The sequence below is a fragment of the Corvus moneduloides genome, chromosome 30, assembly GCF_009650955.1.
Source record: "Corvus moneduloides isolate bCorMon1 chromosome 30, bCorMon1.pri, whole genome shotgun sequence".
Lineage (NCBI taxonomy): Eukaryota > Metazoa > Chordata > Aves > Passeriformes > Corvidae > Corvus > Corvus moneduloides.
The window spans coordinates 2,142,879-2,274,654 of record NC_045505.1 but is presented as its reverse complement, the minus strand read 5'-3'; the positions used below and the strand labels follow the sequence as shown (position 1 = coordinate 2,274,654).

The following is a 131,776-nucleotide window of genomic DNA, read 5'->3' as shown; positions in this document are numbered from 1 at the left end:
AATCACATGGAATCACATGGAGTCTGACCGGGAATCGCCCATGGAATCCCATGGAATCCCATGGAATCACAGAGAATCACATGGAATCTGAGCAGGAATCGCACATGGAATCACATGGAATCCCCCATGGAATCCCATGGAATCTGACCGGGAATCGCCCATGGAATCCCCCATGGAATCACATGGAATCTGACCGGGAATCGCCCATGGAATCCCCCATGGAATCACATGGAATCTGACCAGGAATCGCACATGGAATCACATGGAATCACATGGAATCACTGATGGAATCCCCCATGGAATCCCATGGAATCTGACCGGGAATCGCCCATGGAATCACATGGAATCACATGGAATCTGACCGGGATTCACCCATGGAATCACATGGAATCACCCATGGAATCCCCCATGGAATCTGACCGAGAATCGCCCATGGAATCGCGCCCGGCGCCGCCCGCCAGCGGCTCCCGCATGCCCGGGCCGGAGCTGACCTCTGCTGGCGGGAGCCCTCAGCAGCCGAGGCCCCCCCGTCGCTGTCCCCGGCCGCGCTCGGGGCGTCCCCAGGGCCCCCATCCCGGCGGCAGCGAGGATTTGGGGGGAGCCGGGACTTGTCCAGGGTGGGATCCCCGGGCGGGAGGGCTCGAGAGGATCTGGGCGGCCTCCGCCGTGTGGGGTTGGGGTCCGGCACTGCCCGGGGGGAGCTGGGGGGATTTGGAGAGTCAGGATTTGGGGTCCGGCACAGCCCGGGGGGGAGCTGGGGGGATTTGGGGTCCCAGGACAGGGGGCACCGCACAGCCCTGGGGTCACAGGACTCTGCCACAGGCACACCCCACACCCTTGGGTGCCACCCCAGGGACCCCCGCTGCTGTGTGGGACCACAGCCACCCCTCACCCCCCCCCCCCCCCCCCACACCCCCGTGGGGTCACAGCGGGACCCCGGGGGATCCCGGCAGGGGGGGTCCCCCACTTTTGGCACCGGTTCCTCCCGGCCTGGGGGCTCCCGGCGCCTGTCCCGACATTCCCAGAGCGTGGAAAAGGTTCCTCCCCAGCCGCGCCGCCCCCGGCCGGGCCTTGCCGCAGGAGGAGGAGGAGGAGGAGGCGGCCTTGGCACAGGCGGGGGCACTGCTGGCTGGACGGCGACCGCGGGCCCCAGATGTTGAGCTGCGGGCACGGCTTTGCCCGTTTGGCAGCGTCCTCGCCCAGCTGCCGCCCCTGTCCCGCGGCTCCGCAGCCGGGGCTGCCGAGCCCCCCCGGAACGGCCCCGGATGTCCCCCGGGGCCCGCGGCGGCACCTGGGCCAGCCTGGCCCCGACCCAGGCGTGGAGCCGCGCCGGCATTCCCGGAGGGAGCGGGGATCCGCGCCAGCTCCAGGGAAAAACCCCTCGGGGTGAGGGGCCCCGGCCCCTCCGCGGACACCGGGATGCAGGGGGGGGGTTGGGGGGCGTTTGCAGGGTCAGGGCAGAGCACCCCGGGAGAGCCGCGGCTCCCCGCGCAGGAGGAGCAGCTCCGTGCAGGGAACGAGGATTTCCCGAGCCTTCACGGGCGAATCTGCTAATTACTCGATGAACCAAAATTAATTAAGATCGCGTCCTCCAAGGGCGGCTGCTCCGAGCTGGCTCCTTGGATCTGGCTGAGGCTCCGGCTGGGCCGGCTCCAGGATCCGCATCCCGAGGGGTCCGGGGCAGGAGCGGACACTCCGGGGTGCTCCTTGTCCCTGCTCCTTCCGAGCGACCCCTGCGAGCTGCCGCCAGGACCGCCCCCATCCCCATCCCCATCCATCCCCATCCCCACCCCGGCCTTCAGAGCCAGGAAAAGCCTTCCCTGGCCTCGGAGGTGTGGGATGGATGCTGGACCCCAGCCCCAGTGTCCCCAGTGCCCCCCACTCCGCTTACTGGGGACGTCACTGCCTTTTGGGGCCACAGCTCCCGGGCGGGGACATCCAGCCGGGAGCCTGCAGGAGGTCACCTGGATGGATGTCACCACCTGGGAGCTGGTGGCGTCACCTGCATGTCCAGCTGGATGTCCCCTGGATGTCGCCACCCGGGAGCTGCTGATCCCAAAACTCTGTGGGGTCCCTGAACGTCCCCGCTCCATTTCTCTGCTCCGTCCTTTATTTGAGGTCAATTTCCGCGATTTAGGGACAGCGTCACGCCCGGCCCCGCACCCCAGGTGGCCGCGGGTGACATTTTCACGCCGGGTGGCCCCACCCGGGAGGGCCCCGGCAGCCGGAGCGCGATCCCAGTCCCGCTGCAGCCCCAAATCCATCGCTGATCACGCTCGATTCCCCCTCGAGGGACAATGACAGCGGGAGGAGCTGTCGGGAACGACTTGTGCCACCTCCCCGGGGACATCCCACTCTGCGGCAGCGCCGAGCCCGGCTCTGCTCACCGGGAGCCTTTTCCTGGGGAAAAAAAAAAAAGCCAGCCGGAAAAGCTGATTTTTGTGAAGCTGTGAATTCTCTCACCTGCGCTGGCAGCTCGCACCGAATTCATTTTTCCGCCCCCTCCGCATCCCTGGGCCGGCTCCCAGCGGGACTCTGCATCCCAGAGCTCCTCGAGCTGGCACCACGCGCCTTCCCCTGGGGAAAAACGGCCCAAAAAACGCTGCTTTTGGGGAAAAAGCTGCCCGGCAGCGGTGGGAGGAGGCGCGGTGAGATGTCAGCCAGCGAGGAGGAGGAGGATGAGGCAGCTCTTCACACCGGGATGAGGCATTTCCCTGCACCAGGAGGGGCTGGGTTTGTTCCTAGGGGGAATTTATGGAGGGGGAAATCATTGATTTCAGGTGTCCCCCTGCCCCTGGAGAGCTGAGTGAGTTGGGGGTGACGAGGGAGTGGAAACAGAGCCGCGAGACGACCCTTACTGGGCTCCCGAACTGGAAACCAGTGGGTACCAGTTCCGCCACGTGCCCTGGGCCCATGTGGGGTTTGGGAGGGACCAACCCCAAGGGCCTCACGGAACCGGGACAGGGCTGATCCCGGACGGGGCCGGGTCCCTCGGGAGCGTCCCACGGCTCCGAGAAGACGCGGAGCTGCTCCCCCCCTCCTCCCCCGGCCCCGCGAAGATCTCCCGCTTCCCACGGAGCTGCCACATCATCGCCGTCGCCATGGAAACCGCAGCCCCCCGCCCCCCCCGGGCAGGGCTCTGGCAGAGCCGGGGGGTATCAGAGCTGCCAATCCAACACCTCGGCCCCCACAGGACATCCGTGGATGGGGGGATGGGACCAGCGATGGCACCAGGGACATCGCCAGGGTGGTCCCCAGCGACCGTCTGGGTCCCCAAGGACCCCCCCCAGGGCTGGCGGTCACCCCCGCAGTGAGGAGAGACGGGAAAGGGACAAGGACAGGAGATGTTGGATGTGGCAGAGGGGACCAGGCTGTCCCCGGGCACCCCCCGGCCACCCAGGGACCCCCGTGTCCCACCCAGAGCTCCGGGACACCCCGAGCCGGGCCACTGAGCTGGGGACCCCCGTGGGGACCCCGAGCTCTCCCTGCCCACCCTGGAAGAGCCTCGGGAGACAGCGACCCCCACTAACGAGGGACAGGAGCCAAATCCCGACTGGGCGCGAGAGTTTGGGGACAGGGAAGTGCTGCGGGTTGGGGTCTGGGGGTCTGGAGTTTGCAGGACCCGGAGACACAGCTGGGCACAGCTGGAGGAGTCTTGGGGGTGTTTGAGGATTGAAGGCACGGCTGAAGTGGCCCTGGGACCCCAAAACGGGCACCAAACCCCCCACGGGCACCAGGATGGAGTCGAGGGACCTCGGTTCATTGTGCTGGACGCCAGGATAGCCCCCGGCCCCATTTTCCCCCCCGGAAGAGCCGGCAGGACACGACGGGCGGCGTTTGGGATCGGCTTTATTTGGGATCAGCGGGGCGGGGAGGTGCAGGCGCCTGGAGCGGGGAGAGCCGCGGGACGAGCCGGGAGCTCGGGCGGGGCAGCGGGATCCGTCCCCCGGCCCTGGGGGAGCCCTCACGGTGCTCTCGGGTCACCTGGAAGAGAGAAAACGCAGCGGAGCTCAGCCCCAGCCCAGCCTCCCCATCCCACCCTGGGAGCCCCCAGCCGCCCCCAGCCCCCCTCAGCCGCCGGGAGGGGCCGGGACCCGTTTTGGGGCGCTGACCTCGGGGCAGCTGCCCGAGCCCCCGTGCGCACCCGATGATGTTTGTGCTCAGCGCATTCAGCAGCCGGTCCAGCACATCCGTGAGCAGAGCCAGGACCCCCTCGTTCTTCTGGGTTGCCTTGGCCTCTGTGAGGGCAAAACCGGGGGTCTTCAGCACCCCGAGGGCTCCTCACCCCCTCCTCGGGGTCCCCCACGCACCCAAAGCAGTGGCTGGCACTGATGCCCCGCACGTCCTGACCCCCGTGTGATGCCCCGGCGGTGCCACCGTCCCCTCTCCCATCTCCCTCTGTGCCTCGGGGGGGTCCGACCCTCCCGTTCCCCCCATCTCAGAGCCGGGACAGAGATATGGGATCGTTCCCAACCCTCGGGAGCCCTCACATGGCAGCACCAACCCCACCTCGGAACAGAGACAGAACCCAAAGGTCTGCCCTCCCATTAAGGGTCCAGGGGGTTTGGCGGGGGCTCCCAAACCTTGCAGTCTGGTTGCCAGTTCCACGAGGAGGGTCGGATCTATGCTGAGCTCCTCCGACTCCTCAGAGTTCTCCTCGGAATCCTCTGATTCCAACTCACTCGCTTCGGGATCCTCGGACTCTGCGGGGTTCTCTTCAGGATCCTCGGACTCAGCGGGGCTCTCTTCGGGATCCTCGGACTCTGCGGGGTTCTCTTCGGGATCCTCGGACTCTGCGGGGCTCTCTTCGGGATCCTCGGACTCTGCGGGGCTCGCTTCGGGATCCTCGGACTCTGCGGGGCTCGCTTCAGGATCCTCGGACTCTGCGGGGCTCTCTTCCGGATCTTCAGACTCAGCAGGACTCGCTTCTGGATCCTCGGACTCTACGGGGCTCTCTTCGGGATCCTCGGACTCTGCGGGGCTCGCTTCGGGATCCTCGGACTCTGCGGGGCTCGCTTCAGGATCCTCGGACTCTGCGGGGTTCTCTTCGGGATCCTCGGACTCTGCGGGGTTCTCTTCGGGATCCTCGGACTCTGCGGGGCTCTCTTCGGGATCCTCGGACTCTGCGGGGCTCGCTTCGGGATCCTCGGACTCTACGGGGGTCGCTTCGGGATCCTCGGACTCTACGGGGCTCTCTTCGGGATCCTCGGACTCTGCGGGGCTCGCTTCAGGATCCTCGGACTCTACGGGGCTCTCTTCGGGATCCTCGGACTCTGCGGGGCTCGCTTCGGGATCCTCGGACTCTGCGGGGCTCGCTTCAGGATCCTCGGACTCTGCGGGGTTCTCTTCGGGATCCTCGGACTCTGCGGGGTTCTCTTCGGGATCCTCGGACTCTGCGGGGGTCGCTTCGGGATCCTCGGACTCTGCGGGGCTCGCTTCGGGATCCTTGGACTCTACGGGGCTCTCTTCGAGAGCCTCCAGCCCCAGGAGGCCCCCCAGGAGGCCCTTGATGGGGTGCAACAGCTCCGCGGGAGCCCCTGGACTCGCCTCCTCCACAGGCCCTGTGGGAGGAAGAGGAGAGGTGGCATCGCCCACCTGGGGGGGCATCGGGACCCCCAGGTGGGTCGGGACCCACAATCTGCACCCCATCTGGGGACACCCCGGGCACCCTGATCCCCCTCCTGCACCCACCGGGACCCCCCCAGTGCCACCCCGGTGCCACCCCTGGTGCCACCCCCTGTCCCCGGCTCACGGGCAGTGGCCAGGCTGCCGACGAGCCCGGCCAGCAGAAGCGTGGTCCAGAGCTTCATCATTCTGGTGGATTTCGGACACGGATCACGACCAGGAGAACACAGGGATGAGCCGGGACCGGGCTCTGCCCCTTATGAAGGGACTCGGGGAGGGCTCGGGCACGTGTGGGATTTTCCAGGTGTGGGCAGGTGCCCGTGCCAGGGCAGGATTAGCCCGGATTAACCCCGCAGCCCCCCCGGGACAGCCCAGCCCCACCCCGGAGCAATTCCTGAGTCCCCAGAGCCCCAACAGATCTCCCTGGATCCCACCCCGGACCATCCCAGTGCACCCCAGAGTCCCCCAGTGCACCCCTGGTCACCCCGCACGCCCTCCCAGGCCCTCACGCTCTCCAGCACTGGATCTCCCAGCACTTGACGGAAAACGGACGGGAAGGGACATTTGGGGACATGGAGGGACAGGGGGGGATGGAGGGACAGGGGGGGTGGAGGGTCCAGTCCCAGCCCTGGTGAGGAGTGGGAATATTTGGGGGGGAGATGATGGGAATCGTCCCACTGGAACACGTCGGGAGCGCAGCTCCGCTCGGGAATTGCGGAAATCCCCTTTTGGGATGGGGCAGGAGCATCCCCGTGCTCCCCCTTTGGAATGCGGTTGAGCTCGGAACCTCTCCAGGGGTGAGTGGGATGAGCTGAGCCCAGCCCGGTGCTCCAAGGCCAAGGACAAGGAGTGACCACGGGCTGGACACGGCCAGGACACGGCCAGGACACGGCACGGAGAGCCGGGAGCCTTGACCCACGGAAAATCAGGATGAATCATTCCCCGGGAGCTGCTTGGCAAACAATTCCCGTCCGAGGGTGGATCCGTGTCCGTCTCCAGGGACGGGGCAGCCGAGCGTGGCCTGACAGCAATCCCGGGATGTGCTCGGCTGCGCCCGCACCGGGAGCGCTGGGAAAAGGTTTAGGTGGAATTTTAGGGAATGATTGATTGACAGCAGCTCCAAGGGCTGGCGTGGGGAATTCAGGGATGTGCCCCAGGAGATGCCCCGGGTCCTGCAGGGATGAGTGGGGGCTGGATGTGGGGTGGGAATAGGGCTGAGGAATGGGATGGGAATGGGGATGGGAATGGGGGATGGCCAGGGGACGGGTGTGGATGGGGCTGGCGATGGATGGGGCTGGCGATGGATGGGGCTGGATGTGGTGCCAGCGGGGATGGAGCAGACCCTGCATCAAACCCAGCCCCAAATGTAGGACACGGGGCCCTGCCGGCAGCTCCCCCCTCTCCTTCCCTGCCCCCCCAGCAGCTCCTGCTCCCCGTGGGAAGCAGCTCCCACGGTTTGGCCGCATCCTTCCTCTTGGCTGCCGAGCCGAGGGATGAATCCTGGGTGTTTTCCATCATCCCAGAGCCCGAGGGAGGATTTGTGCCACCTTCCTCCCTGTTCCTGGTGGCTCAGAACGTCCCGTTCATTCCCGGTGGGAAGAGGAGGGTGAGGAGAGCCCAGCTGTGCCCCGGGCAGGGATTTGGGGCAGCCAGATCCGGGAGGCAGAGCCAGAGCCCCCAGGAGGGAATTGGAATCCTGGATCAGGGAGTTAATCCCCAAACGCCCTCGTGGGGAGGCAGAAACACCTCATGGCAAGAGGAACCTCTTTGTGCTGCTCCACCACCCCGAGGTTCCTCATCCCACTGGATTAATTCATCCTAAATGGCCCCAAAATCCCCCTAAAACCCTCCCGGAAAGCACCGCAGGCTCCAAGGTGTCCATGAAATGTGCTGGAGCTGTTGCTCTCCTTTCCCTGGATGGATGAAGATGTCCCAGCTTGTCCCCAACCCCATCCCCGTCCCAGCCTGGCTCCCGGTGGGATGGGACCGGCCCCGGGTGTCCCAGGGGTGGGTGACATTCACCAAGGCCGGTCCCTGAGCTCAGCTCAGCTCCACTGAGGCTTTTCCGGAGGCTTCCAGAGCCCCATCCAGGCTCTGCCAGCAAATCCTGGGTTTATTTCTGCGATGAGCCAGGGCCGGGCAGAGCCAGGGGATGGGGTAGGAATGGGGAGGGGGACCGGGATGGGGATGGCACTGGGGGGTCCCGGCTACACCCGGGTTTGGGGTCCCACACGGTCCCAGGATGGGGGTGAACCCTGGAGCAGCCGGATCCATCCTGGAGCAGCCCCGGTGGGGTGGGACCATCCCCCCCCGCGTTTGGGGATCCAGCCCCGGTGCCGGTGCCGGAGGGGCCGCGGGGATAATCCCAGATCATCCCACCCTGGCTGCTCTCCATGGGGAAGCCCCGGGGCCGTTGATCCACCGGGACTTCCCTTTCCCAGGAATTGCGGCCCGTGCCACTCTGGCACCCGGAGAGTTCTGGGGGGCGGCCGGGACGGGGACAGGGACAGCGACAGCCCGAGGACAAAGGGACCGTGGTGGCTCCTTCCCGGGATCCTGGAGCTCGCACCTGGGGTGACGCGGGACCCCTCCCCGTCCCCCAAGGGTGGGGCCTGGGCAGGGCCGGATCCCACCCCCCCAGCAGCCCCAGGCAGGGACACAGCCGCCGTCATCCCTTCGGGAACTTTATTGTGTCCCCACCCCCCATAGTGTTACCAACGTGGCCAAAGTGCAAGTGACGTCCCCAAGGGCTGGGGACACGTCCCCGCTGCAGGCCCCGAGCCACAGGGCTGGGGGACGAGGGGGGGGGACAAAATATGGAGCAAAATCCTGAGTCCAGAGGTTTTTCTGTGCCAAACACCCACGCGTGCACACACACACACACCCACACACGCGCACACGTGCCACACGCGTGTCCAAAACGTCCGTGGGACAGCCGGCCAAGGCCCCACGTCCCCCTGAGGTGGCCTCAGGTCACCCAGTCGGGGCCTCGGGGCCGGGCCGGGGGTGCCGAGGCGGGGACCGGCTCCTCCCCGAAGCCGCTGCTGTCGGACCGCCCGTGGAACACGGAGCCTGCAGCGGGGGGACACGGCGGGGACACGGCGGGGACGCGCTGGCACCGGACACCAGCTGTCCCCCAGGAGGGTGGGGAACCCCCCAACTCACTCCTTCGGGTCCTGACGGACGGATGGGGGGACCAGGCGTCTTCCTCGGGGGCGGCATCATCATCATCATCATCATCCTCCTCCTCATCATCGTCACCATCCTCCTCCTCGCTCAGCACCTGCGGGGGGGTCGGTGGGGGGCTGAGCGCGTCCCCGCTATCGCGACAAAGCTGTGTCACCGCCTCCACGTGTCCCTCGTGTCCCCACGCGTGCCCCGGCCCGGCCTGTGCGTGCCTGTGCCCGCGGGGGAGGGAGGTGACCCGGCTCCCCCCGGGCTCGGCTCCGCCCGAGGCTCTGAATCATTTAAACCTTAAAAGCCTGGGAAGCTCCGGGGACATTTCCCGCTCCAGCGCCTTCCCCGCGCCAGCCAGGGGGGCCCTTCCTCCTCCTCCTCCTCCTCCTCACCTCCTCCAGCTCGAAGGACTCCGCCGCTCCTCGGGGGGCGAGGGGCGAGGGGACCCTCCCGGGGGGCTGCAGCCCCGGGGGACCCCCCCACATCCCAGCCCGGTGGCCTCCAGCCCTTGCGGTGGCACTCGGGTGGCACCAGGAGCCGAGGCCGGAGTCGCCCTCCGGTCCCAGCACCGCCGGGGGATCGGGGGTGATCCTCACCCTGCTGGCGTGCGGGGACAGGGGACCCAGCGTGGGGGACACCGTGACATTGTCCCACGGGGCAGCGGCGTCCGGCCAGGGGTCCCTTATGCCCCTCTGTGCTGCTCCCGCCGGGCACGGAGTCCCCCCGGGCCCCCAAACCGCCCGGCCGTGGGTCCAGGACCGCTCCGGGGCTCCCCGCGCTGTCCCCGCCGGTGTCCCCACGGGGTTTGGCCTCGGGGACGGCCCCCGCTGCACCGTCCCCGCGTCGCCGTCCCTCCGCCAGCCCTCGGGGGCACCGCCCGGCTCCTTCCGAAGCCTCCCCGTCCCCAGGGCGCTGCGGAGGCCGAGGGTCGCCCCCCGGGACACCCGCGGGATGTCCCCGTCCCTCCCCGTGTAGAGGCACAGCGAGGACACCGCGCGCTTCAGGCGCTCCCCGGGCGGGGCCGGGCCGGGCCGGGCCCCGCGGAGCTCGGCGCTGTCGGGGATGTCGCGATAGGGCCGGGAGGGCCGGGGGGGGGCGATGCGCTGCAGGGGGGTCCGCGACACGTAGGAGTAGAGGCAGAAGAAAGCGTCGGCGGTGGCGGCCAGGGCCTGGACCTGCTGGAAGCGACCTGGGGGCGACAGGGTGGGGAGGGGTCAGGGGGCTCGGGGGGCTCGGGGGGCTGGGAGGGTTCCCCCAGCTCCCGCACGGGGAAACTGAGGCACGGAAACGATTTCCCACCCCCAGTAGGAGCAGCTATTGGGTCGCACCCCACAGCTCGGGGGGCTCGGGGTGATGCCCCAATTCCCGCCCGGGGAAACTGAGGCACGCGAGAGTTTCCCATCCCCTCAGGGGGGCCGCTGGCGGGCCGGGGACCCCGGGGACAGCGGTGGCACGCACTGGCCAGCAGCAGGCAGGGGTCCTCCATCTCCAGGCGCCGCACTTGGGCCCGCAGGAAGAGCCCGAGGTCGATGCCGCTGGCGCGGGACGGGGCCGAGAAGAAGCGGGGGGGGACGCGGGACGCGACCCCCGGGTCGGTCCCCACGAAGCCCAGGTTGTGCAGGATCTCCTCGGCGTCCGACTGCCACCACGCCAGCACCTCGGACAGGCTGCGGGAGGGGACAGCCCCGCCTCAGCCCCGCGGGGTGACACCGGGGGTGACGCGGCCACCCGAGCCCCCGCCAGCCCATACCTGGAGCTGGTGGCGAGGCTGGAGGGGACACTGGAGGGGACACTGGAGGGGACACTGGAGGGGACACTGGAGGCCATGCTGTGCCCCGGGCTGAGGCGCCCGTCCCGCCGAGCCCTGCGCGGGGAGGGGACATTGGAAGGGACGCACGGGGACAGCGTCCCCCCTACCCCGCCAGCCTCCCCCGGCACCCCAAACCTCACCTGCCCGCAGCCTGGAGGCTCCCTGGGAGCAGAAGAGCTGGAAAAGGGGAGCGGGGGGACACCAGGGGGTGAGCCGGAGCGGTCTTGTCCCCTCTTTCTTCGCGGCTACAGCCCCGGGGGGACGGGGAGCTTGGGGACAGCCCCGCCCCACCGAGCCCCTCCTGGAGGAACTGGTGGTGGCTGTCCCCCGCCTCTGCTGCCGCCTGTCCCCAGCCCCGCTGCCCCCTCGGGGGGTGACGGTGACACCGCGGGGACCCCTGGGGGTGGCCGGTACCTTCAGCTCCCAGGGTCAGGTCGTCCTCGAAGCTCGTCCCGCTGCTGCCACACGCTGCGACAGAGGGAGGGGACACTCTGGGACACCCCTGAGGACCCCCCGGGCCACCGCCCCGCACCTCGCACGCCGCTGGGTGGTCCTTGGGGACACCGACGGGACAAAGCTGACGTACCGCAGGGTCCTGGCAATCCCGGCTCCTCCAGCGCCGTCGCCCTGCGCCAGAGCACGGCCCCGGTCACGACCCCTGACCCCGAGCCCCGAGCCCCGAGCCCATCCCGGGGGAGCAGAGGTGAGACAGGAGAGCAGAGCATGGGGGGGTGGGCGCTGGGGACAGGGACACGCAGGGCACAGGCAGGGACACGGTGGCTGTGCTCGATTTTGGGCTGCTGGGGACAGGGGTCTCCTCGGCAGATCCCCGATCCCAGGGACCCCAGACGCCCCTGAGACCCTGGAGACCCCCGAGGCGCTGCAGGGGGAAGGTGCCACCACTCCAGCCCAGCCCTGGGGACATCCCTGGGACCCCGGCTGTGCCGCGTGGGGGTCACAAGTCACTGTCCCCCCCCCCCCCCCCCCCCCCCCGCCATGTGCAACTCCAGGAAGGGCCAAGCCAGACCCTCGCCCCCCGCCCCAAATCCCCTGGGAACGGGGTTGTGGCCCGCGGGTGACCCCCGCCTGTCCCCCCTCACCCGCAGTCCTGCAGCCACGTCTGGATCTTGCTGCAGGCGCCTCCTGGGGGGACACGAACGCCCGTGAGGGGACCCAGCCCGGGGGTCCCTCCCGCGCCCCGGGGTGTCCCTGACCTTCGAGGACAACGTCGTCCAGGTGTGGTGGAGGCTCCGGGATGTCCCAGCGGACAGCGGCCGCCTCCTGCTCCTCTTCCTCCTCCTCCTCCTCCTCCTGCTCGCCCTCGGGCGCGGGGCTGCGCCAGCCCCGGCTCTGCTGGGCCCACGCGCGGCGCTTCTGCCACGAGGAGGGGCCGAGCACCGAGGGTCCCTCCATGGCCGGGGGGGCCGGAGAGGTCCCTGCGGGGGCGGGAGGGACGTGAGGGGGGTGGGGGGGCCCAGGGGGTGGTGGGACCCCCCAGGGGCTCCACGGGCAGGCGCAGGGTGGGCTCCCGGCATTCCAGAGTGGGGTCGGGACATCCCAGGGCTGCTCTGCCCCCTCCCAGGCGTTTTCCCGGGTGCGAACGGGCGCCGAGGGGCGGAGTGGGACGGGGCCGGAGCTGCCGGCGCTGCCGGAGGGGCGGAAGAGCTGCGGGGCCGAGATAAGCGCGTGGAGCTGCCCCACGCGGGGCGGGGGATGCGAATCTCCCGGCCCTCCCCTCTGCCCGTCTCCCTCCGGGAATGTCCCAGTCCAGGCATCACCCGAACACGGGACCGGCCCAGTCCAGCCGTCTCAGGGGGGAAGGGACGCCCCTCGCCCACCCCGCAGCACCCCCGTCACGGGGGGGGGTCCCCTGGGCTCCGTTCCCGGCCCCCCTCCCCCCGGGAAGGCTCCGGGATGGGGCGAAGCCCCCGACAGGACCAGCCCGGGCCCCCGTGATGCCCAGGGCTGGGACGTCACCTCTGGTGCCACCCTGGGGGCCCTGCGGGCCCTCGGGGAGCTCCTCATCGAGGCCACCTCCATCTCCCGGGACACGTGGCCGGGAACCCCCTCAGGATGCCCGGATCCAGGAGATGCCCTGACCCCCCCTGTGCCCATCCCGGCCCCCCCGGCTGAGCCCGGCACAGGGAATGTGGGTGGGGGTCCCAGCAGGGTTCGTGTCCCAGAGCACTCCCAGCCCCATCCCCCTCATCCCCCTCATCCCCCTCATCCCCCTCATCCCCCTCATCCCACCTCATCCACCTCATCCCACCTCATCCCACCTCATCCCACCTGCTCCTCGCTCCTCTCCCCATCCTGTTCGGTTTCCCATCGGCTCCGGGCACTGGAATCGCCTGTCCCGGTGTCCCCGTCACCCCCACGGTCCCAACCCCCTCCACTCCCGCCCTTCCTCCCTCCATCCCCGCAGCTCCCCATCCCAAAATCCCAAATCCCTCCGCACTGACAGGCACCGGGGGCAGGTGGGCAGCTCCCTACGTCCAGCCAGGGCCCGCGGGCAGCGGCCTCCTGCCCCCCCGGCACCGCGCCCGGCCCCCATCCGTCGTCAGCAGAGCGGGAGGAAACTCATCAGCTGGGAAGAGGAAATTAAAAAAAAATCAACAACCCAAACCTCAAACGTTGCCCCACATCCGCCACCGCCGCGGGAAAAGCTCCGTGCGCTGCCAGCGGGGGCTGAGAATGGCCCGGGCACCCCCCCTGCCACCTCCCGAGGGGTCCCCGACCCTCCCAAGGGGTCCCCGACCTTCCCGAGGGGTCCCTGTCCCTGTTTGGCTGGGACATCCCAGTGGGGGTCCCGGGGTCTCTCTGGGTGGGCACGTGGCACCTGTATGGTGTCGCCTGCTGGCCCAGGGGGCCACCACGGGGGGACACAAACTCTGCCTGCGGTGGCTTCGTGGGGTGACAGTGAAGCCACACGGGTTTGAGGGGTGACAAGGGGGTGACGGTGAAGCCACCGCAGGGTTGGGGGGTGACAAGGAGGGGTTTTCCCTGGGAGTTGCTCTCCAAGCTGGGGTGGCACCTCTGATGCCACTCTCCGGCATCTCCTCCAGTGCAGGGGGGACAGCACAGGGTGACAGGGACATCCCCAACGCGGGGACAGCACTCACCTCACGGCCACTGAGGTGCCAGCCCTGGTCCCTCATCCATTCCCATGGGTCCCCAAGGAGCTGGAATTCCCAGGAGCTGGAGACCCCCTGATCTGGGTCCCCAGGGGCTGTGTCCCCGGGAGCCAGCTCCCAGAAGTGACAGTGACCGGGAGCCCCGGGCGCTGCCCCAGCTGCGATCCCGTCAAAAAAGGCAAGGAAGCTCCGGGCCGGGAACGCCGCGCCCGCTCCGCCGGGATATTTTTAGCCCGAGAGTGTTTGTGGATAAAGCCCCGAATTAAGCGTTCCCTCAGCCCGTCCCGGGCGGCGGGGGGGCCCCAGGAATCGGGAAGGATGGGAACACCCCCGGGGAGGACGGGAACAGCCCCGGGAAGGACGGGAATATCCCTGGAAGGATGGACAGATCCCTTGGGAGGGATGGACAGGTCCCCGGGAGGGATGGACACAACCCTGGGAGGGATGGACCCATCCTTTGCGGGGGATGGACGCGTCCCCGGGAGGGATGGACACAACCCTGGATCCCTCCGGCCTCGCCCCTCGCTGGCCCCGCTCCGGGCTGGGAGCGGGAGAACGGCCCCGTCCTGCCCCATCGCATCCCGCACCAGGCTGTCCCCAAGGATGTCCCCAAGGATGTCCCCAAGGACGTCCCCGTGGCCTGGCACGGCCGAGGGACCCGCAATGCCACCAGGGCCTGGATATTGCCATTCCCGGCCCTGCCAGCAGTCGGGGGGGGCTCCCAGTTTAGCCACAACCTCCCCCCCCGCCCGGTACTTCCCTCAATCCCATTCCCACCCCACCATTCCCTCGGGAAGCTCAGGGGAAGCAGCGGGGGCCGGGAAGCTGCGGGGGGGCAGAGGGGGGGCACGGCCGCTCCTCAGCGCCTTTCCCACCAATAATTCCCGGGACCCTCGGGATGGGGCTGGGGGCGTCACACCGGGGTTTGGGGGGCGTCCCGCTGCCTTTCCCCCACTCTGGGAGCTGGGGACCCCCCTTCTTCCTCCCCCCCCCCCCAGAGCCACCAGCGCCTTTGTCACCGATCCGGCACCCACGGGATGCCCGCGCCCCCCCCCCCCCCCAAGCGCTGCCCTGGGACCCTCCCCCGGACCCCCGGAGCTGGCGGGGGGCACGGCGGGGGCACGGCGGGGCTCGGGCGGCCCCCCCGGGCCCCCCCGCCTGACCTACTTAGCGGATTCCTGCCGGCAGATCCCGGCAGCCGCCCGGGCTCCCGGCTCCATGAATAAGTGATGGGACACGCACTCACGGCTGCGGCGGGGAGGGCCCGGCCCCGCAACCCCCCCAAACCCCGGGGGCCTTCACCTGGGGGGGACATGGCGGTGTGAGGACACGGCACACCCAGGACAGGAGGTTGGGGACACCCCCACCCCACCCTGTGCCCCCCACCAATCCTAAATCTTCCATTTTGAGGGTTTTTCTGGGGTGTCCCCCGGATGTCCGGGCCCTGCTGGGACAGTCCCCAAGCGCTGGCAGTGTCCCCGTGTCCCGGAGGCCGAGGGGGGGGGGGGGGGGGAATCGATGCTGGACTTTGCCCCGCTCTGACTGCGGTGGGGGGGGGGCTGCTGTCGCTGTCGCTGTCACTGTCCCTGTCCCTTTCCCTGTCCCTGTCCCTGTCCCTTTCCCTGTCCCTGTCCCTGTCCCTGTCCCTGTCCCTTTCCCTGCCCCTGTCCCTGTCCCTGTCTCTCCCGGCGGGCTCTGACCGGCGGGGTGTCCCCGTGGGGGGTGTCCATGTCCCCATGTCCCTCCCACGCTCTGTGTGTCTGTCCCAGGGCCTGTGTGTCCGTCCTCGTGTCCCCGTGTCTGTCCCAGTGTCCCCGAGTCCGTCCTTCTGTCTGTTTTTCTGTCCCTGTGTCCCAGGGTCACCCTGTGTGTCCGTCCCTGTGTCCCTGTGTCCGTCCTCGTGTCCCAGCTCTCTTCCTGTGTCTGCCCCTGTGTCCCTCTGTTTGTCCCCGTGTCCTGGCTCTGTCCACACGTCTGTCCCTGTGGCCTGCAGTCCGTCCTTGTGTCTGTTTGTCTGTCCCCGTGTCCCAGGGTCCATCCGCGTGTGCGTCCCAGTGTCCCTGTGTCTGTCCCCGTGTCGCAGCTCAGTGCGTCCATTCCTGTGTCCCTGTGTCTGTCCCTGAGCTGTCCCAGGCTCTGTCCCACTCTCCTGACTCTGTCCGTGTGTCCATCCCCGTGTCCCTGTGTCCATCCTCGTGTCCCCGTGTCTGTCCCCGTGTCCGTCCCGGTGTCCCAAGCCCTGTCCCCGTGTCCCGTTGTCCATCCCCGTGTCCCGCCGTCCCTCGGCGCGCGGGGCCCGGGGCGGGGCGGGGCCGTGGGCGGGGCATCAGCGGGGCGTGGCCGGGGCGTGGCCGGGGCGTGGCCGCTCGGAGCCGCCGGAGCCGCCGGAGCCGCCGCGCCCGCGATGGAGCCCAACAGCCCCCGCAAGATCCAGTTCACGGTCCCGCTGCTGGAGCCGCACCTGGACCCGGAAGCGGCCGAGCAGGTGCGGGGGTACCGGGGGGACGCCGGGAGGGCCGCGGCGCCACTCGGCGGGGCGAGCCGGGGGGGCTCCGGGGGGCTGCGGGCACGGCGGGGACACTGCCCGGGCGGGGGGCACCGAGCGCGGGCCGGGGGTGGCACCGCTGGGGCCGGGGGTGACGCGGGGACAGCGGGGCCAGGGGGGTGCAGCCCCCCAGTCCCGGGGACACCCGCACAGAGCGGCCCCCGCTGTCCCCAGAGCCCCGCGGGGCCGTGGGGCGGGGGCTGGCAGTGCCAGGGCCATGTGCCGGCTCTGCGCGACGCCACCGGGGCCACCCCGGGGTGGGGGCCGGGTCGAGGTCCCCCCGGAACCCCCCGGCCCCTCCAGCCCTTGCTCAGCCCCTGCTCCCGCCAGAGTCGGTCCCAGAACAGCCCCGGGCACGGGATGGACCCGCGCGGGGACACGGCCGGGGACCCCCGGGCACCCCGACCCCTCCCCGCCACCTGCGCCCGCCCCAGGGTCTGCAGGGGACAAGGGGGGTCTGACAAGGGCGGTCTGGGGGGACCCCCGACCCCACCGCGGCCCCATCATCGCCCGCGGAGGCTTAAGGGGGACGAGGAGGAGGAGGAGGAGGAGTCCCAGCCATATCTCCCCAGATGGGGGTCCTGGGGGTGGCGGGCAAGGACCCCCCTCAGTGCCAGCAGAGCGGGGGCGAGTGTGGCGCTGTCACTGAATGTGCCCATCTGGGGCCACCACCCGGCTCGGTGGCAGCAGCGCGGGGTCCCCAGGAGGGAAGGAGAGAGTTGGGGGTCCCCAGGAGGGAGAGTGAGAACTGGGGGGCTGCTGAGGGGGGGGGTGGTACGAGCCCCCCAGCACCCAGCAAGGGGCACCCACGGCCCAGTCCCCATCACAGCCCTGCCCCGGGGACCCCCTGCCCAGCCCTGCCTCAGTTTCCCCTCCCGGGGGGTCTCACCCAGCGCCTCTCAGGGCCCTGAGCTGGGGGTGACACCGGCCCCGTGCGGTGACACTGCTGATGTCCCCTTTCCTGCTCTTCTTTCTGGGGTGTCCCTGCGTGGGCTCCCCTCGCAGTGATGGGGGTCTCGGCTGTGTCACCCCTGGCCGGGTGGCATCGCGGTGTCCTCGTGTCCTGCAGGGTTGTCCCCAAATCTGTCCAGCCCCACCCACCCCAAGGACTTTGTCACCACGGCCCCCCGTGTCCCCACAGGTCCCGCAGCTCCCTGACCCCCATCTCTGCTGAGCGCCCCCCTGTTTGCCCCCCTGTTTGCCCCCCTGGGTGCCCCCCGTGGGTGCCAGGCCTGGCCCAGGGCTTTGTCCTGCACCTCTGCCCGTGTCCCCAACTCCCCCCGCGCGTGTCCCCGAGGCCGCGGGGACCATCCCGGGGGGGTTTTGCTCCGTCGCGCTGAGCCGGACCCCTCCCTCTGCCACCGCCGCTCCCGGCCCGGTCCCCGCTCCCGGTGACGGTCCCAGCCCTGTCCCGGCTGCCCCCGGATCGCGTCGCTCTCCTTAATCGATGGTGGAGATTGATCTAAAAATAGCGCCGGGAGCAGAGCGCGGCCGAGCCGGGAGGGAGGCAGGGATGGAGGGATGGAGGCAGGGATGGGGGATGGAGGAGGGAAGAGGGAGGGGAGGACGGAGGGAGGGAGGGAGAGAGGGAGGGGGGGACCAGCGCATCCCCTCCCCGGAGCACAGCCGGGATCCCCCCGCCCGCCCGGGACCCCCCGGTCCGGACCGGGAATGGGGGGGTGGGGGCTCAGCCGGGGGCGCTCCGCTCCACCTGGGTGACCTTGAGCAGGTGGCACCGGTGTCACCTCCCCATCCCCGCGCCGGGGGGGAGCACGGCCTCGCCCCGCACCCGCGGGAGGCTCCGGAGCGGCTGGAGCGTCCCGGGGGGGCTGCGGAACCCGGGGTCCCTCCCGGGGCTGCGGGGCCGGGCCCGGCCCGGGTGGACCCCAAACCCTCCCAGCCCCATCGCGGGGGTGGCCGGGGGGGCGGCTGGACCCCGACCCCGAAGTGGGGGGCCTCGGCCGTGGGTCCTCGGCGGGGCCGGGGCGATTCCCGGCGATTCCCGGCGATTCCCGGTTCCCTCTAATCTCCGTTTAATATCCAGATCGCGTTTCCATGGCAACGGGGCCGGCACGGGAGGATGCGCCGGGGGCCCGGGGGGGTGGGCAGGGGCCGGGGGAGGTGCGGAGGGGCGGGGGGGGCTCCCGGCCGCTCGCCCGCCTCATTAGCATCTCATCAGCATCTCATTAGGCAACCCGCCTCATTAGGGAATCCTCGCTGGGAAATTCATTTTTCGGAGGCGCTCAGTTACTGGGTCAGCGGGGAAAGGGAGCGCGGGGTCACCGCTGGCCCCTCCGCCACCGCTGTCCCCGCCGCCATCATTGTCCCCACTGCCACCACCGTCCCCACTGCGGCCACCCCGAGGCCACCGGAACCTCCTCGGGGCCACCAACCCCCCCAAAAAGGGCACCGGCGGGGGGGGACGCGGGGCCGGAGCAGCTCCAGGTGACCTTGGGCAAGGACAGCGCCCGCAGAGGAAGGGCAGGGCCCCTCCGGTGTCCCCGCGCCGCTGTCCCCGCGCCGCTGTCCCCACGCGCTTCCCGCGGCCGGGTATAATTAGCTCCGGGATGGAAAAGCCACGTGTGTCCGGCCACCGCTGTCCCCACGGGGCCACCACCGCCCCGGGCACGGGGACATCGCGGGCTCGGTGCCAGCCAGGGCCGGGGGGGGGGGGGTCGGGGCACGGCCGAGGGTCCCAATTCTCTCCTGTGTTCCCCCCACCCCAGATCCGGAGGCGTCGACCGACCCCGGCCAACCTGGTCCTGAGCAGCGACCAATCGTCCCCAGGTGGGTCCTCGCAGTGTCCCCGCGTCACCCCGGGCCCCAGCCCACCCAGGGACACCCCGGTGTGCTCAGGGACCCCACACATGCACAGGACACCCCCCAAACACGGTTAGAGACCTCCCCCATTGTCCTGACGGTCCCCCCACGTGCTCACGGACCCCCTAAATGACACTCAGGGACCGCCACATGATGCCCAGGGACCCCCCTCACATTCTCAGGACCCCCCCCCACTTGCCCAGGACCCTCCCCCACGCTCAGGACCCCCACGCAGACCCCTCCCCCCACCCCCCTGCTGACCTTCTGCCCCCCCTCTGCCCCCCAGAGATCGACGAGGACCGGCTGCCCAACCCCCTGCTGAAGGTACGTGACACTGCCGGGGGGGCTGTGGGGACCCCCGGGGGACACTGGGGAGACCCCCCAGCTCGGGGGACCCCCCACTGACCGGCATCCCCCCCACAGTCGGGCCTGGCCATGTCCCCCCGGCAGAGGAAGAAGGTTTCCCGCACCACCCCCACCATGAAAGGTACTTGGGGGCGACACGGGGGGGGGGACACGACGGGACACGGGGGGGCACAGGGGGTGACAAACCCCCCCGGCACCTCGGGGGACGAGCGGCTGGAGGCCACCCGCCCTCGCTGGCCTCGCTCCGGGCGCGACAAACGCCAGCACGAAGCCACCCGGGCGGCTCGGGCGGCGCGGCCGCTGTGTCGCCGGGAGCGTGGGGACGGTCACCAGGGCCCCCCGCGCCCCCCCAGCGCCGCTCCCTGCCCGGCAGAGCTGCAGATGATGGTGGAGCATCACCTGTGCAAGCAGGCGCAGGGCGGCGACGACGACGACGAGGTGGCGACCACCGCGCGCTGCCACCGCGGCGACCCCGAGCACCGCCACAGCCCCGGCGGCTCCTGCCCGCTGGCCACGCCCCAGGGCGGCCACCGTGAGTCGGGGGGGTCCGGGGGGGGGGGGGGACAGGGGACAGTGGGGGGGCCCTGAGGTCACCCCGTGTGCTGTGACACCCGCAGGGACCCCCGGGGACGGGACCCCCCAGGCCGGGACCCCCCAGGCCGGGACCCCCCGGGCCGGGACCCCCGGGGCCGCGCGGCGCGGCCGGGCCGAGGACGGGACCCATATAGAGCCTGGGGACAGCGCGGCCAGCGGCCAGTAGGTACGGCCTGGGGGCACTGGGGACACTGGGGGCACTGGGAACGCTGGGCTGGGGTGCTGCGGGCACTGGGACACCGGGCTGGGGCAGTGGGACGCTGGGCTGGGGCACTGGAGGGGCACTGGGACACCTGGGGGGCACTGGGACATGGTACTGGGGCACTCGGGTGGTACTGGGACGCTGGACTGGGACATTGGAGGGCATTGGGACACCGGACAGAGGCACTGGGATGGCACTGGGACGGCACTGGGACGGCACTGGGACGGCACTGGGATGGCACTGGGACGGCACTGGGACACTGCCCAGGGACGGGGACGGTGACAGGGGCAGGGTGGCCTTGCCGGGACGGGGCAGGGACAGGGGGTGTCCCCTCCCCGCGGGTCCCCAGCGCTGTCCCTTGTCCCCAGGTGTGGCCGCGGGAGCCGGACGTCAGCGGAGATTTTTTTATTCCATTTTCTAAGATTTTGGGGCTGCCCAGAATTATTTTGATTTTTTTTTTTTTTTTTTTTTTTTTTTTTTTTTGGTTTTGTTTTTTACTGCCACGGGCAGGTCCCCTCCGGGGTTCGGGGGGGGGCTGGGGACAACGCCAGGGCTGTCCCCTCCCCCTGGGGACCTCAGGGCAGGTGACACGTGCCCCACCCCCACCCTTGGGTGACACCGGGGACACCGAGCAACACCCTGCGTGCCCCCCCCACCCCCACTGCCACCCCGGGAGTCCCCAGGGCAGGTGACACTGGGGGCACGGAGCAGACGACCCCCCCTCCTCACTGCCACCCTCGGGGTGTCCCCTGGGCCCCCCCTCCAGGTGTCACCCCCCCCCCCCACCTGTGCGCACCTGGGGGGACACCTGGACACACGGACACGGAAAGGGGACACGGGGAAGGGACACGGGGAGGGGACAGGGACGCGCGGGTGCACACGGACACGGGGGGTGACACTGACACGGGGGGGGCGCGGGGACCCCCCCCTCAGCCGGAATTAAAGGGATCCTTTCCCCCCCCGCCTCCTCCTTGGGCCGCGCCGGGGGGGGGGGGAGGGGGGCGGGATCCCCTCTTTGGGTGCTGGGGGGTCCAAAACCCCTTTTGGATGCTGGGGTGGGGGTCAGAACCCCACTTTGGGTGGGGGGGGGTTCCAGGACCCCCTTTGGGCGCTGAGGGGCCGCCTCCCCCCCGGGTCCAGCCCCCCCCCCGGGGTTCAGCCCCCCAGGGTCCCCCCCCAGCTGTCCCTAGGCCATGGCAGTGTCCCCCCAGCCTCGGGGGTGACCCCAGGGGTCGCGCCCCCCCCTCAGTGCCCGGAGCGTGGCCGTGGTGGCGGCGGCGTTTATTAATTAACTCATTAATTAAATAATTGCTCGTTAGCGGCGGCGCAGGGGGGACACATGCGGTGGGGGGGAGGGGCGAGGTGGAGCTCTGCCAGCGGTGACCGATGGGGGGGACACGGAGGGGACACGGAGGGGACACGGGGGGGACACGGGGTAGAAAAATACAAACACGGGGGGCGGGGGGGCACGGAGCCGGGCTGGAGCCGGAGGGGCCGGAGCGGGAGGGGGGTCCGGGCATTCCCGGGGCGTTCCCGGGGCATTCTCGAACATTCCCGATCATTCCCGGGGTTCGGGGCATTCCTGGGGTGCCGGAGGATGCTCGAGGAACACCTGGATGCGGGATCCTGGAGGATTCCCAAGGCTGGATCCGGGATGCTGGAGGATGTCCAAGACACGCCGGCTCCAGGATCCAGGAGAATTCCCGAGGCGTGATGGATCCAGGATGCCGTGGGAAGCTCCAGGCCCACCAGGCGGATGCCGGAGGATTCCCGGAACACCCCCAGAGACGGGATCCTGGCGGATTCCCGAGGGATCCGGGATGCTGCCGGAGGATGCTCCGGGCACGCCGGCGGGATGCTCGCGGCTTCCCAAGGCACGCTGGGGCTGGGATGCCGGAGCATGCCCCAAACATTCGGGGATGCCCCAAACATTCCAGGATTCCCGAGGCTCACTGGAGCCGGGATGCTGGAGGACACCCGAGGCAAGCTGGGCCCGGGATGCCCGAGCATTCCCGAGCATTCCTGGGATGTCGCAGTAGTTCTAGGGAGTGGGGACATTCCAGGGACGCGCTGGAGCCGGCGGGGGCTGGAGGCAGCGACGCTGGGAGAGCCCCGGAGCCGGGGGACACCGGAGCGGGACCCGTCCCTGTCCCCGCCGCTCCCTGTCCCTGTCCCTGTCCCCATCCCCGTCCCCGTCCCCATCCCCATCCCCATCCCCATCCCCGTCCCTGTCCCTGTCCCCGTCCCCGTCCCTGTCGCTGTCCCCGGGCGGGATGGGGACGGGGCACAGGGACACCCTCGCGGTGTCACCAGCCCGACCCCGAGGGCTCAGAGGGGAGCGCGGTGGCCGTCGCGGTGACAGCGTGTCCCACCTGGCTGTCCCCAGCGCCACCGTCCCCGTCCCAGCCCCTCCCGAGCGCCCGGCGGGGCGGGAGAAGCGTTTGTAAAAATCCGTAAGGACCGAGCCCGGCGGGGGGGCCGGGGGTGGCAGTGAGGGACCGGTGGCACCGGAGACCGGGCTGGGGGGACCAGGGGGGACAGCCCGGGGGGCTCCTGGCACAGAGGTGACACCGATCCTGGCACGGGGGTGACACCGATCCGAGCCCGGCCCCGGGGGGCTCCTGCCCTGCAGATGGTGCTGAACTCGATGGCATCGAAGACTTTGGACGAGACGCTGTCACTCGGCCGGACAAGGACCTGTTGGGAGGGCACGGTCACCACGATGTCCCCACCCCCGTGCCGGTGTCCCCGCCCCCGTGCCGGTGTCCCCGCCCCGCCCGCGCCCACCTCGCTCCTCCCGCTGTTATTCCACGTCCCCGTTCTCCCTGTGGGGGCCGGGGGCCGCGGGCTCCTCGCACGGTGAGAGCTCATCGATGGACGCCTGGTTGGTGATGCCTGGGGGGGACACGGGGCCGGGGGTCACCAGGGACACCTTAGGACCCGTGTCCCCCCCCCGCGGCCACCCGCCCGCACAGTCCGGGGCCGCCCGCGCCGTGCTTGTGCCACCTCCCCGTCTGGGGACAGCTCGGACAGAGCTGGCCCTGCGCTGTTCGCGGTGGTCCCCAGACCCTCCCCGGCAGCCGTGGTGGCCGCGGTGGCCGTCCCCTACCGCTGGCCGCCCTCTCCTTCCACTTCTGCTTGTTCTCCTGGATGTGCTTGGTCCAGGTGGAGCGGAACCCGGCCAGGTCGGCTTTGATGTCCCCCAGCTCCAGGTGCTCATCCAGGGACGGCTGCCGCCACTGCGAGCTGGGGGACAACGGGGACAGCTGGCAGCGGGGCAGGGCCACCACTGCCACCACTGGGCCCAAAACACGGGGACAGGGACGCCCACCTGGGCTGCTGGGTGGCCGCGGGGTTGCCCTTGGCTTTGGAGCCGTCCTCGGCCAGGGGCGTCACCAACTTCTCGGCCACGTCGGTGAGCACCGAGAACGTCGGCTCCACGATGAAGTCGATGAACCCTGGGGACAGGAGGGGACACGGCGTGGCTGGGGACACACTGGGGACAGCGTGGGGACAGGACAGGGACGGGAACCTCCCCCGCACTCACCGATCTGCGACTGGGCCACCAGCGTGGAGGTGCGGTCGCAGAGGGGCGAGAAGGGCAGCCCCAGCTCGGCCTCCTTGTCCCCCTGGCAAGGCAAGGGACAGGCGTGGCGTCCCCACGGGGTGTCCCCCGCGCCCCCCCGCCCGGCCCCGGCCCTACCTGCCGGAAGAACTCCTCCATGAGGGCCTTGGTCCAGCGGCTGTGCACTGCCCACTGCTTGGTGGGGTGGCTGATGTCGGCCGCGTGCAGCAGCAGCGACAGCACCTTGGACTTGTCCAGCCTGGGGACAGCACCCCGGCACTCAGATTGTCCCCAGAGCCACCGCGTCACCCCCCCCCCGCGGCCTCCACCCACCTCTCCAGCTGCTGCAGCGCCGTTTTCATGGACTTGACCTGCTGGAAGTGGCAGGACATGTCGGTGGCCAGGACCATCTCGATGACCAATGCCCGCAGCTCCCTGCCGGGGGTGGGGGGGGGCACACGGCGTCAGGGCCGGCCGGGGACAGAGCGGGGACAGAGCGAGGACAGCGGTGGGGGCGGGGACCTTACGCGAACTCGTCCTTGGTGAGGTTGACGAAGATGTTGAGCTCCTCGTCCTGCATCAGGCGGAACACGGCGCTGATGTGGTGGTTCTCCAGCACCGAGCGGTCGTTGTACAGGATGGCGGTGTCCGACCTGGGGACACGGGGACACTGGGCACGGGCACGGCTGGCCGAGCCACCCTCGGGGCAAGGGACGGCCCCAGGGTGGCAGCGCGGCTGTGTCCCGGCTGTGTTGGTGGCGCTGGGTGTCCCCAGGGTGCCACCAGCCTGTTGCCAGCTGTACAGGTGACCTCAGGTGTCCCCAGGGTGCCCCGCAGTGTCCCCAGGACAGGTCCACAGCCCTGCCTGGGACCTGCCATGCCACCCGCACCATGCCGTGCCACCCATGCTGTGCCGTGCCACCCATGCTGTGCCGTGTCACCCGTGCTGTGCCACCCGTGCCACGCCATGCTGTGCCACCCATGCTGTGCCGTGTCACCCGTGCTGTGCCACCCATGCTGTGCCGTGCTGTGCCACATCTGCTGTGTCACCCGTGCCATGCTGTGCCACCTGTGCCACATCTGCTGTGCCACCTGTGTCATGCCACGCTGTGCCACCCATGCCGTGCTGTGCTGTGTCACCCACGCTGTGCCATCTGTGCCATGCCACGCTGTGCCATCTGCGCCGTGCCGTGCTGTGCTACCCACGCCACACTGTGCCACCCATGCCACGCTGTGCCACCTCCACCGTGCCATGCTGCGTCCCCCGTGTCCCCCGTGCCCTCACTTGGTCTGGATGTGGAAACTGTTGGTTGTCCCCGTGTGCTCGAAGTCGTGGATGGCGGCGGCAAAGACGATGGCCAGGACCTCGATCTCGGACAGGCAGTGCTGGGGACAGCGCGTCAGGGACAGGGACGGGGACGGGGACAGGGACAGGGATGGGGACAGGGATAGGGACAGGGACAAGGATGGGGACAGGGACAGGGACAGGGACAGGGACGGGGACAGGGACAGGGATAGGGACAGGGATAGGGACAGGGACGGGGACGGGGACAGGGACAGGGATAGGGACAGCGCGTCAGGGACAGGGACGGGGACGGGGACGGGGACAGGGACAGGGATGGGGACAGGGATAGGGACAGGGACAAGGATGGGGACAGGGACAGGGATAGGGACAGGGACGGGGACAGGGACAGGGATGGGGACGGGGACGGGGACAGGGACAGGGACAGGGATAGGGACAGGGACAGGGACGGGGACGGGGACGGGGACGGGGACGGGGACAGGGACAGGGATGGGGACAGGGACAGGGACAGGGACAGGGAGAGGAACAGGGACAGGGCCAGGGCCAGGGCCAGGGCCAGGGCCAGGGCCAGGGCCAGGGCCACCCCCCGGGGGGGTATCACAGCCACAGCTGTGACACACCAGGAGTGTGACACGCCCCGGGTGTGCGCGTGCTGTGACAGCCACGTGGGGACAACGGGGAACACATGTGCCAGGTGCCACCCCACGTGTGACAGCCAGGAGGGGACAACGGGGCACAAGCGTGTGACAACCGTGCAGGGAGAGCGCGGCACATGCGTGCGCCAGGTGCCACCTCGTGTGTGACAGCCGGGTGGGGACGACTGGGCACAAACATGTGCCAGGAGCCACCCCATGTGCAGCCACCTGTCCCCCGTGCCAGATGTCACCTTGTCCCCCATCACCCTGGGGGTGTTCCCATGGCAACGAGCATCCCCTGGGCCAGCAGGGACCGCGCTGGGGGAGCCGGTGCCAGCCTCGGGGACTGTCCCCGGTGTCCCCGTACCAGCATGCCGGTGCGCAGCAGGAAGCAGTGCACGGTCTGGGTGACGTCGGCCGCGTGCACCTGGTTGTGGTAGGGATTCCGGAACTTTCCGTAGCCCGATTCCAGCGCCTCCAGCAGCGACGTCAGGAACGCGCCGGGGATCTGGGAATGGGACCGGGGGGTCACGGGGGTGGGACAGACCCCGAGAGGGTCCGGGAGGTCCTGGGAGGGGCAGCTCGGCGGTCCTGGGAAGGGACTTTATGGTCCTGAAGGGCAGTTTGGGGGTCCTGGGGGGAAACTTGGGGGTCCGGGAGTTTCTGGGGAGGGTTCCAGGGGTGTTTTGGGGCTCTTTGGGGGTGTTTTGGGGTCCCGGGCGCACCTTGAGGCGGCTGTTGAGGTTGTGGGGGTGTTTTGAGGCTGTTTTGGGGCTTTTGGGGGGGTTTTTGGGGTCTCGGCACACCTTGAAGCGGCTGTTGAAGTTGTGGGGTGTTTTGGGGCTGTTTTGAGGGTTGTGGGGGGGGATTTTGGGGTCTCGGCACACCTTGAAGCGGCTGTTGAGGTTGTGGGGGTGTTTTGGGGCTGTTTTGAGGGTTGTGGGGGGGATTTTGGGGTCTCGGCACACCTTGAAGCGGCTGTTGAGGTTGTGGCGGGTGAAGAGCTCGAACACCACCGTGCGCAGCGAGTGCTCCTCGGCCGCGCGGTGCAGCGAGAACACGTCAAAGCACCACTGGTCCAGCCCCTGTGGGACACGGGGACACGGGGGGGGGGCCGGGAATTCCGGGGATGATGCCCAGGGACTCCCAGGGAAGTCCAGTAAAACCCCAGTGAAGCCAAGGATGCCCAGAGATGTCCGGTGACTCCCAGCAAGGCCCGGGATATCCAGGGATGTCCAGGGATGCCCGAAGATGCCCAGTGATTCCCAGATGTGCCCAGCAAAGTCCACAATTCCCAGTGCTCCCCAGTGACTCCCAGGAATGCCCAGCCATGCCCAGCCATGTCCAGTGAAGCCCAGGGATGTCCATGAATATCCAGAGATGCCCAGGGGTGCCCAGGGACACCCCACAATTCCAGGCAAAGCCCAGCCATGCAATTCCCAGCCATTCCCAGTGACTCCCAGCAGCCCCCCGGGGTTATTGGGGTGCCCTGGTACCTTCAGGCAGTTGAGGACGGAGGAGGAGTAGCTCGGCCCCACGGCCGTGTACGTCCGGCGGAACATCCTGGGGGGGAGGCAGGGCTGGGGAGGCTGGGGGGCACCGCAGGGACCCCCCTGGGGCTGGGGACAGTCCCTGGGTTTTGGGGGACCCCTCGGGTGCTGGGGACATCCCAGGGGCTTGGGGACACCCCTGAGTTCTGGGAACCCTCTTGAGTGCTGGGGACAGTCCCTGGGTGTTGGGGGACCCACCTCGGTTCAAGGGACCCACCTGGGTTTTGGGGACAGTCCCCGGGTGGTGGGGACCCTCCTGAGTGCTGGGGACAGTCCCCAGATATTGGGGACCCACCCGTGCTCAGGTCACCCCCGACACTCTCGGGTCCCCCCCCGAGCTCTGTCCCGGCTGTGTCTCCCCTGTGCCCTCCTCGGGGGGGACCCTGTCCCCGTTTCCGGCCCCTCTGTCCCCTGTCCCCGCTCGCCCCCCGCTCTGTCCCCTGTCGCACCTCTCCACGAAGATCCCGGCCTGCACGGCGTGCACGATGCTGCGGAATTTGGGCTTCTCCTCGGCCCGGCGCCCCTTGGCCCGCGCCTGCTGCGTGAAGGTGGCCGCGAGCCAGTCCCGCACCTCCGAGGGCACGGCCGCGTCCGAGCCCATCTCGCGCAGCTCGTCCTCCGTGTCCAGCACCTGCCTGAGGGACGCGGCGACACTCAGGGAGCTGCTGCTGTCCCCTCCTCTGTCCCCCCGCTGTCCCCTCCTCTGTACCCCCGCTGTCCCCCTCCTCTGTCCCTCCGCTGTCCCCTCCTCTGTCCCCCCCGCTGTCCCCCCGCTGTCCCCCTGCTGTCCCCCCTCTGTCCCCCTCCTCTGCCCCTCCGCTGTCCCCTCCTCTGTCCCCCCACTGTCCCCCTCCTCTGTCCCTCCGCTGTCCCCCCGCTGTCCCTTCCTCTGTCCCCCCGCTGTCCCCTCCTCTGTCCCCCCCGCTGTCCCCCTGCTGTTCCCCCTCTGTCCCCCCGCTGTCCCCTCTGCTGTCCCCCCGCTGTCCCCTCCCCACCTGGTCTCGTCAATGTAAACGGCCTCGAGCAGCGAGGCCGCGTATTCCAAATTGCGCTTCAGCTCCTCCACGTTCACCTCGCCCGTCTCCAGCTGCTTCACCAGGTACCGCAGCCTGCGGCGGGGGGACGCGGGGGGACCCCCGAGAGCGGGGACAGCCCCCGGGGGGGGGGGGGACAAGGTGTTAGAGACCCCCCGAGAACGGGGACAGCCCCCGGGGGGGGACAAGGTGGCACTGACCCCCCCGGGACAGCGCAACCCTCACGGGATGGGGAGAGGGTGGCACTGACCCCCCCCCCCGGATAGCGGGACAGCCCCCGGGTGGGGACAGAGGGTCACAGCCCCACCCCAGGACGGGGACAGGGGGTCGCGGGGAGGGGACAGGGAAGGGGGGGGTTCCCATCTGGGAAGCGTGGCTGGCTCGGGTGGCACAGGTGGCACCATGGCGTGGGGTGGCACAGGTGGCGCGGGTGGCACAGGTGGCACCATGGCATGAGGTGGCACGGGTGGCACAGGGACATGGAGTGGCACAGGTGGCACGGGATGGCCCGGGGGGGACCCAGGGTGGGGACAGTGTGGGGACACGGGGCGCTGCCATCCGGCCCACGCGTGTGCCAGTGCAAGGACGCTCGTGTGGCCACGGCGGTGACCGGAGCCACTTGGTGGGGAGGGGCCACCACGTCCCCCGGTCACGGCGACAGTGACGGTGACAGCGAGGGGGGCCGGGGGGAGCGGAGGGGGGGCCACAGACGTCACCAGCGCTGCTGTGACCTTGGGGAAGGCGATTGTCACCTTCCCGCGCCCGGCTACCCCCCGTGGGGACCCTCAGGGACCCCCACCTTGGCACAGCCAATCTCAGGGACCCCTGTGTCACTCGTGGGGACAAAGGACGGGGGTCGGGCTGTGCCACGCTGCCGGGTGCCACCCCCCTGGCCGCCTGTCACCGCCACGCCCCCCCGTGCCCCCTGCCATGGGGAGGACGCAGCCTCCGGAGTGACCCCAGTGTCCCCAGGGCCACCCCATGGGTGACAGGGTGGTCTCAGGGACCCCCTGTCACCCACAGGTGCTGCTGCCGCCCCTCGGACCCCCCCGTGGGGACCTGCCACCAACCCCCCGGAATGTGGGGGGACACCGGGGGGGCCTCAGGAGGGGACCGCCCCCACTTTGGGGACACACGTTCACCCACCTGTGGGAGGGACACGTGCGCTCACGTGGGGACACGCGTGTGACACCCCCGCGCCCACCCAAGGGTGCTCCCACCCCCCCTTGCACACGCGTGTGACACCCCCCGTGCGTCCCCTCGCGCTCTCAGGTGTGTCACACGCGGCCCAGATGTGTCACACGCGTGTGCGACACGGGCACCCAGCCCCGCGGGTCCCCCCCCCTCTACCCCCCGTGCCCCACACGTGTCCCCACGCGTGTCCCCACCCACGCGGTGCCCCCTCGGCCGCCCCCGCCCCGCCGGGACCCCCCCCCCACGCGCCGCACGTGCCGCAGGTGGGCGCGGGGACACGTGAGCTCCCAGCGACACAGGTGAGGGGGTGGCACCCCCCGGCAGCCCCCCCGGAGGGGACCGGGGACAAGGAGGTGGCACCTGCGGCACCTGCGCTGCTCCCGCAGAGTTGGGGACACCCCGGGCCCGCTGTCACCCCACGGTGACACCCAGGGTGAGGGTGACATCCCCCGGCACCCCCAGAGCTGCCCCGTCGGTGCCACGCCGGGGGCAGGGGGACCCCCAAGGCCGGGGGGTCCCGGTGTCCCCACCCCAAGGGGTGCAATGGGCGTAGGGGGGGGGGCAAAGGGACAAGGGGGTCTCGCATGCGGCGTTGGGGACACCTGGAGGGTCCCTGGGGGCGGCCGAAGGTCCCAAGGGTCCTTCTTGGGGTGGGGGTACTGGGGGTACTCTAAAAGGAGAGTGGGGGGTCCCCAAAGTGGGGGGTCAGGGGTTTGTTGGGGTGGGATCCTCAGGTGGCTTCAGGGGTCCTGGCTTGGGGGTCCCAGTGTGGGGTTTGGGGGTCCTGGTTTGGGGTTTGAGGGGTCACAGTTTGGGGTTTGGGGGGGGTCACAGTTTGGGGTTCGGGGGTCTCAGTTTGGGGTTTGAGGAGTTCTGGTTTGGGGGTCCCAGTTTGGGACTGAGGGATCTCGGTTTGGGGGCCCAGCTTTGGGGTTTGGGTGTCTCTCTTTGGGGCTCCCGGTTTGGGGGGTCTCGGTTGGGGGTTCGGGGGGTCCCGCGGCCGGGGGGTCACTCACAGCGCCCGCAGCTTGACCCAGACCTTCCTGCCGGGCACGGCCTTGGTGTCCAGCGGGGACGGGCACCCTCCGGCCGCGTCCAGCGCGCCGCGCTCCCGCTCCAGCCCCGGGAGGCTCCGCGGCGGCTCCATCGCCCCTGGGCACCGGGAACGCGGCTCAGCCCCGGCCGGGCCCGGCACCGCGGCCGCTGCCTCCAGTAGCCCCCGGTCCCTCCCGTAGCCCCCGGTCTCTCCCGAAGCCCCCCGGTCCCTCCCGCAGCCGCCGCCGGTTCCTCCCGCGGCCCCGGTTCCTGGCGCCTCCCGGAACCCCGCAGCCCCCGCGGCCCCGGCGGCTCCCCCGGCCCCGGTACCCGGCGGCGCCGGTGCCTCCTGCGGCCCCCGGTAGCGCCCGCAGCCCCGGCGGCCGCCCCCCCGCCCCGGCCTCCCCCCGCCTCCCGGTACCCGGCGGCTGCGCAGGCAACACCGGAGCCAAGATGGATCCGGGCACCGGGGGTGGGAGCACCGGCAGGGGAGAACCGGGGAGAGCCGGGAAGGGAGGGCCGGGAGCGGAGAGCCGGGATGGAGAACCGGGATGGGAGAGCCGGAGATGGGAGAACCGGGGAGAGGGAGAACCGGAGATGGGAGAATCGGAGATGAGAGAACCGGGAGAGGGAGAACCGGAGATGGGGAAAGAGGGAGCGCCGGGGCTGGGAGGAAACGGGGAAGAAGAACCGGGATGGGGAGAGGAGGGAGCGGAGGAGCGGGGATGGGCAGCGCCGGGATGGGGAGCGCCGGCGGGCGGCGGGGGGGACCGGGGATGCTGCGCGCTCCTACCGGGGGATGCTCGGCCGGTGCCGCCGGTGCCGCCGGTGTCGCCGAGCCCCGGTGTCGCCGTGCCCCGGTGTCGCCGTGCCCCGGTGCCCCGCCGCCACCGGCTCTGCCTCCGCCGACCGGGGCTCGCCGCAACTTTCCCCGAGCCGGCACCGGCACCGGCGGGCGGGGCGGGGCGGGGGGAGCCGGGGGCGGGGGCCGGCAACGGGGGGTCCGCCCAGCCCCGCGCGGCGCCGGGACCCCCAGGGGAACGTGGGGCGGGGAGGGGGGGGGGGGTGCCCCGGGACCCCCCGAGGGGAAGGAGGGGTCCGGGACCACCAGGAGCCCCGGGGGGCACCCGAGACCTCTCTGGAGCTATGGGGGCCGTGCCCCAGGACCCCAACCGGGGGGACCCCAGGACTCCAACTGGGGGGCCCCAGGACCTCCTGGAGCTCCGGGGGGGGGTTAGGACCCCCAGGATCCCTGGGGACAAAAGGGGGGGTGGAGGTGTCCCGGGACCCCCGAGGAGTTGTGGGGGTGCCCCTGGGTTTGGCTGCTGGGGGAGCGGTCAGAGCCCCCCGGTGACCCCCAGAGAGGGGTCGTGACCTCACACCGGGGCTCTGCCCTGCCTGGGGTGGGGGCACCGCCACCCCCAGACCCCCCTGGCCCCCCCAGCCCCCTCCCTGCCCAGCCCTGCCCCGTCCCTCCTACGACCCCGGGGACGCGACCCTTTTGTCCCCTCCCGCTCGGGGGTCAGCACCCACCGCCCCCTTTTTGTAGGACCTACCCAAACCCGGGGCCTCTCACCCGGGCTGGGGGGGCGCGGGGGGGCCGTGGGAGCAGCTGGAGCTTCCGGGGACCCCCCCACGCCCCCCGCACCCCTCACCCCAGGGACCCCCCTCACCCTGTGACCCCCAGCCCCACCGTGTCCCCCTGGGTGCTGGGGGCTCGGAGGGGCTCGGGGGGTGCCCGGGGGGGGGGTTTGGGGTGAGGGAGCCCCCGGGGGGGGGGAAGGCCCCCCCTCACCTGCCCGGCACGCGCCGAGCGCGCCCCCGAGGAATATTAATGAGGCTTTTATGTAACGGCGGGGGTGGGAGCAGCGCCCACCCCGGCACCGCGGGGGGGGCCAGGTGAGACCACCCCCCCACCCTGGGGCACCCCCCCGAGCCCCCCAGCTCCGTCCCGTCACCCCGGCCCGGCCCCCTCTGCCACCTCCGGCCGCTCCCCGAGGCACCCACGGGTGATGCTGGGGGGGTCCCTCTGTTTAGCCCCCCAAATTGGGGCTGGGCCCCCTCCCACGGGGGTCCCCGGCTTTGCTGAGGGGGATGGGGGGGAACCCATGGGACCCCCCCCCCCGCTGGGCTGCGACGCCCCGGACACGGCGTGGAGGTCCCAGCCTTCACTGGGGACACTTTGGGGGTCCCCCAGCCCCTCATTTGGGGTCGTCTGACTCATCTTGGGGTCTTCAGACAAACTTGAGGGTCCTCAAGCTGATTTTGGGGTCCTCAATCTTATTTTGGGTTTCTCGAACTGATTTGGGGATCCTCGGACTGATTTTAGGGGTCTCAAACTCATTTTGGGGTTACTCAAACTCATTTCGGGGGTACTCAAACCAATTTTAGGGCCCCAAAACTGCGCTCGGGATCCTCGAACAGCTCATTTTGGGTTTCTCCACCTCGTTTTGAGCTCCTCAAACGGGGCCGGGGCTCCTCAAAACGACGTCGGAGCCGCTCATTTTGGGGCTCCTCAAACCGACTTCGGGCTTCAAACAAAAAAAATCCCCCTGACTTTTGGGGTGCTGAAAGTTTCGGGGGGCGCGGAGCCGGGTGTGGGGGGCGGGGAGGGGGCAGAGCTTTGTGCGGTGGGGGTGGGACACGGGGAGGGGGGGTCGGGGTCCGTGGGCAGGGCCGGGTGGGCGCGCGCGAGACAAAAGCGCTGCCGTGGAGGGGGGGGGAAGGGGGGGGGGGGTGGCGAGCTCGGGAACGTTTCGGGCTCGTGATTGACGAGCGCCGAAATAGAACCGAGCCGCGAGCGGGGAGGGGGCGGCGGAGCCCCCCGGGAGCGCGGCCGGGGGCGGGGGTGGGGGGGGTGGGGGGGTCGCTCCGGGGTCGTTTCGCAGCTCCCGGTGTTGGGGGGGGCGGGGAGGATTTTGGGGTTTGGGTTTTTTTTTTTTTTTATTTGAAGGCGATTTTTGCCCCACGCGGTTTCGGGGCCGCTCCCTCCGGTCCCCCCCCCCACCCGTGATGATGCTGGGGGGGGTCTCGGTCACGGGGGGGTCCGAGGGGGGGCCCGAGGGCGCGGCGGGCGCTGTCGCCGCTGCCGGTGACTCATCCCGGAGCCGCCGCCGTGCGCGGAATGGCAACGGCCGCGGCCGCCTGCGCCCCATTAATTTTTCCCCCAAGATGCTGCACGGGAGGGAAATAAAAACACGCGGAGATGGGGGGAAAAAAGAGAAACGGGGGAGGGGGGCCAAGAGGTGGCGGGGTGGGGGGGAGGGCGGGCGTGGAACGTGACTGGAAGCGGCCCCGGGGGCGAGCGGGAGAAGGGAAACTGAGGCACGGCCCCAGCGGGATCGGCGCGGATGGAAAGGTGGAAAATCCCGCCGGGAGCTGCGGTGCCGCCGCGTCCCGACCCCAGCGTGGCACCCCCCGGACACCCCCCGGGAGCCCGGACAGCGCTCGGACACCCCCCAGATCCCCCGGAGGGTCCGGGAACGTCCCCGGGAGTGGTCCCCGGGTCGGGGGCCGCTGCCGGCCCCGAATGATTCCCGGGATGAGTCCGAGAGTTTGGGGGGAAAAAGAGGCTTTTAGTGACGGCGGCGACAGCGGGGGGACATTTGGGGACACGGTGGTGGCATCCAGCGGTGAGGGGGGCGGGGGGCCGCGGTGAGGGGAGGGTTTTCGGGGGGGGTCGGGGGGAGATCGGGGGGAACGAGGGGGTCCCGGAGGGACGGGTTGGGGCATTTGGGGAGGGACACGGGGGTCCTGGGGGGACAGGGAGGGGGATTTGGGGATCGGGGGGACACGGGGGTCCTGGGGGGGGGGGGTTGGAAGGTTTGGGGAGGGACACGGGGGTCCTGGCACGGGGTGGGTTGGGGGATTTAGGGCTCGGGGGGAGACCTGGGGGGGGGGGAATTGGGGCATTTGGGGAGGGGCACGTTTGGGGGGAAGGTTGGAGGATTTGGGGTCGAGGGAGAGGGAACAGGCTGGGGAGTCTGGGGAGGGACACGGGGGTCCTCAAGGGGTGGCCTGGGGGATTTAGGGGTCGGGGGGGATGCGGGGCTTCTGGGGGGGAGGAGTGGGTTGGGGCATTTGGGGAGGGGCACGGGGGTCCCGGCGCGGGCCGGGCGGGGGTGCGGGGGTCCGGTCAGTGCGGGAGGGCCCTGCCGGGGCCGGGGGGGTCCCGGCACACCTCGCGGAAGGCGTTGCGCAGCAGGACGTAGGGGAAGCAGCTCTCCAGCATGTCCAGCGTCAGGAAGGACGATTCGGCCACGATCTGCCGGCCGAAGGGGGAGGGGGGGGGCGGTTGGGTCAGGGCACCCCCCTCTTCCTCCCGACCTCCCCGCGGCCCCCCCGCCCCGGCTCCAGGTTGGAATATTTGCATTTAAATTGCTCCGAGCCGGGCCGGGCGCTCCTGGAATACCAATCCCACCGGGGGGCCGGGGGGACGAGACCCCCACCCCCGGCATTCCAGCCCCCCCCCCCCGACATTCCAGGCCCCCCCCCCTCGGCATTCCAGCCGCTTCCGGGGGGGTCGGAGATGGATGCGCCCCCCCTCCCCAGGACCCAACCGGAGCCCACTCGGGTACAGCCCAGAGCCCACCCAGGGGGACATCAGGACCCACCCAGGGGACACCCCAGAGCCCTCCCAAGGGGGACCTCACCCCAAAGCCCACCCAGAAGGGCCCCTCAGGGGCTGTGCCCACCCAGGGCCACCCCAGAGCCCCCCGGAGCCCTCACCAGGTGCAGCAGCAGCACGAGGGAGTCGCGGTTCCGCGCCCGCACCTTGTCCGGCTCCTGGCCCAGCTGCAGGAGGCTGACCGAGGCCAGCTGGGGACAGGGACGGTCAGTGCGGGGACAGGGACCCCGCGGGGACAGGGACAGCCCCCGGGGAGGGGACAGGGCCAGGCTCACCAGCAGGAACTCCTTCAGGTGGGTCTCGATATTCTTGTTGTGGATGGTGAAGAGCGCGGCCGAGACCTGGACGATGGCCTTGGCCAGGCAGTGCAGGTTGTTGTTGTAGCCTGGGGACACCGCGGGGACACCGGCAGGTTGGGGACACGGGTTGGGCACACAGAAAGGTGGGGACACAGGAAGATTGAGGATTCAGGAAGGTTGGGGACACAGGAGGGTTGGAGACCAGCCAGGGTCTCCACTGTGCCCACGTCCCTCCGTGGCAGTCGCGGTGTCCCCGTGTCCCCCCCAAACCCTCTGCTGTGACAATGGGACGGTGACAACCCCCAGCACACAGGACATGGGGACACGGGGACATGGGGACACGGGGACAGCCCTCACCGTCCAGCTCGGGGTTGTAGAGGGACGCGGGGTCAGCGGCCAGCTGGGGCAGGGACACGGCCACGAACACCAGGAGCAGGCAGGACACCTTGTAATCCTCCTCGGGGGACGAGCCCTCTGCAGAGGCAGGGGACAGCCCGGTGACAGGGGGCTCCCAGGTGACACCGGCAGCCCCCCCGTGTCCCCAGAGCCCCCCCGGACCTGTCCTGTTGCCAGCCAGGGCGGTGACCAGCGCCGGGTCCACCTCACACGGGATCCCCGCGGCCGAGGCCAGCTCGAAGATGCTCAGGGTGACCTGGGGACACGGGGACAGGGGGGACACGCGATGCCACCCGGTGCCACGCGGCTGGGCGGGCCCGAGGGCCCCCCCCCGTGTCCCTGTCCCCACCTGGATGTCGGTGTCGGGGGTCACCACGTCCGCCAGGCACTCGATGGGGCCCATCAGGAAGGGGCAGTGCTGGGAGAACGCCTGGAAAGGGGAAAGGGGGGGGTCAGGGGGGGTCCTGTGGGGTCGGGGGTCCCACGGGGGGGGGGGTCCCGTGCTCTGGGGGTGCCCCTTGGGGGGCTCCCACCTCCCTGAGGCCCTGCTGGGCCATGGCGCGGAAGCTCAGGATCTCCCCGATGATGGTCATGCGCTTCAGGACGTTCTCGGCCGCTGCGGGGACACGCGTGGGACGGAGGTGTGACACGGGTGGCACAGGTGGCACCCGCGTGTGGCATCCCCTGTCCCCACTCACAGGTCAGGCGGGACAGCAGCGCCGGCCTCTGCTCGGCCCTGCAGCAGCGCAGCTGCACCAGCGTGTCCATGTTCTCGGCCACCAGCTTCTGCGGGGACATGGGGACACTGGGGACACTGGGGACATGGGGACACTGGGGGACATGGGGACACTGGGGGACACTGGGGAACATGGGGACACTGGGGACACTGGGGACATGGGGACATGGGGGACACTGGGGACATGGGGACACTGGGGGACATGGGGACACTGGGGGACATGGGGGACACTGGGGACACTGGGGGATATGGGGATACTAGGGACATGGGGACATGGGGACACTGGGGGACACTGGGGAACATGGGGACACTGGGGACACTGGGGACATGGGGACATGGGGGACACTGGGGACATGGGGACACTGGGGGACATGGGGACACTGGGGGACATGGGGGACACTGGGGACACTGGGGGATATGGGGATACTAGGGACATGGGGACATGGGGACACTGGGGGACATGGGGGACATGGGGACACTGGGGGACACTGGGGGACATGGGGACATGGGGACATGGGGACACTGGGGGACATGGGGGACATGGGGACACTGGGGGACACTGGGGGACATGGGGACATGGGGACATGGGGACACTGGGGGATATGAGGGACCCTGCGGGACCCAGCACCTCTGACCCTCGCACAAAGCCCAAGGGACAGGCAGGGACGGGGTTGGGGTGGCCCCAGGGTGGCCCTGCCTGCCCTGTCACGGTCCCCAGCCCTCTGATCCCTGTCCCAGCCCACTGTCCCCTGTCCCCAGCCCTCTGATCCCTGTCCCAGCCCACTGTCCCCTGTCCCCAGCCCCCCCCGTACCTTCAGCTCGGTGACCTGGGACCCCACGTGCCACATCAGGTTCTCGCTCAGGAACTTCATCCCGTAGGGCCCGATGAGCTCGGCCAGCGCCCGCATCTCTGCGGGAGGGGACAGGGTGGGGACCCCCGCGGGGACAGGGGAGGTGACAAATCCCCCCAGACCCCCCCCCACCAGACCCCACCTGAGATGTCGGAGAACTCGGCGGCGCTGAACGGGGGCTGCTCCTCACGGGGCACCGTGGTGAAGGCCTGGAGGGCCGGGGACAGGAGCACGGCCCCGGTGCTGGCCTGGCGCAGCAGGGCCTCCAGGTACCTGCGGGCACGGGGACACGGCGCTGTCACCTGCGGGAGTGCCACCCAGGGGAATGCCACCCGTGGCACCGCGACCCACAGCAACAGGACCCAGGATCAGGGCACTGGGGCGGGGATTTGGGGGCTGGGGACAGGCTCAAGGCACTGGGGACAGGCTCAGGGTACTGGGGTGGGGATTTGGGGGCTCGGGACAGGCTCAGGGCACTGGGGTGGGGACTTGGGGGCTGGGGAGAGGCTCAGGGCACTGGGGACAGGCTCAGGGCACTGGGATGGGGATTTGGGGGCTGGGGACAGGCTCAGGGCACTGGGGACAGGCTCAGGGCACTGGGATCAGGATTTGGGGGCTGGGGACAGGCTCAGGGCACTGGGGACAGGCTCAGGGCACTGGGATGGGGATTTGGGCACTGGGGACAGGCTCAGGGCACTGGGGACAGGCTCAGGGCACTGGAATCAGGATTTGGGGGCTGGGGACAGGCTCAGGGCACTGGGATCAGGATTTGAGGACTGGGGACAGGCTCAGGGCACTGGGGACAGGCTCAGGGCACTGGGATGGGGATTTGGGCACTGGGGACAGGCTCAGGGCACTGGGGACAGGCTCAGGGCACTGGGATCAGGATTTGGGGGCTGGGGACAGGCTCAGGGCACTGGGGACAGGCTCAGGGCACTGGGATGGGGATTTGGGCACTGGGGACAGGCTCAGGGCACTGGGGACAGGCTCAGGGCACTGGGATGGGGATTTGGGCACTGGGGACAGGCTCAGGGCACTGGGATCAGGATTTGGGGGCTGGGGACAGGCTCACGGCACTGGGATCAGGATTTGAGGACTGGGGACAGGCTCAGGGCACTGGGGTGGGGATTTGGGGGCTGGGGACAGACTCAGGGCACTGGGATGGGGATTTGGGGGCTGGGGACAGGCTCAGGGCACTGGGATCCGGATTTGGGCACTGGGGACAGGCCCAGGGCACTGGGATCGGGATGGTGCTGAAGGGACCACGAGCTGCTGCCCCCATGACCCCACAGCAGCGTCACCCACCCCCGTCCCCGTGTCCCCAGCCCCGCGGGGGACACGCACCAGTCCGTGTAGATGGCGGTCAGCGTGGGCTGCCCGCTGGCATCGCGGGGGTGGCTCTGCTGCAGCAGCACCGCGCGGAGCAGCCGCCCCGTGTCCAGTGCCACCAACTGTCCCAGCCGCTGCACCAGCCCCATGTAGGCCCCCAGTCCCGCCAGCACCTCCGAGGGCCGGGCCACCTCCTGCGTGGCCTGGCTGTAGCCGGCCATGGCCACGATGGCCCTGCGGGGACACGGGGGCGGTGAGGGACGCGCTGTGCGTCCCCTCGGCCCCGCTCGGCCCCGGCGCGGCCCCGGTGCATCCCCACCTGGTCAGGCGCGTCTCCAGGTGGCTGCTCAGGTACTCGGCCGGTGTCACCTTGTGCCCAAAGACGGTGAAGTTGGGGACGTGGTTGAGGCTCAGGGACAGCTCAGCCAGGGTCAGGTGCAGCTTGTCCATGCTGGGGGGACAACCATGGTGTGACCACACGGGGACAATCCGTGTCCCCTGGGGACAATCATACCCACACCGTGCCCACACCCAAGCTCTGGTGGCCTCATCAGGCACACCGTGACTCCGTGGGGACAGTCCTGCCCCGGGTGACGCTCACTTGGTGGTCAGCGTCCGGTCTCGCCGTTGGCTCTCTGTCCCCGGCTTGTCCCTGTCGGGGTCCCCCTTGCGGGGCGGCTGCTTCGGGGTTTTCTTGCCGCGGGCTCTGCTGATGGTGGCTGCGCAGTGCTTGGGCAGCAGCTGAGGGGTGGGGACAGGCTCATGGGGACGTGGGGACACCCCAAATGGGGTCACCAGGGCCACAGGCCACCATCCCCCAGGGCTGGGTTGGGGGAATGCCCTGCCAGGTTTTGCTCCCATGGAGAAACTTCCCCATCCCGAGGGTTTGGTGGAGACAGAAGGACAAGGGGACGGAGAGGCCACGGAGGCCCCAAAAGCCACAGAGACCCCAGAACCCCTGAAGACCCCGAAGGCCACAGAGATCCTCAAGCTGATGGAGACCTTGAGGTGGTAGAGACCCAAAAAGCCAGAGGGATCCTGAAGGTGATAAAACCCCCAAAGTCCTGGATCCCCCAAAGGCCACTGAAGCCCCAAAGCTCCTGGAGACCCCAAAGTTCCTGAAGCTCCCAAAGGCCACTGAGCCCCCGAGGTTGTGGAGACCCCAAAGGCCACCAAAATCCCAAAGGCCCTGAAGCCCCCAAGGGTCACCAATCCTCCCAAAAGTCCCAGACCCCCTGGACCCCCCTGAGCCCCCCGAAGGTCCCAGAGCCCCCTGAAGGTCCCAGACCCCCCTGAGCCCCCCAGACTCTCCGGATCCCCCTGTCGGGACCTGCTGGCTCAGGTTGTGCTGCTCGGCGCAGGCATCCAGGACGCAGCCGCTGCCCACCCGCGCCAGCTCCTCCAGGAACTTGTGGCAGAGCCCCAGCGCCGCCGCCTCCAGCTGCGGGTACTGGGAGGGGACACCGGGACCCCTCAGAGCCGGGGACACGGCCAGGGGACCCCCCCCGGGGTGTCACCCACCTCCTCGGGGCACATGGGGTGCAGGCAGCGCGAGAAGTGGGCGCAGAGCAGGGGGAAGGCGATGGTGAAGCGGAGCATGGACGGCTCCTCCAGCGTCACCGCGAACATCCGCTCCAGGGGCCGGGGGTAGAAACTGCGGGACAGGGCGGGGACAGGGGGATGGAGGGGGAAAAGGGGTGGGAAAAGGGGAGATGGGGCGGGAAAAGGGGGTACAGGGACGGGAAAAGGGCAGGGAAATGGGGATGGGGTGGGACAAGGGTGGGAAAAGGGTGGAAAAAGGGGTGGGGTGGGAGAAGGGGGTACAGGGTGGGAAAAGGGCAGGAAAAAGGGATATGGGGTGGGAAAAGAGAGTACAGGGGCAGGAAAAGGGCAGAGAAAGGGGGTAGAAGGGGGGTCAGGAAAAGGGGCAGGAGAGGGGCCGAAATGGGGTAGGGAGTGGAGGAAGGGGGTACAGGGGTGGGAAAAGGGAAGGAAAATGGGATGGAGAGTGGGAAAAGGGGGTACAGGGGCACGAGAGTGGCAGGAGAAGGGGGACAGGGGCTCACCAGAGGTGGGACAGGTCGGAGACCTCATCCAGCAGCTCCTCGGGCTGGTCCAGCAGGCGCGTGTGGAACACCACGAGGTTCATGACACGTCCCACGTCCCCGTTGGAGACCAGCGGCAGCGCCGCCTTCGCCACGCTCGTGTAGGCCTGGGGACAGAGGTGGGGACAGCGGGGACAGCGGGGACAGGGACAGGGTCAGGGGACAGGGACAGGGGATGTGGGGACAGGGACAGGGTCAGGCGACAGGGACAGGGACAGGGACAGGGTCAGGGGACATGGGGACTGGGACAGGGTCACGGTCAGGGGACAGGGGGACAGGGACAGGGTCAGGGTCAGGGGACAGGGGATGTGGGGACAGGGACAGGGGATGGGGGGACAGGGTCAGGGGACATGGGGACAGGGACAGGGGATGTGGGGACAGGGGATGGGGGGACAGGGACAGGGTCAGGGGATGTGGGGACAAGGATGGGGACGGCAGGGACAGGGGAGGAATGGGATTGGCACAGGGATGGGAACAAAGGTGGAGATTGGGATGGGGACAGGGACAGCAGGGGGACAGGGCCAGGGCCAGGGCCACCACCTGGAGCCGGAACCAGTCGAGGCGCAGGGCGGTGAAGTCAAACTGCTCCTTGTCATCCACTGCGGGGACAGAGGGACGTGGCGACGGGGCTGGGGGGTGGCAGTGCCACCACAGAGTGGAGCCGCCACCCCTCGGGGTACCCAGCACGGCCCGGGCTCCCGGGACAGCGGGGACACGGGGAGGGGACATTCGGGGCTGGGAGGGGACACGGCCGCACCTTCTTTGGCAGAGAGAGCCGAGAGGGAGCTGACGAAGGACGAGAGGATCACGGACTCCTCCTCGGGACACACCGAGAGGTTCTGGGGGGACACGGGCGGGCTCAGGGGACAGGGGCAGCCCGGAGGAGGCTCAGGGGACAGGGCCACCCCCCCCCCCGCGGTACCTGGATGACGTCGCTGAGCACGAGCGCGTCGAAGCGGGCCAGGTACTGCCGGTGGTACCGGCCCAGGACCCGCCGGTGCCGCCGCACCAGCGCCCGCAGCTGCTCCAGCGCGAACAGCAGCTCCGCGATGCGGCTGCGCCAGGGGGGCCATTAGAGACCCCCCCCAAACACCTCGGACTCTGGCAGTGCCCCCCGAATCCCCCCCTCCTCCCCCCAAAACCACTGAACGTCCTCGGGGCTCCACAGAACCTCTCGGACCCCCCCGAACCGCCCCAGTGCCCCCCGAACCTCTCTGAGTTCCCCCAGGGGCTCCCAACCCGCCTCCCCGAGCCCCTCTGAACTCCCCCGGACCCCCGGACCCCGCCCGGACCTTCCCGGCTGAGCCCCCCAAGCCCACCCGTCCCACGCCCGGGGTGTCCCTGCGGGTGTCCCCTCCCTGTCCCCACCTGTCGGCGAAGTCCTCGGGGCTCTTGGTCTTGGTGGCGTGCTCGGCGTGTCGCGACAGCCAGCTCACCTCGTCGCGACACAGCGACAGGGCCACGAACACCAGCAGGGCCTGGGGGGGTTGGCGAGGGGGTCGGGGGGAGCCCGGGAAGCCCCCCGGACCCACCGTGAACCACCAGGGATGGGCAGAGCCCGGCACGCATCCCCCGCACCCAAAATCCTGCGCCCACCCCCTGAACCCCAAATCCAGCACCCCAAACCCTGTGCCCACCCCCTGCATCCCAAATCCAGCACCTCAAACCCTGTGCCCGCCCCCTGAACCCCAAATCCAGCACCCCAAACCCTGTGCCCGCCCCCTGAACCCCAAATCCAGCACCCCAGACCCTGTGCCCACCCCCTGAACCCCAAATCCAGCACCCCAGACCCTGTGCCCACCCCGTGCACTCCAAACCCCGCACCCCAAACCCTGTGCCCACCCCCTGAACCCCAAATCCAGCACCCCAGACCCTGTGCCCACCCCGTGCACTCCAAACCCCGCACCCCAAACCCTGTGCCCACCCCCTGAACCCCAAATCCAGCACCCCAGACCCTGTGCCCACCCCGTGCACTCCAAACCCCGCACCCCAAACCCTGTGCCCACCCCCTGAACCCCAAATCCAGCACCCCAGACCCTGTGCCCGCCCCCTGAACCCCAAATCCAGCACCCCAAACGCTTTTCCCACCCCTCCACCCCTAATCCAGCACCGCCCCACCCCACACCCCAAATCCTGTTCCCATTCCCCTGTATCCCAAATCCTACAACCCCACACCCCCGAAACTCCCCAAAACCCCCAAAGCGCAAGCCCCAAACCCCGCACACACAACGCCCCGCACCCCAAAATCCCCCCAAAATCTCCCAAACCCCCCCCCGGCCGCACCTTGGGCCCCAGCAGCCCCGGCTGATCCTCCAGCAGCGCCACGAGCTCCCGCACGGCCCCGCGCAGGAACGAGCGGCGGCCCCGGTGCAGCGCCGGGCTGGAGGGGTCAGGGGGGGTTTGGGGGGTCACTGGGGGTCTCGGGGGTTTTGGGGGGTGGGGACGATCCGGGGGGAGCAGGGTGAGGGGACAGAACCCCCCGCAGGAATGGGAGGGGACCCCGGATGGTGACTCTGTGGGGATTTGGGGGGGTCAGGATGGGGAGAGAGGGGGGGATCAGGGTCAGGGCCACCCAACCGAGCCCCCTGGCCACCCCCAGGGGACAGCACGGGTGAAATCGGGGCACCCCCAATCTCCGCCCGGGGTCCGAGACCCCCCCCAGGACCCCCCGTGTTTTGGGGGCGCCCCGGACCCCCGGGACCCTCCCCAGCCTTCCCCAGCCCCGCTGGCCCCGCTGGCCCCGCTGGCCCCAGACCTGTGAGCCACCGCGTGGTCCCGGCACTCCTTGACATCGGCCACGCGCTTCCCGTACCTGGGGAGGGACACCTGGCACAGCCCCGGGGGACCCCCGGGCACCCCCGGAGCCCTCTGGGTACAGCCCCCAGACCCTGCTACCCCCCGGGCACCTGGGAGACCCCCAGGAGACCCCCCGAGCACTCCCAAAGCCCCCTGAACAGCGCCCAGCCCCCCTTGGCACCCTCCAGAGCCCCCGGCCCCGCTCCCTGTGAAGCCCCCAGACCCTGGCACCGGCTGTGCCACCCCCCGGGGGGGTCCTCACCCCTTGAGCCCCCCCAGCAGCTCCTCGGTGACCTTGTGCACGGCGATGGCCTCGTCGCGCAGGAGGGTGACAAAGAGGGTGCCCTGCAGCGCCTGGCGCCAGAGCTCCTGGCACGGGGGGGCGGCGGCCAGAGCCCCCGGGCACACCAGGAACCCCACTGCGGGGACAGCCTCGCGTCAGGGACCCCCGGCGCCGGGGGGACCCCAAAACGGGGAGCGGGGGGTGGGGACAGTGCCCAGGAGGGGTTGGGGAGCCGCGGGCAGTGCCAGCACTCACGGATGATCCAGCGCTCCATCACCTCCAGGGACAGGTACTCACAGGCCATCTGGGGACACCGGTGTCACCACGCCACTGTCCCCTGACCCTTCCCAGTGCCTGTCACTGTCCCCATCTCCCTGTGTCCCCATATCCCTCAGTCCCCAATGTGCCGGTGTCACTCACTCTGTCACAGGTGGCCGGGCTCAGCATGTCCCCATACCCCATACCCCATGTCCCCATACCCCATGTCCCCATACCCCATACCCCATGTCCCCATACCCCATACCCCATGTCCCCATACCCCATGTCCCCATACCCCATGTCCCCATGTCCCCATACCCCATGTCCCCATACCCCATGTCCCCATACCCCATACCCCATGTCCCCATACCCCATATCCCCATGTCCCCATACCCCATGTCCCCATACCCCATGTCCCCATGTCCCCATACCCCCATGTCCCCGTACCCCATACCCCCTGTCCCCGTGCCACTCACGCTGTCGCACGTGGCCGGGCTCAGCATGTCCCCATGTCCCCATACCCCATGTCCCCATACCCCGTGTCCCCATGTCCCCATGACCCCATAACCCCTGTCCCCATGTCCCCATACCCCGTGTCCCCGTGTCCCCATACCCCATGTCCCCCTACCCCGTGTCCCCATGTCCCCATGACCCCATAGCCCCTGTCCCCATGTCCCCATACCCCGTGTCCCCATGTCCCCATACCCCATGTCCCCATACCCCGTGTCCCCATGTCCCCATGACCCCATAGCCCCTGTCCCCATGTCCCCATACCCCGTGTCCCCATGTCCCCATACCCCATGTCCCCATACCCCGTGTCCCCATGTCCCCATGACCCCATAGCCCGTGTCCCCGTGCCACTCACGCTGTCGCACGTGGCCGGGCTCAGCATGTCCCCGGCGGGTCCCAGCAGGCTCAGGAGCTGCTCCCGCCGCCACTGCTCCGCGTCCTGGCAGCGCCGCGCCAACGGCGCCCGCAGCGACAGCAGCGCGCTGCTCACGGCCTGCCACGGGGACACGGCGGCGCTGGGGACACCGGCCCGGGCGGGGGGTGGCCCTGCCGGTCACCGGGGACCCACGACCCACCTTGGTGTGGGGCCCGAACTCCTCGGGCAGCTTCTTGAGGGGGTGCTCGTACTCCAGCACCATCTGCGCCAGGCGGGCGAAGCCGGGCTCGCTGCGGGGACACGGGGACACGTTGGGGACAGCCCCGAGGAGGGCATGGCCTTGGGGACAGCCCCGGGCCTGGCCCCGGAGGGGACACGGTGCTGGTGGCAGCCCCGGTGGGGACACAGCCGTGGGGACACGGTGCTGGGGACACGGTGCTGGGGACAGCCCCGGTGGGGACACGCTGGGGACACAGTGCTGGGGACACGGTGCTGGGGACACGGTGCTGGGGACAGCCCCGGTGGGGACAGCGGTGGCACCTGGCGCCGTGGCTCATCTCGTGCGCGCAGTGGTAGAGCCCCAGCAGCAGCCGCCGCTCCTCGGTGCGCGCCAGCAGCAGCACCAGCGACACGTAGGTGACAACCAGGTCCAGGTAGCCCTTGGTGAAGTCGTAGTTGATGTGCTGGCGGGGAGGGGACAGCCGTGAGCGCGGCGGGGACGGCGGGGACACCCCAGGGTGGGTCCCCGCGGGCGGCACTCACGATGTCGAAGAAGCACTGGCTGGCGTCGATGGTGTTGAGCAGCTCGTACACGTGGTCCTGGCGGCGAGGGGACAGCGCCGCGTGTCACCGCCGTGTCCCCGGCTCTGGGTGACCCTCCCTGTCCCCTCTGTCCCCCCCCCCGGCTCACCCGGAACTCCAGCACGTCCAGGAAGGTGTGGTAGAACGGTGCCAGCACCCGCACGATGTCCCCCTTGTCCCTGTGCACCGGCCCCAGGTGCTGCTGCAGGGGGACAGCGGCGTGGGTGGCACGGGGGGGACACCGCGGTGGGGGTGGCACCGGGGGGACGCGCGGGGAGCGGTGAGAAAAGGGGACATCCAGGGTGAGGTGACAGTGGGGACACCCAGGGAGGGGGTGGCACGGGGGGGCACACCCAGGGAGAAGTGACAGAGGGGACACGCAGGGTGGGGTGGCACAAGGGGGGGCACGGGAGGGGGGTGGCACATCCCACACGGGGTGGGGACACGGTGGGTGGGGACACGGGGACAGCGGGGACAAGGGGACACTCACGGTGCTGGTCCGCACGTCCAGGTGCGGGAATTTCTTCTGGATGAACTTGGCCGAGGCCTCCATGGCCTTGTCCCCAAGGAAAGGCGGCCGCGTGCGGGGGTCCGAGCACGTCTGGGGGACCCCGCGATCAGAACCCCTCCCCCCCCAAACTGACCCCAAAAACTCCTTCCTGGGATGGGACACCCCAAAATCCCCCTGCACAAAAGAGCTTCTTCCCCCAAACCCCCCCAAACCCCTCCCGGGCTGGATCCCCCCCCAAAAACCCGCCCTGTCCCAACCCTCCCTGGGCTGGGACCCCCCAAACCCCCCCTGTCCAAGCCCCTCCCTGACCAGGGACCCCCCAATCCCCCCCCTGTCCAAGCCCCTCCCTGACCAGGAGGTCAAAACCCCCCTAAAACCCCTCCTGGGCCGTCCCCCTCCCTAAATTCCCCCACCCCCCCCCGGTCCCCACAGCCCTTTGGCTGCTCCCCATCAGCAGCCAGAGGGGGTTGGGGACCCCCGCGTGTCCCCCCAGGACCCCCCACCCACCTTTTTGATGTGGTAGACGCGCACAAGGACCCCCCGGCCGCGCTCGTTGAGCAGCGTCAGCTTCTCAGCCAGTTTGTCCCCGTACACCGAGGGCAGGGACATGGTGGCACCCCGGTGGCACCCCCGTGTCACCCCCACGGTCCCCAAAAGGCCCCAAGCCCCAACTTCCCCTTCCTGGGCTGGGCCCGGCCGCGCTGGGGCCACTGGGGCCACGTGACGGCGCTGCCACCACCCCGTGACACCACGGGGGACGTGGGCGGGGGACACCGGGTGTGGGGGACAACAACACCGTGGGGGACAACACCGTGGGGGACAACACCGTGGGGGACACCAGTGTCGGCCGATGCCAGCACTGCCTGACACCATGGGTGGCATCTGGGTGACACTGCTGATGGGTGACACCGTGACGGGTGACACCACTGATGGCCGATGCCACCATCAGCCCCATCTGGGGCCGTGACAGCCCCACTCCAGGCCCATATATCGGTGCTGGGGCCTTCGTATTGGGGTCAGGGCCCTCATATTGGGGTCAGGGCCCTTATACCGGTGTCAGGGCCTTCATATCGGTTTCTGGGCCCTTACAGCGCTTCCTGGGCTCATACAGAACCAATTCGAGCTCATACAGAACCAATCCGCTCCCGTTTGTCCCCATTTTGGTCCCGCTCACCCCCATTTTGGTCCCATTTATCCCCAAACTGATCGCATAGATCCCAAATCAGGGGACCCCAATCAGGGCTCGTTTATTCCCAATCGGGGCCCATTTAAGCCCAGTCTGCTCCCGTACAGCCCGACCCGGCTCCGTAGAACCCCAATCCGGGCCTGTTTGACCCCAATTGGGGCCGATTTAGCCCAAATTTTCCCGCTCTCCCGTTGCCACGACGACGGCGCGCGGCGCCCCCCAGCGGCGCGGAGGACCCGGAAGCAGCGCCCGTTGCCGCGGTAACGGCGACGCTGCCGAGAGACGGAACCGGCACCGGAGGAACCGAACTGGCACAGAACCGGCACCGCTGGGACGGGACGGGAACCGAACCAGCCCCGCTGGGACCGAACCGGGACAGAACCGGCACCGCTGGGACGGGACAGGAACTGAACCAGCCCCGCTGGGACCGAACCGGGACAGAACTGGGACCGCTGGGACGGGACAGGAACCGAACCAGCCCCGCTGGGACCGAACCGGGACAGAACCGGCACCGCTGGGACGGGACAGGAACCGAACCAGCCCCGCTGGGACCGAACTGGGACAGAACCGGGACCGCTGGGACCAAACTGTGGCCGGTGAGACCGAACCGGGACTGAGCCGGGCCCGGTAGGATCGAACCGCGGCCGGGCCGTGCCCGGTGGGACAGGACCGGGACCGGGCCGTGCCGGGTGATACCGGGCCGTGCCCGGCGGTCCCGCCCCATGGAGCCCGACGCGCTCGTGCAGTGCCCGTACGACCGGAGCCACCAGGTGCGCGTGTGCCGCCTGCCCTATCACCTGGTGCGCTGCCAGCAGGTGCGCGGGGGACACACCGGGACCGGGGGGGCACCGGGACATGGGGGACACCGGGACCTGGGGGGACACCGGGACCTGGGGGGGCACCGGGACCTGGAGAGACACACCGGGACATGGGGGGACACCGGGACCTGGAGGAACACACCGGGACATGGGGGGACACACCGGGACCTGGGGGGACACACCGGGACATGGGGGGACACACCGGGACATGGGGGGACACCGGGACCTGGAGGAACACACCGGGACATGGGGGGACACACCGGGACCTGGGGGGACACACCGGGACATGGGGGGACACACCGGGACCGGGGGGGGGACACACCGGGACCTGGGGGGGACACCGGGACCTGGGGGGACACCGGGACATGGGGGGGACACACTGGGACATGGGGGGCACCGGGACACCTGGGGGGGCACCGGGACCTGGGGGGGACACACCGGGACATGGGGGGGACACCGGGACATGGAGGGGGACACTGGGACCTGGGGGACACACCGGGACATGGGGGGGACACCGGGACATGGAGGGGGGCACCGGGACCTGGGGGGACACCGGGACATGGGGGGGACACACTGGGACATGGGGGGGACACCGGGACATGGGGGGGGGGGGACACACCGGGACCTGGAGGGACACACCGGGACCTGGGGGGCACCGGGACCTGGGGGCGGGGCTGGAGACCGGGGCCTGCCGGGATCGGGCCGTTTTGAGGTCCAGGACCTGCCCTGATCGAAGTCTTTGTGGGTCTGGGGTCGCGGGGAATTTGGGTTGGGGTTCAGGACCTGACAGGTGAGGGGTCGGGGTCCGTTTTGGGGTCCAGGACCTGCCGGGGGGAGGCCGTGAGGGTCTGGGGTCCGCGGGGGGTTTGGGGTTGGGGGTCCAGGGCGCGCTGGGGGTCGCGGTCGGTGTCCCCCCCCCCAGTCCCCCCTGTCCCCCCCAGAACAACCCGCAGGTGTCCCGCACCTTGGCCACGTGTCCCTTCAACGCTCGCCACCGCGTCCCCCGCGGCCACCTGCGCAGCCACGTCACCTCCTGCCCCGACAAACTCCCGCTCGAGCTGCCCCCAGGTACGCGGTGTCCCCCCCCCGGGTGTCCCCAGCTGTCCCCAGCTGTGTCCCCCCCTCACCTCTGTCCCCGCAGACCCCGAGGACGCGGCCGGGGAGCCCCCCCTCGCCTGGCAGCCCCCCCCGTGCCGGGAGGACTGGGACGCAGGTGAGGGTCCCCAAGTGTCCCCAGAGCCCCCCCGGTGTCCCCCAGGGGCTGGCACGTCCCCGTCGTGTCCTCACGGTGTCCCCGTCGTGTCCCCTGCGCAGAGCTGAGCGAGCTGCAGCTGGAGGAGCCCCCCCCGTTCATCCTGCAGGTCACCAAGGGGGATCTGCCCACCCCCTGCTACAGGTGGGACCCGGGGACAGGGGTGTCACCCCCCTGAGTGCCACTCGGGTGTGTGTGAGTGTCCCCAAGTGCCACGCTCAGCTGTCTGTGTGTCCCCACGTGTCACACAGGTGTGTGAGTGTCCCCAGGTGTCACACTCAGGTGTGTGAGTGTCCCCACGTGCCACACTCAGCTGTCTGTGTGTCCCCAAGTGTCACACTCAGGTGTGTGAGTGTCCCCAGGTGTCACACTCAGCTGTGTGAGTGTCCCCAGGTGCCACAGCCGTGTCTGTGTGTCCCAAGTGCCACACTCATCTGTCTGTGTGTCCCCAAGTGTCACACAGGTGTGTGTGTCCCCAGGTGCCACACTCAGCTGTCTGTGTGTCCCCAAGTGCCACACTCAGGTGTGAGTGTCCCCACGTGCCACACTCATCTGTCTGTGTGTCCCCAAGTGTCACACTCAGCTGTGTGACTGTCCCCAAGTGCCACACTCAGGTGTGAGTGTCCCCACGTGCCACACTCATCTGTCTGTGTGTCCCCAAGTGTCACACTCAGCTGTGTGACTGTCCCCAAGTGCCACACTCAGGTGTGAGTGTCCCCACGTGCCACACTCATCTGTCTGTGTGTCCCCAAGTGTCACACTCAGCTGTGTGACTGTCCCCAAGTGCCACACTCAGGTGTGTGAGTGTCCCCAAGTGTCACACAGGTGTGTGAGTGTCCCCAAGTGCCACACTCAGGTGTGAGTGTCCCCACGTGCCACACTCATCTGTCTGTGTGTCCCCAAGTGTCACACTCAGCTGTGTGACTGTCCCCAAGTGCCACACTCAGGTGTGTGAGTGTCCCCAAGTGTCACACAGGTGTGTGACTGTCCCCAAGTGCCACACTCAGGTGTCCCCCCAGGGCACCTGCACTGACCCCCCCGCCCCTCTCGCCCCCAGCTCCGACCCCGCCACCCCCTCGGAGCGGCTGTCACCGAGGAAATCCCGCCCGGGGACCGCGGGACCGCGCCCGGGGACAGCACGGCCCAGGACGGCGGCAGCGAGAGGGGGCTCCTCCAAGGGCCGGGGGGTCCTGGGGGCCGGGAGGGGGCTCGGAGCCGGAGGGGCCCCCCCGGCTTTTAAATATTTTCGGAAATAAAATCGCTACAAGTCCCCGCGGTGTCCCCGCAGCCCGGGGGGGGCGGGAGGGGGGACAGGAGACACGCGGGGGTGGGAACGCGGGGATCCCCACCCTGCCCTGGCCTGGTCCTGTCCCCTCCCGGGCCTGGCAGTGTCCCTGTCACCCCCCCGGTGTCACCCTGCCACCCCCCTCGATGTGTCCCCGTCACTCCCTGTCCCGTCCCCCCCTCCCCGCATTCCCTTTCCCTCCGATCCGGCGCTCCCAGGAGGAATTTTGGGCTCGGGGGGGACTATTTTGGGGCCTCTTGCGCAAGCCCCCCCCCTCGCGCTCGGGGTACTGGGCCAGGGGACCCCGCCCTGGGGGGCGGACAAGGGGGGACCCCACCCTGGGGGAGGGGGGACAACAGGGGGGTCCCCACCCTGGGGGGCCGTGACGGGGGTGGGATCCCTGACCCCATCCTGGGAATCCTTCCCAAAAATTGTCACAGCGCATCCCCATCCCTGGGACCCCCCGGGACCCCCACCGGGACCCTCGGGAGGGGGGAGATCCCCACCCCCCCTCCCCAAATTCCTCCTCCCTCCGGCGGGATCGCTCCGGGCCCCCCCCCGCGCGCCGGGAGCCGCGCTCAGCTCGGAGCCACCGGATTTGGGGCGGAAAACGTGGAAATGGGAATTTCTGTGTCATCGGCACCGCCACCGCCACCCCCGCGCGCGCCCCGACACCTCCGGACCCCGGGATCCGCCCCCCTCCCGCCTGGATTTGGGGGAAAACGCCTTTTTCTCCCCTTTTTCCCCCTTTTCCAGGGGTTCACCCCGAGGGCAGCACAGGGTCCGGCGCGGGGGGAGCGGGGGGCGCTCTGGAAGGCTCTGGAATTGTGGAGAATTCCGGGATCGCAGCTGCGGGGCGGGATTCGGGATTCGGGATTCCCACCCCCGCCCCGGATCCCAACATCTGGCACAGCTGCGCCTCCCGAGCCCGTCCCCTTTCCCGCATTCCCCATCCCCATCCCGATCCCAACGCGGAGCCCTCACCCCGGGATCGCTCCCTCCCTTCCCTGGGCTTATCCCGCTCGTTTTTCCCCCAAAATCCCTTTTTTAAAACCCTTTTATTGGGAATTTTCCACCCCTCCCAGCTCCACGTGGAGAACCAGGACGCTCCCAGCGGGATTTATCCGCTCGCCCCAACCCAAATCCCACCCCACGCCTCAGGTGGGACCCCCCCCCAAATCCCACCCAGCTCCGGGACGGGGTTCAGGATGGATTTTTCCAGCTTTTTCCAGCTTTTTCCAGCTTTCCCTGACCCCTCTCCCTGCGTGTCCTGGCCCTGGCCGGGAGTTTTCCTGCGAGGGTGGATCCGGGCGGGGGCTGGAAAACGGGATCGCCGTCACCGTGTGGGAAAAAACAGGCGGATCCCGCTTTTCCACCAATTTTTCGTGGCGATTTTCCCTCTCCCCGGAGCCTTCCCCGGTCCCGCTCTCGCCGGGAATTCCCCGGGCAGGGAGGATCCGGAATGTTCTGGTGGCATCCCCCGATCTCTGTCACCCCCGTTGTCACCTTTGTTGTCCCACTTCCCCCCCAAATCCTGGAGGGAATTCTGCCCGTGGCACATTTGGGGTGATTTCCCGTTTTTTTGGCATCATCCCGGGGGTTTTTAACGACTTCTCCCCGTCCTGGCCTGGACAGGGATGGAGATCCCAGATTTTGGGGCTGCTGGGACCCCCCAAAAGAGCCCTGGGGTTCCTCGAGGCAGGAGTTTGGGGGAAAAACATGGAACACCCCAAAAACCAACACTTTCACCCCAAAACAGCGAGGGGAGGGGAGTCCCCCCAAAATCCCTTCCCGCTGCCGCAGCAGGAAAATCCCAGGATTTGGCCCCAAAATGCCCTGTGATGGATTGCAGGGGGATCACCCCAAATGGGGGGGGGGGGTGGGAAGGGTCACAAGAGGGGTGACCCCAAATGAGGACGTGGGGATGTGGGGACACAGGGATATGGGGACACGGAGAGATGGGATAAGAGGACATGGGGACACAGAGACATGGGGACACAGGGATATGGGGACATGGGGATATGGGGACATGGGGACATGGAATATGGGGGACATGGGGATATGGGGATACGGGGATATAGGGACATGGAGACATGGGTTCATGGGGGACACAGGGACATGGAATATGGGGGACATGGGGATATGGGGACACGGAGAGATGGGATAAGAGGACATGGGGATATGGGGACACGGGGACACGGGGACATGGGGACGTGGAGAGATGGGGACATGGGGATATGGGGACATGGAGACATGGGAACATGGGGATATGGGGACATGGGGATATGGGATAAGAGGACATGGGGATATGGGGACACGGGGACACAGGGACATGGGGGGACACAGGGACATGGGGACACGGGGACATGGGGACGTGGAGAGATGGGAACATGGGGATATGGGGACACGGGGATATGGGATAAGAGGACATGGGGATATGGGGATACGGGGACATGGGGGGACACAGGGACATGGGGACACGGGGACATGGGTATATGGGGACATGGAATATGGGGACATGGGGATATGGGGACACGGAGAGATGGGATAAGAGGACATGGGGACACAGAGACATGGGGACAGGGGGACATGGGGACATAGGGACAGCCAGCACAGGCATGTGGCAGCTCCCTGTGCCGCGGGGTCCCGTGTCCCTGTTTCCGCACGTTCCCGGAATGTTCCCTCACACACTCACACTCACACTCCCACTCACTCTCACACTCGCCTGTGTCACCCTCGGCCGTGCCCCCCCCGTGTCCCCCCCGTGTCCCCCCCCTCGGGGCCCCCCGGGCTGGCCCCGCTCCCGCTCCCCACGGCCGCCAGCGCCTTTTTGGGAAGCGCCGGTGCCGGGGCCCCCCCGCGCCCCCCCCGCGCTCGCCCGGGCTCCCGGCCAGCCCCGACCCCCCCCGCGCCCCCCGCCCCGGGGACACCGAGGGGACACCGGGGGGACACCGGGGGGACACCGAGGCACCGGCGCTCCCCGCCCGCTCTGGGGGTCACCCCCGGTGGTCGCCGCGCCCCGAGACCCCCCAGGCGTGCCCCGGGGGGGTCGGGGGTGCCGGGGGGGCGCGGGGGGTGACGTGGCCCCGCCGCCGGGCCGGGCTATATACGGGGCTGGCGGCGGCCGTGACTCAGGCCGGGCCCCGCCGGGCCCCCCCGGTGACTCAGGGACGCGCCGGCACCGCTGGGACAGCGGCGGGGGGGTCCCCACAGCGGGGCGGGGGCGCCGGGGGACCCTGGGGACACCCCCCGGGGCTGGGGGACGTGGGGTGTCCCCCCACCAAAATGGGGCTGGGGGATCCTGGGGACACTCCCGCGGGGAGTCCCTGGGAGGGGGGGTCTGGGGATGTCCCCGGGGTGGGGACATGGGGGTGGGGCACCTTGGGACAGCACCCCTGGGTGACCCTGGGGGGGACAATGGGGGGGCAGAGCGGGTGGGAAACGGAGGCAGCAGTGGGACACGGGGATTTGGGGTTTTGGGGATTTGGGGTTTTGGGGTTTTGGGGTTTTGGGGTTTTGGGGATTTGGGGATTTGGGGATTTGGGGACACGGTGACACAGGGGGATGTGCGGATGGGGGATATGGGGTGGGGGGATTTGGGGACACGGGGACGAGGAGTGCGAGCAGGGGGACAGAGCCGGGACACGCTCGAGGGGACGGTACCAGGCCACGCGCCCGCCCACGGGCCCGGTGTCACCGCACGGTGTCACAGCCCATGGTCACGGTGTCACCCCACGCGTGTGCACACAATCACCCGCGATCTCGGTGCCACCACCCGCGCGTGTCCGGGGCCGGTGCCCGGGCCCGGTGCGCGGCAGGAAAGGCCCCGGCGCCAGCGCATTGTTCCCCCCCGCCCGCCACTTCCCCCCCGGCCACGGAAACGTCCCCATTGTCCCCACGGGCTCCGCGCCACCGCCGGGCACACGCGCGCGGGGACACGCGGGGACACACACGGGGACACACCCGCGACCACCCGCGTCCCCCACCCCGGCCACGGCCTGGGTGCCCCTGGGGGGTGTCCCCGGGGGGGACCGCGGTGTCCCCACGGTCACCTGGGCGCTCCCATCCCCCCCGGAGCCCCCCGAGCCCCCCGACCCCGGCCCAGCTGCGCGGGCGCCGTTGCATCAGCGGCGCTGGAATGCGGCGGCTGCGGGGCGAGGCCCCCGACCCCGGCCCCCTGCACGCCCCCTTCGCACGCCCCCCCCCACCCCTTTGCACGCCCCCGGCCCCTCTTGCACGCCCCCCACCCACTTGCACACCCCCTTTGCACGCCCCCCACCCTTTACACGTCCCCCCTGCGCGTCCCCGGCCCCCCCCCCCCCCGCACACGCGGGCACGCGCCTCGCACGGGGCCGGGGGTGTCCCCGCGTGTCCCCCCGTGTCCCCCCGTGTCCCCCCCTTTGCACGGGCACGGGGGGGCCGCACACGCGTGGGGGGGGAGGCACCTCCTGGGGGTCCCCGTGTCCCTCCTTGTGCTTCCCGGCGGGGTCCCACTGTGCCCCCGTGTCCCCCCAAGGAGGTCCCAGCCCCACCACGCACCCGCTGTGTCCCCATGGGGGTCCGGTCCCCCCCCGTGGGGGTCCTGTCCCTCCCCGTGCCCCCCCGTGGGGGTCCCACCCCCTCCGTGGGAACGGCTCCAGCCTCGGCCCCGTTTCCGCTCTTTCCTTCCAGGAAGCGGCGCCGGGATCCGGCCTCCCCCCGTGTCCCCCGCGGTGTCCCCTTCCTCCCGCCGCGTCCCCGGCCCTGCCACCCCCCGGCCTGTCCCCCGTGCCCCGTCCCCCCCACGCCGTGTCCTGCAGTGTCTCCCTGGTGTCCCCAAGTGTCCCGTGTCGCCCACGTACCCCCGTGTCCCCTGTGCCTGTCCCGCTCGTGTCCCCCCCCACTGTCCTGGTGTCCCCCAAACGTCCCAGTACCCCCAGTGTCCCCGTACCCCAGTGTCCCAGTGTCCCTGTCCCTCATGCGCCGGTGCCCCAAGGTGTCCCAGTGTCTTTCGGGTGTCCCTGTCCCCGCTGTCCCATTGCCCTCAGGGTGTCTCTGGGGTGTCCCACTCCCTGATGTCTTGATGTCCCTCGGGTGTCCTTCAGGTGTCCCCGTCCCTGATGTCGCAGTGTCCCCGGGCTGTCCCAGGGTGTCCCGGTGCCCTTGCAGTGTCCCGGTATCCCTCGAGTGCCCCATTCCCTGATGTCGCGGTGTTCCCGGAGTGTCCCGGTGCTCCCAGACTGTCCCGCTCCCCTCTGACTGGCTCCCCTCGGGGTGTCCCCGTCCCTGATGTCCCCTTGTCCCCGAGCTGGCCCGCTCCCCACGGGATGTCCCATTCCCGCCGATCCCGGATGTCCCGCTGTCCCCGGGGTGTCCCTGTCCCTGATGTCCCGGTGTCCCCGGCGTGTCCCGCTCCCCCCGGGGTGTCCCTGTCCCTGACGTCCCGCTGTCCCCGGGGTGTCCCGGTGTCCCCGGGGTGTCCCTGACGTCCCGCTGATCCCGGGGTGTCCCGGTGTCCCCGGGGTGTCCCTGTCCCTGACGTGCCGCTCCCCCCGGAGTGCCCCGCTCCCCCCGGGCTCCCCGCCGCCCGGTGCCGGTGCCGGTGCCCGGCGGGGCCGTGGCTCCTCCCCGGTGAGTCACGGCGGGGCGGGGCGGCCCCGGGCCCCCCCCGGGCACTTTCCGAGGGGACTCGGGAGCGGGAGCAGCGCCGAGCCCGGGCAGCCCCGACCGCCATGGCCCCGGCCCCGGCCCCCCCGCGCCGCCCCCGGCCCCGGCGCCGCTGCCGGGCCCGGATCCCGCTCCCGGTGCCGCTCCCGCTGCTGCTCCCGCTGCTGCTCCCGCCGGTCGCCGCCTTCAACCTGGAGGCGTCGCGGCCCGTGGTCTTCCGCGGGGCCCCCGGGTCCCTCTTCGGCTTCGCGCTGGACTTTTACCTGCCCGAGCCCCGCAGGTACCGGGAACCGAGCCGGGAACGGCACCGCGGACCGGGAACCGCGCCGGGAACCGGCACCGCGAACCGAGAACCGCTGCGGGACGGGACGGGGCGGGGGCGGCAAGCGGCGCCGGGGCGGGAGCGGCCCCCGGGAGCAGCCGCCGGGAAGCGGGGAGGGCGGCGGGACGGGCACGGAGGGAGGGAGAGCGGAACCGGGAACCGGGAAAGGGACGGGAACCGGGCACCGGAGCGGGATGAGAGTGGGAGCGGCCGCCGGGAGCGGGAGCGGCCCGGTGGGACGGGGAGCGGCCCCGGAGCGGGGCGGGGAGGGGAGGGACGGCCCCGGGAGCGGAATAACGGGAACGGGACAGCGGGAACCGGGAATGGGAAGGGGCACCGGGAACGGGACCGGGCGGGGGGCAACGGGAACCGGGAATGGGAACGGGGAGTAGGAACCGGGGACCAAGAGTGGGAACCGGGACCGGGACGGGGAAAAGGGAGCGGGACCCGGGGAACGAGGCGGTCCCGGGGACTGGGCCGGGTCAGCGGGAACCGGGAACGGGGCAGCGGGGCGGGGACGGGGACCGGGAATGGGAAGCAGGAAGCGGGGCCGGGTAACGGGAACCGGGAGGGTCTGGCCCGGGGGTCCCGAGCGGGGCCGAGCCCCGGTCCCCCCGTGTCCCCCCGTGTCCGCCCCGCGCCGGCCCCGCCGGGGGTCCCGGGGCCCCGCTGCCCCCGGGCCGGAGCGTTTCCTGTAACCGGAGCCGGGAGCTGCCCCCGAGGGGCTCAGGGGGGGCTCGGGGGGACCCAAACATCTGGGGGGGGACCCAGGCACGGCCCTGCCGCCCCGCCAACCTCCACGCGTGTCCCCAGCCGGGGGGGCCCGGGCGTTCCGGGGCGAACCGGGGGGCACCCAGCGAGTTTCCCTCCCCGCCCCGGGACCCCCCCGGCCGTGTCCCGTCCGGGGGCGGACTCGGCGCTTCCTCCCCCCGGGCCGGAAGGGGTCACCAGGCCCAGCCCCGGGGCTGGGTCAGAGGGGCCCGGGGGACACCCGTGGGACCCCCCCCGGCCCCGGCCCGGCTCCCCGCGGGTGACAACCCCCTTCTGTCCCCCCCCCCCCCACCTTGGGGTCACCCCGCTGAGCGCCCCCTGCTCCCCCCCCAGTGTCAGCATCCTGGTGGGGGCCCCCAAGGCCAACACGAGCCAGCCCAATGTCACCCAGGGGGGGGCCGTGTTCCACTGCCCGTGGCCCCCCGGCGGCGACTGCACCCCCATCGACTTCGACCACATCGGTGAGGGGGCCTGGGGACGCGGGGGGACACGGGGGGACACGGGGGGACACGGGGGGGACAGGGACTCGGGGGGGAAGGGGACACGTGGGGGGACAGGACCCCCCCAGGGGTGGGGAAAGGGAAGGGGACACGGGCAGGGACAAATCCCCCAGGAATGGGGACAGGATCAGGGCACGGGACAGGGATGGGGACGGAGGTGGGGGACGGGGTGTGGGGACAGGGATGTGGCCACGGCCCGGGGGGACAGGGACACAGCGGTGGCACCCAGCGGCCCCCCCAGGGCCCCTCCGAGAGCCCCCCCAGCGCAGCCCCGTGTCCCCGTCCCCCCCCGTCCCCCTCCCCCCGCTGGCCTTGGCTCCCGTTAATGATCAACCCGGGGGGGGGCCGGGGGGGGCCGGGGGTCCCCGGGGGCTGCGGCCGCGGGGGCGGGGGGGTGGCCTGACCCCTGTCCCCCCCAGGGACCCGCACCCACGACTTTGGGGGCAACAGCAGCGACGCCCCCGAGCCCGTGGAGTTCAAGTCCCTGCAGTGGTTCGGGGCCACCGTGCGGGCCCACAACGGCTCCATCCTGGTGCGGGGACACCGGGGGGACACTGGGGACACTGGGGGGGACACTGGGGACACTGGGGGACACTGGGGGGATACTGGGAGGCTTGGGGGGCACTGGGGACACTGGGGGGACACTGGGGGACACTGGGGACACTGGGGGGACACTGGGAGGCTGGGGGGGACACTGGGGACACTGGTGGGGACGGGGTGGCTTGGGGGGCACTGGGGACACTGGGGGGACACTGGGGGGACACTGAGGGGACAGGCGGGCACTGGGGACACTGGAGGGACACGGAGGGGACACTGGGGGGCTCGGGGGGCACTGGGGGGTATGGGAGGATACTGGGGACACTGGGGGGCTCGGGGGACACTGGGGGACACTGGGGACACCAAAGGGGCGAGCAGGGCCCACCCAGCGGTGCCCGGGCCCACCCCCCACGCCCCCCCCCCCCCAGGCCTGCGCCCCCCTGTACAGCTGGAGCCCCCCCAAGGAGGAGGGGGGGGCTCGGGAGCCGGTGGGCTCCTGCTTCCTCTCCATCGGCAACTTCTCCAAGTTTGTGGAATACGCTCCCTGCCGCTCAGGTGGGACCCCCGGGACCCCCCCGGGACCCCCCCAGGACCCCCCAGAACCGCCCCCTCACCCTGTCCCCCAAAGGGTGGCACCTCCAAACCCCCCCCCCCCTCCATGGGACCCTGGGTGTCACCCCCCTGGCCGTGTCCAGACCCCCAACTCTGCCTGATCCCCGGGGACCCCTCCCCGGTACCCCTCGGGACCTGCCCCAAACCTCCAGGCACCCCTAACCCCCCCCATGGGACCCTGGGTGCCACCCCCGGCCATGTCCAGACCCCCAGGGTGACCCCCCCAAACTCTACCTGGTCCCTCGGGGGAGGGGGGTGACACCCCCAGAGCCCCCCCGGGACCCCCAACGACCCCCACGTGTCCCCCCAGACCTGAACTCGGCGGCGGGGCAGGGGTACTGCCAGGGGGGCTTCAGCGCCGAGTTCACCCAGGTGGGAGCTCGGGGGGGCTCTGGGGGGGCTCAGGGCACAGAGGGGTGGGGGGTGAGGGGGGAATGATGAGAGGGGTTTTGGGGGGTCCTGGGGGGGGTCACAGGAGGGTGAGGGTGGGGCTGGGGAATCCTGAGGGGTTTTTTGGGGGGTCCTGAGGGGTTTTGGGGGGTCTGGGGGACTTGGGGGGCGGGGCGGCGCAGGGGGTCCTGGGGAGTCACAGGGGAGTGAGGGTGGGGCTGGGGTGTTTTGGGGTTTTTGGGGGGGGTCCTGGGGGGTTTTGGAGGTCCTGGGGGGTTTTGGGGGGGGTTCGGGGGGTGCCCCGGCCTGAGGAGGGGTCCCCCGGTGTCTCTGCAGACCGGGCGGGTGCTCCTGGGGGGGCCCGGCAGCTACTTCTGGCAAGGTGAGACCCCTGTCCCCACTGTCCCCAGTGTCCCCTGCCTGTCCCCTGTGTGTGTCCTGCCTGTCCCTCCTGTCCCCCACCTCCCTGCCCACCCTGTCCCTGTCCCTATCCCTGTCCCTGCCCACCCTGTCCCTGTCCGCCATCCCTGTCCCCCTGTCCCCATCCCCCTGTCCCTGTCCCCGTCCCCATCCCCATCCCCCTGTCCTTGTCCCTGTCCCCCTGTCCCCATCCCCCTGTCCCTGTCCCCTGTCCTTGTCCCTGTCCCCCTCTCCCCATCCCCCTGTCCCTGTCCCTGTTCCCCGTCCCTGTCCCCCTGTCCCCCGTCCCCGTCCCCGTCCCCTGTCCCTGTCCCTGTCCCCTCTCCCTGTCCCCATCCCCCTGTCCCTGTCCCTGTCCCCTCTCCCTGTCCCTGTCCCCCTGTCCCCTGTCCCTGTCCCTGTCCCCCTGTCCCTGTCCCTGTCCCCTGTCCCTGTCCCTGTCCCCCTGTCCCCTGTCCCTGTCCCTGTCCCCCTGTCCCTGTCCCTGTCCCCGCGGTGTCCCCGCGGTGTCCCCGGGCCGCTGCTGAGGTGTCCCCCAGGGCAGGTGATGTCGGCGACACAGGAGCAGATCGCGGCCGGGAACTTCCCCGAGTACCTGATCCAGGAGGTGCCGGGGCAGCTGCAGACACGGCAGGCGGCTCCAAGCCACGACGACAGCTACATGGGTGGGGACATGGGGACAGGGGACATGGGGACATGGGGACATGGGGACATGGGGACAGCTACATGGGTGGGGACATGGGAACAGGGGACAGGGGACATGGGGACATGGGGACATGGGGACAGCTACATGGGTGGGGACATGGGGACAGGGGGACAGGGGACATGGGGACATGGGGACAGCTACATGGGTGGGGACATGGGGACAGGGGACATGGGGACATGGGGACAGCTACATGGGTGGGGACATGGGAACAGGGGACAGGGGACATGGGGACATGGGGACATGGGGACATGGGGACAGCTACATGGGTGGGGACATGGGGACAGGGGACAGGGGACATGGGGACATGGGGACATGGGGACAGCTACATGGGTGGGGACATGGGGACAGGGGGACAGGGGACATGGGGACATGGGGACATGGGGACAGCTACATGGGTGGGGACATGGGGACAGGGGACATGGGGACATGGGGACATGGGGACATGGGGACAGCTACATGGGTGGGGACATGGGGACAGGGGACAGGGGACATGGGGACATGGGGACATGGGGACAGCTACATGGGTGGGGACATGGGGACAGGGGGACAGGGGACATGGGGACATGGGGACATGGGGACAGCTACATGGGTGGGGACATGGGGACAGGGGACATGGGGACATGGGGACATGGGGACATGGGGACAGCTACATGGGTGGGGACATGGGGACAGGGGACAGGGGACATGGGGACATGGGGACATGGGGACATGGGGACAGCTACATGGGTGGGGACATGGGAACAGGGGACAGGGGACATGGGGACATGGGGACATGGGGACATGGGGACAGCTACATGGGTGGGGACATGGGAACAGGGGACAGGGGACATGGGGACATGGGGACATGGGGACAGCTACATGGGTGGGGACATGGGGACAGGGGACATGGGGACATGGGGACATGGGGACAGCTACATGGGTGGGGACATGGGAACAGGGGACGGGGACATGGGGACATGGGGACATGGGGACAGCTACATGGGTGGGGACATGGGGACAGGGGGACAGGGGACATGGGGACATGGGGACATGGGGACAGCTACATGGGTGGGGACATGGGGACAGGGGACATGGGGACATGGGGACATGGGGACATGGGGACAGCTACATGGGTGGGGACATGGGAACAGGGGGGACATGGGGACATGGGGACATGGGGACACCAACACGGACATGGGGACAGGGGACAGCGACATGGGGACAGGGGGACATGGGGACATGGGGACAGCGACATGGGGACATGGGGACAGGGGGACATGGGGACAGGGGACAGCGACATGGGGACATGGGGACATGGGGACATGGGGACAGCTACATGGGTGGGGACATGGGAACAGGGGACAGGGGACATGGGGACATGGGGACATGGGGACAGCTACATGGGTGGGGACATGGGGACAGGGGACAGGGGACATGGGGACATGGGGACATGGGGACATGGGGACAGCTACATGGGTGGGGACATGGGGACAGGGGGACAGGGGACATGGGGACATGGGGACATGGGGACATGGGGACATGGGGACAGCTACATGGGTGGGGACATGGGGACAGGGGGACAGGGGACATGGGGACATGGGGACATGGGGACAGCTACATGGGTGGGGACATGGGGACAGGGGACATGGGACATGGGGACAGCTACATGGGTGGGGACAGGGGACAGGGGACAAGGACAGGGGACAGGGGACAGCTACATGGGTGGGGACAGGAGACAGGGGACAGGGGACACAGGGACATGGGGACAGGGACAGGGGACAGGGACAGGGGACAGGGGACAGCTACATGGGTGGGGACAGGGGACAGGGACATGGGGACATGGGGACAGGGGATACACAGAATGGGGACAGGGAGGACAGGGGGCCGTGGGGACACGAGGGAACAGGGGGACAAAGGGGACAAAGGGGACACGGGCGTGTGTGTGGACAGGCCATGGCAGGGGACAGAGGGACACGGGGGTCACTGGGACACGGGGACACAGGGCAGGGTGGCATCAGTGGCACGGGTGACAACCCAGGTGACACCTCCCCCCCCTCGCCCAGGCTACTCGGTGGCAGTCGGGGAGTTCAGCGGTGACACCACGCAAGGTGGGTGACACCGGGTGATGGGGGACGGTGACATGGGGGGGTCCCACCCCCCACCCTCCCCCCCCGGCCACCCCCTGAGGGCGTCCCTTTGTCCCCACAGACTTCGTGGCCGGTGTCCCCAAGGGCAACCTCACCTACGGCTACGTAAGGACGGGGACACGGAGGGGACACTGGGGGGACACTGGGGGACGCAGGGGGGCACTGGGGGGTGGCAGTGCCCGTGTCCCCCCCCCGCCCGCTGCCTCAGTGTCCCCCCCGTGTCCCCGTTGTCCCCAGGTCACCATCCTCAATGGCACCAACATGAGGTCCCTGTACAACTTCTCAGGGGAGCAGGTGGGGACAGGAGGGGACAGAGGGGACAGAGGGGTCCTGGGGGGGTCCTGGGGGGTCCGGGGGGGGGAGTTACACCCAGGGAGGGAGGGAGAAAAGGGGGGGGGTCCCAATAGGGGGGGGGGGGGCTGGACCTGGGTGTGGGGTCCCCGTGGAGGGGAGGGGGGGAACTCGAGGGGTTTGGGGGGGGGGGGGGGTCACCACCCCCATCTCGGCCCCCCCCGGACCCCCCCTCACCCCGCTCTGCCCTCCCCCCCCACCCCCCCAGATGGCCTCGTACTTCGGCTACGCCGTGGCTGCCACCGATGTCAACAACGACGGGTGAGGGACCCCCCCCGACCCCCCCGGGACACCCCAAACCCCCCCGGAACTGCCGGGACCCCCAAACCCCCTCCAGGACAACCCCGACCCCTCAGGACCCCTCCGGGACCCCCCCCGGGACCCCCTCAGACCCTTCTGGACCCTTCCCTGACCCCTCCCCGGTGCCCCCGAAGCTGCTCTGTGCCCCCCCGACCACCCCCAATCTGCTCTGTGCCCCCCCCCGATCCCCCCTGACCCGCCCCAAATCAGCTCTGTGCCCCCCCTTCCCCCAGCACCCCCCAAATCAGCTCTGTGCTCCCCGCGACCCCCCCAGCACCCCCCAAATCAGCTCTGTGCCCCCTCCGTTCCCCCCCGACCCCCCCCAAATCAGCTCCGTGCCCCCCCCCGATCCCCCCAGCACCCCCCAAATCAGCTCCGTGCCCCCCTCCCCGTGCCCCCCTGACCCCCCCGGTGCCCCCCCAGGCTGACGGACCTGCTGGTGGGGGCCCCGCTGTTCATGGCGCGCAGCGGCGCGGGGGGGGCGCGGGAGCTGGGCCGGGTGTACCTGTACCTGCAGCGGGGGGGGGCCCCGCCCGCGCCCCCCGCCCCCCTCACCGGCACCCACGAGTTCGGGAGGTTCGGCAGCGCCATCGCCCCCCTGGGGGACCTGGACCGGGACGGCTTCAACGGTGGGGGGGGGGGGGGGGGGGGGGGCGCAGGGGGTGTGGGGAGGGGGGAAAAGGGGGTCTGGGGGTCTCCAGGGGGGTCTCCAGGGGGGCACAGGGGGGTGTGGGGAGGGGAGGGGCCCATGGAGGGGGTCACGGGGTGGGGGGGGACGTGGGGGGCACGGGGGGGCCCGGGGGGGCACAAGGAGTGTCTGAGGGGGGGAGGGGGGTTACAGGGGGATTTTGGGGGGCGTTCCGGGCCCTGTGGGGTGCAGAGGGGTGTTTGGGGGGGGGTCGCGGCTTCTCCGGGATTCCGGGGGGGGGTTCCGGGGGGGGTTCCGGGGGCTCCGTGCCCCCCACCCCCCATCGCTGACCGCCGTGTCCAGACGTGGCCGTGGGGGCCCCGCTGGGGGCCGAGGGTCGCCGGGGGCTCGTGTTCATCTTCCGGGGAGGGGGCGCGGGGCTGCGCCCCCGGCCCGCGCAGGTGCTGCGGGGTCTGGGGGGGCCCCGAGCCCAGCCCGACTTCTTCGGGGCCGCCCTGCGCGGGGCCACCGACCTGGACGGCAACGGCTACCCGGGTGAGGGACAGCCCTGGCACCCCCCCGGCACCGCCCTGTGCCACCGCGTCACCTCTGTCACCTCCCCTGGCACCCCTGGCACCCCCTTTGTGTCACCCCCTTTGTGTCACCCCCCTGTCCCCATCCCGGTGACCCCCCCATCTCTGTGTCCCCATTCCCGGTGACCCCCCCGTCCCCCTGTCCCCACTCCCGGTGACCCCCCCATCTCTGTGTCCCCATTCCCGGTGACCCCCCCGTCCCCGTGTCCCCATCCCGGTGCCACCCTTGTCGCTGTCCCCATTCCCAGCGCCTCCCTGCCCCGTCCCTGTCGCTGTCCCCACCTCGGTGTCCCCCTGTCCCCGCCGGTGACCCCCCCCTGTCCCCACCCTGTCCCCCCTCAGACCTCCTGGTTGGCGCCTTCGGGGCGGACGCGGCCCTGGTTTACAGGTGAGTGTCACCGGTGTCACCCCAGCTGTCACCGCTGTCACCCCCTGGGGGGGTCCCGGGGGTCGCTGGGGGGGGGTCCCTGACCCCCTGTCCCCCCCCAGGGGCCGCCCCATCGTCCACGCCAGCGCCACCCTGGCCATTGTCCCCACCATGTTCAACCCCGAGGAGCGCGGCTGCGTCCTGGCGGCGAGTGGCCACCACGTGCCCTGGTGGGTGACACCGAGGGGACAGCGGGGGGACAGCGGGGGGCACGGGAGGGGACACTGGGAGGTCCCAGGGACGTGGGGACACTCGTGGGGACACTGGGGACACTGGGGGGGAGGACACTGGGAGGGGACAATGGGAGGTCCCAGGGATGTGGGGACACTGGGGGGGGGACACTGGGGGAGGACATGGGGACACTGGGGGGACACTGGGAGGTCCCAGGGACGTGGGGACACTGGTGGGGACACTGGGGACACTGGGGGGGGGACACTGGGGGTTCCCAGGGACACGGGGACACTGGGAAGGGACACTGGGAGGTCCCAGGGACGTGGGGACAGTGGGGGAATACTGGGGAAGGACATGGGGACACTGGGAGGTCCCAGGGATGTGGGGACACTGGGAGGGACACTGGGAAGGGACACTGGGAAGGGACACTGGGAGGGACACTGGGAGGTCCCAGGGATGTGGGGACAGTGCGGGGGGGACACTGGGGGGTCCCTGGGTGTCCATGAGGGCGGAGGGGACACCGAGGGGGGGCCACCCAGCGCGGCTGGGGACAGTCAGGGATGGCCGGCGCTGCAGAGGGCGACACTGAGGGGACACTGAGGGGACACTGAGGGGACACTGGGGGGTCTCACGGTGCCACCCCTGTGTGTCCCCCCCCCCAGCATCAATGTCACCTTCTGCCTCAACGCCTCGGGGCGACACCTGCCCGGCCCCATCGGTGAGGGGGACACGGGGACAGCGGGCGGGGGGGGGACAGGGGACGGGGGGGGACTTCGGGGGGGACAAGGGACATGAGGGGACGGGGCTGGAGGGGCGGGGACACGGGGGGAACAAAGGGGACATCGGGGGGACGAAGGAAGGGGACAAAGGGGGGGCACTGCGGGGGGGACACCAACCTCGGGGACGCCCCGGGGGTCGTGTCCCCGTGTCCCTGACGTGTCCCCACCGTGTCCCCGCGCTGTCCCCGTGTCGCCAGGGCTGGCGCTGGAGCTGAGCGTGGATGGGGCCAAGGCGGGGGGGGCGCGGCGAGCGCTGTTCCTGGGGGGGGGGCCCGGGGGGGGCTCCCCCCTCCCCCACCCGGAACCTGTCCCTGGAGGTCCCCAACGGGGGGACCCCGCGCTGCCGCACCCTGGGCGTGTTCCTGAGGGTAAGGGGGACCCCGAAACACCCCGAAAGTGCCCCAAAACGACACCGGGACCCCAAAAACCCCCAAAACACCACCAAGACCCTGAAACACCCTGAAACTGCCCCAAAATACCCCTGGGACCCCGAAAACATCCCTAGGACCCCAAAACAGTCCCGGGCATCCCCAAAACACTCCCTGGGGCCCCAAAACCCTTGCCGGGGACCCCATAAACCCCCCTAGGACCCCAAAAATCCTCCCCAGGACCCCAAACTCCCCCCGAGGACCCCGAACACTCCCGAGGGACCCCAAAAACACCTCCGGGACCCCAAAAGCGCTCCCTGGGATCCCAAAACACCCTCGGGGCACCCCCGGGACCCCTCCTGTCACCTCCGTGTCACTCTGGGGACCCCCGGTGTCACCTCGGGGATCCCCCGTGTCACCTCCCTGCCACCCCTGGGACCCCCCCGTGTCACTCTGGGCACCTCGTGCCTCACGGGCCGGTGTCCCCCCGGTGTCCCCCGGTGCCAGCGCTGTCCCCGTGTCCCCAGAACGAGTCGGAGTTCCGGGACAAGCTGTCGCCCATCCCGGTGTCGCTGAGCCTGGCCCTGGACCCGGCCGTGTCCCCTCCCCCGCCGGGGCTGGCCCCGCTGCTGTCCCCGGCCACGCGCACGCGCCTGGAGGCCAAGGTACCCTCCTGTCACCCCCAGTCACCCCGGTGTCACCCAGTGTCACCTCTGTGTCATCCCAGTGTCACCCAGTGTCCCGCTTGTGGCCCCTGCGTCACCCACATGTCCCTCCTGTGACCTCTGTGTCACCCCCGGTGTCACCCCGGTGTCACCCAGTGTCACCTCTGTGTCATCCCAGTGTCACTCAGTGTCCCGCTTGTGGCCCCTGCGTCACCCACATGTCCCTCCTGTGACCTCTGTGTCACCCCCGGTGTCACCCAGTGTCCCGCCTGTGACCCCCGTGTCGCCCACATGTCCCTCCTGTCACCTCCGTGTCACCCAGTGTCACCCAGTGTCACTCTGTGTCCCCCCGGGTCACCCCCGTGTCACCCCTGTGTCACCTCCGTGTCACCCCAGTGTCACCCAGTGTCCCTCCTGTATCCCTCGTGTCACCCACATGTCCCTCCTGTCACCCCCGTGTCACCCAGTGTCACTCTGTGTCACCTCCGTGTCACCCCAATGTCACCCAGTGTCACCCTGTGTCACTCATGTCACCCCAGTGTCCCCCCAGTGCCACCCCTGTGTCCTCCCCGTGTCACCCAGTGTCACTCTGTGTCACCTCTGTGTCACCCACGTGTCCCTCCTGTCACCCCCGTGTCACCCCCGTGTCACCCAGTGTCACTCTGTGTCCCCCCGGGGTCACCCCCAGGGCACACAGTGTCCCCCCAGTGTCCCCCCAGTGTCCCCCCAGTGTCCCCAGTGTCCCCCGTGGTGGCGGCCATGTCCCAGTGTCCCCGCTGTCCCCGCTGTCCCCAGGCCCACATCCAGCTGGACTGTGGCGAGGACAATGTCTGTGTGCCCGACCTGCAGCTCGAGGCCACCGCGTAAGGGGGGCCCGGGGGGACCGGGGGGGGCCCGGGGGGCCCGGGGTGGGGGTGGTGACCGTGCCCGGTGTCCCCACGGGGTGGCCCCGGGGGTGTCCCGGTGTCCCCACGCCCGTGTCCCCCTCCGAGGGCCGGCGGGCCGTGTTCTGGGGGGGTTCTGGGGGTCCCTGGGGATGTCCCCACGCCCGTGTCCCCCCCAGGGGTCCCGCGGTGGTTCCAGAGGGGTCCCGGGGGTGTTCTGGGGGTCCCGGGGGGTGTCCCGGTGTCACCGTGCTGTCCCCTCTGTCAGGGACCACTGGGCCGTGTTCTGAGGGGTCCCGGGGGGGTCCCTGGGGGTGTCCCTGGGGGTGTCCCGGTGCCACCACGCTGTCCCCCCCCCAGGGACCGCCGGGCCGTGTTCTGGGGGGGTCCCGGGGGCGTTCTGGGGATCCCGGGGGTGTCCCTGGGGGTGTCCCGGTGTCACCACGCTGTCCCCCCCCCAGGGACCGCCGGGCCGTGTTCTGGGGGGTCCCGGGGGCGTTCTGGGGATCCCGGGGGTGTCCCTGGGGGTGTCCCGGTGCCACCACGCTGTCCCCCCCCCAGGGACCGCCGGGCCGTGTTCTGGGGGGTCCCGGGGGCGTTCTGGGGATCCCGGGGGGGTCCCTGGGGGTGTCCCTGGGGGTGTCCCGGTGTCACCGCGCTGTCCCCCCCCCCAGGGACCGCCGGGCCGTGTTCCTGGGGGACAGGAACAGCCTGAACGTGACGTTCCACGCGCGGAACGTGGGCGAGGGGGGGGCGTACGAGGCCGAGCTGCACGTGCGGCCCCCCCCGGGCGCGCTCTACTCGGGGGTGCTGCGGCCGCACGGGGTGAGGGGGGGGCGCCCACGGGTGCGGGGAGGGGGCCACGGGTATTGGGGGAGGGGTCTGGGGGGGTTTGGGGCGATGGGGGACACCAATGAATATGGGGAGGGGGCGACGGGTGTTGGGGGAGGGGGTCTGGGGGGTGTCAGGAGTGCCTGGGGGGGCTCAGGGAGTGTCCTCAAATCTGGGGGGGGGGCTCTGGGGGGAGGTTCAGCGGTGCCTGGGGGGACCCCGCGTAAGGGGGGGGGCGTTTGGGGGGGGTCAGGGGGTGCTTGAGGGGGGTCCTGACTGGGGGAGGGGGAGGCACACCGGGGGTGAATTGGGGGGCCCGGGGAGGGGGGGGGGGGTCACCATCGCTGACCCCCTCTCCCCCATTTCTCTCCGCGCCCCCCTCCCAGAATTTCTCGGCCCTGAGCTGTGAGCTGGGGGGGGGCAACGCCTCGAGCTCCCTCGTGTGCGACCTGGGCAACCCCATGAAGGCGGGGGCGAGCGTGAGTGGGGTCCGGGGGGGCTCGGGGGGATGTTGGGGGGCTCGGGAGGGGTCCCGGCGTGACCCCCCCGTGTCGCTGTCCCCGCAGATCCGGGGGGGGCTGCGCTTCACCCTCCCCCAGCTGAGCGACAGCAGCGGCAGCGTCCGCTTCGAGCTGCAGATCCGCAGGTGGGGGGCCGGAGGGGCCGGGGGGGGACGGGGGTCTTTGGGGGGGGCTGGAACCCCGAGTTTGGGGGGCCAGGGACGTCCGAGGGAGCTGGGGGGGGGACCCGGCGTGGGGGGAGCGGGGGGGTCCCAGTGAGAGTTTTTTTGGGGGGACGGACCCCATTTGGGGGTGCTGGGGGGGTCCTGAGGGGAGGGAGGGTCCAGCCCGCTCTGTCCGCCTGGGGACTTTTGGGGAGGGGGTCCCAAAGCGGGGGGGGTCCCAAAGGGGGCACCCAGAGGGACTCAGGTGAGGGGTGTCCCACTGCGCTTTGGGGCGGTGTCACCTCGGGGGGCTCCCTGGGGTGCCCCCAATGGGAGTGGCGGTCCCCAATGAGGGGGTCCCTAAAGGGGGTGGGGGTCCCTGGGGTGTCCCCAAGGGGGGGTGGCGGTCCCCAATGAGGGGGTCCCTAAAGGGGGTGGGGGTCCCTGGGGTGTCCCCAATGGGGGTGGCGGTCCCCAATGAGGGGGTCCCTAAAGGGGGTGGGGGTCCCTGGGGTGTCCCCAATGAGGGTGGCGGTCCCCAATGGGGGGGTCCCTAAAGGGGGTGGGGGTCCCTGGGGTGTCCCCAATGAGGGTGGCGGTCCCCAATGGGGGGGTCCCTAAAGGGGGTGGGGGTCCCTGGGGTGTCCCCAATGAGGGTGGCGGTCCCCAATGGGGGGGTCCCGGCCGTGACCCGCCCCCCGCCCCGCAGCAAGAACGCGAACAACTCGCAGAGCGCCGTGGTGCCGGTGGCGCTGGCCGTGAGGGCGGCCACCAGGGTGTCCGTGCTCGGGTGAGTGACACGGGGACAGCCGGGGGACAGCGGGGGGACGCGGGGGTGGCCCCGGGAGCTGCCACAGCCCCCCGGGTGCGCCCCGGGGTGAGGGACAGAGGGGGACACGCAGGGGGACACGGGGGGCACCTGGGACCTGCCACCCCCCCCCCCGTGTCCCTGAGTGATGGGGGGGGGGGACACGGAGGGGACACGGAGGGGACACGGAGGGGACACACACGGTGCTGACCCCTCCCCCCCGCGTGTCCCCTCAGGGTGTCCCGGCCCGACGTTGTCACCATCCCCGAGGGGGGGTGGGGACCCGACCCCCCCCAGCGGCTGCAGGACCTGGGGCCACCCGTGGAGCACGTGTACGAGGTGGGGACACCGCCGGGGTCCCTGTCCCCAGCGCGGGGGTCCCCGTGTCCCCAAACCTGGGGTCCCCATGTCCCCAACCCCGCGGGGGGGGGTGCCCATGCCCCCCCCCCCGCGGGTCCCCGTGTCCCCAAAGCCGGGATGTCCCCACACCCCCGACCCCAGGGATGTCCCCCCGTCCTGACCCCGTGTCCCCGCGCCCCGGGGGTGTCCCCGCGGTGTCCCCAGGTGGTGAACGAGGGTCCCAGCGCCATCAGCCAGGGCACGCTGGAGCTGAGCTGTCCCCTGGGCCACCGCGGCCACCCCCTGCTCTACGTCACTGGCCACTCGGGGCTGCCCAACTGCTCGGCCAGCCACCCCCTGGACCCGCTGCGCCTGGCGGTACTGGGGACACTGGGGGGCTCTGGGGGGCTCTTGGAGATGGGGCACTGGGGACAATGCTGGGGACACTGGATGGCACTGGAAGATGGGGCACTCTGGGCTCTGGAGGGTGTTGGGGACACTGGGGACACTGGGTGGCACTGGGAGATGGGGCACTGAACACGGGGGACATCGGGGGACACCTGGAAATGGGGCTCTGGGGACACTGGGGGACACTGGGGACATCGGATGGCACAGGGCACCGCGGGACTGGGGGGCACTGGGAGGAGCTGGGGACATCGGGTGGCTCTGGGGACATCGGGTGGCGCTGGGAGATGGAGGGCTGGGGACACTGTGGGACACTGGGAGACACTGGAGACATCGGGTGGCACAGGGCGCCGCGGGACTGGGGGGCACTGGGAGGAGCTGGGGACATCGGGTGGCACAGGGCGCCGCGGGACTGGGGGGCACTGGGAGGAGCTGGGGACATCGGGTGGCACAGGGCGCCGCGGGACTGGGGGGCACTGGGAGGAGCTGGGGACATCGGGTGGCTCTGGGGACATCGGGTGGCGCTGGGAGCCGCCGGGGGTGGCCGGGCCGGGGCTGTCCCCAGCGCTGTCCCCTCTGTCCCCTCCAGGAGCAGGAGCAGAGCCCCGGGCCCCACGTCCTGCAGCGCCGGGACACGGGGGACACGGGGGACACCCTGGTGAGTGCCGCTGTCCCCGCGTCCCCTGGGACACCCCCGGGCTGGCCCCGCGCCCCCGCCGGGACTGTCCCAAGAGGGGGGGGGGGGCGCCGCTGGGGTGACACCGGGGGGTGACCCTGCTGTGGGGGACACCTGGGGGTGCCGCTGTCCCCTCGGAGGGTGACGCGGTGTCCCCGCGGGTGGCCCGGGGGTGACAGGGCTGTCCCGAGGCCGAGTGCTTCCGCCTGAGCTGCCCCTCGGGGGGGCTGGAGCGGCAGCAGCGGGTCAGTCTGCGCCTGACCTTCCGCCTGCGGACCCCCCCCCTGCGCCAGGTGAGAACCCAAAACACCCCTGGGACCCCCCCCGCAACCCTCAAAACACCCCCGGGAGCCCAAAACACCCCCGGGACCCCCAAAACACCCCCGGGGACCACCCCCCCGGGAGCCCAAAACACCCCGAGGATCCCAAAACACCCCCGGGACCCCCAAAACACCCCGGGATCCCAAAACACCCCCAGGACCCCCAAAGCACCCCCAGGACCCCAAAAAAACCTCGGGACCCCAGAACTGCCCCAGGACCCCGGGACCCCCTGAGACCCCCCTGAAATCCCTGGGGCTTCTCCCAAACTCCCTGGGACCCCCCCCCCGAACCCCCCCGCGACCCCCTGGGACCCCCTGGGACCCCGAGAACCTCCCCAGGATCCTGGGACCCTCCCAAAATTCCCGGGGAAACCCCCCCCCCCCCCCCGAAATCCCTGGCAGCCCCCCAGGACCTGTCCAGAATCCCTGGGACCCCCCTGGGACCCCCCCGGGACCCCCCCGGGACCTCCCCAAAATTCCCTGGGAGCCCCCGGCACCCCCTGGGACCCCCTGGAATCCCCCAGGAGCGGCCCTGGGGGGGTCCCTGTGTGTCCCCCTGGCACTGAGGGGGGGTCCCCGCGTGTCCCGGTGACACTGAGGGGGGATCCCCGCGTGTCCCCTGTGTCCCAGCGGGATGTGGGGACCCCGTCCCTGCGCTGTGACGCCGAGTTCCGGGTGCTGCGGCTCCCGTACCGCGTGCGGCCCGAGTCCTACCCGCGCCACCGGCTGCAGGTGCCACCGGGGACACGGGGACACGGGGGGGGCACGGGGGGGGCACGGGGCTGGCCGGGCTGCTGGGGTGACACCGTGGGTGGCACTGAGATCTGGGGTGGCGGGAGGTGACAGCGCGGTGGCGGCCCGAGGGGGGTGGGGGGGGTCCCGGTGTGGGTGGCACTGGGAGACAGTGAGTGGCAGTGGGTAGCACTGGTGTCCCTGTGGGTCACACACGGTGACAGTGGGTCACACATGGTTACAGTGGGTCACACTGGGTGGCACTGGGTGGCACTGGGTGGCACTGGTGTCCCTGTGGGTCCCACAGGGTGACAGTGGGTCACACAGGGTGGCACTGGATGGCACTGGTGTCCCTGTGGGTCCCACAGGGTGGTACTGGGTGGCAGTGGGTGGCACTGGGTGGCACTGCTGTCCCCGTGGGTCCCACAGGGTAGCACTGGGTGGCACTGCTGTCCCCGTGGGTCACACAGGGTGGCACTGGGTGGCAGTGGGTGGCACTGGTGTCCCCGTGGGTCACATAGGGTGGCAGTGGGTGGCACTGCTGTCCCCGTGGGTCCCACAGGGTGACCCTGCGGGTGACCCCGCTGTCTGTCCCCGTGCCCAGGTGGTGACAGCGCTGTCGTGGGCGCGGCCCGAGGCGGGCGGGGGGGTCCCGGTGTGGGTGGTGGTGCTCGCGGTGCTGCTGGGGCTGCTCCTGCTCGGCCTCCTCTGCTACGGCCTCTACAAGGTGGGGCTGGGGGGTCCTGGGGGGAGTCACAGGGGTCTGGGGGGGCCTCTACAAGGTGGGCTGGGGCAATCTGGGGGGGTCTTGGGGGGTTCAAAGCGGTCTGCGAGGGTCTGGGGGGGCCTCTACAAGGTGGGGCTGGGGGGCTGGAGGGACACTGGGGGGACACTGGGGGGTCTGGGGGCTCTGCTATGGCCTCTACAAGGGAGGCCTGGGGGCTCTGGGAGTCACGGGGGGCATTTTGGGGGCCATGGAGGACACGAGGGGCAGAGGGACATGGGGTGGCACTGGGGAGGGACACGGGGGGCACAGGGACAAGGGGTGGCACTGGGGAGGGACACGGGAGGCACAAGGACATGGGGTGGCACTGGGGCATCCCGGGGGGATTCTGGGGGTCCCCCTGACCCCCCCTGTCCCCCCAGCTCGGGTTCTTCAAGCGCTCGGGGCCCTACGGCACCGCCATGGAGAAGGCGCAGCTCAAACCCCAGGCGGCCTCCGAGGCCTGAGGGGACCCCCGGTGACGGGGACACCCCATGGCCAGGGACACCCCAGGGCTTGGGGACACCCCCACACTGCTGGGGACACCCCCCACGGCTCGGGGACCCCCACAAGGACGGTGTCACCTGCATGGCTGGGGACCCCCACACTGCTGGGGACCCCCCGCTCCTGGGGACCCTCACACTGCCAGCGTCCCCTGCGCCAGCGGTGCCACCTGCACGGACAGGGCCACGTCACCTGTGCCACCGGGGACCTCCCCGCTGTTGGGGACCCTCCCATGGCTGGGGACCCCCTCACGGACAGTGTCACCTGCATGGCCGGGATGTCCCCGCTCCTGGGGACCCCCTCACGGACAGTGTCACCTGCATGGCCGGGATGTCCCCACCGCTGGGGACCCCCTCACGGACAGTGTCACCTGCATGGCCGGGATGTCCCCGCTCCTGGGGACCCCCTCACGGACAGTGTCACCTGCATGGCCGGGATGTCCCCGCTCCTGGGGACCCCCTCACGGACAGTGTCACCTGCATGGCCGGGATGTCCCCGCTCCTGGGGACCCTTGGACAGTGTCACCTGCATGGCCGGGATGTCCCCGCTCCTGGGGACCCTTGGACAGTGTCACCTGCATGGCCGGGATGTCCCCACCGCTGGGGACCCCACACTGCCGGCGTCCCCTGCACCAGTGGTGTCACCTGCATGGCCGGTGTCACCCACACCGGTGACATCCCCCACTCCACACCCCCGTGGGACCCCCATGGCACCCCCCACACCGGACTGGGAACCACCGGCACGGCCACCACTGGACTGGGAATTACCGGGACAGCCACTACCGCGCTGGGGACACTCACGGGAACTGTCACCGGGCTGGGGACACTGTCACGGGAACTGTCACCGGGCTGGGGACACTGTCACGGGAACTGTCACCGCACTGGGGAGCCACCAGGACGTGTCCCCATGTGCGGGAATCCCCGGCACAGCCGCCACCGCCAGGCTGGGGACCCCCGGACTGGGAACCCCCAGGACACGTCACCGCCGGGAATTGTCACCGCCGGGAATTGTCACCGCCGGGAATCGTCACCGCCGGGAATTGTCATCACCGGACTGGGAACTGGCGGCACGCGGGGTGACACCGAGCTGGCACCGACACGCTGGGCACGGGCACGTGGGACACTACAGGGGCCAGCAGCAGGACACTACAGGGCCAGCGGGCCAGCGCTGCGCCAGCGGCAGGACACTGCAGGGACACTGCAGGGACACTCGGACACTGCAGGGACACCAGGACACTGCAGGGACACCAGGACACGGCCGCGCCGGTGGCCCCAGCGCTGCGACCTCACCCGGGACAGGACCTGGGTGGGAAAACCGTGCCCCGCTGGCACCTGGTGGCGGTGTCACGGGCGTCACCCTGTCCCAGGGTGGCCCAGGGACGGTGTCACCCGGTCCCGGTGCCAGCCGGTGTCCCCCGGTGTCGCCGCCGCTGCACTGCCCCCGCCCCCGCCGCGGGCACCTCACTTTGCACTGACCCCGAGTTTGGGGGGGACACGCCTCGACCCCCCCCCTGTCCCCGGGGTGTCCCCGGGGTGTCCCCGGGTGTCCCCGGTGTCCCCGGGTGTCACGGGGGGTTTGCACTATCGCGGGGGGCGCGGGGGGGGGGGGGCGGCTTTGGTTTGTATTTAATTGGGGGGGGGGCGGCCTCAGGGGCCCCCAATAAACGAATCTGACCCGGAGGTGGCCGTGGGGACGTGGGGGGGACACGGGGACACACACGGGGACAGGGGGACACCCGAGGGGACACCCAGGGGGACACGGAGACGCGGGGACACGCAGGGGCCAGGCGGGCACGGGGACAGAGGGATGGGGGGACAGAGGGACACGGGGACAGGGGGACACGGGGACAGAGGGACACGGGGACAGAGGGACAGAGGGACAGGGGGACACGGGGACAGGGGGACAGGGGGACAGAGGGACAGAGGAACACGGGGACAGAGGGACAGAGGGACAGGGGGACACGGGGACGGGGACAGGGGGACAGGAAGGGGTCAGGCGGGCACAGGGACAGAGGGATGGGGGGACAGACGGACGCGGGGACAGAGGGACATGGGGACAGGGGGACACGGGGACAGACGGACACGGGGACAGTCCCGCGTGCCAGGTGGGCACAGAGATGCTGGGACACGGGGGACAGAGGGACACGGGGACGCGGGGACACGCAGGGGCCAGGCGGGCACAGGGACAGAGGGACAGAGGGACAGAGGGACAGAGGGACACAGGGACAGTCCCGCGTGCCAGGCGGTCACGGCCGGGTGCCCCCGGACAAGGCCGGGGCTCAATTACGCCTCATTAGCAGCCGGGCCTCGTCCGGTATCAATAATGCATCGATCGCTCATCAATAATGCATCAATAACGCATCAATAATGCATCAATAATGCATCAATCATTGATCCCCCCCGGGCCCCCCCCCCCAAAACACCCCGATGCTGCTGGGGGGGGGGCCGGGAGCAGCGCCTACGGCACCCCCAGAGCCCCCCACCCCAAAATCTCCCCCAGACCCCCCCAAACCCTCCCCGGACCCCTCCCCACGGTCACGTGACCTGGCAGCTGGAAGGGGGGGGGGGGTCCCGGAAGGGTTTTTTTTATTTCGGGGGGGGGGGGTGGGTGGGGCTTCAATCCCCCCCCCGCCCCCCTCGCTGCCCCCACGCGTGTCCCACCCTGGGGGAGAGCAACAAACGGGGAGGGGGGGGCACAACGCGGGGGGGGGGCACCCACGGAGGGGGAGGGGCACCCACGGAGGGGGGGGGAGGGGCACCCACGGAGGGGGGGGGAGGGGCACCCACGGAGGGGGGGGAGGGTGGCGTCCGTGTGTCCCCCCCCCCCCTTCTCCCCCTTCAATTCCCACGCTCCGAGGCGGGCCCCCCCCCCCCGCCCCCCCCCCCGCGGTCTCCCGTGGCAACCGCCCCCTCCCCCGCCCCCCCCCCGCCCCCGCACGCGCGTGTCGCGACACGTGCGCGACCCCGCCCGCCGCGCACGCGCGAGGTGGGGGTTGGGGGGGGGGGGGGGCGGGGGGGCCGCGCGTGGACGGGGCCGCAGCACGTGAGCGAGCGCGGGGGGGGGGCGCGGGGGGGTCCCACGCGGAGGGGAGGGGGAGGGGAGGGGAGGAGGGGGCGTCCAGCGGGGGAGGGGGACACGCGTGGGGGGCGACACGCGCGGGGCGGCTCCGCCCCCCCCCCCCCTCCCAAAGCCGCCCCCCCCCCGCCCCGTGCCCCAGTTCTGAGCGGCGCCATTGGCTGCGGCCGGCGCGGGGGGGGGGACACGGGGGGGACACGGGCAGGGGGGGGGACACGCAGGGACAGCCCCACCGGGCCGCCGCCGCCGCCACCGGGGCCGGGGGGGCCCCGCAGGTAACGGCCCCCCCCCACCGCCCTCCCGCTTCGTGCTGTGGAGGGGGAGATTTGGGATTTGGGATTTGGGATTTGGGATTTGGGATTTGGGGGGGGACGCGGGGGGGTCGCGGTGCCCCGCGGGGAACTCAAAGCCCGCCCCCCCCCCCGGTGCGGGCCGGGGACCCCGGGAGGGAGCGGGGAACACGCGGGGGGGCCCGGCGGTGGGAGGGGGTTCCTGGGGGGTCGGGGGGGGGGTCCTGGGGGGGCCCGGAGGGGGTCCCGGCGCCCCGCGGGTCACTCCGAGCCCCCCCCGCATCCCCCCGGTGCGGGCCGGGGACCCCGGGAGGGAGTCGGGACCCGCAGTGGGGGGGGCGGCGGGGATCGGGTGGGGGGGCCGGGGGTGCTCCAGGGGTCACCGGGGGGTCCCGAGGGGTCCCGGGGGTCACCGGGGGAGGGTCCCAGGGGTCGCGGTGCCTTCGGGTCACTCCGAGCCCCCCCCCCCCCGCATCCCCCCGGTGCGGGCCGGGGACGCGCGGGGGGGTCTCGGGAGGCTCGGGGGGGGGTCCCGGGGTGATCGGGGGGGGCCATCCCGGGGGTCCCGGCCCCCCCTGACCCCCCCCCCGCCGCAGGGCGATGCTGCGGGCCCCGGGGCCGCTGGGGCCGCCCCCCGGCCGCCTCCTCCTGCCCGACGCCGCCGCCGCCGCCGCCGCCGCGCTCCGGCTGCTGCCGCCGCTGCCCGGGGTGAGCGGGGCCGGGGGGCCCGGGGGGCACCGGAGGAGGCACCGGGGGGGGGCTGGAGGGGATTGGGGGGGTCCCCAAATCGGGGGGGGGGGGGGTGCGGGGGGGTCCCGGTACCGGCGGGTCGGGGGTCGCGGGCGCTGCGGGGCCGAGCCGGGCCGGGGGCTCGGGGGAGGCTCTGGGGGGGGTTCGGGGGGTCTCGGTACCGGGAGGGGGCCCGGGGGGGGGGTCCCGGCTGCGGCCGCTGCCCGGAATGGGACGGGAGCGTGGATTCGGGGGGGTTTGGGGGGGCCCGGGGAGCTTCGGGGAGCCCCGGCACCGCAGCGTTCGGGGGGTCCCGGCTGCGGCCGCCGCTGCCCGGGGGGAGCCGGTCCCGGGGGGGTCCCGGGGGTGTCCCGGGGGGTGTCCCGGGAGGGTTTCGGGGGTCCCGGGGGGGCCCGGGGCAGTTCGGGGGTTTCGCCGCGGCGGCCGCGAGGGGCGCGCGGGGTCCCGGGGGGGCGGGGCGGCCCCGCCCCCTCCCGGCCGCCGTACCGGGACCCCCCCGTTCCCCCCCCCCCGGGGCCGCCGCTGGAGAACCCCCGAACCCCCCCGGCACCCCTAAAACAACCCCGAGACCCCCCGGGACCCCCGCGAGGGCTCGGTGGGATGAGGAACCCCCGAACCCCCCCCCGGGACCCCCAAACCCGCGCGGGGGGGGGGACTCTGGGATCCCCAAATGCCCCCCCCGGGGCGGGGGCGGCGGGGGCGGTCCCGGTCCCCTCCCGGTCCCCTCCCGGTCTCCCGGGGTTGGGCAGGGAGGGATTCCTGAGGCGCTACGGAATGGGGCGGGGGGGGATCCTGACTCCCCCCCCGGCACCGGGGGGATTTGGAGGGGGGCAAGGGACAGGAATTTGGGGGGGCTGAACCCCTGCGGCCCCCCCGAATGGAGCCGATGCCTAAAGGGGGTGCTCGGGGGGTGTTTCGGGGATGTTTTGGATTTTTTGGGGGGCGTTTGGGACTATTTTGGGGCGCTTCCCCCCCCCCCCCCCCCGGGTCTCACTCAAGATGGAGCCCGTGCCCACGGCGGTGTTTTGGGGTATTTTGGGTTGTTTTGGGGGTGTTTTGGGGTTTTTGGGGGGTGTTTTGGGGGTTGTTTTGGGGGTTTTGGGAGATATTTTGGGGTGCTGACGCCCCCTCCGTGCCCCCCCTCCAGATGGAGCCGGTGCCCAAGGGGGTCCTGGGGGCTCTGGCCAAGCCCCGGCGCCCGGTGATCGCCTGCAGCGTCTGCCAGATCCGCTTCAACTCCGAGGTGCGACCCCCGGGACACCCCCGGGACACCCCGGGACACCCCCGAACCCGGGACACCCCCCCGGGCCCCCCTGGGACACCCTCGAACCCGGGACATCCCCCCGGGATCCCCCCGGGACACCCCCGGGACACCCCCGGGACACCCCAACATCCCCAGGTCCCCCCTCCTGAGCTCCAGGACTTGGGGGTCCCCAGGGTGTCCCCGTGTCCCCAAGGGGGTCCCAGGGGTGGCACCGTGTCCTGGGGGGGTGACGGTGTCCCGGGGGTGTCCCAGGGCTGTGACCGGGGGTGTCCCAGGGGTGTGACACAGTGTCCGGGGGTGTGTCCCGAGGTGTGACCGAGGGTGTGACCGCTGTCCCCGCGCTGTCCCCGCGCTGTCCCCGTGTCCGGGGCTGTGTCCGGGGCTGTGTCCGGGGCTGTGACCTCTGTCCCCGTGTCCGGGGTTGTGTCCGGGGCCGTGTCCGGGGCTGTGACCGCTGTCCCCATGTCCGGGGCTGTGTCCGGGCTGTGTCCGGGGCTGTGACCGTTGTCCCCGTGTCCGGGGCTGTGTCCGGGGCTGTGACCGCTGTCCCCATGTCCGGGGCTGTGTCCGGGCTGTGTCCGGGGCTGTGACCGCTGTCCCCGTGTCCGGTGCTGTGTCCGGGGCTGTGTCCGGGGCTGTGACCGCTGTCCCCATGTCCGGGGCTGTGTCCGGGCTGTGTCCGGGGCTGTGACCGCTGTCCCCGTGTCCGGTGCTGTGTCCGGGGCCGTGTCCGGGGCTGTGACCGCTGTCCCCGTGTCCGGTGCCGTGTCCGGGGCTGTGTCCGGGGCTGTGACCGCTGTTCCCGTGTCCGGGGCTGTGTCCGGTGCCGTGTCCGGTGCCGTGTCCGGGGCTGTGACCGCTGTCCCCGCGCTGTCCCCGCGCTGTCCCCGTGTCCAGTGCCGTGTCCGGGGCCGTATCCGGGGCTGTGACCGCTGTCCCCGTGTCCGGTGCCGTGTCCGGGGCTGTGTCCGGGGCTGTGACCGCTGTCCCCGTGTCCGGGGCTGTGTCCGGTGCCGTGTCCGGTGCCGTGTCCGGGGCCGTGTCCGGGGCTGTGACCGCTGTCCCCGTGTCCGGGGCTGTGTCCGGTGCCGTGTCCGGGGCTGTGACCGCTGTCCCCGTGTCCCCAGAGCCAGGCGGCCGCGCACTACCAGGGGAACCGCCACGCCCGGCGCCTCAAGGGGCTCGAGGCCGCCCGCGCCCGCCGGGGGGGGGACACGGGGGACCCCCCGGAGCCGCCCGGCCCCGCGGCCCCCCCGGCCGGGGACACCCCCGAGCGCTCAGGTGGGTGCTGGGCCCCCCACCCCCCAAAAGATCCCCCCATAACCCCTCTGTGGCCCCCTCAACCCCACCCCAATAACCCCCCCAGGAACACCCCCACCAACCGCCCCAAATCCTCCTCAAACCCCCCCTTACCCCCCCACATCCCCCCCAAAAGACAACCCCATAACCCCCTGTACAGCCCCAAACCCCCCTAAATCCCCCGTGACCCCCCATAGCACCCCCAAATCCCCCCCAAACCCCCCCTGCTCCCCCCCCCAGGGGAGCAGCCCCCCATAACCCCCCCAAACCCCCCCTGTAACCCCTTCTCCCCCCCCCCAGGGGAGCAGCCCCCCATAACCCCCCCAAACCCCCCCTGTAACCCCTTCTCCCCCCCCCCAGGGGAGCAGCCCCCCATAACCCCCCCAAACCCCCCCTGTAACCCCTTCTCCCCCCCCCCCAGGGGAGCAGCCCCCCATAACCCCCCCAAACACCCCCTGTAACCACTTCTCCCCCCCCCCAGGGGAGCAGCCCCCCATAACCCCCCCAAACCCCCCCTGTAACCCCTTCTCCACCCACCCCAGGGGAGCAGCCCCCCGCCCCCGCCGCCCCCGGCGCCCCCGGGCCCCCCTCGCCCCCCGCCCCCCCCCCGGCGCTGGGCCCGGAGCCGGGGGGGGCGCAGGGGGGGCCCGCGGGGGGGGCGCAGGAGGAGGAGGAGGAGCGGGCGAAGGCCAAGCGGCTCCTGTACTGCGGCCTCTGCAAGGTGGCCGTGAACTCCCTGTCCCAGCTGGAGGCTCACAACAGAGGTGAGGACAGGGGAGCGGGGCGGGGGGGACACGGGGGGGACACGGGGACAGGGGGGACAGGGGAGCGGGGCGGGGGAACACGGGGGACACGAGGGGGACAGCGGGGACAGAGGGGACACGGGGGATGGGGGATGGGGGACACGGGGGGGACAGGGGGGACAGGGGGGACAGCAGGGACACGGGGGATGGGGGGACAGCGGGGACATGGGGGACATGGGGGGACAGCAGGGACAGCGGGGGATGGGGGGACATGGGGAACACAGGGGGACAGCGGGGACGGGGGGACAGCAGGGACGGGGGGACACGGGGACACAGGGGACGGGAGGACAGCAGGGGACAGCAGGGACACGGGGACGGGGGTGACTCAGGGGATGTGGGGGCAGCAGGGACACGGGGGACACAGGGACAGGGGGGACACGGGGGGACACGAGGGGACACAGGGGACGGGGAACGGGGGGGGACAGCGGTGACAGAGCAGAGGGACAGGGGAGAAAAGGGGGGTGGGGACACGGGGACATCAGGGGCATTGGGGACATTGGGGACACGGGGGAGTCTGGGGACATCGAGGGAATGGGGCCAAGGAGGGTCTGGGGGATGCGGGGGACGTGAGAGGGGGATGGAGGAGTCTGGGGGACATCAGGGACAGGGGGACACGAGGGGGACACGGGGATGGGGACAAGGAGGGTCTGGGGGACATCGGGGTGTCTGCGGGTTCAGGGGGGTCCCGGGAGGTCCCTGTGGGGTCAGGGGATCCCTGTGGGCTCGGGGGGTCCCTGTGGGGTCACTCAGGGCTCGGGGGGTCCCGGGGGGTCCCTGTGGGCTCGGGGGGTCCCTGTGGGGTCGCTCAGGGCTCGGGGGGTCCCGGGGGATCCCTGTGGGCTCGGGGGGTCCCTGTGGGGTCGCTCAGGGCTTGGGGGGTCCCGGGGGATCCCTGTGGGCTCGGGGGGTCCCTGTGGGGTCGCTCAGGGCTGTCCCTGTCCCCCCCCAGGGACGAAGCACAAGACTTTGGTCGAGGCCCGCTCGGGGCTGGGCCCCATCCGCGCCTTCCCGCGGGGGGGGGGCTCCGCGGGGACCCCCCCGGCCGAGACCCCCGAGCGCTCCTTCCACTGCCAGATCTGCAACGTGCGCCTCAACTCCGAGCTGCAGCTCAAGCAGGTGTGGGGAGCCCCAAGAGTGACCCCAAATCCTCCCAGGGAACCCAAACTGACCCTGGGATACACGAACTGACCCCAAATCCCTGTGGAGAGCCCCAAGAGTGACCCCAAATCCTCCCAGGGAACCCAAACTGACCCTGGGATACACGAACTGACCCCAAATCCCTGCGGAGAGCCCCAAAAGTGACCCCAAATCCTCCCAGGGATCCCAAACTGACCCTGGGATACACGAACTGACCCCAAATCCCTGCGGAGAGCCCCAAAATCACGTCTGGGACAGCCAGACCATCCCCAGAACCCCTCAAAGTGACCCCAAAATACCTCCAAGAATCCCCAAACTGACCCCAAATCCCTCCAGGCATCCCCTAATTGACTCCAAATCACTCCAAGATCCCTAAAGTGACCCTGGGACCCCTGAACTGACCCCAAATCCTCACAGGGATCCCCAAAGTGACCCTAAACCCCTCCAGGGTCCCCCAGCCCCCTGTGCTCGGGGGGTCCCCGCGGGTTTGGGGGTCCCGCTGAGCCCCCCCCGTTCTCCCCCCAGCACATCTCCAGCCGGAGGCACCGGGACGGGGTGGCCGGAAAACCCAACCCCCTCCTGGGGCGGCACAAGAAACCCCGGAGCCCCCCCGAGCTGGTGAGGGGGGGCCTGGGGGGGTCACTCTGGGGGTCCGGGGTGTCTGTAGGGGGATTTGGGGGGCCTGTGGGGTGGGGGGCAGCTGAGGGGGGTCTGTAGGGGGGGTTTGGGGGGGATTGGGGTGGCTTTGTGGGGGGAGAGGGATCAGGGGGAGGGGGGGGCTGTGGAGGGGTCTGGGGGTGCCCCTGGAGGTTGTGGGGGGGTCCCATGAGATTGGGGGGCCGGGGGGGGATCTATGGGGGGGGGGCTGGAGGGGCTTTGGGGTACCGGGGGGGGGCTTTGGGGTACCCCTGGGGGGGTTCTGGGGGTCCCTGACCCCCCCGCCCCCCCCGCAGGCGCCGCTGCCGTTCCCCAAGGAGCTGCCGAAGGCGCTGGCGGGGGGGGGGCTCCTGCCGCCCCCCCTGGCTCTCGCCGCCGCCGCCGCCGCCATGGCCGCCCCCCCCCTGGCCCTGCGCCCCCCCGGACCCCCCCTCCTGCCCGGGCCCCCCCTGGCCCCCGCCCTGCTGCGCCCCGCCCCCGGCCCCCTGCGCCCCGCGCACGCCCCGCTGCTCTTCTCCCCGTACTGAGGGGGGCGGCGAGGGAGGGAAGGGGGGCACGGAGACCCCCAGGGGCACGGACAGCCCCGGGAAGGGGGGCACGGAGACCCCCGGGAATGGGGGCACGGACACCCCCGGGAATGGGCGGGATACCCCCGGGAATGGGGGCACGGAGACCCCCGGCAGTGACAATCCTGGGGGGAACCATTCCCCTGCGGACAGTGACCCCCCCCCCCAGGGACAGCGACCCCCCCCCCCCCTCGGGAGAAGCCCCTGGAACAATCCCTTGGGAAAAACCTGGAACGGCCCCCCCGGGACAAGGAACCCCCCCCCCCCCCCCCCGGGGACACCCCCTGGAAGGACCCCCGGGAATTGCCCTGGAAACAACTGGACAACAACCGTTGCCTGGCAACTGGGAAGCCCCTGGCAACGGTTGCCTGGCAACCTTTAATGAGCAACTGCCCGGTGATGGTCACTCGGTGATGGTCACTTGGTGACGGTCACCTGGAAACAGTCACCTCATGGCCACCAAATGATGGCCAGTGATGGTCAGCCTGTGATGGTCACTTGGTGATGGTCACTCGGTGCTCGTCACCTGGCACCGGTCACCCAGTGATGGTCACTCAGTGATGGTCACCTGGCACCGGTCACCTGGCGATGGTCACTCAGTGACGGTCACCCGGTGATGGTCACCTGGCACCGGTCACTCGGTGATGGTCACTCAGTGATGGTCACCTGGCACCGGTCACCTGGCGATGGTCACTCAGTGATGGTCACTCAGTGATGGTCACCTGGCACTGGTCACCTGGCGATGGTCACTCAGTGATGGTCACCTGGCACCGGTCACCCGGTGATGGTCACTCAGTGCTGGTCAGCTGGTGATGGTCACCTGGCACCGGTCACTCAGTGATGGTCACTCAGTGCTGGTCACCTGGCACTGGTCACCCGGCGATGGTCACTCAGTGCTGGTCACCTGGTGATGGTCACCTGGCACCCCCCAGCATCATCTCCCTGACAACGGCTCCCTGGCAACGGGACCCGCATCCTGCCTGGCAACCGGGGCTTTCCTTGCCAACGGTTGCCTGGCAACCGCCCCTGGCAACCGCCCGCACCCAGAGCTGCACGTGGCAACCGTCTCCTAGCAACCGTCTCCCAGCAACGCCCCCCGCCCCTCTCTGCCCCCCCTCCCCCCGGGCTCAGCGATTATTTTTTTAACTGGAATTCGGGAATTTGGCAGGAAAACCACGACCCCCCGGCCCCCCCCCCGGCCCCACTGCACAAACCCCGGGGACCGGGACCCCCCCGGGGCGGGGGGGGGGGTCCGGGGGGGGGTCCCCAGAGCCCCTCCCCCCCCTGCTCCTCCCCTCCCCCCCCGGCACCTCAGGGATCTGCTCAGCAATCAGTGATGGCTCGAGGGACGGGACCCCCCCCGGACCCCCCCACGGGACCCCCCCCCGGGACCCCGGGGTGCCCCCCCCTCCCCGGGTGCCCCCCCCAAGCCAGGACCTCTTGCACTGAGGGCAGCGAGCCCCGCACACGCCCCGGGGGGGGCCCCAAAAATCCCCCCCTCCCCCCCTTTCCCCTCCCCCCCACTCCGGGCCCAGCCCATTGCAATAACGCGGGGGGGCCGGGGCACCCCCCCTGTAAATAACGCCCCCCCCCCCTTCACACAGACATGGTACGGCCCCACAAGCACTGTGCCCCCCTCCCCAAAATCCTGCACCCCCCCAGCACTGTGACCCCCCCCTAAACCCTGCACACCCCCCCCAAACCTGCACCCCCCATCACTGTGACACCCCCCCCCCCAAAAATCCCAGAGCCCCCCATCACTGTGACCCCCCCCCCCCCCAAAACCTTGGTACTGCCCCCGGCCCCCCCATCACTGTGACCCCCCCCCCAAAACCCTGCACCTCCCTTCACTGCCCCCCCTCCCCACTATCACTGTGCCCCCCCTTATCACTACAGCCCCCCCCGGCACTGTAGCCCCCCCAAACCTTGCACTGACCCCCCCCTCACTGTGACCCCCCCCCCCCCAGCACTGAACCCCCCCAGTTTTGGGGCCCCCCCAGTCCAAACTGTGACTAAAGCAAAGCAATAGCGGGCGGGGGGGGGTTGGGGGTCCCCGTGCCCCCCCCCCAGCACCTGCCTGTCCCCGTGTCCCCCCCCAGCTTCACCCCAATAAATGACGAGGTTTGAGCTCCTGCTCTCGTGGCTGGGGGGGCCCCCGGGGGGGTTTTGGGGTGTCCTGGGGGGGGTCCTGGAGGTGCCCTGGGGGGCTTTGAGGGGTCTCGGGGGGTTTAAAGTTTCCCAAGAAGGGTCCAGGGGAAACCCCAGGGGGGTCAGGGGGTCCCCAGGGGGGGTTCGGGGATTCCTGGGAGGGTCCCAAAGTGGTTTTGGGGGTCCCCAGGGGGGTCCCAGGTGGGTCTGGGGGTCCCCAGGGGGGTTTTGGGGGTCCTCAGGGCAGTCCCAGGTGGGTCTGGGGGTCCCTGGGGGGGTCAGGGGGTCCCCAGGTGGGTCTGGGGGTCCCTGGGGGAGTTTGGGGGATCCCCAGGGGGGTCCCAGGTGGGTCTGGGGGTCCCTGGGGGGGTTTTGGGGGTCCTCAGGGCGGTCCCAGGTGGGTCTGGGGGTCCCTGGGGGAGTTTGGGGGATCCCCAGGGGGGTCCCAGGTGGGTCTGGGGGTCCCTGGGGGGGTTTGGGGGATCCCCAGAGGGGTCCCAGGCAGGGTGGGGAGGGTCCCTGTCCCCCCCTTTGTGTCCCTTGTCCCCACCCCTGTGTCCCCCCCAGCCCCCCAGGCGGGTTGGAGACCCCCCCCCGGGGACACCCCCTGATTGAGGGGGGGGTCCCCAAACTCCCCCGGACCCCCCCGGACCCCCCCATCCCCGGGGCGGCGCAGGCACAGACGAGGCAGCACACGGGGCTGGGGGGGCACCGGCGTGTTGGGGGGCCCGGGGGGGCTTCATGGGAGGGTCCTGGGGGTCCCGGGGGGGTCCTGGGGGGTCCCCCTAACGCAGCAATGACCACTTGATCTGTTCCTTCGCCGACTGCAGCACCTGGGGGGGCACAGGTGGGTACGGGGGGGCACCTGGGGGGGACTGGGACACCTCTGGGAGGGGTTTGGGGGGGGACCAGGGGGATTTTGGGGAGCCCAGGGGGATTTTAGGAAGGGTTCGAGGGGGGGTAGGAGGTTTTTTGGGGGGTTTCTGGGGGGTGCCGGGGGGGGGTTTTGGGGGATTCCAGGGGATTTTGGGGGATCTCAGGGGTTTCTGGGGGGTCCTGGGGGGTTTTTCATGGGGGATCCTGGGAGGTTTTAGGGGGATCCCAGGGGTTTCTGGGGGGTCCCGGGGGGGGTGTGGGGGATTCCAGGGGTTTTTTGGGGATTCCAGGGGTTTTGGGGTGGTCTCGGGGGGTTTTTGGTGGGGGATCCTGGGAGTTTTGGGGGGATCCCAGGGGTTTTTGAGGGGGTCCTGGGGGTTTGGGGGGATCCCAGGGGTTTCTGGGGGGTCCCAGGGGGTTTGGGGGGGATTCCAGGGGTTTCTAGGGGGTCCCGGGGGGTTTTGGGGGGTCTCAGGGGTTTCTGGGGGGTCCCGGGGGGTTTTGGGGGATCCCAGGGGTTTTTGGGGGGTCCCGGGGGGTTTTTGGGGGGTCCTGGGGGTCCTACCTGTGACACCGTCTGCTCAGTCAGGGGCACGTCCTCACCCTGTGACAATGGGGACAGGGGGGGACAATGGGTGCCTGGGGCAGGGGGGGCACCCAGGGCCCGCCCTCAGCTCTGTCCCAACCCCTGAGACCCCCAAAAAAACCCCAAATCCCCCCAAAAAACCCCCAAATCCCCCATACCCGCACGGCCACGCGGTGCACGACCTGCTGGGGGTCACTCTCCAGGATGACCCTGAGGGGACAGAAGAGACCCCTCAGTGCCTGGGGGGGGTCCCAGGCAGTGAGGAGGGGGGTGACAGAGCCCCGGGGGGGGGTGACAGACCCCCGGGGGGGGTCCCAGGCCCACCCTCCATCCACGATCTCATCCACGGCCAGGAACAGCCCCTCCATGTTGTCCAGCAGCGCCCGGCGCTCCACGTTCTTCCTGGGGGGGGAGGGGGGACACGGCTGAGACCCCCCCTGGGGACACCCCAGGACATGGGGACACCCCCAAACAAAGCCTCCTCCCCCTCCTCGAGGCTCCCCCAAATTCCCCCTCCCCACCTGTGCCAGGGCCCTTTGGGGACACCAAAACCCCCAGGTGCCCCCAGGCATGCCCCAGGTGTCCCCCAGGTGCCCCTCAGGTGTCCCCCAGGTGTCCCTCAGGATGCCCAGGTGCCCCCAGGTGTCCCCCAGGTGCCCCCAGGTGCCCCTCAGGATGTCCAGGTGCCCCCCAGGTGTCCCTCAGGATGCCCAGGTGTCCCTCAGGTGTCCCCCAGGTGTCCCTCAGGATGCCCAGGTGTCCCCCAGGTGTCCCCCAGGTGTCCCTCAGGTGTCCCTCAGGATGCCCAGGTGTCCCCCAGGTGTCCCCCAGGTGTCCCCCAGGTGTCCCTCAGGTGTCCCTCAGGTGTCTCAGGTGTTCCTCAGGTGTCCCAGGTGTCCCCCAGGTGTCCCCCAGGTGTCCCTTAGGATGCCCAGGTGTCCCCCAGGTGTCCCCCAGGTGCCCCCCAGGTGTCCCTCAGGATGCCCAGGTGTCCCCAGGTGTCCCCCAGGTGTCCCTCAGGATGCCCAGGTGCCCCCAGGTGTCCCCAGGTGTCCCTCAGGTGTCCCCCAGGTGCCCCCCCCGTACCGCAGCATTTGGCTCAGGGAGTCGAACAGGCAGTTGAGCACGGCCGTGAGCATCAGCTGGGGACAGCGGGGTCAAAAGGGGACAGTGGGGTCAAAAGGGGGACATTGGGGTCACACACGGGGACAGTGGGGTCACACAGAGGGACAGTGGGGTCACACAGGGACAGCGGGGTCACATGGGGTCACAGGGAGCGTCCCCCCTGCCACCCCAGTGTCCCCCTGCTCTGCCACCCCTCTTTGTCCCCCCACCACCCCTGTGTGTCCTCCCCGTGTCCCCCCAGCCCCCACACGTCCCCTCACATTCCCACGCCCCTCACGCCTTCCATGTCCCCCGAATGTCCCCATGACATCCCCACAGCGTCCGTGTCCCCAAGCCCCCGTGTCCCTGTGCGTGTCCCCAGTGTCCCCACAGTGTCCCCAACATCCCCAGTGTCCCCCCAGTGTCCCCAGTGTCCGCACCTCGTTCTGGTGGGCGCTGCCGATGACGTAGCAGTACAGGTCGATGCTGCTCTTGTACACCACGGTCAGCCCCTCGAGGAGCGCGATCTCACCTGCGCACGGTGACACACGCGGCTGGCCTGGCTGGCCCTCATGTCCCTCCTGTCCCCTCCTGTCCCTCCTGGCCCCTCCTGGCCCCTCCTGGCCCCGCTGTCCCCTCCTGTCCCTCCTGTCCCCTCCCGGCCCCGCTGTCCCTGCTGTCCCCTCCTGTCCCCTCCTGTCCCTGCTGTCCCCTCCTCTCCCTGCTGTCCCCTCCTGTCCCCTCCTGTCCCTGCTGACCCTGCTGTCTCTGCTGTCCCCGCTGTCCCCTCCTGTCCCCTCCTGTCCCTGCTGTCCCCACTGTCCCCTCCTGTCCCCTCATGTCCCTCCTGGCCCCTCCTGTCCCCTCCTGGCCCCTCCTGTCCCTGCTGTCCCCTCCTGTCCCTCCTGTCCCTCCTGTCCCTGCTGTCCCTTCCTGTCCCTGCTGTCCCCTCCTGTCCCCTCATGTCCCCTCATGTCCCCGCTGTCCCCTCCTGTCCCTGCTGTCCCCTCCTGTCCCTCCTGTCCCTGCTGTCCCCTCCTGTCCCCGCTGTCCCCTCCTGTCCCCTCCTGTCCCCGCTATCCCCTCCTGTCCCTGCTGTCCCCTCCTGTCCCCGCTATCCCCTCCTGCCCCTGCTGTCCCCTCCTGTCCCTGCTGTCCCCTCATGTCCCTGCCGTCCCTCCTGTCCCTGCTGTCCCCTCCTGTCCCCGCTGTCCCCTCATGTCCCTGCTGTCCCCTCCTGTCCCTCCTGTCCCCGCTGTCCCCTCCTGTCCCCACTGTCCCCTCCTGTCCCTGCTGTCCCTGCCGCCCCCGTGGCCCCGCTGTCACTCACTGTCACTGCGGTGCGTCTTGCTGAAGATGTTCTTCTCGAAGGCACGCTGCTCCTTCACGCTGGGGTACGTGTCATCGTAGTACTGGGGACATCGGGGACATTGGGGACATGGAAGATGGGCCATGGGACAGCTGGGCACACCTGGGGCACATTGGCCACCTCTTGACCCCTGGGCCACCAACCCTGTCTCTACTCCAAACGTCCCCTTCCCCAGAGCCGTGTCCCCTCACAGGGCAGTGTCCCCTGCTGTCCCCCCCGTGTCCCCTCACTGTCCCCTCACAGGGCAGTGTCCCCTCATAGGGCAGTGTCCCCTCACAGGGCAGTGTCCCCTGATGTCCCCTCACAGGGCAGTGTCGCCTCACAGGGCAGTGTCCCCTGGTGTCCCCTCGCTGTCCCCTCACAGGGCAGTGTCCCCTGGTGTCCCCTCATAGGGCAGTATCCCCTGGTGTCCCCTGGTGTCCCCTTGCTGTCCCCTGCTGTCCCACCTTGGCGAAGAGCCTCTCGCCGTCGTTGTCCAGGATGATGATGGCCTTGACCGCGTACAGGGACGGCTCCTGCGGGGACAGGGACACCGTCACCGCCCGCCGCCACCACCCCGGGCACGGGGACGGTGCCACCATCCCCCCCGCCCTGGGGACACCGTGGCTGCCACCCCCACGGGGACAGGGACACCCCGTGGCACCCAGCACGAGGACACCGGGGGGGAAGGCGGTGCCAGGGGGTCACAGCGGCTGCTGGGGGGGCCGTGTCCCCGTGTCCCCTGTGTCCCTGTCCCCGTGTCCCCTCTGTCCCTGTCCCTGTGTCCCCTCTGTCCCTGTCCCTGTGTCCCTGTCCCCGTGTCCCCTCTGTCCCCGTCCCTGTGTCCCTCCTGTCCCTCTCACTGTCCCTGTGTCCCCTCTCGTCCCTGTCCCCGTGTCCCTCCTGTCCCTGTCCCTGTCCCTCCTGTCCATGTCCCCTCCTGTCCATGTCCCCTCCTGTCCCTGTCCCTGCCCCCGTGTCTCTCCTGTCCCTGTCCCCGTCCCCGTGTCCCTCCTGTCCCTGTCCCTGTCCCCGTGTCCCCTCCTGTCGCTCCGGGCCCCCGGGACCAAGTTCTGTGATGCACTGACTGCCCAGAGCCACAGCCGGAGTGTAGGACAGAACCTCGGCCCGGGGACCCTCCGGCCACCACGGCCACCAATGGTCACCCACGGCCACCAATGGCCGCCCACGGCCACCATGGCCACCAATGGCCACCCACGGCCACCAATGGTCACCCACAGCCACCATGGCCACCAATGGCCACCCACGGCCTCCCAGGACACCCCCCAGGGCTGACCCCCCCAGTGACCCCAGTGACCCCCGGTTATGGCGCTGTCCCCGCTGGGGCAGCCTCCCCGTCCCCCCACTGTGACCCCAGTTCACCCCGCACTGTCCCCACGCTGGGACCCCAATTCACCCCTCAGTCCCCCCCAGGTCCCTCCCACCGCCCCCACTCCCCTCAGCCCCGCCCCCCCTTTACCCCATTGCCCCCCCCCGTGCCCCCCCGGCTGTGGGGCGGCCCCTTTGCCCCCCATTTCCCCCATTTCCCCCAGTTCCTCCCCAGTTTCCCCTCAGTTCCCTCATTCCCCTCTCCCCCCCGGCTCCTCGGCCCTACCAGCACCAGCGCCTCCATTTTGCCTTCACCGCTGCCGACGTGGAGCCGGAAGAGCGCCCGCCGCTGATTGGCTGCTCGCCTGCCAATCACTCCGTTTGGCCCCGCCCCGCAGGGCTGATTGGCCCAACTTCGCCTCGATTCTGCCAGTCGCTGCGTGCTCCCGCGCGGTGGGCGGGCCACTCTTTCCCGCCTTTCCCTAGGCGGCCGCTGATTGGAGAAACAACCCGTCCATCACCGCCGCACGGCTCCCCCGGAAGCGGAAAGGGGCGGTGCAGTTGCCATAGTGACCGGGGAAGCGCTGACGTCACCCTTTTGCCGGGGCCGGGATGTGATTGGCTGGCTTGATGAGCACGTGACCAGAAGCAATGCCCTTTTTGCTGGCCACGCCCCTCGCGTGGCCACGCCCCCTTGTGGGCGGGGCCTCCCGTGACCTTTGGTGGCTTGGGGTCGTGGGGGGACATTGGGGACATTTGGAGACATTGGGGGACATTGGGGGACATCGGGGGACATCGGGGGACACGTGGGGACACAGCAGAGCCCTGCGAGGTCCCAGCGCTGGGGGTGACAGGGGCGGGGGGTGGGGCAGTGCCACCGGGGGTGGGGACAGTGCCACCAGAGGGGTGACAGTGTCACCGGGGTGGGGCACTGCCACCAGGGGGGTGACAGTGCCGCCAGAGGGGTGGGGACAGTGCCACCAGAGGGGTGACAGTGCCACCAGAGGGGTGGGGACAGTGCCACCGGGGGGGGTGGCAGTGCCGCCAGAGGGGTGGAGACAGTGCCACCAGAGGGGTGGCAGTGCCACCAGAGGGGTGACAGTGCCACCGGGGTGGGGCACTGCCACCAGGGGGGTGACAGTGCCGCCAGAGGGGTGGGGACAGTGCCACCAGAGGGGTGGCAGTGCCACCAGAGGGGTGATAGTGCCACCAGAGAGGTGGGGACAGTGCCACCAGAGGGGTGGCAGTGCCACCAGAGAGGTGATAGTGCCACCAGAGGTGGGGACAGTGCCATCAGGGGGGGTGACAATGCCACCAGAGGGGTGACAGTGCCACCGGGGGGGGTGACAGTGCCACCAGAGGGGTGACAGTGCCAGCGGGGGGGTTGACAGTGCCACCCGGACGCGCTGGGCCCCGCTGATAGCGCCTGGCGGGGGTGGGTGACACCCCCCATGTCCCCGCTGTCCCCAAGGGCCCCGCAGGGGAAACCGCCGGCGGCTTCCGTCACCGGGGGCACCGGGGGGGACAAGGGGGGTCCCCGGCACTGCCAGCAGGCCCCGTGTCCCCTGGCCCTGTGCCCGCACCGTGTCCCCAGCTGTGTCCCCATGGCCCCCTGGATGTCCCCGTGTCCCCACCCCTGTCCCCTGTTCGTGTCCCCACATCGCCGTCCTTGTCCCCAGCTCCCCCCTTTGTGTCCCCACGTCCCCCCTTTGTGTCCCCACGTCCCCCGTTGGTGTCCCCCGTGTGTCCCCTCCTCCCCCTCGTCCCCCCCTCAGTTCCTGTCCCCTCCCGCTGTCCCCAGGGTGTCCCCGGGGCGGGCACAGCCGGAGCTGGGGGTGGCACTGCGGGGCCCTGGCCCTGTCCGAGCCCATCCCGTGTCCCCAGGTGGGTCCTGGCTCAGGTGTGGGACGGGGGGGGGTGACAGGGACGGGGTGGTGGCACAGGGGGTGACACAGGAGACACGGGGGTGTCACAATGGGGAGGGCCCCGACGGCTGAGGGGGGACACGGGGGGACAATGGGGGACACAATGGGGACACAATGGGGACGCGGGGGGACAATGGGGACACAATGGGGACACAGGGGGACAATGGGGGACACAATGGGAACACAATGGGGACACAATGGGGACACAGTGGGGACAATGGGGACACAGGGAGACAATGGGGACATGGGGGGACAATGGGGGACACAATAGGGACACAGTGGGGACACAATGGGGACACAATGGGGGACAATGGGGACACAACGGGGACACAGGGGGACAATGAGGACACAGGGAGACAATGGGGACACAGGGGGACAATGGGGGACACAATGGGGACACAATGGGGACACAATGGGGGACACGGGGGGACAATGAGGGACAAAATGGGGGCAATGGGGACAGAATGGGGGACAAAATGGGGGCAATGGGGACACAATGGGGACACGGGGGGACAATGGGGACACGGGGGGAGGGGGGACACGGGGGACACAATGGGGACCATGGGGGACAATGGGGACACAATGGGGACACAATGGGGACACAATGGGGACACGGGGGGACAATGGGGACACGGGGGACAGTCTCCCCCCACGGGCACCGCCATTGTCACCGAGACCTCGTGGTGGTGGTGTAGGGTCGGTGTTGATGGGGGTGACAGGGGGGTGACACGGGGTGACACAGGGGGTGACAGAGGGGTGATGGGGGTGGCACAGGGTGATGGGGAGGTGACGTGGGGGGGTGACAGCAGGGTGACACGGGGAGGGGGCGATGAGGGGGTGACCCCGGGTGTGACAGGGGTGACCCAGGGGGTGACAGGGGTGACGGGGGGGCGGTGACAGGGGTGACGGGGGGGGTGACAGGGGTGACCCAGGGAGTGACAAGGGGGTGCCCCCCCTCCCTGGGCGGGTCCCGGCGGTTGCTCCTTGTGCAACTCCCGGGTTGGGCAATGGGGTGGGGCCCGGGGGGAGCTCGGGAGGTCACGGGGTGTCCCCAGGGGGGTCAGGGCTGTCCCCAGAGGGGTCAGGGGGTGTCACCCGCCCCCCCCCAGGGTGGGCCCTAACCCCGATCTGGGGCTGCAGGAGGAAGCGGCGGCTGCGGCCATGGGGGACCCCCAGGTGAGGGGGGCCGGGGGGGGCTCGGGGAGGTCCTGGAGGGTCTGGGGGTCACGAGGGGGAGGGATGGTGGTGTTGGGGTGGGGATTGAGGGGGGTTTGGGGGGGTTTTAGGGGTGGGATCTGGGGGATATTGGGGGAATTTGGGGTGGGTTTGGGGGGGGTTTTAGGGGAGGGATTTGGGGGGCTTTGGGGTGATTTAGGAAACGTTCTGGGGTGGGATTTGGGGGGATTTTGAGTGGTTTTGGGGGTGGAATTTGAGGGATTGGGGGGGCTGCAAAGGGGGCGTGGCCAAGGCCCGCCCTCAGCCAATCAGCGGCGTCCCTCAGGCGCGGTGGGGGCGTGGCCCGGAGCAGGCCCCGCCCCCGAGTGCGCCCCCTGGCGGCGCGGGCGAGGCCGAGGTCACGTGGCAGGAGCTGCTGTCACTCAGCGAGCTGCAGGTGGGACACGCCCCCTCCCCAGGCCACGCCCCCTCCCCGGCTCTTACCGCCCCCTGGCGGCACCCCCCATCCCCGGAGACCCCTCCCCTCATGGACACAGGGGGGTGTCCCCACTGTCCCCCCCCCTACCCCCCGTCCCCCGGACCCCCTCTGACCCCTCCCCCTCTGTCCGCAGGGCCTGGACCTGCGGCCGGACCCCGCCCCGGACCCCCCTTTTTACCCTCCCCCCGCTCCCCCTCCTCATTTCCCTCCTTTCCCCCCCCCTTTTTCCCCTCCTTTCCCTCCCCCTCCTTTCCCGCCAGCCCCGCACGGCGACACCGGCGGCGACACCGGCGGCGACACCGGGAGCGGCACCGGGAGCGGCCGCGATCGGCGGCGGGCGCTGGCGCTGCCCTTGGCCCCCGAGGCCATCGTGGCCCTGCCCGTGGAGGAGCTCAGGGCCATCCTGGGCCGCGCGGGGACATCGGGGGCGCAGCTGGCGCTGGCCCGGGACATCCGGCGGCGCGGCCGCAACAAGGAGGCGGCTCAGAGGTGCCGCCGCCGCCGCCTCGAGGCCATCGCGGGGCTCCGCGCCGAGCTCGCCCGCCTGGGCCGCGAGCGGGAGCGGCTGCTGCGGGCGCGGGGACACGCGGAGAGGGCCCTGGGGACACTGCGGAGGGACCTGGAGCGCGTCACGCGGGAGGTGCTGGGTGCCCTCGGGGACACCAGTGGGGACCCGGCCGGTGTCACCTCCCGGGTGCTGGGTGCCCTCGGGGACACCAGTGGGGACCCGGCCGGTGTCACCTCCCGGGTGCTGGGTGCCCTCGGGGATGGGGACACCCATGGGGACCTCACCGGTGTCACCTCCCAGGTGCTGGGTGCCCTCGGGGACACCCATGGGGACCCGGCCGGTGTCACCTCCCGGGTGCTGGGTGCCCTCGGGGATGGGGACACCACTGGGGACCTCACCGGTGTCACCTCCCAGGTGCTGGGCGCTCTCAGGGATGGGGACACCACTGGGGACCTCACCAGTGTCACCTCCCAGGTGCTGGGCGCTCTCGGGGACACCCGTGGGGACCTGGCACAGGTCACGCATCGAGTGTTGGGGACACTGGGGGATGGGGACCTGGGCAGTGTCACCTCCCAGGTGCTGGGAACACTGGGGGATGGGACCCCACTTGTCACCTCCCAGCTGTTGGGGACACTCGGGGACAGGGATGGGACCCCACGTGTCACACACCAGGTGTTGGGGACACTCGGGGACAGGGATGGGACCCCCATGTCCCCCGAGAGCTTCGGGCTGTCCCCCTGTGCCCACAGCCCCCTGTGACACCCTGGGGCCAGCCCTGTCACTGCCACCCCTGTCACCCCACAATAAACCTGCTCCCAAGGCACCGCGTGTCTCTGTCACCCTCTGTCACCCTGGGGTGACACATTCCTGCCACCTCCCTCCCGGTGACGCATCCCGGTGACACATCCCGATCCCGGCGTTCCGGGCACCCCCAGGCACCCCATTCCTGCTGTCACCTCCTGGCCCCGTCCCCTCCAGGTCACACGTGGCCCTGGCTGCCTCTGGGGTCCCCAAATCGGTGTCCCCCAGCCCTGTCCTCCACCCTCCTGTCCCCTCCCTCCCTCCCGCCCTGTCCCCACACACGGGAGGGACACAGGTACAAAAATACCCTTTTATTGAGGGCACCGGGGGGGTCCCGCGGGCGCTGGGGCGGGGCTGGGGGGGTGGCCCGGCCCTGGGGGCGTGGCCCGGCCCTGGGGGGGGGGGTGGCCCGGCCCTGGGCTGTCCCCAAGTGTCCCCTCTGTGCCCCCGCTCACCTCCGCGGGCTCCTCTCCCGGGGCCGGTGGCTCCTACAAAAGGGAAGGTGGGAATTAGCGGCGGAGGGGGGATGGGGACACCCGGGGGACGCTCTGGGGACACCCAGGGTGACAAGAGAGGGGGGGTGAAGGGGGGGCGGAGCCAGGCTGTGACTGACAGCTGAGGCGACCAATCAGGAGGAGAGCGGCCCCCACCTCTAAAATCATTGCGAATAATAAAAAATAATAATTTAAAAAAAAAAAAAAAAAACCCAAGAGACATTTATTGACAGGGGGAGGGGTACAGGACACGGGGGGGTGGTGGGGGGGGAAAGGGAAATTCCGGCGGCTCCGCTCGGGAACTACGACAGGACCCCGGGCACGGCGACCCCACAGCGGCCCCGGGGTCCCGGAGGGTCCTGGAGGGTCCCGGGGGCTCCGCCCGGGCCCGGCGCTGGCTCCAGGGGCCGCCCCGGCTCCCGCCCGGCTCCGGCTCCTGCGGGACAGACGGGGCAGGGTCAGGATCGGGAGCGGCTCCGGGGCTGGGGACTCCGGCAGGGAAACAGAGCCCCGGTCCCGGTCCCAATCCCAGCCCTAATCCCGGTCCCGATCCCAATCCTGGCCTCAATCCCTGCCCTGATCCCGGCCCCGATCCCTGCCCTGATCCTGTCCCAATCCCTGCCCTGATCCTGTCCCAATCCCGGCCCCAATCCCTGCCCTGATCCCGGCCCCGATCCCTGCCCTGATCCTGTCCCAATCCCTGCCCTGATCCCGGCCCCGATCCCTGCCCTGATCCCGGCCCTGATCCTGTCCCAATCCCTGCCCTGATCCTGTCCCAATCCCTGCCCCGATCCCGGCCCCAATCCCAGTCCCAATCCAGTCCTCGATCCCTGCCCTGATCCTGGCCCCAGTCCCGGTCCCAGTCCTGGTCCCAGTCCCTGCCCTGATCCCTGCCCCGATCCCAGCCCCGATCCGTGCCCTGATCCTGTCCCGATCCCTGCCCTGATCCCAGCCCTGATCCTGTCCCAATCCCTGCCCCGATCCCAGCCCCAATCCCAGCCCCGATCCCTGCCCTGATCCTGTCCCAATCCCTGCCCCGATCCTGTCCCAAATCCTGCCGGAATTCCCAGCTCCACCCCTTCCCATCCTTGCCCCCATTTCCACCCCTTTTCCTGCCATTTTCCCTATTTCTGGTCTCCTTTTCTCCCTCACTTTCTCTCAACTCCTTCATTTTTTCCCTATCACTTTTTCTCCTCTCAATTTCTCCCACTTTTAACCTTTTCCTCCATTTTTTTCCCCAACTTTTTCTCACCTTTCCAACCTTTTTCCACTTCCACACCTCTTTTCTTCCTTCTCCCCCTCAATCTTTCCCTTTGTCCCCCCCAATCCTTTTCCTTCATTCTCCTCCCACCTTTTTCCCACCTCTTCCTCTTTTCCCAACATTATTTTTTGCTCATTTTCCCCACTTTTCTTCCTGAACCTTCCTCCCAACTTTTCCTTTTCCCTCCCTTTCCCCCCCAATCGTTTCTTTCACTTTTTCTCTCAATCCTCTTCCCATTTCCCCCCAGTTTTTCCCCTCATCTTTTCCCCCCCAATTTTCCCCTCATCTTTTCCCCTTTCCCCCCCCCCAATTTTCCCATCTCTTTCCCACCCTTTTTCCCCTCTTTTTGCCCCATTTCCCCCCCTCACCTGCCCATTAAAACCTCCTCCCTCCTCCGTAGCTGCCGCCGCCGCTGGAGCTGCCGTAGCCGCCTGTGGGGATTTAGGGACACCCAGAAATTGGGGGGGGGGGGGGGACACCCATTTGGGGACCCCCCTGGGACCCCCCAGTGACACAGAAGCCCTCCCAGGACACTTTGGGGTCTCTCCAGGACATTTTGGAGCCCCCCCCAATACATTCAGGGCCTCCTCCAGGACATTTTGGGGCCCCCAATACATTTAGGGCCTCCTCCAGGACATTTTGGGGCCCCCCCCAATACATTCAGGGCCTCCTCCAGGACATTTTGGGGCCCCCCAGCTCATCTTTGAGGCTCCCCAGCTCATTTAGGGCTCCTCCAGGCGATTTTGGGGTCCCCCAGGTGATTTTTGCCCCCACCCAGGGTTCACTGCCGCTGCAGGGCCCTGAGCTGGGCCCCCTCAGGTTATTTTAGGTCCCCCCCAGTACATTTTAGGGTCTCCCCAGTACATTTAGGGCTCCCCCAGATGATTTTGGGGTCCCCCAGGACTCACAGCCCCTGTAGGGCCCCGAGCTGCACCCCCCGAAGGTGTCCCCAGTACATTTTAGGGTCTCCCCAGTGCATTTTGAGTCCTCCCCAGTATACTTCAGGGTCTCCCCAGTACCTTTTAGGGTCTCCCCAGTACATTTTGAGGCCCCCCCAGGTGATTTTTGGGGCCCCCCGGGTGGTTTTGGGACTCACCGCCGCCGTAGGGCCCCGAGCTGCGCCCCCCGAAGCTGCCGCCCTTCATGGGCCCGAAGCTCGAGGCCTGGTTGTTGTAGCTGCCGAAGTCGTTGTAGCTGCCCCCGCCCCCGAAATTGCTGCCTGGGGGGGGACAGCGGGGTCAGGGGGACACCAGGGACAGGGGGGGCACAGGGAGCACCCAGGGATGGCCCGTGGAAAGGGGAATCGGGAGCTTTGGGAAGGGGGAACTGAGATCCCAAAGGCACTGGGAGCTCTGGGGTGGTTGAACTGGGAGCTGAGTCCAGGAGGCTTCAACTGGGATCCCAAAGACTCTGTGAGCTCCGAGATGGCTCCCCCAGAACCCCAAACACCCCAGGAGCTCTGGGATGGCTCCTCCAAAACCCCAAACACCCCAGGATGGCTCCCCCAGAACCCCAAACACCCCAGGAGCTCTGGGATGGCTCCCCCAAACACCCCAAACACCCCAGGAGCTCTGGGACGGCTCCCCCAAACACCCCAAACACCCCAGGAGCTTTGGGATGGCTCCCCCAGAACCCCAAACACCCCGGGATGGCTCCTCCAGAACCCCAAACACTCCGAGAGCTTTGGGATGGCTCCCCCAGAACCCCAAACACCCCAGGAGCTCTGGGATGGCTCCTCCAAAACCCCAAACACCCCGGGAGCTCCAGGACCGCTCCCCAAGAACCCCAAACACCCCGGGAGCTCTGGGATGGCTCCCCCAAACACCCCAAACACCCCAGGAGCTCTGGGATGGCTCCTCCAAAACCCCAAACACCCCGGGAGCTCTGGGATGGCTCCCCCACAACCTCAAACACCCCGGGAGCTCCAGGACCGCTCCCCAAGAACCCCAAACACCCCAGGACGGCTCCCCCAAACACCCCAAACACCCCAGGAGCTCTGGGATGGCTCCTCCAGAACCCCAAACACCCCAGGAGCTCTGGGATGGCTCCCCCACAACCCCAAACACACCGGGAGCTCTGGGACGGCTCCCTCACAACCCCAAACACCCAGGGAGCCCCGGGACAGCTCCCCCCGAACCCCAAACACCCAGGGAGCCCCGGGACAGCTCCTCCAGAACCCCAAACGCCAGGAGGTGCCCATTCACCCGGGACCCGCAGCTTTACCCAGGGGTGACCCCACGGCTTCCCCCCCGTCCCCGCACCCCCCGTGGGGTCCCACCTGTGCCCGCCTCGGCCAGGCCGTTGCGCACGGCCAGCGCTGGCCCCCGTGCCGGCCGCCGGCCCCCGCTGCCGCCGCCGAAGCCGCCGCCGCCGTTGTTGTAGCCGTCATAGGAGCCGCTGCCGCCGTAGCCCCGGTTGCCCCCGGAGTAGCCAGGGCCGCCGCCGCCCCCGTAACCTGCGGGAAACACACGGAGAAGGGGCCGTGAGCCCGCGGGGCCGTGGTGGCCGCGGAGGGGCCGGGCTCCGGTGGGCGCGGGCGGCGCGGGCTGCGTGGCTGGCGGGGCCGGGCTGCGTGGCTGGCGGTGCCCCCGGGGCTCGGGCCCGGCCTGGCCTTACCGTCAGCGCCAAATCCATTAAATCCGTCGCCGCCGTAGGCGCCGGCGCGGCCAAACCCACCTGGAAAGAACAAACCGCGCTGGGGCCCCGCCACGGGACGGGCACCGGAGCCCGGGGGGGACGGGATGGGACGAGGAGCAGGGCACCGGAGCGGCGGCCGCCGTCGGGGGGTCCCCCCTTCCGTGGGGGTTGCGGCCCCGGCTGAGCCCTCACTCACCACGGCCCCCGAAGTTGCCCCCGCGGCTGAAGTTGTCACCGCCACCGAAGCCGCCGCGGCCGCCGCCGCCGCCGAAGTTCCCGGAGCCGCTGCGGCCTAGGAGGGGGGGCGGGGGGGGGGCACAGCCTTTAGGCACAGCGCGGGTGGCACGGGCGGCCTGGCACGGGCGGGGCGCGGCCGGGGGACGAGGGCCGGGCGCTCACCTCGCTGGCCGGCCGAGGCGCTGGCCATCTCCTGCTTGGACAGCGCCTTGCGCACCTCGCAGTTGTGCCCGTTCACCGTGTGGTACTTCTGGACTGCGGGCACGGCGGGGGCTCAGGCCGGGCTGGCACTGTCCCCTCGCTGTCCCCAGCTGGGCTGGCGCTGTCCCCTTGCTGTCCCCAAACGGGCTGGCACCCCCCCAGGCTGTCCCCAGCTGGCTGTCACCCACCCCACACCGTCCCCATGCCATCCCCAGCTCTACACTGTCCCCACACTGTCCCCACACCGTCCCCACGCCATCCCCAGCCCCACACCGTCCCCACGCCATCCCCAGCTCCACACCTGCCCCACACCGTCCCCACGCCATCCCCAGCCCCACACCGTCCCCACGCCATCCCCAGCTCCGCACCTGCCCCACACCGTCCCCACGCCATCCCCAGCTCCACACCAGTCCCCAGCCAGGCTGTCAGTGCCCCACACCGTCCCCACACCGTCCCCATTCCATCCCGAGCTCCACACCAACCCCACACCGTCCCCACGCCATCCCCAGCCCCACACTGCCCCACACCGTCCCCACGCCATCCCCAGCCCCACACCAACCCCACACTGTCCCCACACCGGCCCCATGCCATCCCCAGGGGCACTCACTGACGATTTTGTCGACCGAGTCGTGGTCGTCGAAGGTGACGAAGGCGAAGCCGCGCTTTTTGCCGCTGCCGCGGTCGGTCATGATCTCGATGACCTCGATCTTGCCGTACTGGCCGAAGTAGTCCCGCAAGTGATGCTCCTCCGTGTCCTCCTTGATACCGCCCACGAAGATCTTCTTCACCGTCAGGTGCGCGCCGGGCCGCTGCGAGTCCTGCGGGAACAGGGACGGGGATGGAGCGGGCACGGAGCGGGGGCACGGGGCAGGGGCACGGAGCAGGGATGGAGAGGGGATGGAGCGGGGGCACGGGGCAGGGGCACGGAGCAGGGATGGAGCGGGCACGGAGCGGGGGCACGGGGCAGGGGCACGGAGCAGGGGATGGAGCGGGCACGGGGCAGGGGCACGGAGCGGGGGCACGGGGCGGGGGCACGGCCGCCACCGTCCCCGGTGTCACTGCTGCGAGCAGCGGGCACGGCCACTGCCACCACCCCAGCCCCAGGTGCCACTGTCCCCAGCATGTCCCCAAGGTCCCCGCACATCTCTGGACATGGCCCCTTTGGGCTCCACCACCCCTCCATGGCCCCAGTGTCCCCTCAGTGTCCCCATCCCTCTCTGGACACAACCCATTTGGGTTCCACCACCCCCCCCGTGTCCCCTCAGTGTCCCCGTACCTCCACCACCCCCCTGTGTCCCCAGTGTCCCCTCAGTGCCCTCACCTCTCTGGACACGGCCCGTTTGGGTTCCACCACTCCCTTGTATCCTCAGTGTCCCCTCAGTGTCCCCAGGGTCCCCTCGGTGTCCCCAGGGTCCCTCACCTCTCTGGACACGGCCCGTTTGGGTTCCACCACTCCCTTGTATCCTCAGTGTCCCCTCAGTGTCCCCAGGGTCCCCTCGGTGTCCCCAGGGTCCCTCACCTCTCTGGACACGGCCCGTTTGGGTTCCACCACCCCTCCATGGCCCCAGTGTCCCCTCAGTGTCCCCAGTGTCCCCTCACCTCTCTGGACACAGCCCATCTGGGTTCCACCACCCCCCCTGTGTCTCCCCAGTGTCCCCCCAGTGTCCCCCCTCAGGGTCCCTGGTGTCCACTCGGTGTCCACTCAGTGTCCCCAGGGTCCCCTCAGTGTCCCCTCGGTGTCCCCAGGGTCCCTCACCTCTCTGGACACGGCCCGTTTGGGTTCCACCACCCCCCCTGTGTCTCCCCAGTGTCCCCGCAGTGTCCCCCCTCAGGGTCCCCGGTGTCCACTCAGTGTCCCCTCAGTGTCCCCAGGGTCCCCTCGGTGTCCCCTCGGTGTCCCCTCGGTGTCCCCAGGGTCCCTCACCTCTCTGGACACGGCCCGTTTGGGTTCCACCACCCCTCCATGGCCCCAGTGTCCCCTCAGTGTCCCCTCGGTGTCCCCTCGGTGTCCCCAGGGTCCCTCACCTCTCTGGACACGGCCCGTTTGGGTTCCACCACCCCCCCTGTGTCTCCCCAGTGTCCCCGCAGTGTCCCCCCTCAGGGTCCCCGGTGTCCACTCAGTGTCCCCTCAGTGTCCCCAGGGTCCCCTCAGTGTCCCCTCGGTGTCCCCTCGGTGTCCCCAGGGTCCCTCACCTCTCTGGACACGGCCCGTTTGGGTTCCACCACCCTGCCGTCCACCTTGTGTGGCCGCGCGTTCATGGCGGCGTCGACCTCCTCGACCGAGGAGTAGGTGACGAACCCGAAGCCCCGCGAGCGCTTCGTGTTGGGGTCCCGCATCACCTGGGGACACAGGGGACAGCTCAGGGACAGGCCAGGGACAGGTCAGGGACAGGCCAGGGACACAGGGGACAGGTCAGGGACAGGCCAGGAACACAAAGAACAGATCAGAGACAGGTCAGGGACAGGTGAGGGACAGGTCAGGGACACACGGGACAGGTCAGGGACAGGTCGGGGACAGGTGAGGGACACAGGGGACAGGTCAGGGACAGCTCAGCGACAGGTCAGGGACACAGGGGACAGGTCAGGGACAGGTCAGGGACAGGTCAGGGACAGGTCAGGGACACAGGGAACAGGTCAGGGACAGGTCAGGGACAGGTCAGGGACAGGCCAGGAACAGGCCAAGGACAGCTCAGAGACAGGCCAGGGATGGAAGAGGGACAGACCAGGGACACAGGGGACAGGCCAGGGACGGGTGAGGAACACGGGCAGAGGACACACACAGGAGAGGGGTCTCTCACAGGTGAGGGGTCTCTCACACCCAGGGGCTGCTCTGGGGGAGCCAGGGAAGGTTTGGGGGCCCTGCAGAGTTTGGTTGGTTCCTGAGCAGGTTTGGGAGCCCAGGGAAGGTTTGGGGGCCCTGCAGAGTTTGGTTGGTTCCTGAGCAGGTTTGGGAGCCCAGGGAAGGTTTGGGGGCCCTGCAGAGTTTGGTTGGTTCCTGAGCAGGTTTGGGGGGGCTGGGGAAGGTTTGGGGGCCCTGCAGAGTTTGGTTGGTCCCTGAGCAGGTTTGGGGGGGCTGGGGAAGGTTTGGGGGCCCTGCAGAGTTTGGTTGGTCCCTGAGCAGGTTTGGGAGCCCAGGGCAGGTTTGGGGCTGTGGGGGGAGGACCCTGGTGCGCATTTGGAGACGCCGGGAAAAGTTTCGGGGTCCCAGGAAAGGATTTGAGGGTCCCAGGGAAAGACTTGGGGCTCCAAGGGAAGGTTTTGGGGATCCTGAGGAAGGTCTGGATGTCCCAGGGCAGGTTTTGGGGTCCCAAGGAATGTCTAAGGGTCCTGGAAAAGGTTTTAGGAGTCCCAAGGAAGAATTTGGGGAACCCAGAGAAGGTTTTGGTGCCCTGGGGAGGGATCTGGAGATCACAAGAAGGATTTAGGTGTCCCAAAGAAAATTGTGCTGTCCCAGGGAGGGATTTGGAGCTCTCAGGGAAGGTTTAGGGGGTCCCAGGGAGGGATTTGGGGGTCCCAGGGGAGGCTTAGGGGGTCCCAGGGGAGGCTTAGGGGATCCCAGGGAGGATTTGGGGATCCCAGGGAAGGTTTTGCTGTCCCAGGGAAGGTTTAGGGGGTCCCAGGGAAGGTTTAGGGGGTCCCAGGGAAGGTTTAGGGGGTCCCAGGAGAGGTTTTGCTGTCCCAGAGAAGGTTTTGGGGTCCCAGGGAAGGTTTTGGGGATCCCAAGGAAGGTTTAAGGGATCCCAGGGAAGGCTTTGGGGTGCCAGGGGAGGTTCTGGGGTGCCAGGGGAGGCTGGGGCCGGGCTCTCACCACGCAGTCGGTGAGGGTGCCCCACTGCTCGAAGTGGCTGCGCAGGCTCTCGTCTGTGGTTTCAAAGCTGAGGCCGCCGATGAAAAGTTTCCGGAGCTGCTCCGGCTCCTTCGGGGACTGCGGGACAGGGGGACACGGAGGGAGGGGTCACGGGGGGCTGGGGACCCCAAAATCCCTCCTGGGACCGCCCCCCACAGCTCCTGACATCCCAAATTCACCCCCAAGATCCCCCCCTCCCCCCCCAGCTCCTCACACCCCAAATTCCCCCTGGGATCGCCCAGAGCTCCAGGGAGGTCCTGACATCCCAAAATCCCCCCCCCAGGACCCCCCAAATCCCTCCTGGGACCCCAAATTTCACCCTGGGCCTCCCCCACAGCTCCTGACACCCCAAATCCCCCCCTGGGAACATCCCAGCTCCACGGATGCCCTAAAACCCCAAATTTCACCCTGGGATCCCTCCCAGCTCCAGGGAGGTCCTGACACCCCAAATCCCCCTGGGAGCCCCCAGACCCAACCTGAGGGGGTCGAGGAGCCCCCCACCCCTCACCTGAGATGCTGCCCAGGGCCAGGGAGACCCTGAAATCCCCAGATCCTCTTTTGGGGACCCCCAGGCCCTAAAGGGACCCAGAGCCCCTCCCAAGTGCCTGATTTTGGGGCCCATCAGGCTCTTGACCCCCCCTGGGCCCCATCCCTGACCCCAAAGGAACCCCTGAGCTCCTCCATCCCAAACTTTTGGGGTCACTTGGTCCTTGAGCATCCCCAGGTCCCATCTGGGGGGGCCACCAGACCCCCAACCCAAATTCCTAGACCTCCCAAGCCCCCAACCCTCTCCCCCAGCCCCTATTTCCGGGGCCCACAAAACCCCTCAGTGCCCCCAGCCCCTCATTTCGGACCCCCCCAACCCTAAACTCGGACTCCTCCAAACCCCCCAGAAGCCCCCAATCCCAATTTTGACCCTCCGAAGCCCCCATACCGCTCATTTTCGCCCCGCCACCCCCCAATTTCGACCACCCCACCCCTAATTTTGAGACACCCCCCCCCCCCCCAATCCCGGGTGACACAAAGGACGCGCACGTGGCCGCGGGCGCGCGCGGGGGGGGGGGGGGGAGGTGAGGGGGGGTCGCGCATGCGCCTGAGGAGGGGGCGGGGGGGGGTGGGGCGGGGGGGGTCCGTGTGTGACCCCCCCCCCCCCCAAACGGCGCCTGCGCGGGTGTGGGGAGGGGGGGGGGGGGGGGGGCGCGCGCCGCGGGACGGGACGGGCGGCGCGCGCAGGCGCAGTGAGCGCGCGCGGCCCGCGAGGCGGCGGCGGCGGCGGAGGCGCGGGGTGGGGGGGGCGGGGGGGGGCGGGGAGGGTGGAATAAAAAATAACCCGCGGGGATCGCCGAGGGGGAAAGGGGTGTGAGCGCTGACCTCGGCCTTGGCCATGGCGGCGGCGCGGGGCGGGGCGGGCCGGGCGGTGGCGGCAGCGCGCGATGCTCCCTCTGCGAGGGCCGACACGGAAAGGGGCCGAGCGACGCGAGCGCCGCCGCCTCACCCCGCCGCCCCCGCCGCCCGCCCGGCCCCCGCGCCGCCTCCCATTGGCCGACTCCGCCCGGCGCCGCCGCCTCATTGGCGGAGCCGCCGCGCTCCGCCCGCAGCACCGGCGCTGGTTGGCCGCCCGCGGCCCCGTCCCGCCCCCGCGCCGCGCTGATTGGACAGAACCGTCGCGGCCACGCCCCGCGCAGCTTTTCCCGCTCCGGCCCGGAGACTCCCCGGCGCGCCGGTGATTCGCTGGCGCGGCGGAGGGCCCGCCCCTCGCTCGGCGCTCATTGGCTGGGCGCGGGGGGGGACGGTCCCCATTGGCGGGCGCGGCCGTCGCTCAGCGCGGGCCGCCGGCGGGCCCAGCGCAGCTCGGCGAGCGCGGCGCGGCGGGCGCAGAGCGGGGCGGCGGCGAGTCCCGGCGGCGGCGAGGAGGGGCCGCCCGCCCGCCGGCCCCAAGGTGCGCCTGAAGCAGCGCATGCGCCAATCGCGGCGGGGTTTGGGGAGGGGGGAAAGGCGGGCGGACGCATGCGCGGAGCGCGGCCGGCGGCGCCTGCGCGCTGCGGGCGGTTTTGGCGGGCGGAGCGCGGAGCAGCGGCAGCTCGGAGGGGCGGCTAAACCGCGGCGGACGGGCCCGCGCCGGAGCCGCTCTCCGCGCAGGTAGCGCCGGCGGCGGGCGGCGGATGAATGGGCGGCAGCGCGGGGGCGGGTCCTGGCGCCGTGACGGGCAGGCGCGCTGGCCAATAGCGGCGGACGGGAGGCGGGGCCGCGCGCGGAGTGACGGACGCGATAGCCAATAGCAGTGGGCGGGAGGTGGGATGGCGCGGCGATTGACAGGCGTGCTGGCCAATAGCATCGGAGCGGAGGCGGGGCGGCAGTTGGAGTGACGGTTTCTCCGCCCAATGGTAGCGCGGCGGCGGCTGTGGCGAGCGGCGGGGCGCTCAACCAATCAGGGTGCGGGCGCGCGGCGGCTCTAACCAATCGCGGTGCGGGGCGTGCTTCTGGCCCCGCCCCCAGGCCCAGATACCGGCCCCCCCCCCCGCCGGCCGCGCTTTGAACCCAAAACTGCGGCTTTTTACCCCAAAACTGCGGCTTTTGCCCTCAAACCGCCGCGTTCCGCCTCAAACTTGCGTTTTCCCGCCTCAAGCCGGCGGGTTTTGCCTCAGAACTGTGATTTTCAGCTCTGGAAACGGCGCTTTTGGCCTCAAAGCGGCGCCTTCCCTTTGTTCCCTCAGGATTCCCGGGCGCGGGATCCGGGATGCGACGCCCCGGGGGCTCCATCCCGGCCCTTCCCCTCCCAAAGCCGCCTTTTCCCACCCAAACCGGCCCCTCTTCCCACGCAAATCCTCCCAAATCCTCCCAAAACCTCCCGGTTCCCGCCCAAATCCCGCGCCGGGAAATCCCGCCGGGAATCCGGCAGGAAATTCCACCCGGGAACGAGGAATTCCCGGGCTCCCTCACGGGGCTTTAGGGCTGCATTTAAAAGAAAAAAAAAAAAAAATCAATCCGCTAAAGTCAAGGGTTAAGGAGAAAAAAAAAAAAAAAAGAGCCCAAATTGGGGTTTTCTTAAAACGTCTTTTTTTTTTTTTTTTTTTTTAATCCGCCCGTTTTTAAGGGGTTTAGCCCGAATTCCATTTCCCTGTTCCCAAATCCCCCCCCCAGTTTTAGGGGGTTTATCCCGAATTCCATTTCCTTCTGCCTAAGTTCTCACTTTTTTACGGGTTCTTAGCCCAGTTCGTGTTTCTTTGTGCCTAAATCCCCGCTGGTTTTTAGGAATCCCCCTCTCCTTCCCTCCCTGCCCCAGGATCTCCCTTTGGGGGGTTCTGAGGTGCGCCCACTTCCTTCCTTTGGGGTTTCCCAGGTGACCCCAAATCCTTTCTCGTGGTCCCCAAGATGACCCCAAATCCCCCCTTGGGGATCCCCAGGTGCCCCAATCCCCCCTTGGGGATCCCGAGATGACCCCAAATCCCCCCTTGGGGGTCCCCAGGTCACCCCAATCACCCCTTGGGGATCCCGAGATGACCCCAAATCCCCCCTTGGGGGTCCCCAGGTCACCCCAATCACCCCCTTGGGGGTCCCCAGGTGCCCCAAATCCCCCCTTGGGGGTCCCCAGGTGCCCAAATTCCCCCTTGGGGATCCCGAGATGACCCCAAATCCCCCCTTGGGGGTCCCCAGGTCACCCCAACCCCACCTTTAAGGGAGCTCCAGGAGCCCTCAAATTTCCCTTTGGGGGTCCTGAGATGTCCCCAGCTGCCCCATTGTGGTGTCCCCTGGGGTGACAATGCCATGTCCCCATGGAGCGGTGGCTGCAGGAGGAGCCGCAGGGCAGTTCCCTGTCCCATGGTGACATTCCCTGTCCCTGTCCCCATCCCATGGTGACATTCCCTGACCCTGTTCCCTGTCTGCGTCCCATGGTGACATTCCCCGTCCGCTGTCTCTGCCCCTGTCCCATGGTGACATTCCCTGTCCCCTGTCCCTGTCCCATGGTCACATTCCCTGACCCTGTTCCCTGTCTGTGTCCCATGGTGACATTCCCTGTCCCCTGTCTCTGTCCCTGTCCCATGGTGACATTCCCTGACCCTGTCCCTGTCCCATGGTGACATTCCCTGTCCCATGGTGACATTCTGTGACCCTGTCCCTGTCCCACGGTGACATTCCCTGACCCTGTCCCTATCCCTGTCCCATGGTGACGTTGCCTGACCGTGTCCCATGGTGACACTCCCTGTCCTCTGTCCGTGTCCCATGGTGACGTTCCCTGTCACTGTCCCCAGAGCGGTGGCTGCGCTATGGGCAGGAGGAGCCGGCGGGCAGCCGACAGCTCGTCCTCGGGGGAGGAGGAGGAGTATGTGGTGGAGAAGGTTCTGGATCGGCGCGTGGTGAGGGGCCAAGCCGAGTACCTGCTCAAGTGGAAGGGCTTCTCCGAGTGAGTGACACCGGGGACAGCGCGGGGGACACGGGACACGGCTCCTGGGCACCCAGGGGACCTGGCAGGGCAGGGACGCGCTGTGGGGACCCTGCTGTGTGACAGGGACATGGGGACCCTGCTGGGGCATGAGGGGACCCTGTGGGCACCCTGCTGTGTGACAGGGACATGGGGACACTGCTGGGGCGTGAGGGGACCCTGTGGGGACCCTGCTGTGTGACAGGGACATGGGGACCCTGCTGGGGCGTGAGGGGACACGGGGACCCTGTGGGGACCCTGCTGTGTGACAGGGGACACCGCAGCGACCCTGAGCTGACCCCGGCGTGTGGTGGGACACAACTCCTGGGGATGCCATGGGGACACTGCGGGGACCCTTCTCTGAGCCAGGGGACCCCGTGGTGACGCCGCTGTGTGACCTCCATGCGTGGAGGTGTCCCCACAGTGTCCCCACGGTGTCCCAGCGATGTCCCACAGGGAACACAACACGTGGGGATTGGGGGGTTGTCCCCTGGGTGTCCCCTTGTCCCCTGGGTGTCCCCTGGGTGTCCCCTTGTCCCCTGACGGTGTCCCACAGGGAACACAACACGTGGGAGCCCGAGAAGAACCTGGACTGTCCCGAGCTGATCTCGCAGTTCCTGCGCAAGGACCGCAGGATGAGGGACATGAGGGACATGAGGGACAGCGATGGGACTCGGCCCCGGGAGCGCCCCGAGGGCGCCAAGCGCAAGGGACTGCCCGGCAGCGAGGACGGGCGCGCCAAGAAGAAGAGGGAGGTGAGAGGGGACACGGGGACAGGGACACGGGGATGGGGACAGGGACAGAGGGATGGGGACAGGGACACGGGGATGGGGACAGGGACACAGAGATGGGGACAGGGAATCCAGGGATTGGGACAGGGACAGGGGGATGGGGACAGGGACACGGGGATGGGGACAGGGACACAGGGATGGGGTCAGGGAATCCAGGGATTGGGACAGGGACAGGGGGATGGGGACAGAGGGATGGGGACAGGGACACGGGGATGGGGACAGGGACACAGGGATGGGGACAGGGACACGGGGACGGGGACATGGGGATGGGGACAGGGACATGGGGATGGGGACAGGGACACAGGGATGGGGACAGGGACACGGGGACGGGGACAGGGACACGGGGATGGGGACAGAGGGATGGGGACAGGGACATGGGGATGGGGACAGGGACACAGGGATGGGGACAGGGAATCCAGGGATTGGGACAGGGACAGGGGGATGGGGACAGAGGGATGGGGACAAGGACACAGGGATGGGGACAGGGACACGGGGATGGGGACAGAGGGATGGGGACAGGGACATGGGGATGGGGACAGGGACACGGGGATGGGGACAGGGAATCCAGGGATTGGGACAAAGGACCAAGGGATGGGGGTGGGAATCCAGGGATGGGGACAGGGACATGGGGATAGGGACAGGGACACAGGGATGGGAATCCAGGGATTGGGACAAGGGACCAAGGGATGGGGGTGGGAATCCAGGGATGGGACAAGGGACCAAGGGATGGGGACAGGGACACAGGGATGGGAATCCAGGGATTGGGACAAGGGACCAAGGGATGGGGACAGGGACATGGGTAGGGGATGGGACTGGACACCAGGGATGGGGCCAGGGACCAAGGGTGGAGAATGGACACCCAGAGTTAGGGACAGGGACATGGGGATGGGGACAAGGACACAGGGATGGGCTGGGAACCCAGGCTTGGGGACAGGAATGGACAGCAGAGCTGGGGACAGGGACAAGGGTTGGGGACAGTGGCACCCAGTGTCCTCTCCATGGGGACAGGAGTCTGCAGTCCTGGAATGGCCACCAGGGAACGGGACAGTGCCCAGCCACGGGGCACTCCCCCAGTGCCACCACGCTGAGGACAGCGTCCCCAACCTGCAGCTGCACCGCCTCCCTGTCCCCTCCTCGCCCCAAAATCTCTCTGTTCCCAAAAAAATCCCATTTTTCCCCAAAACTCCCAGAGCAACGACATCGCCCGCGGCTTCGAGCGGGGGCTGGAGCCCGAGAAGATCATTGGGGCCACCGACTCCTGTGGGGACCTCATGTTCCTCATGAAGTGGTGAGGCCACCACGGGTGTCCCCAGAGTCCCCTGAGCCCCCCGGGCTGTGTCTGGGACCCCCCAGTGCTCCCAGTTTGTGCCAGCGACTTCCTGTCCCCCCCTCCCCCCAGGTCGTGTCTTTGTCCCCCAGTTTGTGTTTGCGTCCCCCCCATTTGTGTCCGTGTCCCCCAGTTTGTGGCTGTCCCCATGTCCCTCCAGTTTGTCCCCCTGTCCCCCCAGTTTGTGTCCTTCCAGTTTGTCTCTGTGTCCCTCCCTCCCCCAGTTCATCCCCATGTCCCCAGTTCATCCCCGTGTCCCCAGTTTATCCCCATGTCCCCAGTCGGTCCCCGTGTCCCCAGTCGGTCCCCATGTCCCCAGTTTATCCCCATGTCCCCAGTTGGTCCCCGTGTCCCCAGTTCATCCCCGTGTCCCCAGTTCATCCCCGTGTCCCCAGTCGGTCCCCGTGTCCCCAGTCGGTCCCCGTGTCCCCAGTTCATCCCCGTGTCCCCAGTTCATCCCCATGTCCCCAGTTCATCCCTATGTCCCCAGTTTATCCCCGTGTCCCCAGTTGGTCCCCGTGTCCCCAGTTCATCCCCGTGTCCCCCTGACCCCCCGTTCTTGTCCCCACCCCCCAGGAAGGACACGGACGAGGCCGACCTGGTGCTGGCCAAGGAGGCCAACCTCAAGTGTCCCCAAATTGTCATCGCCTTCTACGAGGAGCGGCTGACGTGGCACGCGTACCCCGAGGACAGTGACAGCAAGGAGCGGGACCCCCCCCGCAGCTAAGCGACCCCCCCACTGTACATAGCCCCCCCATCCATGGGGACCCCCCCGGGACCCCTCCCCATCCCACTGTCCCCGTCCCAGTGTCCCCAGGGGCCACCCTGCCCCCCCCCCGCAGCCCCCCTGGGGACAGGGGTGGGGTGTCCCTCCCCTTCGGGGGTGTCTAAGGGGGGGTCCCCAGCCGGTCCCCACCCCCCCCCCCCCCTCCCCGCCACCCCCAGGCAGATTTGGGGGGGTCGGCCCCGGTTTTTGGTGTTTTTTAAAGTCGGTGTTTTTAGCCGGGGCCCCCCCGGGGTGTCCCCGTGTCCCCTCTGTCCCCGTGTCGTCCCCAACCCCCCCGGATTTGCTTCCAATAAACGGTCACTTTTCAGGAGCTGCTTGGTCTGGGGGGACGTTGGGGACCCCCCGGTGTCCCCAGTACAGGGTCAGGGTGGGACCCCGGCTCAGGGTGGGCCCCCGCCCCATTTCAGGGGGTCCCAAAAAAGGGGCGGGGGGGGGCGGTTCCAGCTCTGTCCCCTCCGGTCCGTTCAGCGGCGCCTCCGGTGCCACCTGGTGGTGACAACGCGGAGCTGCAGCCGCACAGCGCGGGGACAAAGCGGCACCGGGGCCACCGGGGGGGGCCCGGAGGGGACACGGGGGACACCGGGGGTGGCACGGGAGGGTTTGGGGACACCGGGGTGACGATGGAGGGGGGCTCGGGGAGTCCGCAGTGTGGCTGCTTGGGCTCGGTGGGGCAGCTGGGGGCGCTCCCGGTGTCACGGGGGGGTTGGGGACACTGGGGTGACACCGGGCAGGGGTTGGGGACACTCGGGTGACACCAAAGGGGGAGTTGGGGACGCTCAGGTGACACCGGACAGGGGCTGGGGACACTCGGGTGACACCGGGCAGGGGTTGGGGACACTCGGGTGACACCGAAGGGGGGGTTGGGGACGCTCAGGTGACACCGGACAGGGGCTGGGGACACTCGGGTGACACCGGGCAGGGGTTGGGGACACTCGGGTGACACCAAAGGGGGAGTTGGGGACACTCGGGTGACACCGGACAGGGGCTGGGGACACTCGGGTGACACCGAGGGGGGGTTGGGGACGCTCGGGTGACACCGGGCAGGGGCTGGCGACGCTCCCGGTCGCCACCGCCTTCCCTCCCGGGCCCGCCAGGGGGCGCCCTCGCGCCGCCGCAGCCCCGCGCGCTGCCCGCCCCCCCCCCCCCCGGGAAGGGGCGTGGCCTGAGGAGACCCCGCCCTCTCCCGTGCGCGCGCCACCGCCCTTCGCCCCCCCCCGCCCACCCGTGGGTGCCCCCCCCGTGTTCCCCACGCGCGTTCGCGGCCCCGGGGGGGTTCGGGGGGGCTCGGGGAGGGTTCGGGGGGGTTCGGGGAGGGTTCGGGAGGGCTCGGGGAGGGTTCGGGAGAGCTCGGGGAGGGTTCGGGGGGGGGCTCGGGGGGTGGGTTCCCACCGCAAAGCACGATGGGAAGCTCCGCGCGCAGACAAAGGCCCGGGCCCCGCCCCTCCCCCGCCCGCGCGGGGCACGCCGGGAAGAGGCCGAGGGCGGGGGGCGGGGCCTGGCGCGCGGCGGGAGCGGCGCGTGCTCAGGTGGGCTCGCGGCGGCGGCGGCCGTGACGTCACCGGGGGGCCGTGTGACGTCACGAGGGGACCGCGGGGGTGGGGGGGGCTGTGAGGGGCACTCGGGGGGTCCGGGGGGGGGGGTGGGGGACACGGGGGGGGGCTCGCGAGGGGCAGCCGGGCGGGGCCGGGGCCGCCTGGTCACCGCTGTGCCCCTGTCCCCGACCGGGGCTCCGCCATCCCCGACCGGGGCTCCGCCATCCCCGACCGGGGCTCCGCCATCCCCCGGGGCTCCGCTGTCCCCCTGTCCCCGACCGGGGCTCCGCCGTCCCCGACCGGGGCTCCGCCATCCCCCACCGGGGCTCCGCCATCCCCCGGGGCTCCGCTGTCCCCCTGTCCCCGACCGGGGCTCCGCCGTCCCCGACCGGGGCTCCGCCATCCCCCACCGGGGCTCCGCCATCCCCCGGGGCTCCGCTGTCCACCTGTCCCCGACCGGGGCTCCGCCATCCCCCGGGGGCTCCGCCATCCCCCCGGGGCTCCGCTGTCCCCTCCGCTGTTCCCCCGGGGCTCCGCTGTCCCCTCCGCTGTTTCCCCGGGGGCTCCGCTGTCCCCTCCGCCATCCCCCCCCGACCGGGGCTCCTCCCGTCCCCTCCGTCCCCAGCCCCGGGTCCCCTCCGTCCCCCCCGCGCTCAGCGCGTCCCCGCGGTGCCCGCAGGCGATGGGGGATGGAGCGCGCCGGGCCCGAGGCGGGGCCGCGGCGGGACGAGGACGAGGAGGAGGAGGAGGAGGAGGAGGAAGGATCCCGGGAGGAGGCTGAGGACGGAGCCGCGGATGAGGAGGATGAGGATGAGGATGAGGAGCGGGCCGAAGGCGTGGCCGGGCGGTTCCTGGCTCTCGAGCGGGCTCTGTCCGAGCAGCTGCGGGCGCTGCCGCCGCCCGGGCCGCCCGTGGCCCTCGTGTACGCCCCGCTCGAGTACGCGTGGGAGCCGCACCGCGACTTCGTGCGCCGCTACTGCCGCGGCCCCAAGGCCGTGCTGTTCCTCGGCATGAACCCCGGCCCCTTCGGCATGGCCCAGACCGGGGTCAGCGGCGCGGGGGGGGCCCAGCGCATCCCGGGGGGCACCGAGTGAGGGAAAGGGAGGTTTTGGGGGTGCTCGGGGGGCGTCCCAGGCTGTCCCGTGGGGTTCCAGGGGAGGGAAACTGAGGCACGGGGGGGATTCATGGGTTGCCCAGGGGGTCCCAGGGGAGGGAAACTGAGGCACGGGGGGGGTTCATGGGTTGCCCAGGGGGTCCCAGGCCATTCCGTGGGGTCCCAGGGGAGGGAAACTGAGGCACGGGGGATCCTCCAAGGGGTCCCAGGCCATTCCATGGGGTCCCAGGGGAGGGAAACTGAGGCACGGGGGGGGGGTGTCCCCAGAGGAGTCCCGCTCCATCCCACGGCATCTCAGAGCCGCACACCCGAACCCGGGGATCACCCGTGGGGTGCGGGGGGGGGGTCCCCACGCTCTGTCCCCCCGCTGACGCCCCCGGGCCGCCCCGCAGGTGCCGTTCGGCGAGGCGTGGCACGTTCGGGAGTGGCTGCGGGTTTCGGGCTCGGTGCTGAAGCCCCCCCAGGAGCACCCCAAGCGCCCGGTGCTGGGGCTGCGCTGCCCGCGGGCCGAGGTGAGCGGCGCCCGCTTCTGGGGGCTCATCCGGAGCCTCTGCCCGGACCCCCGCGCCTTCTTCCGCCACTGCTTCGTGCACAACCTCTGCCCCCTCCTCTTCCTCGCCGCCAGCGGCCGCAACGTCCCCCCCCCGGAGCTGCGGGCCCCGGAGCGGGAGCGGCTGCTCGGGCCGTGCGGGGCGGCGCTGGCGGCCGCCGTGGTGGCCCTGAGGGTGCGGCTCGTGGTGGCCCTGGGCCGGGTGGCCGAGCTGCGGGCGCGCCGGGCGCTGGCGGCCGCCGGGCTGGCCGTGCCCGTGCGGGCCCTGCCGCACCCGTCCCCCCGCAACCCCCGCGCCAACCGCGGCTGGGAGGGAGCGGCCCGGGCCAGGCTGGGCGAGATCGGGGTGCTGCGGCTGCTGGGGGTGCGGGAGGGAGCGCGGCTGGGCAGCGGGGGGATGGAGGTTGGGGGGGCTGTGCCTCAGTTTCCCCTCCCGGGAACTGGGGGGAAGGGGGCTGGCGGGTCCCTGTGCCAGTTTGACCAGTTGGGAGCTGGGGAAAAGGGGATTGATGGGGCCCTGCCTCAGTTTCCCCAGGCAGAAAAGGATTTAGGGCATCACTACAGGGCAGAGGATGAATCCCTGCCTCAGTTTCCCCAGTTGGGGATTGGGAGGAAGGAGGATGGTGCGGCCCTGTCCCAGTTTGACCAGTTGGGGACTGGGGGACAGGGGATTGATGGCGCCCTGCCTCAGTTTCCCCACTCAGGAGCCGGGGAGCGGGAGGTTGGTGGGTCCCTGCCTCAGTTTCCCCACTCGGGGGGCGGTTTAGGGCTCCTTTAGGGGTGGGGGAGGGGCCCTGCCTCAGTTTCCCGTTAGGAATAAGGGGGGGGAGGGGGGGAGGGTTCATGGGTCGCTGCCTCGCGGCGTTTTGTGTGGAATTCTGGAATAAATAAAGGCAAAAATTGGTAAAAATGCCAGGAAAGAGGCAGCGAGGGGGATGGGGGAGGGGATGGGATGGGGGGGTCATCCCGGGGGGTTTTTAGGGTGGGGGGCTGGGGCTGCAGTGGGGACCTCCCTCCCTGGCGCTGTCCCGGGGCTGAACTGGGAGTCGCTGGGCCGAACTGGGCCGTACCGGGAGGTGCCGTCGCGGGCTGCCGGTGCCGGTGCCGGGGGTGCGGGCGCGGCTCTGCGGGGAGGAGCCGCTAGAGAGAGGCAGAGACCGCGGCACGGCCCCGCCGCCGCTGCGGGACCGGGGCTGCTCCGGCACCGGGACCGACACCGGGACCGGGACCGACACCGGGACCAGCACCGGGAGCGACACCGACACCGGCACCGGGACCGACACCGGGACCAGCACCGGGAGCGACAGCGACACCGGGACCGGGACCGACACCGGGACCAGCACCGGGAGCGACACCGACACCGGCACCGACACCGGCTCTGGGACCGACACTGGTCCTGCTCCATTCCCGGTGCCGCCCCCGGTACCGTTCCCGTCACTGCCCCACTCCCGGCACCGTTTCAGGCCCTGACCCGCTCCCGGTACCGCTCCCGGTCCGACCCCGCATCCCCCGAGAGGGTCCCCGGAGCCGGGGCTTTGCTGCGGGATTGGGATCGGTGGGATTGGGATCTGTGGGGTTTGGGACCTCTGGGGTTTGGGATCTCTGGGGTTGGGATCTGTGGGGGTTGGGATCTGTGGGGTTTGGGACCTCTGGGGTTGGGATCTGTGGGATTTGGGATCTCTGGGGTTTGGGATCTCTGGGGTTTGGGATCTCTGTGATTTGGGATCTCTGGGGTTTGGGATGTCTGGGTTTGGGATCTCTGGGGTTTGGGGTCTCTGGTGTTTGGGATCTGTGGGATTTGGGATCTCTGGAGATTGGAATCTCTGGGGTTTGGGGTCTCTGGGGTTTGGGATCTGCAGGACTGAGGGTTCCCAGCTCTGGGCCCACCCCAATCCCGGGACACCCCCCCCCCCCTCACCCCGGCCCGAGCCGATTCCCGTGGGATCCTTCTCTCCAGAGCCGATCTGGGGAGGATTTTGCTCCCTCCCCCCCCGCCCCCCTCCCCCCGCCATTCCCAGCCCCATTTTGGGGCAGAAAGAGGGAAAACCTGGAATTCTGTGCGGAGCCGGGACCTGCAGGATCGGGGCCTCCCTTCCCAGGGTCCCTTCCCGGCCACGACCCCTCCCCAGATTTTGCCACGGGGCTGATTTATCCCGGTTGGATGTCTCTGATAATTGGATAATTAATCTTTATTGGATCCTTTTATTTTTTATGGCTCTTCCTTCCTCCCCCATTTCTCCGGGCCGAATTCCCGACGTTCCAGCTGCTCCGGGAGAGATTTGCCTCGTGGAGAGGGGAAAAAGATAAAGATAAAAAAATAAAAATAAGTAAATAAAATCATAAATAAGTAAATAAATAAAATAAATAAATAAAATACATAAACAACCCCTCAAAAACCCTCCCGGAGAAATGATTCCGCTCCCTTTCCCGGCTGGAATAGGGAAATAAAAACCCCCTGGAATCACCCGGGAGAGGAGACAATAGAAAACTCGCTTTTTTCCCTTTTTTCTTTTTCTTTTTTTAATTTTTTTCATTCCCTGATTTTTGGGGGGTTTTTGTGTTGTTTTTTTTTTTTTACAGGAACGGGGTCGCTCCCGGTTCCCAGCGCGGATCCCGGTGGGGAAGGGGGGGAAGAGGAGAGGGAGGGGCCGGGAAGAGGAAGAGGAGGAGGAGAAGAGGAGGAAGGAGAGAGGAGGAAGCACTGGGAGCGCTGGGAGCACTGGGAGCGGGGCGCGCGCGTCACCTCGGGGGGATCAGGCGGGATCCCGGGGGCGTTCTGGGGTGAAATCCAGGAATTTCCGTCGGAAGGAGGATCCGGAGGGGATCCCGGGGAAGGAAACCCGGGGGGGGGAGGGAGGGAGGGGCCGGAAAAGCCAAAAATTCCCCGGGGGACGGGGCCGGGGCTCGGGGCGGCTGCGCCGGAACCTCCCGGGACGGGACCCTCGGGGGTCCCCCGAGCCCCCCCGGGATCCCCCCGAAACCGGGAGCGGGAGGTAAGCGGGGTCCGGCCCCTTTCCTTCCCCTTTCTGGTTCCCTCCCTCTTTTTATCCCAGGAAAACACCCTTTTATTCCCCCTTTTCCACCCTTTTATTCCCCCTTTTCCACCCTTTTATTCCCCCTTTTCCACCTTTTTTCCCCTTTTCCACCTTTTTCCCCCTTTTCCACCTTTTTCCCCTTTTCCACCCTTTTATTCCCCCTTTTCCACCTTTTTTCCCCTTTTCCACCTTTTTCCCCCCTTTCCACCCTTTTCCCCCCTTTTCCACCTTTTTTCCCCCTTTCCACCTTTTTCCCCTTTTCCACCCTTTTATTCCCCCTTTTCCACCTTTTTTTCCCCTTTTCCACCTTTTTCCCCCCTTTCCACCCTTTTCCCCCCTTTTCCACCTTTTTTCCCCCTTTCCACCTTTTTCCCCTTTTCCACCCTTTTATTCCCCCTTTTCCACCTTTTTTCCCCTTTTCCACCTTTTTCCCCCCTTTCCACCCTTTTCCCCCCTTTTCCACCTTTTTTCCCTCCTTTTCCACCATTTTCCCCCCTTTTCCACCCTTTTCCCCCCGTTTTCCACCCTTTTTTCCCCAGGAAAACACCCCCCTTTCCCTCCCCCTTTATCCCCAGTTTTTTTCCCCTTTCCCACTCTTTTTCCCCCCAGGAAAACCCCCCTTTTTTCCCCCCTCTTCCACCCCTTCCCCCCCATTTTTTCCCAGTAAAACTCCCCCTTTTCCCCCCCTTTTTCCCCACTTTTCCCAGGAAAACACCCCCCCCTCCCCCACCACCGCCCCCTCTGCGACCCCCCCGCCCTCCCCACCCCCCCTGAACCCCTCCCCCCCCCATGACCCCGCCATCGATTTTATGGAAAAAAGCCTGGAATTCATCCCGGGCCCCCTCACCTCCCATCTGCCCGCGCCCCGCGGAGCCAAAATCCCGGGATTTGATGGATTTTTGCAGGGATGCGGCTCCCGCCGGGGGGGCGAAAGCGGCGAGAAAAGTGGGGGGAAAGTGGGGAAAAGTGGGGAAAAGGGGAATTTTCTTCATGGCAGCGCCGCGGGTCGGGGTCCCGCATCCTGCCGGGGGTCCTGGGGGGCTCCGCTGCGAGCCTGACCCTCCCCTTCCCCAGGGAAAAAGGTCCTGGAAGGGAGAAAAGGCGCTGATCCCGCTGGGTTTGGGGACGGGAAGAGGAATTTGGGGTGGGAGGAGCAGGATGGGATTTTGTTTCTGGTTGGTTTTCAGCTGGAGCAGCGCCCGGATCAGCTGGGCAGGGAAAAGGGAGGGAAAAATGGCCTGAAAGTGGCCAAAATAACCCCAAATCCTCTGTTTGCCACCCCCAGAGCTCTCGGGATTCCCCTGCACCCCCCAAATTCCGGCTGCGTCCCCAAAATGTATCAAAATTTCGCAGTTTCACGCCAAAACACGACCTTGGGAGTGCCCAACTTTCCCCCAAATCCCAGCTGGAAACCCCAAATTACAGCCTGGAAATTACAATCCCCCAAATCCCAGCTGCAGCCCCAAAATTGCAGTCCCCCAAAACGACAGCCCCAAAATCCCAATTCCAATCCCCCAAATCCCAGCTGGAAACCCCCAAATTACAACTCTCGGATTGCAAACCCCAAATTACGGCCCCCAAAATCCCAATTCCAGCCCTGAAACTGCAGCAGCTTCCCCTAAAATGACCCAATTTACATCCCCCCAAATCCCAAAATCACAACCCCCAAATTCCAACTCCCCCAAACCCCACTCCCGTCCCCCAAATTCCAGACCCCAAACTGCAGCTTTGTCCCCTCAATTACAGCCCCCAAATCCCAGTTTTGCCCCCAAATCCCAGTTTTCTCCCCAGATTTCCACCTGGGAACGGGAGACACCAAATTTGGGTTGGGAACGTGGGATGGGGGCAGCTCCCGCCGCAGCTTTTAGGGCCGGACCCCCTCAATGTCACTCAGCCACGGGATCCCAAAATCCCTTTTCCCACCAAAAAAAAACCCCAAACACCACAAAAAAACCCCAAAATCTCCCCCTCCGGGCTCCGCCACCGCTCCAAATTCCCGGAGCTGATTCCCTGCCCTCCCAGCGCCCTTTTGGGGCAGAATCCCGCGGATTCCGTTCCCTGCGGGGTTACGGGGACACAACCCCCGCGTGGGGACCCCCGGGGCGCCGCCGTCCCCCCGAAACCCCGGCGCTCCCGGGATTTACGGCCGCGGTTCCCTCTGGAAGAGCTCCCAGGCTCTCCAGGAGAAGGATGCTCCGGGCAGCCCCATAAATAACCCCGGAAAGGCTCCGGCTGCTCCCGTAACTGCATTTTATGGGATCAGCGGCTCTGGGATTTGTGGCCTCGTGTTCCGCCAGCGACGGCGGCGGGAGCGCTTTTCCAACCTCCCGATCCCAAAAAAATCCCCTTCCCCACCCAGATTCCCGGGATTTTGGCTTTCCGACTCATTGTCGGGGGGGGGAAAGGGTTTTGGGGCAGGGGGTGAGGGTGTGAAATAAATAAATATTCCCCAAAAAAATCCTGTTGGAAATCGTCCTTTTCCCACATTCCCAGGGAATTTCGGGGTGGGGAAACAGCAGCGACGCATCCCAAGGGTTTTGTTTGTTTGTTTTGGGGGACGATTTGGGGGATTTGAGGCTGAACCCCCCCCCCGTGGAGCTGCTCCGTTGGCCCCAAGCCATCCCTGACGGGTGGATCCCGGCGGGAGCGTCTCCCGTTCCCGGCGGCTTTTCTGTCTCACCTCGAATTCCCGTTGATTGTCCCCGAGGATATCGGGGATAACGAGGATATCGGGGGTATTGGGGATATCGGGGGTATCGGGGATATCAGGGATATTGGGGATATGGGGGATAACGAGGATATAGGGGATATCGGGGATATCGGGGGTGTCGGGGATATCGGGAATATCGGGAATATGGAGCTGCCGGCCCCGCTGGAGCCGTTCCCGATCCGCTGTGTCCAGGGGGCCGGAGAATCCCAAATGTCCCAGTCCTGGGGTTTGGGGGATCCTGGACGCGTCCAGGGGATGGCGCTGCGGCTGGAGGGACAGGGAGGGTGACCACGGATATCTCTGAGTGACCACGGACATCTCTGAGTGACCACGGGCATCTCTGAGTGACCATGGATATCTCTGAGTGACCACAGACATCTCTGAGTGACCATGGATATCTCTGAGTGACCACGGACATCTCTGAGTGACCACGGGCATCTCTGAGTGACCATGGATATCTCTGAGTGACCACAGACATCTCTGAGTGACCATGGATATCTCTGAGTGACCACAGACATCTCTGAGTGACCACGGGCATCCCTGAGTGACCACGGGCATCTCTGAGTGACCATGGATATCTTCGAGTGACCACAGACATCTCTGAGTGACCACAAGACATCTCTGAGTGACCATGGATATCTCTGAGTGACCACGAGACATCTCTGAGTGACCACGGACATCTCTGAGTGACCATGGATATCTCTGAGTGACCACGAGACATCTCTGAGTGACCACGGACATCTCTGAGTGACCCTGCACCTGTCCGCCGAGTGACCACAGACCTGGGCACCAAACGCTCCGGAGCCCCCAAGTCCCTCCGGCCGCTGCCCTTGGTGGCCTTGGGGCACTTCGCGGCCACCTCGGAATCCCGGGATCAGTGTGGGAAGGGCTCCCTGTGCCTCCCCACCCCAATCCCACTGACCCCAACCCCGCTGACCCCAACCCCGCTGACCCCAACTCCCTAACCCCAGCCCCGCTGACCCCAATGCTCCTGACCCCAATCCTGCTGACCCCAGTCCTGCTGACCCCAACCCCCCTGACCCCAACCCCACTGACCCCAACCCCCCTGACCCCAGTCCTGCTGACCCCAACCCTGCTGACCCCAACCCCGCTGACCCCAACCCTGCTGACCCCAACCCTGCTGACCCCAACCCCACGTCCCTCGGGGGGGCGCTGGGACCCATTTGGGAACGTGGGATGGGGGCAGCTCCCGCTGCAGCTTTTAGGGCCGGACCCCCTCAATGTCACTCAGCCACAGGATCCCAAAATCCCTTTTCCCACCAAAAAAAAAACCCCAAACACCACAAAAAAACCCCAAAATCTCCCCCTCCGGGCTCCGCCACCACTCCAAATTCCCGGAGCCGATTCCCTGCCCTCCCAGCGCCCTTTTGGGGCAGAATCCCGCGGATTCCGTTCCCTGCGGGGTTACGGGGACACAATCCCCGCGTGGGATCCATAAAGGGATTTGTGGGGCATCCCCTTGGACGGGGATCATCCATCGGGAAAGCCTCGGGAAGGCGGCGCAGCGCGGCCGGCCCCGAGCATTTACGGCCGCGGGCGGCCCCGTCCATCGCCGGCCCTATAACGATTCCCGGGCAGTCCCCGCCGTTAACGGGAGCGAGCCCCGACCTCGGGATTTATGTCCCGTTCCCCCGGGATCGCCCGGCCCCGACGCGGCCCAGGAGACGCCGGAGCCGGGGCTCGGAGTCGCCGCCCAGAGCGGCCCCGGGGTGAATCTGCTGGGATTGGGGGGGATCCGGGATTTGGGGGGGTCTGGGATTGGGGAGGGGGAGATTTACACAGCCCTGGGAGCCGGGAATTCCGGGGGGGCGGGAAGGATGGAGAGAGGGATGGATGGATGGATGGATGGATGGATCAATGGATGGATCAATGGATCGATGGATCAATGGATGGATGGATGGATGGATGGATGGATGGATGGATCAATGGATGGATCAATGGATCGATGGATGGATGGATGGATGAATGGATGGATGGATGGATGGATGGATCAATGGATGGATGGATGGATGGATGGATGGATGAATGGATGAATGGATGGATGGATGGATGGATGGATGGATGGATGGATGGATGGATGGATGGATGGATGAATGGATCAATGGATGGATGGATGGATGGATGGATGGATGGATGGATCAATGGATGGATGGATCGACGGATCAATGGATCGATGGATCGATGGATGGATGGATGGATGGATCGATGGATGGATCAATGGATCGATGGATCAATGGATCAATGGATCGATGGATGGATGGATGGATGGATCGATGGATGGATCAATGGATGGATCAATGGATGGATGGATGGATCGATCAATGGATCGATGGATCGATGGATCGATCAATGGATCGATGGATCGATGGATAGATCAATGGATCAACGGATAGACGGATCGACGGATCAATGGATCAATGGATCGATGGACCGATAGATTGATGGATCAATGGATCAACTGATTGATGGATCAATGGATCAATGGATGGACGGATCGATGGATCGATGGATCGATGGATGCCAAAGCCACCATCCCTCCCCGGAACCCCAGAGGAAGAACATCCATCCCATAACCGCCCCCAGCATCCCCTAACGAGGATCTCCAGGGGATTCCCGTGGGTTCCCATTCCTGCTCCCCACATCCCACAGCCCCCCACCCCACCCAGGGACACTCCCGAGTGCCCCTCATCCCTCGGGACCCCACACGACCTCGGGGTGTCCCAGGAACGAGCCCAAGGTTGTTCCGGGCAGGACACCCCCGCTCCCCTCGCGGCCCAGCGCTCCGGCAAATTGGAAACCAGCGGGAAAAGCCATCGCCGCTGGCGGAGCCGCTCCGGGAATGTCGCCATCGGCCCGGGAAGCGCAGCCGGAACGCCTCGATCCGTTCCAGGAGCCGATTCCTCGTCCCCTCTCTCCTTTATGGCTCACGCCCGGCAATTCCGCTCCCAGCGCACGCGGAGAGCTGCTGGAGCATCCCGGAAAATAATTACGGACCCAAACGTGCTCCCAGAGCATCCCGGAAAATAATTACGGATCCCAAATGTGCTCCCGGAGCATCCCGGAAAATAATTACAGATCCCAAATGTGCTCCCAGAGTATCCCAGAAAATAATTACAGATCCCAAACGTGCTCCCAGAGCATCCCGGAAAATAATTATGGACCCAAAAGTGCTCCCAGAGCATCCTGGAAAATAATTACAGATCCCAAAAGTGCTCCCGGAGCATCCCGGAAAATAATTACAGATCCCAAATGCTCTCCCAGAGTATCCCGGAAAATAATTACAGATCCCAAAGTGGTCCCAGAGTATCCCAGAAAATAATTACAGATCCGAAATGTGCTCCTGGAGCATCCCAGAAAATAATTACGGACCCAAACGTGCTCCCAGAGTATCCCGGAAAATAATTACGGACCCAAACGTGCTCCCAGAGTATCCCGGAAAATAATTACAGATCCCAAAAGTGCTCCTGGAGCATCCCAGAAAATAATTACAGATCCCAAATGTGCTCCTGGAGCATTCCAGAAAATAATTCCAGGTCCCAAATGAGCTGCCGGAGAGCCGGGCTGGGAGCAGGAGCGGCCGGCGCAGCGCGGCCATCCCAGAATCCGAGCCCAGGAGCTCCAGGATCGCTCCCGGATTTTCCCCTCCCGAGTTTCCCGCTCCTTCCCACGGATGGATTTGCTCCGGGCGCCTCTCACGGAGGTGAAATTGGGGTGGTTTGGGATGGTTCCCTTCCCTCGGTGGGGAATAATCCCACGGTAAATAATTCCATATTAAATAATTCCATGGTGAATAATCCCACGGTAAATAATTCCATATTAAATAATTCCATATTAAATAATTCCATGGTGAATAATCCCATGGTGAATAATTCCATATTAAATAATCCCATGGTGAATAATTCCATATTAAATAATTCCATATTAAATAATTCCATATTAAATAATCCCATGGTGAATAATTCCATATTAAATAATTCCATATTAAATAATCCCATGGTGAGTAATTCCATATTAAATAATTCCATGGTGAATAATTCCGTATTAAGGCCAGGACCAACTCCAGCCTCTCCTGGATTTTAATTAAGTTCAATTCCTTTTCCTTTTCCTTTTCCTTTTCCGGATCCATTCCAGGATCCACTCCTATGGGATCTGCTCCTTTGGGGCACATTCCCGTGGGATCTGTTCCCTGTAGGATCCATTTCAATAGGAACTGCTCCTATAGGATCTGGGATGCTCTTCCTTGGGATCCATCCTTGTGGGATCCGTTCCTATGGGATCCATTCCTATGGAATATGTTCCTATGGGATCCATTCCTATGGGATCCGTTCCTATGGGATGTGTTCCGATGGGATCCATTCCTATGGGATCCGTTCCTATGGGATGTGTTCCGATGGGGTCCATTCCTATGGGATCCGTTCCTATGGGATCCATTCCTATGGAATATGTTCCTATGGGATCCATTCCTATGGGATCCATTCCTATGGGATCCGTTCCTATGGAATCCATTCCTATGGGATCCATTCCTATGGGATCCATTCCTATGGGATCTGTTCCTATGGGATCCATTCCTATGGGATCCGTTCCGATGGGATCCGTTCCGATGGGATCCATTCCTATGGGATCCATTCCTATGGGATCTGTTCCTATGGGATCCATTCCTATGGGATGTGTTCCTATGGGATCTGTTCCTATGGGATCCATTCCTATGGGATCCATTCCTATGGGATGTGTTCCGATGGGATCCATTCCTATGGGATCTGTTCCTATGGGATCTGTTCCTATGGGATCCGCCCCTCCAGGATCCACCCCTGTGCATCCCAGGAATGCTCCACGAGGATCCGGAGGTTTCCACTGGGACCAAATGACGCCGTCCCGGAGCCGGGCCATGGAATTCCCCGGGAATTTCCAGCGCCACCGCATCGATTCCTCAGCCGGGGGCGGCGCAGGGAGATCCTTGGCTTTTATGGCAACAATTATCCATGGAAAACGGGATTAAACTCCCCAGGAACAACCCCTAAAGTCGCCTTTTCACGGAAATCCCATAAATCCATCCCCGCCCAAACCCATCCCTTGGATCCCCAATTCCGGCCCATCCCCTGCTCTTTTTCTCCCCTTTTTTTTCTCCTTTTTGGTTTTTTTTTTGGGAAAAGCGGATTATTTACGTTTTCCCCGGGAAGCCCCCGGCTCGTTTGGCGCCGGTTCCGTCAATTTGTCACCGTTTTTATTGTCACCAATTGCCCAGAACTGGGGCGCGTTTAAAATCCCATCGATCTTGATATTATGGTGTCATAATCTGACAGTAATCGTTGTATCCCGGACGGAAAACCCACTTCCCGGGATTGATGGCTTCCACCGCTCCAATTATCCCCTGTCCATCTCCGCCGGGGAGGCGGCGGCGGAGGCATCCCGGGGATAAATTGGATCCCTTTTCAATTATTCCCTTTTTATTTTATAGGGCTGCGTGGCTGACGAGCGGCTCTGGCGCTTCTGCCCCGGCCACCCGCGGAGCGAGGCATTTCCAGGGATCCCGGGATCGTTCCCGATCTTTCCTGCTCGCCCTGGAAAGTCTGGGAAGGGTTTTCCCCTGGTTTTTTTAATTTAGGATTTGAGGGGAATTAAAAAAAAAAAAAACCACAATTTTCCCGGGATCTGTCGTGATCTCGGCCCCATTTTCCGCTCCAGGTTATCCCAGAGGGAATTTCGGACGGGATGAGCCCGGGGGTCTCCAAACCCCACCCAAAATCCCCACGTTGCTGCTCCCGCCCCGTTTTGTGGGATCGAGAGTGGGATGGGAGCTGGGAAGGAGCCGCCTTGCTCCGGATGGGCCCTTTTTGGGGTGGTTTTAGGTGGAATTTGCTCTTTTGGGCTGGCAGGACTTGGATTTTCTGGGAAGAAACTTCCCTGGGAAGAAATCCCCAGTTCTCCCCGGGATGAGGCCCCATCCCAAGGGATGTTCCCGGCCCCATTCCTTGGGGACCCAGCAAGGGGAGAGGGATTTTCCCATCCCACTCCAGCTCCGAGGGCTCGGATTCCGGCGGGCTCTGGAGGATCCCGGTTCCCTCCGCTGATTTTGGGATCTGGGAGTTGCTGGATCTCATTTTGGGGCATCCCAAAAAACTCCAGGTGAAGTTTGGGATGGAGGGATGGAGAAAACAAAGCCGAGGCCTTGGAGCTCGGGGAATTCTCTGTACCCAGAGCAGAGAGGGAAGGGTCGGGATTGGAGGGGGGATTCTGCTGGTCCCACCTCGGGATCCCAAATCCCAACAAAACCCAGCAGCTGGAGCCGGCACCGTTCCAGGTCCCGTTGTCCTGACCCCATTCCCGGTTCTGCCATCCCAACCCCATTCCCAGGCCTTGTTCCCGTTTCACGTCCTCCCATCCCAACCCCATTCCAGGGCTTTGTTCCCATTTTGGGTCCTGCCACTCCGGCCCCGTTCCACAGCCTTGCTCCCATTCCAGGTTCTGCCATCCCGGCCCCATTCCCAGGCTTTGCTGCCATCATGGGACCCCATTCCCGGCTTTGTTCCCATTCCAGGTTCTGCCATCCCGGCCCCATTCCCAGGCTTTGCTGCCATCATGGGACCCCATTCCCGGCTTTGTTCCCATTCCAGGTTCTGCCATCCCGGCCCCATTCCCGGCTTTGTTCCCATTCCAGATCCTTCCACGCCAACCCCACTCCCAGGCTTTGTTCCAATTCCAGGTCCCCATTCCCCGACTTTTCCCCTCCCTCCCATCCCTTTCCCAAGTCCTTTCCAGGCCATCCCAAGGCTGGGAAGGGAAAGGCTCCAGGGAAGACCCTCGGACCTCCAGGGCTGGGAGCCTCCATCCCATGGGAATCTGCGGCAGAGGAGCCTCGATTTTCCCTGGAACGATCAAATTCCTCCTCCTCTCCCCTACAGGGCAGGCCGAGACCCTCTGGAGATGCCAGGAATTCCATCCCAGGAATTTAAAGCAAACTTTGGGCTTTTTAATTGGATTTTAATTGGATTTTAAGGAAATTTTGCTTGACTTGGAGCTGGGTTTAACCCCCCTGCGGCTGCCGGGATTTTCCTCCCAGATTCTCCATCCCAGGAAGCGGAGCCGGGTCGGGAAAAGGGGGCTGAGGCCAGCGGGAGATTTATGGCCGGGAAAGGGCCCCGCTCCCATTCCCGTGATTAATAAGGAGAGGACAAGGAACCTCCTGGAGCCCTGGAGGAGAAAATTCCCAGCTCTGGGGTCACTGCCGGCCGAATTCCAGCGTGATGCCAGCTGGACACAGCATTCCTGGGGGGCCTGGAGGGTCCCCTCCTGCTCGGGGGGTCCAAATTCCCATCCCAGTGGCCGGGCCACGAAAATCTTCCCAACCCGGAGTTTGGTGGCCCTGGGGATGTTTGGGATTTCGAGGAGGACGTGGGAGGGATTGGAATGATCAGGAAATCGGGATATGACCCCTGGGAAGGTCCTGGGGTCACCCTTTGTCACCCCCGGCGAGTGACAGCCACCATGGGCAACCCCGTTCGTTCTCCGGGCTGGAAAATCCCGAAAATCCCATCAATCCCATCCATCCCATCCATCCCACCCATCCCATCCATCCCATTCATCCCATCAATCCCATTTCCCTCCCTGAGAGACCGAAAGCCCCTCAGGATCCCCCTCCCCACCGGCGGGACCCTCTCCCCTCCTGCCGCTCCCATCGGAGGCTCCGGGAGGGATTTTTGGGGATGCTCCAGGAGGGATTTTCGGGGTTTGCTCCGCCCGGAGCATCCCCCACACCCCAATCCTCCCACATCCTTTATCCCCCTCTGGATCGGGAACGTGCCGGGAAGGGAACGCTCGGGTGGGCGAATCTTAATTACCCGCGGGTTTAATTGGGAAGCGCGTTAATTAAAGCGCTTTTCCAGCTCTCGGGGGCGGCTCCGAGCATCGCCAGGAATAATTCACCTCCCGCGGGATCCAGCTCCTTTTCCAGGATGAGATTCCCGGCTCCTCCCTGGAGCTTCTCCCCGGGTGGAGAGGCGGAAAATCCGGGCCAGGACTGGGAAAAGGGGGGACAACCCCACTTCAGGCTGGTTTTCCGCGGGGAAATTCCCCCTGGAGAGGCCTCGGGGGGTGGAAAACGGGATCGCGCATCCCCAGGATCCCAGCCCGGAGCGCATCCCGAGGGACACGGCCCTGCTGCAGGGACAGGAGGGGACAGGGACAGAGCAGCGCCTCCTCCAAGGCCACTCCCGCGTCCCCACGGAGGGGACAAGCTCCGGGCAGGCGGGACAGGGACAATTCCCGGCCCTGGACATTCCCTGTCCTGCTCATTCCCGGCCCTGGAGCCCCCCGGCCCCGCCTGATTTACAACAACACCAGAAAAAATAAACAACTGGGAAAAAAATGCCCGGAATCCCCTCAATCCCTGCTTTGTTTGGGAAGGAAACCGAGGCTTTTATGGATCCCATGAATCTTCCCGGGAACAGCCCAAGGGAGAATCTCCTTGCAAAACAAAGGTCGCTAAAGACAAGGGCCGGGTGCCAAAATCCAGGTTTTTAATCCCAAAAACCTGAGCTGGAAGCAGGCTCCCTTCTAAAAGCTTGGGATGAGCTGGAATCCCGCGGCTCGTGGATGTTCTGGTTGCAAATCGGGGTGGAAACGCCTCTGTTCTCTGTTTGGATTGGGGATTTTCCAGGGAAATTTAGATGTTGGACGGGAAATCCAGGGAAGACAGCAGGAGCATCCCAAACATTCCGGGCGTTGACGTGCAAAGCCGGCAGGATTTGGGGAAAAAATGAGGAAAAGCGGGGCTGGGGGTGTGAATCAGCGGGGGAGAGCCGCTTCCCGCAGGGATGTAACCCAAACTCCCGCTTTTCCAGGGCCAGAAAAAGGCTGGAAAACGGCTGAGCTCTCCTAAATCCCGGCACAATCCACGTGGAGCTCAGCGTGAAACTCGATAATCCCGGAGCCCTCGGGATGCGGGAAGGGAAGGAGCGAACCCGGCCCCTCCAGGAGGCTGAAATTCCTTCCAGGAGGGATTTTCAGGGAGGATTTTCCAGCTTTGAGCTGCAGGATTTGGACCGATCCCTTCCCGGCGCGGGCAGAGGGATGGGATGAGCGTGGCACCGGCAATTCCCAGCTGGATGAGCCGCGGGAATGCGGCCGGGATTTAGGGACAGCGGTGGGAACACCGGGATGATCCTGCCCTGCTGGCTGAGCCCGGCCCTTCCTCTCCCGGCTGGATTTAGGGAACCGCCAGGCCAGTTTAGGATTCGGCGGTTTGGGGTGGTTTTTTTTCCCTGGAATTACCTGGTTTGGTGCCGATTCTCTCCGCTGACTCCAGAGGGAGCCTGGACCAGGGAGGATGAGGGGCTGAGATATCCCAGCCGGGAAAGCCTCGGGAAGGGAATGGAGCTCCAGGTTTTCCTTCATCAGCATCCCAGAGCATCCCAGATTTTCCTATATCAGCATCCCAGAGCATCCCAGATTCTCCCACATCAGCAAACGCCCGGAAATTTCCCTACATCAGATTTTCCCAGATTTCCTTCCATCAGCATCCCAGAGCGTCCCAGATTTTCCCACATCAGCATCCCAGATTTTCGCACCCCAGAAATTTTCCTACATCCTTTCCCCCCCCCCCCCCCCCCGCCAGATTTCCGTCCCAAAACCTCCCTCCAGCCCCGGGATTTGCCGGCACTTTACACCCCAATCCCAACCACCGCCACGGCAACCCCGACCCCGCTTTGGGGCCAGATCCATCCCCTTGGAATGCAGATTATCCCCCCCCGGAGCAGCACCGGGAGGTGACCCCCACCCCCGGGCAGGGGGTGACAGCGGGGTCACCGCCACCCAACCCCCACCCCGCGCCCCCACAAATCTATTTATTACTGGCAGCAATTAATTAATGAGGAAAGGGGGAGGCTGGAAGGGGGGCCGGCTCCTGCCTGTTGCTAATTAACACCCGGGAGGCCGCGCGAGCTCGTTCGCCCACGACGCTTTAATGAAGGCAGCGCAGCCCTGGCCGTTATTTAATTGAATCGGGGAATTAATTTGGGGGGGGGAGGGCGCTCTCCTCTGCTCCGCGGGCTGCGCCAAGGACGCTCCATCCATCTTTACCCCGGAGAGGCGATTTGATTACGGGGTAATTGGGGGTTTCGGGGTGTTTTAGGGGGGTTATTGGGGGTTTTTTTTTTGATGAAGGACGGGGTGGGAACCTCGGCCCCCGCAGCGCGAACCGCGCTCAACCCTTCGCCCTCCTCCCCGCGCTGATGAAGCCCCGCGATCTTAATTCGATCTGTGAAGATGAAGGCAGCGATGAGGGGAGCGGCGCGGGGCCTGACGTCCGCCGAGTGTCCCCGGGGCGGGTGACAAATGGCCCTGTGACAGTAATCGCCGAATTAGAGCCCCCCGCGCTCCGCGGGCGCAGCCGCCGCGCCGAGCTCCGCCCCGGCTCCGGGTGCAAGGAGAGGTCAGGCAGCGCCGGCTCCC

General features: G+C 68.6%; 12 protein-coding genes and 1 long non-coding RNA gene across 22 annotated transcripts; 8 read left to right on the top strand and 5 right to left on the bottom strand.

The window, feature by feature from the left end:
- Nucleotides 1-8,293: 8,293 nt before the first annotated feature.
- TESPA1 (thymocyte expressed, positive selection associated 1) lies at nt 8,294-14,755 on the bottom strand. Of its 3 annotated transcripts, XM_032094229.1 has the most exons (12): nt 13,735-14,753; nt 13,106-13,199; nt 11,827-12,048; nt 11,713-11,755; nt 11,199-11,239; nt 11,027-11,080; nt 10,753-10,789; nt 10,553-10,666; nt 10,261-10,469; nt 9,195-9,991; nt 8,791-8,908; nt 8,294-8,697 (listed from the first exon to the last, which is right to left on the bottom strand). In XM_032094229.1, the coding sequence occupies exons 2-12, from the start codon at nt 13,164-13,166 to the stop codon at nt 8,594-8,596; spliced, it is 1,800 nt and encodes a 599-aa protein (XP_031950120.1). In that variant the 5' UTR covers nt 13,167-13,199; nt 13,735-14,753; the 3' UTR covers nt 8,294-8,593. The 3 variants fall into 3 exon arrangements, with proteins under 3 accessions (XP_031950120.1, XP_031950121.1, XP_031950123.1); XM_032094230.1 differs by lacking the exon at nt 13,735-14,753 and having other exon boundaries at nt 13,075-13,193; XM_032094232.1 differs by lacking the exon at nt 8,294-8,697 and having other exon boundaries at nt 10,753-10,835; nt 13,735-14,755.
- A 1,339-nt stretch (nt 14,756-16,094) lies between these two features.
- On the top strand, nt 16,095-21,108 carry PPP1R1A (protein phosphatase 1 regulatory inhibitor subunit 1A). Its single transcript, XM_032094235.1, has 7 exons — nt 16,095-16,231; nt 19,018-19,078; nt 19,398-19,435; nt 19,535-19,598; nt 19,851-20,009; nt 20,095-20,237; nt 20,642-21,108. The coding sequence occupies exons 1-6, from the start codon at nt 16,151-16,153 to the stop codon at nt 20,235-20,237; spliced, it is 546 nt and encodes a 181-aa protein (XP_031950126.1). The 5' UTR covers nt 16,095-16,150; the 3' UTR covers nt 20,642-21,108.
- Nucleotides 21,109-22,481: 1,373 nt separating this feature from the next.
- Nucleotides 22,482-31,537, bottom strand: PDE1B (phosphodiesterase 1B). Of its 2 annotated transcripts, none has more exons than XM_032094234.1 (16): nt 31,383-31,537; nt 30,571-30,706; nt 28,322-28,435; nt 27,776-27,961; nt 27,273-27,339; nt 26,745-26,861; nt 26,144-26,284; nt 25,124-25,224; nt 24,366-24,491; nt 24,172-24,273; nt 23,977-24,097; nt 23,821-23,902; nt 23,605-23,731; nt 23,383-23,519; nt 23,061-23,168; nt 22,482-22,970 (listed from the first exon to the last, which is right to left on the bottom strand). In XM_032094234.1, exons 2-15 carry the CDS (start codon nt 30,699-30,701, stop codon nt 23,077-23,079), a joined length of 1,644 nt encoding a protein of 547 aa, XP_031950125.1. In that variant the 5' UTR covers nt 30,702-30,706; nt 31,383-31,537; the 3' UTR covers nt 22,482-22,970; nt 23,061-23,076. The 2 variants fall into 2 exon arrangements, with proteins under 2 accessions (XP_031950125.1, XP_031950124.1); XM_032094233.1 differs by lacking the exon at nt 31,383-31,537 and adding an exon at nt 31,011-31,032.
- Nucleotides 31,538-34,670: 3,133 nt separating this feature from the next.
- NCKAP1L (NCK associated protein 1 like) lies at nt 34,671-47,106 on the bottom strand. The gene is made up of 31 exons (XM_032094244.1): nt 46,975-47,106; nt 46,447-46,557; nt 46,066-46,158; nt 45,918-45,974; nt 45,696-45,838; nt 45,355-45,445; nt 45,135-45,272; nt 44,267-44,315; nt 43,991-44,147; nt 43,688-43,744; nt 43,216-43,312; nt 42,301-42,410; nt 41,855-41,987; nt 41,690-41,771; nt 41,473-41,531; nt 40,894-41,039; nt 40,349-40,481; nt 40,158-40,277; nt 39,429-39,568; nt 39,147-39,278; nt 38,843-39,061; nt 37,641-37,771; nt 37,460-37,557; nt 36,610-36,697; nt 36,445-36,527; nt 36,261-36,341; nt 36,074-36,167; nt 35,873-35,989; nt 35,492-35,601; nt 35,318-35,407; nt 34,671-34,853 (listed from the first exon to the last, which is right to left on the bottom strand). The coding sequence occupies exons 1-31, from the start codon at nt 47,074-47,076 to the stop codon at nt 34,725-34,727; spliced, it is 3,390 nt and encodes a 1,129-aa protein (XP_031950135.1). The 5' UTR covers nt 47,077-47,106; the 3' UTR covers nt 34,671-34,724.
- A 209-nt stretch (nt 47,107-47,315) lies between these two features.
- GTSF1 (gametocyte specific factor 1) lies at nt 47,316-50,979 on the top strand. Its single transcript, XM_032093835.1, has 5 exons — nt 47,316-48,468; nt 49,413-49,539; nt 49,613-49,684; nt 49,786-49,867; nt 50,781-50,979. The coding sequence occupies exons 1-5, from the start codon at nt 48,376-48,378 to the stop codon at nt 50,977-50,979; spliced, it is 573 nt and encodes a 190-aa protein (XP_031949726.1). The 5' UTR covers nt 47,316-48,375.
- Nucleotides 50,980-56,704: 5,725 nt separating this feature from the next.
- Nucleotides 56,705-75,924, top strand: ITGA5 (integrin subunit alpha 5). The gene is made up of 30 exons (XM_032093834.1): nt 56,705-56,934; nt 58,081-58,208; nt 58,667-58,779; nt 59,213-59,339; nt 59,707-59,768; nt 60,123-60,168; nt 60,746-60,871; nt 62,955-62,999; nt 63,100-63,143; nt 63,276-63,332; nt 63,598-63,650; nt 64,113-64,318; nt 64,681-64,872; nt 65,253-65,298; nt 65,400-65,507; nt 66,171-66,226; nt 66,485-66,655; nt 67,163-67,320; nt 68,116-68,183; nt 68,879-69,029; nt 69,422-69,514; nt 69,602-69,681; nt 70,409-70,489; nt 70,744-70,846; nt 71,072-71,224; nt 71,841-71,909; nt 72,107-72,220; nt 72,878-72,979; nt 73,584-73,706; nt 74,126-75,924. Exons 1-30 carry the CDS (start codon nt 56,720-56,722, stop codon nt 74,207-74,209), a joined length of 3,174 nt encoding a protein of 1,057 aa, XP_031949725.1. The 5' UTR covers nt 56,705-56,719; the 3' UTR covers nt 74,210-75,924.
- COPZ1 (COPI coat complex subunit zeta 1) lies at nt 68,420-91,870 on the bottom strand. Of its 2 annotated transcripts, XM_032093995.1 has the most exons (10): nt 91,765-91,870; nt 90,617-90,685; nt 90,132-90,213; nt 89,242-89,333; nt 88,784-88,839; nt 88,022-88,099; nt 87,856-87,907; nt 87,677-87,715; nt 86,993-87,068; nt 68,420-68,437 (listed from the first exon to the last, which is right to left on the bottom strand). In XM_032093995.1, exons 1-9 carry the CDS (start codon nt 91,780-91,782, stop codon nt 87,021-87,023), a joined length of 534 nt encoding a protein of 177 aa, XP_031949886.1. In that variant the 5' UTR covers nt 91,783-91,870; the 3' UTR covers nt 68,420-68,437; nt 86,993-87,020. The 2 variants fall into 2 exon arrangements, with proteins under 2 accessions (XP_031949886.1, XP_031949885.1); XM_032093994.1 differs by lacking the exon at nt 68,420-68,437 and having other exon boundaries at nt 86,953-87,068.
- LOC116436704 (collagen alpha-1(I) chain-like) lies at nt 74,205-75,924 on the top strand. Its single transcript, XM_032093993.1, has 2 exons — nt 74,205-74,490; nt 74,544-75,924. Exons 1-2 carry the CDS (start codon nt 74,237-74,239, stop codon nt 75,718-75,720), a joined length of 1,431 nt encoding a protein of 476 aa, XP_031949884.1. The 5' UTR covers nt 74,205-74,236; the 3' UTR covers nt 75,721-75,924.
- Nucleotides 78,197-85,024, top strand: ZNF385A (zinc finger protein 385A). Its single transcript, XM_032093996.1, has 7 exons — nt 78,197-78,319; nt 79,509-79,604; nt 80,753-80,906; nt 81,467-81,688; nt 82,677-82,843; nt 83,390-83,482; nt 83,818-85,024. The coding sequence occupies exons 1-7, from the start codon at nt 78,212-78,214 to the stop codon at nt 84,046-84,048; spliced, it is 1,071 nt and encodes a 356-aa protein (XP_031949887.1). The 5' UTR covers nt 78,197-78,211; the 3' UTR covers nt 84,049-85,024.
- A 1,351-nt stretch (nt 91,871-93,221) lies between the features above and the next one.
- Nucleotides 93,222-95,261, top strand: LOC116436814. The gene is made up of 4 exons (XR_004237080.1): nt 93,222-93,362; nt 94,544-94,579; nt 94,905-95,015; nt 95,191-95,261. It is a non-coding gene; the product is annotated as an uncharacterized LOC116436814 (long non-coding RNA).
- A 1,802-nt stretch (nt 95,262-97,063) lies between these two features.
- Nucleotides 97,064-106,521, bottom strand: HNRNPA1 (heterogeneous nuclear ribonucleoprotein A1). 5 transcript variants are annotated; one of them, XM_032094208.1, is made up of 11 exons: nt 106,415-106,521; nt 105,005-105,121; nt 103,390-103,536; nt 101,804-102,014; nt 101,158-101,250; nt 100,955-101,080; nt 100,738-100,797; nt 100,400-100,576; nt 99,218-99,340; nt 98,490-98,552; nt 97,064-97,296 (listed from the first exon to the last, which is right to left on the bottom strand). In XM_032094208.1, the coding sequence occupies exons 1-10, from the start codon at nt 106,427-106,429 to the stop codon at nt 98,497-98,499; spliced, it is 1,125 nt and encodes a 374-aa protein (XP_031950099.1). In that variant the 5' UTR covers nt 106,430-106,521; the 3' UTR covers nt 97,064-97,296; nt 98,490-98,496. The 5 variants fall into 5 exon arrangements, with proteins under 5 accessions (XP_031950099.1, XP_031950100.1, XP_031950101.1 ...); XM_032094209.1 differs by having other exon boundaries at nt 100,955-101,050; XM_032094210.1 differs by lacking the exon at nt 100,738-100,797.
- Nucleotides 106,522-106,913: 392 nt separating this feature from the next.
- CBX5 (chromobox 5) lies at nt 106,914-112,678 on the top strand. Of its 2 annotated transcripts, none has more exons than XM_032094214.1 (5): nt 106,914-106,982; nt 109,294-109,445; nt 110,020-110,218; nt 111,445-111,542; nt 112,158-112,678. In XM_032094214.1, the coding sequence occupies exons 2-5, from the start codon at nt 109,309-109,311 to the stop codon at nt 112,306-112,308; spliced, it is 585 nt and encodes a 194-aa protein (XP_031950105.1). In that variant the 5' UTR covers nt 106,914-106,982; nt 109,294-109,308; the 3' UTR covers nt 112,309-112,678. The 2 variants fall into 2 exon arrangements, with proteins under 2 accessions (XP_031950105.1, XP_031950104.1); XM_032094213.1 differs by lacking the exon at nt 106,914-106,982 and adding an exon at nt 107,071-107,182.
- Nucleotides 112,679-113,860: 1,182 nt separating this feature from the next.
- SMUG1 (single-strand-selective monofunctional uracil-DNA glycosylase 1) lies at nt 113,861-116,342 on the top strand. Its single transcript, XM_032093833.1, has 3 exons — nt 113,861-113,894; nt 114,580-114,946; nt 115,407-116,342. The coding sequence occupies exons 2-3, from the start codon at nt 114,590-114,592 to the stop codon at nt 116,340-116,342; spliced, it is 1,293 nt and encodes a 430-aa protein (XP_031949724.1). The 5' UTR covers nt 113,861-113,894; nt 114,580-114,589.
- Nucleotides 116,343-131,776: the final 15,434 nt, after the last annotated feature.

Excerpts from the sequence above, each read along its gene's own strand:
- TESPA1 (XM_032094229.1), bottom strand. The coding sequence starts at position 13,166 with ATGGGGGCCGGGCGCGGTGCCGGGGGGGCAGGAGGCCGCTGCCCGCGG. Across the intron at positions 11,240-11,712 it reads ACGTGGCTGCAGGACTGCGG|GGCGACGGCGCTGGAGGAGC; the intron begins GTGAGGGGGGAC and ends GCTCTGGCGCAG. Across the intron at positions 8,698-8,790 it reads GTCCGTCAGGACCCGAAGGA|GCTCCGTGTTCCACGGGCGG; the intron begins GTGAGTTGGGGG and ends CCCCCGCTGCAG.
- PPP1R1A (XM_032094235.1), top strand. The coding sequence starts at position 16,151 with ATGGAGCCCAACAGCCCCCGCAAGATCCAGTTCACGGTCCCGCTGCTG. Across the intron at positions 16,232-19,017 it reads ACCCGGAAGCGGCCGAGCAG|ATCCGGAGGCGTCGACCGAC; the intron begins GTGCGGGGGTAC and ends CCCCCACCCCAG. Across the intron at positions 19,436-19,534 it reads TGCCCAACCCCCTGCTGAAG|TCGGGCCTGGCCATGTCCCC; the intron begins GTACGTGACACT and ends TCCCCCCCACAG.
- PDE1B (XM_032094234.1), bottom strand. The coding sequence starts at position 30,701 with ATGGAGCCGCCGCGGAGCCTCCCGGGGCTGGAGCGGGAGCGCGGCGCG. Across the intron at positions 26,285-26,744 it reads ACCTCAACAGCCGCTTCAAG|ATCCCCGGCGCGTTCCTGAC; the intron begins GTGTGCCGAGAC and ends TCCCATTCCCAG. Across the intron at positions 24,492-25,123 it reads AGTTTCCACATCCAGACCAA|GTCGGACACCGCCATCCTGT; the intron begins GTGAGGGCACGG and ends CCGTGTCCCCAG.
- NCKAP1L (XM_032094244.1), bottom strand. The coding sequence starts at position 47,076 with ATGTCCCTGCCCTCGGTGTACGGGGACAAACTGGCTGAGAAGCTGACG. Across the intron at positions 46,159-46,446 it reads TGGACGTGCGGACCAGCACC|CAGCACCTGGGGCCGGTGCA; the intron begins GTGAGTGTCCCC and ends GTCCCCCTGCAG. Across the intron at positions 34,854-35,317 it reads TCGTGCTGCTGCTGCACCTG|ATCGTGGCCGAATCGTCCTT; the intron begins GTGAGGGCTCCG and ends TTCGGCCGGCAG.
- GTSF1 (XM_032093835.1), top strand. The coding sequence starts at position 48,376 with ATGGAGCCCGACGCGCTCGTGCAGTGCCCGTACGACCGGAGCCACCAG. Across the intron at positions 48,469-49,412 it reads ACCTGGTGCGCTGCCAGCAG|AACAACCCGCAGGTGTCCCG; the intron begins GTGCGCGGGGGA and ends TGTCCCCCCCAG. Across the intron at positions 49,540-49,612 it reads CCCGCTCGAGCTGCCCCCAG|ACCCCGAGGACGCGGCCGGG; the intron begins GTACGCGGTGTC and ends CTGTCCCCGCAG.
- ITGA5 (XM_032093834.1), top strand. The coding sequence starts at position 56,720 with ATGGCCCCGGCCCCGGCCCCCCCGCGCCGCCCCCGGCCCCGGCGCCGC. Across the intron at positions 69,030-69,421 it reads GGGTGCTGCGGCCGCACGGG|AATTTCTCGGCCCTGAGCTG; the intron begins GTGAGGGGGGGG and ends CCCCCCTCCCAG. Across the intron at positions 71,910-72,106 it reads GGGACACGGGGGACACCCTG|GGCTGTCCCGAGGCCGAGTG; the intron begins GTGAGTGCCGCT and ends CGGGGGTGACAG.
- LOC116436704 (XM_032093993.1), top strand. The coding sequence starts at position 74,237 with ATGGCCAGGGACACCCCAGGGCTTGGGGACACCCCCACACTGCTGGGG. Across the intron at positions 74,491-74,543 it reads ACCCTCCCATGGCTGGGGAC|CCCCTCACGGACAGTGTCAC; the intron begins CCCCTCACGGAC and ends GCTCCTGGGGAC.
- ZNF385A (XM_032093996.1), top strand. The coding sequence starts at position 78,212 with ATGCTGCGGGCCCCGGGGCCGCTGGGGCCGCCCCCCGGCCGCCTCCTC. Across the intron at positions 78,320-79,508 it reads TGCTGCCGCCGCTGCCCGGG|ATGGAGCCGGTGCCCAAGGG; the intron begins GTGAGCGGGGCC and ends CCCCCCCTCCAG. Across the intron at positions 81,689-82,676 it reads GCTGGAGGCTCACAACAGAG|GGACGAAGCACAAGACTTTG; the intron begins GTGAGGACAGGG and ends GTCCCCCCCCAG.
- COPZ1 (XM_032093995.1), bottom strand. Across the intron at positions 87,716-87,855 it reads TGCACCGCGTGGCCGTGCGG|GGTGAGGACGTGCCCCTGAC; the intron begins GTATGGGGGATT and ends CCATTGTCACAG. Across the intron at positions 87,069-87,676 it reads CTGAGCAGACGGTGTCACAG|GTGCTGCAGTCGGCGAAGGA; the intron begins GTAGGACCCCCA and ends GTGCCCCCCCAG.
- HNRNPA1 (XM_032094208.1), bottom strand. Across the intron at positions 100,798-100,954 it reads GGGCAACTTCGGGGGCCGTG|GTGGGTTTGGCCGCGCCGGC; the intron begins GTGAGTGAGGGC and ends TGTTCTTTCCAG. Across the intron at positions 99,341-100,399 it reads CCTGGCCGAGGCGGGCACAG|GCAGCAATTTCGGGGGCGGG; the intron begins GTGGGACCCCAC and ends GTCCCCCCCCAG.
- CBX5 (XM_032094214.1), top strand. The coding sequence starts at position 109,309 with ATGGGCAGGAGGAGCCGGCGGGCAGCCGACAGCTCGTCCTCGGGGGAG. Across the intron at positions 110,219-111,444 it reads GCGCCAAGAAGAAGAGGGAG|AGCAACGACATCGCCCGCGG; the intron begins GTGAGAGGGGAC and ends CAAAACTCCCAG. Across the intron at positions 111,543-112,157 it reads CTCATGTTCCTCATGAAGTG|GAAGGACACGGACGAGGCCG; the intron begins GTGAGGCCACCA and ends CCCACCCCCCAG.
- SMUG1 (XM_032093833.1), top strand. The coding sequence starts at position 114,590 with ATGGAGCGCGCCGGGCCCGAGGCGGGGCCGCGGCGGGACGAGGACGAG. Across the intron at positions 114,947-115,406 it reads TCGGCATGGCCCAGACCGGG|GTGCCGTTCGGCGAGGCGTG; the intron begins GTCAGCGGCGCG and ends GCCGCCCCGCAG.